Source organism: Leptodactylus fuscus, chromosome 3, assembly GCF_031893055.1.
Source record: "Leptodactylus fuscus isolate aLepFus1 chromosome 3, aLepFus1.hap2, whole genome shotgun sequence".
Classification (NCBI taxonomy): Eukaryota; Metazoa; Chordata; class Amphibia; order Anura; family Leptodactylidae; genus Leptodactylus; species Leptodactylus fuscus.
Window position 1 is genome coordinate 190161373 of NC_134267.1, and position 103392 is coordinate 190264764.

General features: G+C 41.4%; 3 protein-coding genes and 2 non-coding genes across 8 annotated transcripts; 1 reads left to right on the forward strand and 4 right to left on the reverse strand.

Annotated features, from left to right (window-relative positions):
• The first annotated feature begins 4786 nt into the window (after positions 1-4786).
• YEATS2 (YEATS domain containing 2) lies at positions 4787-34297 on the forward strand. Of its 2 annotated transcripts, XM_075268917.1 has the most exons (28): positions 4787-4940; positions 5239-5357; positions 6467-6564; positions 7026-7118; positions 7972-8196; positions 9447-9553; positions 10127-10288; positions 11304-11415; positions 12321-12365; positions 12522-12678; positions 13617-13838; positions 14104-14201; positions 15076-15183; positions 15319-15474; positions 15990-16248; positions 16468-16629; positions 17445-17554; positions 19190-19339; positions 20820-20993; positions 22823-23015; positions 23691-23790; positions 24019-24092; positions 25136-25218; positions 25818-26019; positions 26668-26891; positions 32480-32554; positions 32652-32725; positions 34021-34297. In XM_075268917.1, the coding sequence occupies exons 2-28, from the start codon at positions 5258-5260 to the stop codon at positions 34142-34144; spliced, it is 3687 nt and encodes a 1228-aa protein (XP_075125018.1). In that variant the 5' UTR covers positions 4787-4940; positions 5239-5257; the 3' UTR covers positions 34145-34297. The 2 variants fall into 2 exon arrangements, with proteins under 2 accessions (XP_075125018.1, XP_075125019.1); XM_075268918.1 differs by lacking the exon at positions 20820-20993.
• A 3747-nt stretch (positions 34298-38044) lies between these two features.
• On the reverse strand, positions 38045-57824 carry SAG (S-antigen visual arrestin). The gene is made up of 16 exons (XM_075268941.1): positions 57680-57824; positions 55131-55219; positions 54231-54291; positions 54038-54082; positions 53303-53496; positions 53141-53200; positions 51283-51350; positions 50870-51005; positions 50631-50715; positions 49565-49637; positions 48707-48844; positions 46615-46692; positions 43866-43889; positions 41231-41286; positions 40079-40088; positions 38045-38647 (listed from the first exon to the last, which is right to left on the reverse strand). Exons 1-16 carry the CDS (start codon positions 57807-57809, stop codon positions 38545-38547), a joined length of 1350 nt encoding a protein of 449 aa, XP_075125042.1. The 5' UTR covers positions 57810-57824; the 3' UTR covers positions 38045-38544.
• A 12391-nt stretch (positions 57825-70215) lies between these two features.
• ATG16L1 (autophagy related 16 like 1) lies at positions 70216-101552 on the reverse strand. 3 transcript variants are annotated; one of them, XM_075268923.1, is made up of 19 exons: positions 100946-101552; positions 95776-95866; positions 93722-93827; positions 93241-93314; positions 91608-91859; positions 90547-90612; positions 89112-89195; positions 87299-87358; positions 84478-84522; positions 81918-82020; positions 81308-81413; positions 80348-80418; positions 78573-78644; positions 78241-78361; positions 78043-78148; positions 76852-77001; positions 76411-76458; positions 75277-75378; positions 70216-75197 (listed from the first exon to the last, which is right to left on the reverse strand). In XM_075268923.1, the coding sequence occupies exons 1-19, from the start codon at positions 101058-101060 to the stop codon at positions 75104-75106; spliced, it is 1866 nt and encodes a 621-aa protein (XP_075125024.1). In that variant the 5' UTR covers positions 101061-101552; the 3' UTR covers positions 70216-75103. The 3 variants fall into 3 exon arrangements, with proteins under 3 accessions (XP_075125024.1, XP_075125025.1, XP_075125027.1); XM_075268924.1 differs by lacking the exon at positions 84478-84522 and having other exon boundaries at positions 100946-101551; XM_075268926.1 differs by lacking the exons at positions 84478-84522; positions 87299-87358 and having other exon boundaries at positions 100946-101551.
• Positions 80502-80776, reverse strand: LOC142198708 (small Cajal body-specific RNA 6). Its single transcript, XR_012715381.1, has one exon.
• LOC142198707 (small Cajal body-specific RNA 6) lies at positions 81554-81826 on the reverse strand. The gene has a single exon (XR_012715380.1).
• Positions 101553-103392: the final 1840 nt, after the last annotated feature.

The window sequence follows — 103392 nt, forward strand, 5'->3', positions numbered from 1 at the left end:
TAAATGTATTATATGGAAATTTATAATGCTGTAAGTTATGTACTGGGCCACTTGACCTCAAAATGGTCATAGCCTCAACTCCTGTGAATGCCATCTAGTACGGTTATGACTTTAGTGCATTAAATAGTTATAGACATGATGTTATTAATGTAAGCTGGTTCCTGTGGCTGCCAATAACTAGAACATCAATCTTAGATTTGGTAGGGCCCTGACTTGGGGCTCGGACAGGACACCTGCAGATCACCTGTTTGTGGAGTGTGTAGCTCCTGACATAGTTTACATGCTGGTCACTGTATATTGTTTAGTTGCAGCAGTTATGGGTGCTGGAGCAGTGTCCCATAGACTTAAACAGGACACCACAGCAGTACAGAGAGAGTGCAACAAGTGAGCAGTACAGCACCTGACATGTAAACAATACGGCGTGGTGCATGCTGATCGGTGAGGGTCGCAACAGTTGGACCCCAATTCGCCTATTTTAACGATAAACTTCATGTCTATTGCTGTTCAAAGGAGTTTTCTGCAACTTAAACATTGATGGCCTATTATGTAACCCATGGGAATGGCCGCTTCCCTTTCATGGTTTATACCTTAGTTGAACTACCCTACAATATCAGGAACAGCTACAATATGGAGAAGCCATGGATGGCTGTGTAACCAATGTTTCCTATTATACAACATCCCCCTCATTCTTCTGATCATCAATAATTCCATACGTCCCACTAACCCCTGGACTAGTTTTGGATAGATTTAATCCCGGTTTCTAAACTCTTCAGAACAAACTGTTTATTGCCCCCAACCGTTGAGCTTTGGGCCTACTAAAGTTTACGCTATGCCCAAGAGATGTACAAAAAATATAAACCAGAAGTTGTCCCCAAATGTTTCCCATTGTATACAGAGATGACATTTTCTTTTTTATAGTATATCCGTTCTTATTTACTTTACTTTTTTACCTTCTTCATTATATGTCTAGCTGCCATTTTGAGCCCTGTTAAGAGTGTAGCACAATAAGTCACTATGTAGGCAGATTCAGAGATTTTACAGTGTGTTATTAGTATAGGAGTTGTCGGCTCTGGCTTTATTATAGTTATGTATATGTTATCTTCCTGAGCATACTCTAAAGTCTGGATTTTTTTTTTTATTACTACAAACCCTTCTGTGACTAATGGTACTTGTACCGGAGCTAAAATATTATGCAATTTCCTATCAAACTTTCACAAGTCAAAGAGCAGGAAGAACAATCGATAGCAAAAGAGGGACAAGTCAAATTCATAGTTGCCGTGAAGCAGACCATACATATTAAGTGATTGTCAGCTGACCAGATAGTATGTATGTAGAGTGGTAGACACTGGAGAAGATATGGACTGGGTTACTTTTAGATCTCCGGGACATCAACTGCTACCAAAGATGCCTGGCAATGGCTCTCTTTCCTCTCTATTAAGAACACATGCACACTCGGCTGAGCATGCATGTCTATGGAAAAAATCAGAATAACCATGGAAGTTTTGGCTAAAAGCGATGTATATGTCTTGCTTTAGGGTCCATCAGCAAACTGTATACTGGTTTATTAAGGGCCACAAATGGATTATGGAAACTTACCATAGCCACTATCTTAATGTCATTTCCTTGGCCCTACTAAAGATCTGTATTGTACGTATTCTTAATATTACACCTATAGAAATGTATGGTTCCCATTGTTCCTCCATATGATTCTACTCTCATACCATTGTAACACTGAGGTACTGCAAAACCAGTAGAACATATTGTGATATATTCCATCAATGAAAAATGATAGAGGTTACCTTTCTCTCGATGCATTGCATCTAGGGGAGAGTATGATATGTTGTTTTTTTTTTATAAATGGGACATACTGCGAGAGATAAGGTCTTTACAGTAGGGACTGTGGTGCCGCTGCACAGGCCCTTAAGCACAGTTTTAACCTATGTATAAGGGCTTGCTTGAGGCCGGAATGGTTATGGGACTGAGAGTATACTAGGAAATTGCAAAATATATTGGGAAATTGTAGGTAATACAGATCCCTAATATGTCTGGTTATCTCCACACCAGAGGTAACGTTTAAAATTTTAGGATCTGCAGTACCAGATATACCTAAGATGCAGACAAGGTGCCAACCAGCTATGTCACCGTAATTGTGATAGGACATCATATAATAAAGACTATAGTGATTCACAAGATGACAGGGACCACTGAACAAGAAGTTGAAGGGTTATCTGTGCCTTTGTTTCTATCAGAAATTCATGTCCCCCTTATGGGACTGTTAATTTCTCAACGTGTTTCAAGGATAAAATGGTTAGAAATCTCTGATGCCTGCTATCATATAACAAGTGTATATTACATGCAATTATTTTTGCCAGTTTTTATTAAATTTTTCAGTTTCTACCAGTCCTGATTTTTTAACTGTATTTCACGTAATTTGGGAAATGGGATGAATCTGAGTGCCTGTGTTTGTATTGTATATGTAATCTGTAAGGGATTTCTTTCCTGCAAAAGGGAACATGTATGGCAATTGCTAGTGCCTGTGGATGTTAGAAAGCTGACAGCATCATGTCATTGGGATTTCTTCCAGCAAATCAGGTTATATATATTGATAAAAATCTGTAAAATCTTTGCTGATAGATACAATAACCTGGAAGGAATGGAGACTAGATGGAGCACTGCATTACCAGGCAGCCCGGTGCCTTTATTTCTGTACAGTAACTTGATGGCTTCATTTTTATGTATTTTTCTTGAATATGTTTGAACTGTTTACTGTGTAAAATGCCTATTATAATATTGTTACTGAGGTCTGATCTTAATAAAGATAGAGAAATAGATTCTGGAGATATTGTGCTATAATTTAATGGAAAATATTTGAATACAATTTCACTTTCTCTTCCAGTTCTCGAGAATAAGCCCTGTAAAACCAAATGTCAGGGAGAGAAGTGTAAATGTAGAGACTAGAGAGGATCAAACCAGTTCAGAAGGAACTGGGTTCAGCCCAAACTTACTAGAAATTTTGGCTTCAAATGAACCTGAACTAATTGTGTTTCAATTAGCAAGGACGGGCTAAAATTGTGGTCTCTATGTGAAATCCAAGAAGAATCACATGACCCCAGCAGGCCGTTTTTGTTTTTTTTTCCTTTCTATCAGTATGTCTTTTTGTAGAATAGGAGGAAATCCACGCATACACGGGGGGAACATACAAACTCCTTGCAGATGTTGTTCCTGGTGGGATTTGAACCCAGGACTCCAGTGCCGCAAGGCTGCAGTACTAACCACTGAGCCAACGTGTTGCCATCTATCCAGTAGATAGTTGATAGATTTTTCTTCTTGGAATGACCTTTAAGTCATGCTAAGGGCTCGTTCACATCTGCGCCCGGTCTCCGTTCTGCAGGTTTCCGTTTCCTGCACAAAACAGAGGCAGGAGACGGAGACCTGCAGGAGTCTTTCTCACCCATTTATTTGAATGGGTTTGAAGGATGTGCGGCGGTGAGCGTTTTATGCTCTCCGCCGCAAAAACTTTTTTTTTTTTAATCGGACACAGAGTCGGACATGCAGTACTCTGTGTCCGGCTTTAAAAAAATGGTTTCACGGCGGAGAGCAGAAAACGCTCACCGGCGCTCACAGCCAGACCCAGTCTGACAGGTTTCTGTCTTCTGCATGGTTGCCTGCATAATTGAGGTCTGATCACCCACAAAAGTTTTTAGAGAAGCCTAGAAGACTAGACCAGATTCTTACCTTAACAACGAGCACTGTTGGGGCCATAATCTGGAACTAAAAAGAACATTATTTCACCATAAACCGGCCACGAATGGGTGCTCCCCAAAAGATTTCAGAGGAGTGAAAAGAATTATCCAAGAGCCAAGGATCACCTGTGGACAGTTGCAAAAATACCTGGAATCAGAAGTACTTCAAGCAGCACTTTTCTCTTCGCATATTTCATACGGAAACCGAGCAGAAACCACACGGACCCCATTATAGTTTATGGGGTCCGTGTGGTTTCTTAGCTAACCGCTTTCTAATGTGTATAGGTTTCTGTTTGGGGGGGTCCTCAAGTAGACTCCCCAAACGGAATACTGAATGCAGATGTGAACTGGGCCTTACACTGCATATATCACCTGTACATATGGACGCTGCTTCACAGTTCTGCCCCTAACAAATATGGCTACCAAAAATACGAAATATACTATATGTGAAATATGGGATGATTCCACTGTAAACTACACATATAACCTGTTCACTCCACATCTATGAAGCCCAGGGAATTTTCTACATGTCTGTTCCTTGTCTTAATATTTATAGCAATGAATTCCGTTTCTTCATTCTTTTTAGTATGTCACCTATAAAACTGCTGCAAGTAGCAATAAAAAATATTTTGCTTTTTAGAGCATAACAGAAGCGCTGTATAACTGCAATATGTATATAATGCCATAAGGATGCATTCAGACAACTAGCTTAGGTGCAGGTAAACCCCACATGCAGCTTTTTTCAAAATTTTAGAGGTGAAACACATTTATTTTAACATGTAAAATGAATGAATGTTTTAACGTCACAACACCCCCTATTGTGATAAGCTGTATTGTGGCAGGGGCACAGGCTGGCATATGTCACTGCAGTAACCCATATTTTCCACACATGGACGCTGCTTCACACTTCCGCCCCTAACAAATATGGCTGCCGTCTCTTCCATACCATGACGAACAAATCCTGCGCCCGGTCTCTTTAATTTACCTCATGACGTCAATCGTCTATACCCACGTGGTACACTCCATCAGGAGCCGTGCGCTGATCGAATAGATAGGCAATCTCCTTCAGGGCTGCACACCGAGCGTCCAAGATACCGCTGTAAACACAAAGCTGCGGCCGAAACCCCGGCAGGCTCACAGGCGCTGCAGTCACGTGATCCACCCCTCGCTCCTGCGCACGTTCCCGTTATATGCCGGGTGAGCGGCGCTGGGGCTTCAGATTAACTCCTGCATGGCCACACACAGCAGCCACATATACAACACTGTAGGCTGCTGCTAGTTAACTGCATGGTAGCAAATGCTGGTGGATAATAATAGTGAAATGTCACTTGTTACTGAGCAGTGACCCTCCAAATTCATTATCAGTCCTCCTGATAGTATTGTACAGGCATTACTGCATGTTCTGCTCTTGACAGCAGTGTATTATATGTGTATGCTACATGTTCTATCACTATGGCCATGTGCTAATGTGTTCTGTGTCTCATTGTACCTGTAGCAAGTTATTGTGCGCCAACATGTCTGGTGTAAAGAGAACTATGGAAGATAAGGACCCTGACTATGAAGAGATATCAGTGGTGCGGCAGAATAAGCGGCACAAGGCTATCGAGACCTCCGGTACGTGCCACATCCTATTGTTACCAGAGACTACATGAACTTATGGGGTTATGATGGGAATAATAACTTTGGCCTGTACGTTTTCTGCATCATGTCAGTAAACTTACTAAAAAGCACTCCGGTCTTACATCTTCAGAGTGCTTCAAGGGGCCAGAAGTCTTCTCTCTGCTGCCTAGAGTGGGGGTAGGCAACCTTTGGTACTCCAGCTGTTGTAACACTACAACTCCCAGCTAGCATACAGTTCTGCTGGTCTTGGAACTCTCATGGAAGTGAATGGAGCATGTTGGGAGTTGTAGTTTCACAGCATCTGGAGTGTTGACACCTGTCCTAGGGTGATTCTCTGAGTAATATGATTGATCCCACTAGGAGAAGGAGTAGAGCAGGGTCAATAGTGTGACCCAGAGCGTCATGTGAGGAGGCAGAGAGAGAGGACGAGCAATACTCTGAGACTGTAGGAAGGGGGCAGTGAATACACAGCCCAAAGCTATTATTTCCATCAAAACCACTTCATTTATTTTGCAGATGTGAGCATATCCTAAATGCTTTGTGTTAGGTTTCCTTTACATCTGCATTGTGATTTCCACATTTCAGATTGTGTGTTGGATCTGTTATATGACTGATCAGACAACGTCTAATAGCGTCCATTTGGATCTTTGCTTTCTTCCCATATGATGTATGCTATGCACTTCTTGTCCTGAAAAGTGAGAGAACCATTAAATGGATGCCACACACAAATGCAATCACAGTCTTACATGATAATCGGACACAATATTCTAAGTGAAAGGGCATTCAAGTCAATAGCTGTGTGATTATAATTTTCCTCTGTGTGATTTTCCTCTGTGTGAATGCACCCTGTCTAAAAGATACTTTAAACCCTTGTAACTAGAAAGCAGGAGAGTTTGGGACCTCTAAGCTTGTGGATACAAAACAGCAGGAAATAATTGCTGTACAACACTTGCGTAATGTGCCATACAGCAGCCAAACATACAATACCACATACTGTCTATGTGAAAAGTAAGAGTCATTGCATGGATGTAAAACCTCCAGAGGGATATTTTTTATAGTAGACTATATAGACTAATGTATTGCTTCTGTATTATATAATATAGCTCGTGATGCTGCTGTCTCAAAGATTGAGTCCATTGTTAAAGAACAGTTTGCTCTTGAGTTGAAGAACAAGGAACATGAGATTGAAATAATAGATCAGGTAAGTCATACAAACCTTTGTCTTTATACAGTATAATATCCCTAAAATTTCTAAAGATTTTACCGTTTCTTAAGGCTATTTCTTTTGTAGAATTGATCTATATGCCATTTTAATATTTTTTAGAATAGACACTCAAACTGATTCACATTATTTTGTCCATAACCAAAAGTTTGCACTGACAGAGTGTGAGGTGCTGTCCTGGCTTATGATAGCAACACATTTACAACCTAGCCCACTTGGTTGGCTTTGGTTCATGATTTCTAACCCAAATTGTTATTGCTGAGGAAAGCCAAACCTTAATGGCTGTAATGCATATGCTGATCTCGAGCAGGCGATCCCATTCTATGATATCCATATGCCATAATTCATTGGCTTCTTTATGAATGTCTTCGGTTAAGGATGTGGTGACGTCTTTATTCTTTCCTGGATCAAATTTTAATCAGTTTAATTCTCTCAAACAGCGCTTGACTGATGCGAGGCGAATGATGGATAAACTTCGTGCGTACATTGTGGCCAACTACTATGCCTCTGCCGGGGTCAGCAAAGTGCAAGAGGTAAAAATGTCTTTATATACCCCATGACTCCTATTATTCTGTATATGTATATATACAGCTTGGGTATTGTTTCTACACTGTAGCTGATAGTAGTTACTTTTACACACCCTTCAACTACAATTACAACATTTCATATAGTATTTACTTTATACTCCTTAGCTTTATATTTTTTTTGTTTGATTCATGATAGCAGTTCCTTGTGAGGGATTCCATTGACACTTAGGTTATGGCAATGTTCACATATGCATTAGCGCTATTTTGTTTTTAACTGTAGCCACAACACTGACAGGTCCTATAGATTGTAATGGGATATGTCTGATTTTGCCGAAGTATCTGTCATTTTAACAAAAAAAGAATTTGCACTGCAAGTGGCCCTATTTGTCTCATAAAAATGTTACAATTTGTGAACGAGGCTTCTAACTTAGACCAGGTTCACATCTGTGTATGGATTTCCGTTGGGGGAGTTTGCTTGGGGACCCCCCGGATGGAAACCTATACGCATAAAAAAGCAGTTACCTAAGGAAACCTGCGGACCCCATAGACTATAGTGGGGTCCATGTGGTTTCCGCTCAGTTTTTGCATGAAACATGCAGAGAGAAAAGCGCTGCTTGCAGGAAACAGAGCTAGATTTGCAGGTTGTATGTCTGGCGATGTGGTAGATAGACAAGTATGTTTTGTAAGCAGCTATGTACACGAATAAAGAAAACATACAGCAATATTGTTTTTCTTTAGTCATTGTATTATGTTTGTTCATTTGGGTTTTTCAATATATTCTTCCTTGTTAGTGCTGCTTTTTGTCTATGCATGTGGAAAGCAAAATTACTCTCTAATAATCTGCCACTTCTTTAACCAGAGTACATCTTCGTGTGATCCTACAATTTTGAACCATCCATCTATAAAGAAATTCTTGGAATCGCCCTCTCGGGCTTCTTCTCCTGCAAACCACCGCGCAGACACCCCCTCTGCCAATAATTCAGAGACTGACTCTGTCTACACTCATACCGAGCTGGATAAAGACAGCCAAGTCCTCACCAAAGCAATGCATAAAGGGGCTTCAGCAGATGGAAAACTGGGAAAGGTAAATGTTACGATGTACTAAAATTCTTCAAGTAATGTAATTAGGTCTGTGTGCAAGAAGTCAGGGTGCCATTCTTAATGGGTACACATTAAGAAAGTTTGCATCTTATGAAGAGGGTATTGTTTGCGTATATAAAACATGTAAAATTGTGGAGAAGAACAACTACTGGTAAGCTGAATGATGAGTCTCTAGGGATACCAGTCAGTATTATCCATTGCCATTCTTGTGTAGGAATATGTAGTGGCTCTCTAGCCCATGAAGAGCGAGATTAGTTAACTACTTCCTCTCCATCATCAGATTAGACGTCACTTTACTAACACCTTTGTCAAATGATTTTATCCCACTAGATTGCAGTAGGGTATAACTTCTAGAAAGAAGCTTTGCTGTCAATAAGACTTCTTATATAGTCCCAACAGTACTTAAAGCAGTCCCTGTTCTTGTAAGTACAGCAGGTTAGGGTTAAACCATAAAGGTATGCAATACATAGCTGTACACATTAATATGCATATGTTTTCAATGAGGAGAGGTTTGTATAAAACCGTGTGTATGTGTAGATTCAAGAGACCCCATCTCTATAGCGAAGAAAAGAAACATCACAAGTATATTAAAAAAAAAAAAAAAATTATAAGACTTAGCTCCATGTAGCACTTTAACTGCATTACTAGTATTTAAGGCGTCTGTTGCATTTTTTTTTAAATTATTAATAGTAGGACCATAAACATAACAAGTTAGTACTCCTCTTTCCCCGGGCCTCTGTTTCCAGAGAGGCAGCTTCTTTCATCGATATACAGGTCCCTCATCTGACATCATCACTGACATCCTGTTTGTGTGAAGGAACCGCTGCAGCCAATCGCAGGCCTTGGAGTTGACCTCTTCACAGGTGACCTCTAAGACCTGCGGTTGACTATAGCAGTCGCCTAGCACAAACAGGGGACCTTTATACAGACAAACTAAGCTGTCATCATGGGAGATGTTGACCTGGGGAGAGATCAGCACTGGTTGTTATGTATGTATAGGGCCCACTAGCAGCCGTACAAAATAATAATTAAAAAAAAAAAAAAAAAATGAAATGGATAGTCTCTTTAACATCCAGCCACCAGGGAGCATATACCAACTGCCAGGCTACAAAAAGTAAAGATTTGAGTGCACCAATTTTAAAAGGTTGAGTATATATAAGTCTTATGTTGTTTCTGAATTCCATGGTAGTGTACTTACATTGCAGTATAGTGAAGAATGTCTTCTTTCTCTAGGATTCTGCCACAACAGAAAATTTGACCAAATCCTTGGGATTTGTAGGACCTGAAGACACATCTCGACGTTTTGTGAAGAAAACCATAGTGGTGGGAAATGTCTCAAAGTATGTTCATGTATACCTACTGTTCATTTTACAGGTCCCATATTTCTAAGGGCTACTTAACCCGTTTGCTGCTAGAACAGTTTTCACACATTTGACAAACTCAAACACATGATGCCTTATATACGTGAAAAGAATCATACTATGCCCCTATACCCATATATTTCTTAAAGTAGACACATGGCACAATCTTAAAATACCACCTAACACTTTGCCTTTATAGCACCTTCATGTAAATATGCATCAGTATACAGTGTTTTGTATAGAAATTCACATTTGTGGCTGGAACTCTGGCCAAAACAAAACTATGGATGAACATAACCTGCTAAAAACAAAAGTGCAATGTGTTCAGAGTTGATCTGTGTCAGTTATGTCTGTATTTGCATCCACACATCATTACATATTCATCAAAACTAAATAGACAAGAATATCTTCATTCCACATGCCGGCAAACATTTGAGGTTTAGAGTTGACAAGTCAGGGGTATAGCTTCATAGAAGTTATACATTGAAATTCAAAACAGTGTGAGAGTGTTGTATACTGAATATGTTATCTTAATTCCTCTGTTATTTTAAGGTACATTCCTCCAGACAAGCGAGAAGAAAACGATCAATCTACCCACAAGTGGATGATTTACGTGAGAGGGTCTAGAAAGGAACCGAGCATTGATCATTTTGTGAAAAAGGTCTGGTTCTTTCTGCACCCGAGCTACAAGCCTAATGACCTGGTGGAGGTTAGGTGAGTATTAGGATACTTATTTACTGATATCTGCACTGTTCAGGACACTGATAAAAAATTAAGACAGTTACTGCGAACCTCATTAGTCATGACTTAGTTTGATTGTATACAAATTTCAGATTCTTTGAGTCAATGGTAAAGGAATTTTACAGGTGACCTATCCAACCCCCTTGGCTCCCTCCCCCTCCAGGCAGCAGCCTGTACATGTCCCTCTTCACCTGTTTACACTGGCACAGCACCATGCATAGGTTTCTGTGTGCCTGTGCCTGGTCCCATCCAGGTTATTGGGCTGAGAGGTGTCTGGCAGTGTTTTATATCCCTCTCCCCTTGAAATAAATGTGCATGCTCATCTCCTGCATACATGTTTATGATGGCATCAGTAAAAATAGCTGTTCAGCTGACAGCGCTCTTGTGTGTATGGTTGGTTTACTATCATCCAGTATTGGAAACAATAATACAGTTTATTGCCGACTCCATGGATTCACTAATTTTTTTTTTTTTTTTTTAAATGTAGATTGTGAGCCCCACATAGAGTGCACAATGTATATTTTTCCCTATCAGTATGTCTTTTTTTGGAATATGGGATGGAAATCCATGCAAACACGGGGAGAACATACAAACTCCTTGCAGATGTTTTTTTGCCCATGGCGGGATTTGAACACCAGGACTCCAGCGCTGCAAGGCTGCAGTGCTAACCACTGAGCCACCGTGTGGCCCCTTGGATTCGCTTATTATGCATTATTTTTTCCATCATGCTTAATGGACTTAAATCCACGATTCTGTGTTCCAAAACCTAGTAGACTGTTATATTTGAGGAGTTCTCAATTCCATACAGATCACCTGGGCTGTGGCGTAAGATATTGAAGAGGTACTTGTGGATTGGATGTTGATTTTTCCACATAACTTTGATTTATTTAATATATACTACATAAGCAAAGCATCCAGGCTGCTTAGTTGGGATTTTCTTATACATTTGTGCTGATTTATAATTGTTCTTTAACCTTTTTGTCTTTAGCGAGCCTCCTTTCCACTTAACTCGCAGAGGTTGGGGTGAATTTCCTGTAAGAGTCCAGATACATTTTAAAGACAGCCAAAATAAGAGGATTGATATCATTCACAACCTCAAGGTATTTGGGTTTGTAATCACTACTGCTTAAGCTCTGTTCACACTGTGGTTAGGACATGTATATGTTGTGCAAGTGGCCTGATTACACAGATATTGCAACTTCATATCTATATAGTATTTCCATGGAAATCTCCATTAGAGAATTGCTAATTTTTTTCATATTGAGCTGTGGAAACAAGGTGACTACCCATATCTAATCCATGAATTTAGCTGAAATGGTCACTGTCTTTTCAACTAACTAGTCACAGTCAATAGTGCAAATCACTACCTAAATGTATGTTTGTATGCTAAGATATTGCTTCAAAGTGCAGGTCAGTAAGTGCCTCCCTTTCCTTTAGCTTACTGTTCACTGCCTTTGGTCTATTCCTAGCAGCAGAGACGTTGAGACAGATTATGGTAATTGGGATGGGGACTTTACTTTCATAGTCCTCAATCTCTCTAGTGTGAACCTTCCCTCATTACAATGCACAGTATTGGCTCTAATATTGACCCTTCCCTTTTGTCCCATCCAAAGCCAGCTATGGTATGCAGACTATATCAGCCACAACTATCCTGTGTGTCCTAGTCCTACTCCTAACTTTGCTGCATTTTCTCACAGTGCACACACGTGTGATACTATAAACCTTAGAGATAGTAGTGAGCAGAGAGAGACCAGCACATCTATGTCCAGGCTGTGTGTGTATAACACACAGGATAGTTGTGACTGCAGATAGCGCCAGAATATAAGATGTGGAACAAGATTTGTATTTGTAAAAATAAAAAAAATTACTATAAATGCAGTAACATATAAGCAAAAAATGTGTGTTTTTTTCAGATTTGAATGAATAGATTATATTAAATCATTAAAATCTTATTTACTGTACATACTGAAATTATAACATTTAACATGTTTTTATTTTTTTTAAGCTGGACAGAACTTACACTGGTTTACAGACACTGGGCGCTGAAACGGTATGGTTTGCCACTTGATTCTTTACTTTATGCTTAGTAAATAAGTGAGTTGAATGTAACATGAATGACGTAAATGTAATTTCCTTTGGAATTAGTTGTGTGATCAGAATCCAAGTCACAAGAGGTAACTGTTCCTTCTTTACTGTTTTTCTTCAGGTTGTTGAGGTTGAACTTCTTAGGCACTCCTTTGGAGAAGATTACCTCTATTCACAATCTTCCAATGAATCTAGTCAGTCTGAAGGATCTGTGCCTGGACCTGCCGCCATTAAATCATCATCGCCACACAAAGGGAGTCATGAGGTAACAGACAAAGGTAAGTCTAAAGGGGATGTCCACCCCAAAAGATAATTTTACAGTTTGTGTAAGTAGGCAACTTCCTGATGTGTAGGAGCCCACAGATCTTGAGAATTTGAGGTATTTTGTACCACAGTTTTGAATGTAAGAAACTTTGTAATATACCTTGTCACAGCAAAATGCCTCTTTCTCCACTTTTTATGATCATTTCCTTCTCCTCTAACCTAGCATTAACTCTGACATCTTTGTTTAATCAGTCTTGCTAGAATCAGACTGATTGAAGCTTAGGACGGGTTCACACCTGCGCCCGGTCTCCGCTTTAGCCAATCCGGCAGGTTTCTGCCTTCTTCCCTGAGAAACTGGACAGGGGATGGAAACCCAGTGGCAGTTTTCAAACCCATTCACTTAAGTGGGTTTACAAAATGACTGCCCATGTGTGTCTTCCTCCTGTTTGCGGTGAAACCGTTTTTTTTAACCGGACACAAAGTCCTGCATGTCTGACTTTGTGTCCGGTTAAAAAAAAAACCGGTTTCGCCGCAGAGAGGCACAAGATGCTCACGGGTGGTCACTTTGCAAACCCATTTAAGTGAGTGGGTTGGAAAACTGACCGTTTCTCGGGGCAGGAGACAGAAACCTGCCAAATTGGTGATAGCGGAGACCGGGCATGGGTATGAACCTGCCCTAAGAGGTATTAGTTTGCATTGAAGTTTAGGGAGAAATGAGGCAGGAGGAGCAAGAGAGGAGAGGTGCAGCCAGAGGCTTCTGGAGCTAAACTGTAAGCTTCTTTCTTACCTAACTCATTTTATTTACATCTGTACTGGTCAGTACTATTCTACCCTATTCTATAATGTCCTATTTGAGACTGTTGATACTTGTGATTGACAGTGAGTGAGTTATGGAGCAGATTCTCTTGACCTTTGGGTAATTTTATACTCATGTTCTTTTTCAAATAATAAGGATATGGCACAGCGGACCCAACCGTTTACACACAACCCTCCTCACTTGAGCGTACACCAACTAAAATGACCCAGAGATTTACTATTGGAGCACACGGCAGCACTGCTTTCCAGCCTATCACTGCAAGCTGTAAGATTGTCCCCCAGGGTCAAGCAACAAGCTTGGCTGAATCACCTAGCAAATCTTTCCAGCCAATTACAATGAGCTGCAAAATTGTGTCCGGTAAGGCTTCTTTTGCTGCTAAAATGGATTATTTTGTATTATTTCTCTATGTCCGGGGTCAGCAACCTTTAGCACTCCAACTGTTGTGAAACTACAACTCTTAACATGCACACTTACTTAGTGGTTCTCAAAACTCCCATAGAAGTGAATGGAGCATGCTGGGAGTTGGGTAGTATCAACAGCTTGCATGTTGAAGATTACTGACCAATGGTCTGAATTTTATAAATTGTCACCAGAAGAGTATGGTTTCTTTCTAAATGTTCAGGCAGTCCTACAAGCAAGCACTCCGGTGTATCTCAAGCTGGGACACGTTCGCCTTTACCCAAGATACATGGCAGCAGTTTCATTACTCAAAATATAAAGGTAAAAATTAATGGGTGCTAAGATGGATATATTAGTTGGATGATGTGTAAGTCTGGGTTATTTTTTTTTTCTTCTGTTGTTTAATCCTTGTGGCTGAGGCCCCATATTGCGGCAATGCAGCTTTTTTTTTTGTTGCAGATTTTGCTGCGTTTTTTGAGCCAAACCCAGGAATGGGTTGAGCAGAAGGGAGATGTATAAGAGCTTCGCATACAGTACAGACCAAAAGTTTGGACACACCTTCTCATTCAAAGAGTTTTCTGTATTTTCATGATTATGAAAATTGTAGCTTCACACTGAAGGCATCAAAACTATGAAGTAACACATGTGGAATTATATACTTTACAAAAAAGTGTGAACCAACTGAAAATCTGTCTTATATTCTAGGTTCTTCAAAGTAGCCACCTTTTGCTTTGATTACACCAGTTTTATAATCTACCCTTATGATAAGTCATCAGTATCGGGTGTTATTTTGATGGAGGTTTACAGGCATGCCTACCACATCACTTGTTTGGAGAGGCTGTGCTGTTCATGCAAGTGCTGTGGCTACATTGTCTAGCAGTTTTGTGTGGTATTGCATCTCCGTGCCATTCATTTCAGTGACAATGAGCTGCAGCATGGCCAGCGGACGTGACATCATAGCTTTTGAAGTAGAACAGCACCAGCCCAAGTTTGGAGCTTTAAACAGCTGTTTGGAGGAAGGGATGCTGAAAGTCACACCCCGCTACTGAAATATTTGTGTCCTGTCCTAAATATAGGCCACCAGTAACACATAGAAAATCAATTTAAGTTATATTCTATTGCTTTTTATCTATTCTGTGTAATTCTGTATCCTGTAATTCCTATGGCACATTTTGGCAATCCCTTTTTCTCTTAGCAGGAGGAGTCTCTATTTGCAGCAATGCCTCCACTCTGTCCTATCGGAAGTCATTCAAAAGCCCAGAGTCCAAAACCAGTGGCGGGAGGACTTGGCGCTTTCACAAAGGTAACATCTGTCCATCTTAATCTTCCAACTGTTTAGGGAAATTACTTACAATAGGTTTTGTTACAGGTTATGTTATCTGTCAGATGAAGGCTTGTATACCAGCAATATTCAACATACTCTGACACTTTGTTTTAGGTCATCATTAAGCAAGAGCCTATTGAAAGCTCTCAACAACAGCAAGAAACTCCTTCAACGTCTCAGCCATCTCTACCGCAGATTGTTACTGTGAAGGGCAACCAAATGATTGCTGTTTCACCCCAAAAGACTATAAACACTACAGAGGGGTCTAAGGTAGGGTCTTCTGCATTCGTATGCTCTATGATTTATAATATTAACAATTTATATGCTCCTATTTGCGAATAGCTTTCCCATCAAGTTTTTTTTCTACAGTATATTTCTGTATGGTTAGGATTCTGTCTTTGCCAGGATTTGGTGGTCATCTGGTGATACTGGCATTGGGGATTCCTGCTAGACTAGTTAGGATCCTGACTATGTCTTTGAAGAAAAAAAAAAATCCCCAATATCAATAATATGAAAGAACTTTAGGATTTCCTGTGGCTGTAATTGTCACATCGGTTATTCCACATATGACATGTCAGTTCATGTTGTTGTATTTTATGTAAAATCCACAGGACAACTTAATTTTCGGTATAAGATATTAAAATATTATGTAGTAATATAGTTTTGCAACAAGACGATGGAAAGTTCATCTGCCGCTCTCTGGAGTATTGGTATTATTGGTACAACGCTTGCTTATATATTACTCTGCATTCGCTCCTGAGCATTTTCCTGTCTCCCTTTCCCAGGTTGTTAGCATCCCTGTGGGCTCGGCAGTCCAGGCCTCAATTAAACCTTCTGTGACTATCAGTGGTGGCCAGATACTTGTTGCCAAATCCAGCTCTTCAGCTGCCAAAGCTGTAGGGGCAAAGCAGATTGTTGCTCAAGGAGTAGCAAAAGCTGTTGTAAGCAGCGCTAGTGCCAATGTATTATCTCAAGCCACACAAAACGTATCAAAAACACAAGTCACATCTGCTGTAACTACGAAAACTGGATCTCAAGGCTCAGGTACAGACCTATTAATAGGATTTCTCTGTTGGTTTAGATGTATAAATTGTCATATTCATATACTGCCCTACAAATGAAAAGTATTGAATGTAAATGACCCAATTGGTTTCCTTAGAAAAGGTACGAAACCTGTGATAGTTTTTTGAAGGTGTTTAGAAATTTATTTATGACATATTTTTACAATAGTTTTTATATTTCCTTTCTTACTTCTCTCTTCAGTTATGGCAACCTTACAATTGCCATCAACAAATTTAGGTAATTTGGCAAATCTTCCACCAGGAACCAAATTATACCTAACCACCAACAGTAAGACTACTTCTGGTAAAGGAAAACTTTTGCTAATACCCCAAGGGGCAATTCTGAGAGCTGCTAGCACCGCCAGTAAGTGACTTCTTTCTCTATGCCTGTACTTCCATATATTCATTTTGTAGTATAAACCAGATGAATGGTTGTATTGTGTGACTTCAATAAAATCGCTATCTATAGGGATGACCATTTTTACCCTCGTAAAATGAGTAAGACTGTACACACATACGTCATGGTCGTGGGTGTGTCATGTTGTGGTTTACATTACTTAGATGGCAAAAATAGCCCTGGCTTCTCGCCAGCTGTTATCACAAGGGTTTGTTGCTAAAAATATAGCATTTTATGATGGCTGTCTGATGTCAAACATACATTAGAGGGGTGTTCCTAATAGGGGACTCTCTATTAATATCGATGTCCTTTAATACAGTGTGTGGCCATCAAACTTACCCCTTTAAGTAATGCTGCAAATGGTCTTAATTAGAAATTGCACTTGCTTCCCCATTTTCAGGGGCCATAACTTTCTGTTTTTGTGAAGCAACACGGCTCAGTGGTTAGCACTGCGTCCTTGCAGCGCTGGAGACCTGGGTTCAAATCCTGCCAGTAACAACATCTGCATGGAGTTTGTATGTTCTCCTCGTGTTTGTGTGGATTTCCTCCGATACTATAAAGACATACTGATAGGGAAAAATGTACATTGTGAGCCCTATATGGGGCTCACAATCTGCATTAAAAAAAAAACAACTTTCTGGTTTTGTGTCTTGATATACTCTTAGTTATACAGAGAGCAGGGTCTTGGGTATAGGTTAGTGTTATGTACATCATGCTACAGGTTAAAATCTGCTACTAAGCAAGGTTCTTGCCTTTAACCTCTTAACATCCTACTTTTCCAGACCTCCAATCAGGGGCATCTACAAGTGGTGGCTCAAGCACAGGAAACACCACGTCTGGGTTACCCCAGCATCTCACGTACACCTCCTACATACTAAAACAGACTCCTCAGGTAGGTATATGACTATACAATCCTCAGAATGAAGGCTCAGCACAATTTTTCCCCACACAGAATTCCTCCCAGACACCCTGTGCAGGGCGTTAGACAGCTCTGTTGCACATCCCTGTAATGTAAGAGGTCAGCATCTCTGCTGTACAGGTTACAAAGGTGGCCATGTGAAGTTTATAATCATGTAATGTATGAAAAACATTGTTATCCTTAAAAGTTGAATGCTAGATATAGTTGCTTATGCTTGAAACTGGATATAATGTTATACTGTATGATAAGATGGAGCCTGCATCCAGGAAGGGTGCAAGAAAAACAAATGCTTGACTTGCTGCCACAAGACAGCTCCCCAAGGTTACCACGCAGCATCGGGAGCAGCTGGCTATATATGGCACTGCTTAAACTTTTTCTTTTTCATTGACTTGTACCATACCAATCAGGAATGAATATGTTGTTATATCACTTCCTTTCTCTGCTACTGTTTAACCCCATGGTCTAAATAAAAAGTGCGCCAGTATACATTCTTTGGTTGAGAAAAATGAGGGTGGTGTACAGAGTGCACTCTGTTCTCCTAATTCCATCCAGGAGAATAGATTTGCATATTTTTGACCCATAATCCCTAGCGGAGCAGGAATGACTTGTAAGTCTCCGTACTGCCTATGTAGGCACACACTCTCCCTGATGTGGACGAGTGTCCCCCGACCCTGGTCTATAGTCTCTCACTCTGCCAAATCAGTATCTCTACGCTATGCTGAGGATGGCCCAATAGGCCGAAACAGCGCTGTCCATAGCTGGGAATCTGTTCCTTTTGGGACAGAAATACTGATTTGGCAATTAAATCCACATCATGATTAAAAGACTTTATAACTGAGTCGTTCATGATGTTAAGGATGCTGCCCTCTATAGGGTGGTGTACAGAGTGCACTCTGTTCTCCTAATTCCATCCAGGAGAATAGATTTGCATATTTTTGACCCATAATCCCTAGCGGAGCAGGAATGACTTGTAAGTCTCTGTACTGCCTATGTAGGCACACACTCTCCCTGATGTGGACGAGTGTCCCCCGACCTTGATTGAGAAAAGAACGAATACCAATACAGAGTGGTGTGACTTCTTTACCGCCTGGCACTCAGCCTAATTAATTAGGACAACAACAGTTTCCTGGGATTGTCGGTCAATTAGTCAGAAACGTGACTATGACCTTATCAGCCATACCCTTAAATAGCTGTTTGGCGAACACTTATTCAACCAACAGTTATTTCTACCAACTCACCAATACACGTGCACACTTTTCTCACTCAGGTGTGCCCATGTTCTCAACAGGGAGAGAGGAGTAAGTCACTAGCATACACCTTTGGTATTGCCTTATTTCCCTTGAAATAATGGGCATGTTGAAAGCTAAAATGCTTGGTTTTTGTATTCCTCAGGGGAAAGTCAGGATACCCCCAATATATATTAGATAGTAGTTTAATGAGTATGTCCACCTGGACTGTTAGTCACTGAAAACCTAATATCTTAGAGGAATTTATAGGAATCCATGTTTTCCAGATGCAAAGCGTAAAATATAATGAATATATTCTAGCAGTATTACTTATAGTACGTTATTGTGGATTAGCATGCTTAGCCTCGTGTCTTTTTGGCAGGGAACATTTTTAGTTGGTCAGCCATCTGCACAGGCATCGGGAAAGCAAGCCACCTCGAACGTGGCATCGCAAGGAGGTGCAGGAGCCGCTGCACAGGGACAGCAAACTTTGAAAATAAGCTCAGGACAGAAAGGCACCATTATTACACAGGTAAGGACGGACCACTCTTTTCTTCTAGTCAGGTTAGTACGTCATTTAGAAAAAAGCAGCTAATGTATTCCTTAAAGTCACATCCATTCTGATTTTATTTATTTTTTATTATATATATCTGTTGACTGCTGTCTAATATGAGTTAACAGTGGTCAAATACCGGGCTGCAAATACAATGCATAGACAAAATTTGACAACCTAACATGCTGGCTAGCTGCAGTGGCCACAGGAGGAAGCAGCTCAGGAACTTGCCTAACTCTATCATACATTGAGACAGTATACAATAAGCTTCAGTGCTCCCTCTAGTGGTGACACTAGGCAGCCTGCATTTTATCTTGAAAAGCTAGAAGTACAGAGTCCTTTTTCAACACCAGATTTTCAACCTAAAAATGACATTAGAACAAAGATGGAGATTCACTTTAAAGATTTTTCACCCAGCTGTAGTATTCATACATGTCTCTTTGATGCCCACTATGTTAAGAGAACCGTAGCACAAGACAACTAAGTGAATAATTACTGTTATATGCCCAAAGTCCACTTTTATTATAGGGACAAAAGCTGATGTTTGATTTGGACACATCAGCACATTCTGTATTTATTTTCCTTTATACTATTTCACTTTTTGCTGCTGTGTGCCCAAAACCTGGCCATGCAATACATTAAAAAAAGACTAATCCTGTGGCTCTTTAGATGTGTCCTCTATGTATTGCTCAGCTGGCTTGCTGGTATACAGCAGGAAAATGTGCATGTGTATAAAGATAAAAATTCAGAATCTGTGAGCTTTACATTCTTTTCTAAAGGTTATTGTAAATTGGTGGTTGCTTTTGACATGTTTCTCTTTTAAGGCCCAGTTCACATCTGCGTTCGGGGATTCTGTTCCCCTCTACGCATGAAAAATGCGGAGAGCAAAGTCCTGCAAGCAGCACTTTTCTCTCCAGATTTTTCATGCGAAAATCGGGCAGGAACCACACAGACCCCATTATAGTCTATGGGTCCACGGGTTTCCCAAGGTAGCCGCTTTTTTATGCAGATTAGTTTTCCATTCGGGGAGTCCCCAAGAGGACCCCGAACAGAAACCCATGTGCAGATGTGAACTGGGCTTAAGACATGTTTTATACTGCAGTGTGTGTTATAGCTTACTGTTTTTAGGCATATTCCCATCTGGAATATTTATGGCAAATCCTCCAGTGTGATTCCAAACTATGGTCCCTGCACCTATCTCAAGAATAGGGGTCCTCAACCCTTGTCTTGTAGCCATTGTGAGTGCATAGGTGGCCATGTATTTGCATCTTTCTCCATTTACGCCTGTGGGTGGTCTAAATATAGCAGATTCTGCCTATAGGGATATGCAGTGAATTTCCCAGATGGAAATACCCTTTTTAAAGTGAATCTGCAGCTGTAAATGGTATAGAAATAAGGAGAGCCATGCTATTGTGATGTGTTTTTTCGCTGTGGTCTCACATTTTCAATCACATTTCAGGCAAACAGTAGTGCTTCTGGATTGGTAAAAATATCTGAAAATGTACTAAAGTCATTGCCAGTGACATCTCAGACACAGAAGCCTGGTACTACACTACTAAGGGTTGCAGGTGGTGTTATAACTACAAGTACCACATCATTACCAGCCGTGTCTGCAAATGGACCTGCGCAACAGGTACCGCTAGAGTCACAAGAGAGTCTGTATATAGCCACTCTTTCCTCTGTGTGTATGTATAGAAGTATAATATCACAGTGAAAACAAGTCTCTAGAAACTGATTCTGCATTCATTACAATGATGAAACACAAAATAACTACATTTATAACACGTTTCTCCATTGACATAATCACTGGAAAAGCCTCTTGGTTTTAGAGGTCACATAATGGGTTAATAAGCTGATAGGAAATGAAATCAAGGTATTGTAGTGTATATATAACTATATCCAGAGTAACACAGTACCACTATAGACGTCCATTGCTCTTGTTTGTCAGAGGATGAGGGCAACGGACATTAACAGTAGTAGAGTGTTGGAAAAAGATGAAGCCCCTCCATCTTGTGTCCGTTCCCATAGACACTAATGTAAAATAAACATGATGGAAGCTTTCTTCTCTCATATTTGCTCACTTCTGTAACAGAAGAGTCATCGCATGCAGGGCTCCATCTGCATCAGTCACATAATGTCCGTCACTTTAATCCTATGACGGATGTAAGCAGCGGACATATTGTGATCCTACCCCTAACTGTGTCAGAAAGATGTTACTGAGGGCTGACTCTATCGGCAGATACTGAGCCTGGGCCACTTTGTGGGAAAAGGACAAAGTCATATGACCACTAACCTTGAATTTCACAACATACAAGATGGGAAACAGAATACATATATATTCAGTTATTTCATGTTTAATCATTGTAAGAGATTTGCAGATCACTTTTTAGAGGATTGTTTTCACATTATTACAAGATTCTGATGTTGGGTTCAAAAATCTATAAATTTCTAAGTTATTAATTTGCCGTCATATCAGTATTGTTCCATGGTGAGGTGGAAAGGTCTGAGGTAGATGAGATTTTCCCTTCTTTAGGAAAGACTTATATAAAGTCTCATTACAGAAGAAAACTAGACCCTGTGTCTACCAGTCTTGTTGCCCCTTTCATTTTACATTCTTACTTACAAAAATGTAAAATATGAACTAGTCAGTTCCTGTGTATATCTAATCCCGTTTTCTTGGCCCAGACTTTTAGAAACCTTGACCTCTATGTCATAACCTTTCTTACCAACCTTTCTTAGCAGCCAACGCTTCCCTTCCACCTCATCATGGAACAGATATTTTGTGTTTTAGCAAATATTTTTCTTGTAACTTTGCGGTAAAATTCCTGTGTTATTCCTCCTGGAAAATTGTCAATAAATTGACAACGGAGTGTTACCATTGTCCTTGTCACAGTTTACCCTCCGGCCATGATTGAACAGCACGGGCGCTACACAGAAGTCATCTGTGTGCAGGCCGTGCTTCAGCAGCCCCATTCATTCAATGGAAGCACAGCCACAAAACCAGACAGAAATAGGACCTGTCCTGAGTTTTGCGGCCCAGACTTTCGGTCCTCACACTGATCCATGTAATTCACGGTCATGTGCATAGGCCAAGAGAAATGAATGGGTCAGTGTGCGATCCAGAAAAAAACGAGGCCTTAGAGGATTAACCAGTGTTGACCGTCTCAAACTGTAGGAAATGGAAACCTCTAGCTGTAAATTTATTGGTACATATCCACAAGGAATAACGCAGGGGTAACACAGTGCGGAGTTGTAGATTTTCAGTGTATTGTCTCTTTGAAAGTTGTAGTTTTTAACATGTCCATGCGCTGGACTAAAAGTCTTAAACTACATATTTCCTAAAGTTGCTCATGGAGAACTAATGTACTATACACCATTCTACAGGGTGTTCACTTCTCCTTTCTGCCACCATGTTCTATGACTGTTTCTTCACTTCATTATCTTGCAACCTTCTTTTCTCAGGTTCCTGAAGGGTCAAGTACCTCTGCTCCTTCTGCGTCATCATCCAATAAAACCCACGTACAGCAGCCCAGCGCAGCACAGAACAGCGGCCAAGTGAAGATTGTGGGGGTTAGTAAACCTGGTACATTGCAGGTTCCAGTCCTGTCATCCAGAGCCACACTCAGCCCTGTCCCCAGCACTGCTATGTTACCAGGTATGTTCATCTAGCGGCCATTCTTCAAATTGTCACCTGGTATATTTGTTTTAGAGCTATATTGTATGTGTATGTAAAAGAGAACTATTGCCAAAATTCCCATATTGTTTGGCAGCAATACGAAATGCAACGTGGCCCTGTTTCTGGGTAAAAAGCAAAACCTTTTCTTCTGATGCGAGACTACTCCTATAGTTTTGTAAGGGCTTGTTCACATCTGCGTTGTGCTCTCCGTTCTGCAGGTTTCCGTTTCCTGCACAAAACAGAGGCAGGAGACGGAAACCTGCAGGACTCTTTTTCTTTCTCTCTTTCTTCATTTGAATGGGTGAGAAAGCTGTCCGGCCGTGAGCGGCGGTGAGCGTTTTATGCTCTCCGCCGTGAAACCGGGTTTTTTAATCCAGACACAGTTGGACATGCAGTACTCTGTGTCCGGATTAAAAAACCCGGGTTCGCGGCGGAGAGCATAAAACGCTCACCACCGCTCACGGCCGGACCCGGTCTGTAGTTTCCGTCTTCTTGCATGCAGAAGACGGAGACCAGAACGCAGGTGTGAACCTAGCGTAATATATAAATAATATCTGGAGCTTTTGTTTTGTGTGGTTATATTTTTTTTTTTTGATCTTGCATTACTTCTGTGGATTTTGTACTGTTGTTAAACTGCATTTCCCTGTTTTCCAGTTAAATCTGATCCAGACTCCAGTAACACGTTGCTGTTTCACACTGGTTCTTCAGCGGTAAAATTAGAAGATAATATGGAATCAGAATCCAGCTCAGTCAAGTAAATATCTTTGATCCACCCCCTGCTATCATTTAGTCCTATATCCCTCTTACCCATAGGTGTTCCATTACATACCACATCCCCATGACAGCCTGTTAAGTCTATATATACCATTGGGGTCCCTTCAATGAGAGCCAGTACCTCCCCCACAACCACCTTTACCTGAGCCTATGTGACAAGTTGTATGTTTTGCTTCTTGATGGTAATGCCACTTTGTAAATATTACAGGACAGAACATCTCCAGAACTTCAAGCAGCTGCTAACTGCGACTGTAAAGAAGGTTCCACTTATAGGGGAAAGAGGTAGGAAATGTCTTTTTTTTTTTTTTTTTTTTTTTCTTGTCCTAGAATGGGCTTTTGTTCTTCTCTGTGATGATGACATTGTATTTTTCCCGTTTCAAGACCTAAAATGCAGAAGAGTTCTCTTTCATGTAGCTGTTATGTAATGGAAATTAAAATTCTTACATAATGGCTCCATTACTAAATTCTAGAACCAGAGCAGTTGTCTGGATGAGGCATACATGAGGCATACATTTGACACCAGGCCCTTTGTTGCGCCAAATGTGCCCCTGCGCCCCACCTGCTACTGTTTTGGGAATGTAGGTGTTGCGGGACAAGGATCACCTCAGCCTGACTGATTTACTAAAGCTCATGCCATGAGAGAGTATGGAAATCTATAGCATATCGTACCTGCTGTAGTTTTCCATTCGGACTACCAGGACCTCCGATAAATTTCTAAAGAGACCGCAGCCTCTGCATACATCTCTTGGTCCCTGCGCCAATCGGGTCATTTAATAAGACTGGCATACACTACAACAGTCTTAATAAATTTGCCCCACTTTGTTCACTTTCTACTAGAGACTGGTATCACCATATTTCAGAAGTTCTATTATAAGGGGTTTTCCTGGACTTAATAATCGATGACCTATACTTAGGATAGTTCATCAACCGAATATGGGCAGGGGTCTAACATCTGGGTCATGGGCTATGGGCAGTTCATTTCTTTATATTTTTATAAAACTCCCCATTGGTGTTTGTTTTCTTCCAGACCATACAGAATTGTATACATTATTCCATATGAGCAACACAGTTTAGCTTAGAGACCACTAGCTATATGAAATAGCGGGTGGCTATTGCTTTAACCCCTTATTGACCATAAGCCAGTTTGGTTTATCTTCTATGTACAAGTCCATATTTCTCCAGATGTATATGCAATGCTGGCATCAAAATCATAACATTTAGTGGAGTGATGTCATATCATTCCTTCTCTGTAAGTAAAATGTATTAATATTTATGTAGAAGATACTAGTATTAAATGTCTGGGTTGTAATTCTCGCTTTCCACAGATGAAGATGGTAGTAACCCATACTGTGCAGGTTCCCTGGAGCAGTATTATAGCTGGCACATCGGTAAAAGAAGAGCGTCTGAGGTATGTGCCATTTTAGATTTAGTTTAAATAACATTATAAGGGTGGAAACACTATGTATTACTGACTGTTATAGCATCTGTATAGGTGTAAGAGGTACCAATGCACCTCTCTACATAGTCTCCTATTTCCCAGAAGCTTATAGCGGTTTTATTTTTGGACTCCATAGGAATCTGACATAAGAGATTGGGGCAAATTTACTAATCCCATCAAAGATTTAGACATTACATTCTAGACTAGACTAGAATAGCCTGAAAATATACCAGATTTATCACATTGGCTGATACTGACTGACGAATCTGGTGGATCTTTACACTGTCTAGTCTGATTTTATATGACTTATTTTTCTTACTTTTCTTCAATAATTTTGCATGTTAAGCCGCATCCCCTTATTGACATGCCACTCCCCTTATCTGCTAAGTTGTGCACCTTTAACAGGCAAGGTGAAAAAACAGTCTAATTAATATGGCGCGCATCATATATACAAGAGTTTTTTTTATTTTATTAGTAGTATAATAATATTTTTGTGCTGGAGTTCTGGCTTAACGAAAAAGTTTAGTGACTTTTGTAATTTATATAATATGTAAATGTACTTTCTTTAGTGGCAACGAGCAATTACCTTGAAGAAGATGTTACAAGAAATCATAGAAAAGCAAGCAAAATTTAGTAACTTTACTCCATTAAAGACCAAGGAAATTGTACACTGGTGCAGAATTCATGGTTATACTCCCCCGGATCCTGAGAATGCCAATGATGAGCGGGAATCTTTTGAAGACGTGCTGACCCGCATTGATCATGAAGCAGGTAAATGAGGCTATTACTTCCAGGTGATGGGGTTTTGTGGAAATTAGAGATGAGCGAACACTGTTCGGATCAGCCGTTCCAAACAGTACGCTCCCATAGAAATGAATGGAAGCACCTGGCACGGCGACCAGCCCCCGGCAAAGTGTACGTGCCAGGTGCTTCCATTCATTTCTGTGGGAGCGTGCTGTTCGGAACGGCTGATCCGAACAGTGTTCGCTCATCTCTAGTGGAAATCTCCACTATATATAATCCTTATAGAAATGCTGCAGAAAACTGGTCCACTGTGTTAAGTCAAGTGTAGGCCATAAGTAGAGAACGAATGCATGACATACAGAGATTTTTCTTTGGTTTCCTTTAAATCCCTTTGTCCTTGATGGCCCTTTAAAGGGGTATTCTCATCCCAGGCATTTGTGGCATATTCACAGCGGTGAGAAACATATCTGTGTTTAGTACTGTAGCACAAATGTTTCTGCCGTAGACTAGAAAGAAAAAAAATTAACTTGTATCTTTTGGTGACTCTGTAATCCGAAAAGCTTGTAGTGACAAGACAAGGCGCCTGTGCAGAATACAGTTATTGTGATCTTTTTATTTTATGTAAATTGGTGTCTGTACATTTCCAAGTATTTATGCCTTTTTCTTATTTTTCAGCTTTACCCTCCTCCTATTCTTCCCCTGACGCTCTCTGTAGGAAAGTGGAGGAACTAGAGAAGGTTCTGAAAAAGGAGAAAGAAGTGGAAGAGGATGTTGATATCCTCAGCATAGAGGTGGAACACAAACCTCAGGTTAAAAAAGAAAAGGAAGAGGGAGATGATGTCAAAGTTTACTTGACCCCGAGCCTATCGTGTGAGTTTATCAGAGACACAGCACAGGAGGTAAGGGTTAACAGACTGCTTGAAGATTTGTTACATGCTATGCAGAATTTGTAAAGAATTTTCCTATTTTATAAAGCGATGGCATATGTGTATGTTGTAACATTTCTTTATGGTGAGTGAAGACCCTCCCCACTGAGCCTGAGAATGAAACGTTCACTGTTTGTTCTCTCATAACTGCATGTCCAGCCACCAGCTATACAGGGAACAGCAGTGTCACCCTATTTAAGGGGAATGGGTCCAGCTGCAGGTCACTGTATAGTAGGTGACCATATGCGCTGTTATGCAGAATACAAGTTGAAAAGGGTCCCAGTGCTAAACCAGCACTGCACCTCCCTCCATTTTCTGGATCACAGGGGGCCCAGAGGTTGGTAGCAATGTGTCATCACTTTACTAGTTACCCTTGCAAGTAAACCTTGTGTATAGGGGAAAACTTTTTTTTTTTTTAAACAAAATTTCTCTTTCACTTCCATTATACTGGACATGTTATACAGCTCCATTGTCCTCAGTATTCTTTAAAAAGAAAACCGAGATAAATAATAGACTAAAGCAGAGCAGAATGTGACTATAGAAACCCTGTCCACACACTATTCTACAAAGCATACCGCTATTATATTGTACTGAATGGCTACAGTAGAAAGTGAGGGCATTTTAGGTGCAACTTGCAATATAAAACGGACACAGGCTTGGAAAAAAAAATAAAAATATATATCCTATTAATATTATAAATGTGAAAGTTTGTGAGTTTGGATGTTTGTGGGTTTGTGTGTTCGGATGTTTGTTAGTCAATCACGCAAAACCCGCTCGACCGATTTGGCTGAAATTTTCCACAAACATAGTTAATACACCCCATTGCGCAATAGGCTACTTTTCGTCACAATAGCGCACATACATTTTTCCCAGGACCCCCACAAACCCCAAACTCACATCACCATCTCTGCAATCTCACACACTTTGGACCATAGCAAGCCACAAAATTCATATTGCCCTCTACAGCCTCGCCCCTAACCCCACACAATCACATATACATATACTTTACCACTTTGCCCCTCACCTTAACGATACTCCAGGAGGCTCTCTTTAACGCTCCAGAGCAGCCATGTTTGCCAACCCCCACCGCTATGACAATCCGCGACACCGCCCACCCATGTCAATACCCCTAGGCGGTCTAATAAATGCAAAAAAAAAGTTTAAAAAAAGTTAAAAAAAATATTAAAAACAAAAAAAAAAGGATTAAAAATTCAAATCACCCCCCTTTCCCTAGAACACATATAAAAGTAGTTAAAAACTGTGAAACATATACATGTTAGGTATCCCCACGTCCAAAATCGCCTGCTCTACAAAGCTATACAAATATTTTTCCTGTTCGGTAAACGCCGTAGCGGGAAAAATGGTCAAAAGTGTCACTGTTTTGATTCTGATAAAAATTTGAATAAAAAGTGATCAAAGCAATAACATTTCCTGCAGATGGTAGAACTACAAAGTACACCCAGTCCCGCAAAAAAAGACGCCCTATACATCCCCGTACACGGACGTATAAAAAGTTACGGCTGTCGGAATATGCCGACTTTTCAAAAAAAAAATTTTTAACAGTTTTGGATTTGTTTTTAAGGGGTCAAAATGTAACTAAAACCATATAAATTTGGTATCCCCGGAATCGTAACGAAACACAGAATACAGGGGACATGTCATTTTGGTTGCACAGTGAACGCCGTAAAACCAAAGCCCGTAAGAAAGTCGCAGAAATGCATTTTTTCTTGAAATCCACCCCATTTTGAATTTTTTCCCTGCTTCCCAGTACATTATATAGAATAATTAATGGTGGCATCATGAAGAAAAATTTGTCCCGCAAAAATTAAGACCTCATATGGCTCTGGGAGCGGAGAAATAAAAAAGTTATGGGGTTTAGAAGGAGGGGAGTCAAAAACGAAACTCAAAAAATGCCATCGGCGGGAAAGGGCTAACTTCAAATACTTCTGTCCCAAAGTCACTATGTAAAGTTTCTCACAACACCATATATATAGCAGCTCAAATACAAAGTAACTTCAACACAAAAGTCTCACGTATTCTCAGAATTACAGCAAAAACAAGATACAAACTTACATTTCATATCCCATCCCTTATACACAGTACGAAAACCTTACCCGCGCCTGTATATACCCACTTCTACAATCACCGCAGACGAAGTCGCGGGTAACAGCTAGTGTATATATATATATATATATGTATATATATATATATATATATATATATATATATATATATATATAGTTTTATTACATGAAGAGAATTGTCGGAGTACATGATATGAATGTTAGATAGAGAGACTTCACAAAGAGTTGTGTTCAAACTTCATTTATTTATTTTACGTAAAGTTGAGTAAAACGTTTTTCGGTCACAAGACCTTCCTCAGACTCTACAATAAAGCGCAATAGCCCAATGTTAAATGCTTATTCACTCACAGGTGATGTCATATATACAGTATTTACAAAATTACACGTACAAACGAGGATAAACAGAACAACAACAAACAAACATAAAAAAACACATAGTAAGCCATGTCCAGAGGAGTCGGTTGTAACAGCAGATGGTATGCCAGTATATAGAGAAGCTCATTGTTAGGGAGCAGATAAGGATATACCAATACAATTACACAAATCATTCAGTTAGAATACATAACCAGAGGTATAGTGAGTAATAATAAACAACAATTCATCTGAAATGAGTTGAATGAATATATAAATGCCAGCACAGTGGTAAGCGCTAGATGAACGGCCTGATGTAGCCTAAGGGTAAATTGGAAACATATGAGCTGTAATGTCTGATTACTTCATAAGTAGAAACATGTATGCTCGTTGCCCAGGGGTCCTTACCTCCAGTATCGCCGAACCAGGCCCGCATAGAGAAGAAAAAATGGAAGAAAGAACGGCAGCAGCCGTAGTTGGGATACCGTGACCCTCTTACTGCTGATGAATGCCTCTGGCGTGTCGATGTAGCAGACGCGCTCTGCTAACTTAAAAAGGGCGCCGGGCGGCCGCTCATTGGCTCATCCCGCGCCTGCGTGTTTGCGGCTAATAGGAGACTCCGTGCGCGCATGCGCACTGAGCGTATAGTGACGATGTATGCATTGCGGCTGTACGTAGTGTGGCGCATGCGTGTTAGAGGTCCTCGCGGAGATAACAGACACTGCTCCGTTGCGTAGGTATGGGGAGTCTATCTGACATAATGTCAGTGAGTGGGTGGATCGGTAGTCCCAATACAAGAAGACAATGAGCCATCACCTACACTCACCGGCCACTTTATTAGGTACACCTGTCCAACTGCTCGTTAACACTTAATTTCTAATCAGCCAATCACATGGCGGCAACTCAGTGCATTTAGGCATGTAGACATGGTCAAGACAATCTCCTGCAGTTCAAACCGAGCATCAGTATGGGGAAGAAAGGTGATTTGAGTGCCTTTGAACGTGGCATGGTTGTTGGTGCCAGAAGGGCTGGTCTGAGTATTTCAGAAACTGCTGATCTACTGGGATTTTCACGCACAACCATCTCTAGGGTTTACAGAGAATGGTCCGAAAAAGAAAAAACATCCAGTGAGCGGCAGTTCTGTGGGCGGAAATGCGTTGTTGATGCCAGAGGTCAGAGGAGAATGGCCAGACTGGTTCGAGCTGATAGAAAGGCAACAGTGACTCAAATAGCCACCCGTTACAACCAAGGTAGCCAGAAGAGCATCTCTGAACGCACAGTACGTCGAACTTTGAGGCAGATGGGCTACAGCAGCAGAAGACCACACCGGGTGCCACTCCTTTCAGCTAAGAACAGGAAACTGAGGCTACAATTTGCACAAGCTCATCGAAATTGGACAATTGAAGATTGGAAAAACGTTGCCTGGTTTGATGAGTCTCGATTTCTGCTGCGACATTCGGATGGTAGGGTCAGAATTTGGCGTCAACAACATGAAAGCATGGATCCATCCTGCCTTGTATCAATGGTTCAGGCTGGTGGTGGTGGTGTCATGGTGTGGGGAATATTTTCTTGGCACTCTTTGGGCCCCTTGGTACCAATTGAGCATCGTTGCAACGCCAAAGCCTACCTGAGTATTGTTGCTGACCATGTCCATCCCTTTATGACCACAATGTACCCAACATCTGATGGCTACTTTCAGCAGGATAATGCGCCATGTCATAAAGCTGGAATCATCTCAGACTGGTTTCTTGAACATGACAATGAGTTCACTGTACTCCAATGGCCTCCACAGTCACCAGATCTCAATCCAATAGAGCATCTTTGGGATGTGGTGGAACGGGAGATTCGCATCATGGATGTGCAGCTGACAAATCTGCGGCAACTGTGTGATGCCATCATGTCAATATGGACCAAAATCTCTGAGGAATGCTTCCAGCACCTTGTTGAATCTATGCCACGAAGAATTGAGGCAGTTCTGAAGGCAAAAGGGGGTCCAACCCGTTACTAGCATGGTGTACCTAATAAAGTGGCCGGTGAGTGTATATTGGACAAAAATGATGGGAGTAGGTAGGAAATAAGAACTGGATATGCCAACAATGTGAAAAATAAAATGAAAAATAATTACCTCTAACACGCATGCGCCACACTACGTACGGCCGCAATGCATACATCGTCACTATACGCTCAGTGCGCATGCGCGCACGGAGTCTCCTATTAGCCGCAAACACGCAGGCGCGGGATGAGCCAATGAGCGGCCGCCCGGTGCCCTTTTTAAGTTAGCAGAACGCGTCTGCTACATCGACACGCCAGAGGCATTCATCAGCAGTAAGAGGGTCACGGTATCCCAACTACGGCTGCTGCCGTTCTTTCTTCCATTTTTTCTTCTCTATGCGGGCCTGGTTCGGCGATACTGGAGGTAAGGACCCCTGGGCAACGAGCATACATGTTTCTACTTATGAAGTAATCAGACATTACAGCTCATATGTTTCCAATTTACCCTTAGGCTACATCAGGCCGTTCATCTAGCGCTTACCACTGTGCTGGCATTTATATATTCATTCAACTCATTTCAGATGAATTGTTGTTTATTATTACTCACTATACCTCTGGTTATGTATTCTAACTGAATGATTTGTGTAATTGTATTGGTATATCCTTATCTGCTCCCTAACAATGAGCTTCTCTATATACTGGCATACCATCTGCTGTTACAACCGACTCCTCTGGACATGGCTTACTATGTGTTTTTTTATGTTTGTTTGTTGTTGTTCTGTTTATCCTCATTTGTACGTGTAATTTTGTAAATACTGTATATATGACATCACCTGTGAGTGAATAAGCATTTAACATTGGGCTATTGCGCTTTATTGTAGAGTCTGAGGAAGGTCTTGTGACCGAAAAACGTTTTACTCAACTTTACGTAAAATAAAAAAATGAAGTTTGAACACAACTCTTTGTGAAGTCTCTCTATCTGACACGAGTTGAGGGTTGGGACCCTGACTTCACTTATACAGGACCGAGGCTGTATCCCTATTTCTGATATGAATGTTAGTTACAGTATATCGTGTTCTTCATACATTACACAACTATTCTCAGCCCAATATGTTTCATTCCTTTGACCTTTAGATTGGGGTTTCGTTACAACCAGTGGAAGTCCATGACAATGTGTATGCTTCTCCGGTAGAAGAAATGATATTAAAGGTAAACTTTTACTTTCTAGTCATCTTTTACTGCCATTTTTAAAACACATTTTTCATTCTTTATTTCTTTTCATTTATTTGCTATTACCTTTCCTTAGGCCACTCAGCAGTTTGTCAGTGACTTGCTACGAGACGCTTTAGCTGTGGGATACCAGATGACCTCTCGCAAACGGTATGTTTCTACTATGTGCCTAGATGTAACAAGAAAGCCCTTAGATATAGTATACATTTGTTGCAAAGGGGTAAAAGTAAAACTTAGTGATTTTATTTTTATTTTTTTTCCTCCCATTGAATAATCACCAAAAATAATAAGCACAAGACCAGTGAAGCTGCAGTTTGCATTTTTCTGAAAGTATATATTCCCAGTCTTATTCACAAATATGTAGCTGAATACTCCATTTTTACTCCATGGTAAAGAAAGCGCACTAAAATGCAAAATGTCTGTTTGGTGTACAGTTGATAACACACAGCCCCAGTACACACAGTTAAAAATGGTGACTGAACCTGTCAACTTTAGTGGGACCAGCGTCCCGCCCCGCCCCTGGGGACATAAAGCTTGGACATGTTGAATTTTACCATGTCCAATCCTTTGTTCCCTTGGAAGATATGTTGGTGCCAGAAGAGTCTAGGAGTGGCTTACGCCTCTCTCCCCATTGAAAAGACATGCACACCCTGCCATGATTATGGAGGTTTGAGAGGAATAGCCATCGGCTGAATGAGCATTCACTGGACAGCTATTGAGCCCATACTGCAAAGCTGACATATAATTATAGGGCTTTCCTGGTCTGTCTAGCTTTTTAGGGCATATGATCATCATAGAAGAGGGTCCTCCATTCAGGTCCTTCCGTTATGAACCAGAGAAATTACAAACAGCTGACAATAGCTTTCCCGGGCACAGTTTGTCAGTCTGCAGGGATTCTATGGCGACACTCGAGGATTTTCGCACTTTGACCATCTCTTTGCATTAGTTTTTTGCATATCGGTTAAACAGATCCACTAAGGGCTCGTTCACATCTGCGTTCATGGGTCCTTATTGCAGGTTTCCGTTTCCTGCATAAAACAGATGCAGGAGACGGAAGCCTGCAGGAGACTTTCTCACCCATTCATTTGAATGGGTGAGAAAGCTGTCCGACCGTGCGCGGCAGTGAGCGTTTTGCGCTCTCCGCCGCGAAACCGGGTTTTATAATCCGGACACAGAGTCGGACATGCACTACTCTGTGTCCAGATAAAAAAATCCGGTTTCGCGGCGGAGAGCCTAAAACGCTCACCGCCGCGCACGGCCGGACCCGGTCTATGGTTTCCGTCTTCTGCCATGCAGAAGACGGAAACCATAGTACGGACACATGAACGCAGGTGTGAACCCAGCGTCAGCAGTCAAAAAGTATTGTGAATTGTCTCTAAACTATATAGTTGCTTAGTGTTATTTCTCTTTTGTTTCATGTATTGTGTTTATTTTCTCCTGAACAGAGCACCAAGAGAAATCAGTGTTGCCAACATCCATCAAGCAATCTGCAATATTCCTCTATTTGACTTCCTCACAAACAAGCACTTGGGGGTTTTACATGTGGACGATGTATTGCCATTGAAATAGAATGTCATACAGCAACAAGCACTATTTTTGTAACGTAGAGGTATATGTTCTTATTTTTTCGGTTTTGTGCTTTTGTGCTGCACAGCATAATGGTGTACAACTCCCATTTACGTATGTATATATTTGAGAGGTAAAATAATGAATAAACTCACATCTCTGGTATCTTTCATGGCTGCTGTCAATACTGATTGGGGTCTCCTCTATGTTGGTATTTTCAAGTTGTGTCATGGAGGGGGGTCGGGAAGAAGGAATCTCTTATTACTGATGATATATACAGTCATTTTGTCACCAGTAAGCAATGTAGAAGACAATTCAATCATGGAAAATTGTAACTGTTTGATATGAAACCATAGACCCAGTCAGGGACGTAACTAGAAAAGACTGTATCCCATTGCAAGATTATTATAGCCCCCATTACAGATTTGCCTCAGCATGATATAACTTACTGTCATGTATACATGGTGTATTGCCCCCTCCCCCCCCCCAATACAGTAAGTGCCACCTCTACAGGCCCCCCACACAATATATTGGGCCCCACAGAATGTCTTTAGGCAGTTACTTTTTGGATTACTCCAGCAGGTAATGGCCAGTACTCACTTATCCATCCCTGGCCCTGCCCACAAACACCTCCACTTCACCCTCAGACCTTTGCTGCATATTATGTCTCTACACTGAATGGCAATATATTATACAAAAAAAAAAAAAAAACAGGTGGCCGAGGCGGTACTTCTGCTCCTGGATCCAGCCAGTTCCATGCTTTGGATTATCTCCTTGGGTCTACTGCTCTTCTGCTTCAGATAAATAGTACTGGATGTGTGTTATGCCTCAATTCACATTAACTCATGTGTTCTTTGAGTGGCAACATTTTGTCTCCAAAGAAGATAGTAAATAAAGTGGGTCATTCACTTGCAATGTCTCCGGTTCCAAGGCAGCGGATCATATTTACCTTTTCAGTGCTCACTGAAATGATTCATTATATAGTCTTAATGCAACCTTAAGAGGGTATTCCCATCTCAAGAATTCTATCTAAAATGCTAGTTTATGAAAATACAAGAGTCCTAAATCCATTGCTTTAGCAATGCTGCTTCATTTGTCTGCTATGTGAGGTTATTCCTCTCTTCTTTACACAACATTGTCAAGGTACCCAGCCTGTTATCTGATCTCATGTTGAATGCTGTGACTCATTACCGTCTGAAGGGAAGCAGGGCTGAGTTCTTTGGATTATGCTTGTTCTCAGCTATTATTTCCTGCTCTTATTTCAGCTAATTGCAGTTTGCGGATAAAGGCTCAGACAGTGTTTTATCTTTTGATCTGAGTACAAATATAATATTGAGTTTACTACCAGTCCTTCGCCGACATGGAGTGTGTAAGTTTTTGTTTTTGTATCCTCTATAAACCTGTGTAATATAATATATATTTAGAATGGGTTCACATGTACCACAGAGTCTCTGTTGGGGAGTCTGTCAGAAAAAAACGCTGAAAGCTGGCAGGAGAAAAGTCCTGCACAGAGGACACTTGGCGGACCCCATTATAGTCAATAGGGTCCACTGATGTCCGTATGAAACCACTATTTTAGTGGTCTGGCTCCCAGCAGGGACCGTAGCACTAGTGTGAACCTACCGTGTTGGCCAAAAGTATTGGCACCCCTGCAATTCTGTCAGATAATACTAATTTTCTTCCAGAAAATGATTGCAATCACAAATTCTTTGGTATTATTATCTTCATTTAATTTGTCTTCAATGGAAAAACACAAAAAGAATTGTCAAAAAGCCAAATTGGATATAATTCCACAGCAAACCTAAAAAAGGGGGTGGACAAAAGTATTGGCACTGTTTGAAAAATCATGTGATGCTTCTCTAATTTGTGTAATTAACAGCACCTGTTACTTACCTGAGGCACCTAACAGGTGGTGGCAATAACTAAATCACACCTGTAGCCAGTTGAAATAGATGAAAGTTGACTCAACCTTTGTCCTGTGTCCTTGTGTGTACCACATTGAGCATGGAGAAAAGAAAGAAGACCAAAGAACTGTCTGAGGGCATGAGAAGCAAAATTGTGAGGAAGCACGAGCAATCTCAAGGCTACAAGTCCATCTCCAAAGACCTGAATGTTTCTGTGTCTACCGTGCGCAGTGTCATCAAGAAGTTTAAAGCCCATGGCACTGTGGCCAACGTCCCTAGATGTGGACGGAAAAGAAAAATTGACAAGAGATTTCAACGCAAGATTGTGCAGATGGTGGATAAAGAACCTCGACTAACATCCAAACAAGTTCAAGCTGCCCTGCAGTCCGAGGGTACAACAGTGTCACCCCGTACTATCCATCGGCGTCTGAATGAAAAGGGACTGTATGGTAGGATACCCAGGAAGACCCCACTTCTTACCCTTAGACATAAAAAAGCCAGGCTGGAGTTTGCCAAAACTTACCTGAGAAAGCCAAAAACGTTTTGGAAGAATGTTCTCTGGTCAGATGAGACAAAGGTAGAGTTTTTGGGGAAAAGGCATCAACATAGAGTTTACAGGGGAAAAAAAAGAGGCCTTCAAAGAAAAGAACACTGTCACTACAGTCAAACATGGCGGAGGTTCCCTGATTTTTATGGGTTGCTTTGCTGACCTCTGGCACTGGACTGCTTGACCGTGTGCATGGCATTATGAAGTCTGAAGACTACCAACACATTTTGCAGCATAATGTAGGGCCCAGTGTGAGAAAGCTAGGTCACCCTCAGAGGTCATGGGTCTTCCAGCAGGACAATGACTCAAAACACACTTCAAAAAGCACTAGAAAATGGTTTGAGAGAAAGCACTGGAGACTTCTAAAGTGGCCAGCAATGAGTCCAGACCTGAATTCCATAGAACACCTGTGGGGGAGAGATCTCTTGATGGCAGTTTGGAGAAGGCCCCCTTCACATCTCAGAGACCTGGAGCAGTTTGGCAAAGAAGAAAATCTAAAATTCCAGCAGAGCCTTGTAAGAAACTCATTGATGGTTACCGGAAGCGGTTGTTCGCAGATATTTTGTCTAAAGGTTGTGTTACCAAGTATTAGGCTGAGGGGGCCAATACTTTTGTCCGGCCCATTTTTGAAGTTTTGTGTAAAATGATCAATGATTTGACTTTTTTTCATTCTCTTTTGTGTTTTTTTTTCATTGCAAGCAAAATAGATGAAGATATTAATACCAAAGAGTTTGTGCTTGCAATCATTTTCTGGAAGAAACTGAGTATTATCTGACAGAATTGCAGGGGTGCCAGTACTTTTGCCAACACTGTAGTGTAACTGCTCAAAATTGATCTGCATTGATATTAGATTTATAATAATAGACATTGCCTTTACCATGAGATATCTACGGAGATACTTAATAGTGTCCTGTCCATGAGACAGTCAAAGCTGCCCACCAGCTTGTGGAAGAATACAGAAAGGCCCCACATTGCAAAAATGCAGTTTTTTTGTTTGTTTTTTTTGAGCCAAAGCCAGGAGTAGATTGAGCAAAAGGTAGAAGTATAAGAGCCTTCTATATATTTCTCATTGCATTTGTAGCCATTCTTGGCTTTGGCGCAAAAAACCACAACAAAATCTGCAACAAAAAAAAGCTGCATTTCCACAACGTGGGGCCTTAGCCTCTGTTATATTTCCCTCCCTTGAAGTGAGCATGTACAGTACTATAATCCCCCTTCCAGTATTGAATGATGACATAAGTAGCAATTCCATTGGCTGGAACGTTGTACTCTTTATTATATTCTGCCCATTCTCTACTGTGACAAGTGACCGTCCATATTTTATACATTCTACAACCAGTCATATAGGTTTACATCACTTCAAAAGAATTTCAGAACAATACTGATAGCTACAGGAGTCGAAATGAACAAGCACCCTACATAATCTTAGACACAAAACGTGCATCAGTTTTTAATGTTTAGGGTCTTCTTGATCTACAGATTTAGGTAGTGTAAAGAACATCGCATTAAGTGATATGAAAAGAAATCAAACATTGTAGTAGACTAGAACCTGCCTACAACATCCCAAGTAATTGTATATATTCACCATGCCGCTGCTATATTAGCCATGGGTGAGAGAAAAAGGGCAGCCTGAAACCACACCATCATCCCAACCAATTTTAATCCTTCCCATCCACTTCACTAAAGGAGTCTCCTAAATGTGTCTCTTCCTTGGTTCTCTATACTGAGGCCAATGTAGATGCTAATAGAGCATTGTGTGGCCCCTTCCATCTGACTGCGCTACCATTACTAGCTAATTGCTAATTGTATAGAACGAATGTGATCTGAATGTCATGTCCAAACATCCAGTTTATGTTCTAACCATGAAGTGTACCTGTTCCTAATCCACAACCCATGATGCCTATACAATATCACAACACCTAATATACATCTCATGTTTGATCTGGATAGATTTATTTCTCATCATCTTCTTCCTCCTCCTTCTCCTCGGGTTGCAATTCGTCTTTCAGCGCGTCACGTGCAAAATCTTCAAATACCATATCTTCTTCTTGCTCACTGTGTAACAAAGGAACAGAATTATTAACCAACATGTCAGTGTTTCATACAGTGCTCTTCATAGACATGGAGTTTATTAATCACTTAAAGGGTAACTCCACTTCAACCTTTCTTTTGACGTGCCAATAAGCAATGTCAGAAAAAAGCATAGTTGATGAGCTGTAAATTGATATTGCTACTATCTGTTAAAATGGAGGGGTCTACAGTGCTCTGTTTAGTTACCTTTGTAGATTTTAACTCCGATTTTCATATGATCAGTTCTAATTGTGCTAATGGTGCTATAATTCATAGGCATATGCTCTGTATGATATGTACAGATAATGTATCTATGGAGGAATAAGTAGCTACAGAATGTGTGCAATACATCCATCCAGCACAGATACCTAACACTTAGTATTATAGCACACTTCCAGTGATCTATGTAAAATCCTCTAAGGATATCACCTCAGTGTGTGAATTCAGGTTTGTAATCCGGATTGACATACAGCTCCATGTTGTGGATCAGCTTCAGCCGCTTCCAGGCTACACACTCAACAATTGAAGGAGACTTGAGTTTTCCTACAGCCCTTTACTTTCTCCCTGCTGCTGTTAGGTAGGAGGATATAGAAAAGGCTCCACATATATACTGTACACAAGGACCTAAGAGCACTGTAGGAACACATTAATAGATAACATTTTCCACCTTCATAAGGGCTCGTTCACACGGGCCAGAGGGGGGATTTTGATGCCAAATCCGCCCCCTTACAATAGAGGTCTATGTAGACCGCTGGCTTCCTTTTTTCCGTGAGCGGTATGTTCCCACTCACAGGAAAAAAGAAGCAAGCTGCCCTTTCTTCAGGTGGATTCTGCGGCTGATTCAGCCCCGGTATCCGCCTCACAGCAGCACCCTCCGGACTAAGCCCAATCATTTGGGCCTACTCCGGAGCGGGAAGCCGTGAATGTCAGAAGCCGTGGCAGGCACATTTTGGTCCTATTGTGACATGGCTTCCCACATCAAAATCAGGACCAAAATATGCTGTCCCGTACACCGTGTGAACGGGGTCTAAGGCTCCATTTCCAGGACAATGTTCTGATCAGTATTTTCCATCAGTATTTGGAGTGAATATACAGAAAAACTATCATGGAAACATTCTTACAAATACTGTAAGTATTTGACAAAATACTGTCCAGAACAGTGCTGTGTGAATGAGGCCTTGTTAATAGGCAACCTTTTATTAATATGGATGACATAGCCATCAATGGGGCAATAAATCATTATGCTTAAAGCTGCAATCTGCATATAAGACTGGATATCTGTATGTTACCCGGGATACTAAGAAACTGGAGATCGGATAAACCAGAAATGGTGCAAATGGTCCCGTTCCCCAACAAAATAAGCCTCTTATTTCCTTACTTTCGATATTATATAACAAATATATTGTTACTTCTTACCCTTCTTTAGCTGGCAATGTCGACAGAGCGCAAAAGGAAAGAGAAGATGTTATAATGTGCTAGATTTCATGACATCTTCTTGGCAGATACAGCAATAAATTCTATATAAGTGAGAAAAAATGTGGTGTATATAGAGTATACAAAGCAGCTACGTGGACACTGTGAGGAAGATATACTGATACTGACGAAAAGTAAGACAGTCCTGGGCCTGGGCCCACATCATTATCTGTAATATGCTTACAACACTATAAGGTAAATTGGAGAAGACATGGATGTTGAAAAGAATTTCTCAATTCTCTTTAAGGCTACAGGGCAACTTTGGTCAAGTCTTCTGTTATGCAACCAAAGATGGATCATCATAGGGTCTAATGCTGAATGATAAATCTGGCCTGTCTTTGGACTGTCCCGTCTGTTTACGCCACCTTTTAGTTGGGTTACTTCTCAGCTAAAAAATGCACCAAAATTTGAGTGCGTGTTTTGGCACCCTGTATCGCATCTTAAAGGGAGTCTGTCAGCTGGGACATTGACATTAAAGTAATAACTGTTTGCATAGAAGCTGCATTTTCATGAAAATCAGCCTTCTGTAAAGGAGCTTAAGGGATGTTTCTTCTTCTTTTGCTTTCTTGTGCTCGATGACCTCCCCTAACTTCAGATAAAGTGGGAGAGTCACTCAAGATAAGCAGAAGTTTCCATTTCTGTTAATTTCAACCTCTCCCAATAAGCCCACCCCCTTACTGAGTAAGATGCAGAGAATTTCTAAACCTTGTAAAACATGTATGTCCGTATTTTGGCACAATTTATGCCAGTATGCCGGAGTGTATTTTTTATTGTAGATCCACGTCATTATCTCTAATATGCTTACAACACCATAAGGTAAATTGGAGAAGACATGGATGGTGAAAAGAATTCCTCAATTCTCTTTAAGGCTACAGGGCAACTTTGGTCAAGTCTTCTGTTATGCAACTAAAGATTGCCAGTTCCACTCTGTGAGGCCTTCACTAATGTTGGTGAATAGAGTCGCACTGTCGCAATCCACCAGGGGTTGTAATGCAGCTTTGGTCATGTGACAGGAGTTGCAGTCGGAGTTGCCCTATAGCCTTAAACCTACTCTTCAAGTAATATTGTAACCAAGCAATCTCCATCATTACTTACCTCCACTATCTGGCTTAGGATGCATAAGAATGAAAGGAAGTTCTGTAGATACCTCACTGTAGGAAAAAAAAAAGGAGACAGAAAGAAATGTAACTTGTAGTACCACATAGACAAGCTAAGAAGCTTGGGTCACAAGGTCCATGTATGGATAAATGCCATAATAATTATAAGGTGGATGTCCTGTACGGTGGTGGAAGCCACTATTTATTGCTCTGTGTGTTGACCACTGGATATTGCCTGGTGTATGGTGAAGGCTCATTACACAGTACATCATATTGTATATTATATGCCGCTGCCACTTTAAGCATTGTTGTTTCTGAGTCATTGCTCCACTTTCAGTTGTGGCATTACTGGATGAAGGTCGGTGTGATGTTCTCCCAATGGGTGGAACTATGTTGTGTCTATTGGTCGTACAGGGACCGATGACTTTCATACGACTAGAAGGACATCTATTCACACTGCTCCTTGAAGATTTCTGCCAGGGCAGGAAAACCCCTTTAAGGCTGAGGCCCCACATTGTAGAAAATAAGCTTTTTTTGTTGCAGATTTTGCTGTGGTTTTTTTGAGCCAAAACCAGGAGTGGATTGAGCAGAAGGTAGAAGCATAAGAACAGGGGCGGATCCAGGGCCGGGCGAGCCGGGCAACCGCCCGGGGCCCCGCGGCGCTGCCGGGACCTAACAAAATGGTCCCGGTCGGCATGTCCCGACTCCAACAGAGCTCAGCGTTAAAGCAGGAGCTGAGCTCACAGCTCCTGCTTTAAACGCCTATGTATTTCATCTCATCGGCGGTAGGACGCCGATGAGATGAAATACATAGGCGTTTAAAGCCGGAGCTGTCACAGCTCAGCTCCGGCTTTAACGCTGAGCTCCGGCCTCCGGCCTTTTTTAGCCGCAATGTGATGACGTCATCACATCGCGGCTACAGTATGTGTCTGAGGGAGAGAGCTGCGGGGGAACGAGGAATGGTGAGTGTGTGTGTGAGTGACAATGGCATGACACTAGGGCAGATGGAGGGGGAGAACGGCATGGCAATGGGGCAGATGGAGGAGGGAGAACGGCATGACACTGGGGCAGATGAAGGGGGGGAGAGCAGATGGAGGGGAAGAACGGCATGGCAATGGGGCAGATGGAGGAGGGAGAACGGCATGACACTGGGGCAGATGGAGGGGGGAGAATGGCATGACACTGGGGCAGATGAAGGGGGGGGAGAACAACATGACACTGGGGCAGATGGAGGGGGGAGAACGGCATGACACTGGGGCAGATGGAGGAGGGAGAACGGCATGGCACTGGGGCAGATGGAGGAGGGAGAACGGCATGGCACTGGGGCAGATGGAGGGGGAGAACGGCATGACACTGGGGCAGATGGAGGGGGGAAGAACGGCATGACACTGGGGCAGATGGAGAGGGGAGAATGGCATGACACTGGGGCAGATGGAGGGGGGAGAATGGCATGACACTGGGGCAGATGGAGGGGGAAGAATGGCATGACACTGGGGCAGATGGAGGGGGGAGAACGGCATGACACTTGGGTAGATGGAGGGGGGAGAACAGCATGACACTGGGGCAGATGGAGGGGGGAGAACGGCATGACACTGGGGCAGATGGAGGGGGGAGAACGGCATGACACTGGGGCAGATGGAGGGGGGGGGAGAACAGCATGACACTGGGGCAGATGAAGGGGGGGAGAACAGCATGACACTGGGGCAGATGGAGGGGGGAGAATGGCATGACACTGGGGCAGATGGAGGGGGGAGAATGGCATGACACTGGGGCAGATGGAGGGGGGAGAACGGCATGACACTAGGACAGATGAAGGGGGGGGGAATGGCATGACATTGGGGCAGATGAAGGGGGGGAACGGCATGACACTGGGGCAGATGAAGGGGGGAGAACGGCATGACACTGGGGCAGAGACGGGGGGGGAATGAAACTGTGGGCAGATAAAGGGGGAGAATGGCATGAAACTGGGGACAGAGATAGAGGGGGGACATGAAACTAGGGGTAGATGAAGGGTGTATATGAAAATGGGGGGAGATATAATTTACAGGTGACTGTAGGAGGATTATACTGTGTGGAATCACATGAAAATTGAATGAGAATGGGTGGAGTCAACATAAAAGTGGGCGGGGCCTAATTTGCTGCGGCACGCTGAGCGCGCCGCACGTTTTGTTCCCTCTTTCTAGTCTTCAACAGTTGGGAAGTACAGGTTAGAAGTGCGAGACCCCCAGTAAGTAGGGCCCCGCCAAAGTCAATTGCCCAGGGCCCCGCAAACCATGGATCCGCCACTGCATAAGAACTTATTATATATTTCCCATTCCTAGTAGTCATTATTAGCTTTGGCTCAAAAACCGCAGCAAAATCAGTAACATAAAAAGCTGCATTTCCACAACGTGGGGCCTCAGCCTAAAGCTCCACTTTGCCGAAAAGTTGCAAAATTTGCTGCATTTTTTTTTTCTTGTTGATGTGCCTTGTCTGTGTGCTCCAGCCTTATTTTAGAGAATGAAACTGAACTTCAATTCCTTCATTCCCTCCTGCCTTGAAGGCTACATTGTGGTACCCCATTATAATGTGCTAGCCTTTTATAATCATATACAGGGGTGTGAGAAAATATAAAATATAGACAAATGAAGTACCTGGAAGTCATGTCTCCCAATAGTCTGCCAATGAAAAACAGAAAAGAAATTGAATTCATTGAATTAATACATAAAGGAAAACTGCACCAGCACAATACAATACCATACAATACAACTGCACCAGCACAATACACTACAATACAATACAACTGCACCAGCACAATACACTACAATACAATACAACTGCACCAGCACAATACGCTACAATACAATACAACTGCACCAGCACAATACACTACAATACGATACAACTGCACCAGCATTATACACTACAATACAATACAACTGCACCAACACAATACACTACAATACAATTCAACTGCACCAGCACAATACAATACAATACAACTGCACCAGCACAATACAATACAATACAATACAATACAACTGCACCTGCACAATACACTACACTACAATACAATACAACTGCACCAGCACAATACACTACAATACAATACAACTGCACCAGCACAATACACTACAATACAACTGCACCAGCACAATACAATACAATACAACTGCACCAGCACAATACACTACAATACAATACAACTGCACCAGCACAATACAATACAATACAACTGCACCAGCACAATACAATACAATACAATACAACTGCACCAACACAATACAATACAATACAATTCAACTGCACCAGCACAATACACTACAATACAATTCAACTGCACCAGCACAATACAATACAATACAATTGCACCAGCACAATACAATGCAATACAATACAACTGCACCTGCACAATACACTACACTACAATACAATACAACTGCACCAGCACAATACACTACAATACAATACAACTGCACCAGCACAATACACTACACTACAATACAATACAACTGCACCAGCACAATACAATACAATACAACTGCACCAGCACAATACAATACAATACAACTGGACCAGCACAATACAATACAACTGCACCAGCACAATACACTACAATACAATACAACTGCACCAGCACAATACAATACAATACAATACAACTGCACCAGCACAATACAATACAATACAACTGCACCAGCACAATACAATACAATACAATACAACTGGACCAGCACAATAAAATACAACTGCACCAGCACAATTCAATACAATACAATACAACTTCACCAGCACAAAGCACAATACAATACAATCCATGACTGAGGAAGATATATAGTTATACAGATATATAATTGTAAGCCAATAGCAGGCGCGACTGACAATACAGAGCTCATCTATACCTGCGGGGATTATTCATTCAGTTTTAGTAAATCCCCCAATTACAGTCCTATGAAAAAGTTTGGGCACCCCTATTAATCTTAATCATTTTTAGTTCTAAATATTTTGGTATTTGCAACAGCCATTTCAGTTTGATATATCTAATAACTGATGGACACAGTAATATTTCAGGATTGAAATGAGGTTTATTGTACTAACAGAAAATGTGCAATATGCATTAAACCAAAATTTGACCGGTGCAAAAGTATGGGCACCTCAACAGAAAAGTGACATTAATATTTAGTAGATCCTCCTTTTGCAAAGATAACAGCCTCTAGTCGCTTCCTGTAGCTTTTAATCAGTTCCTGGATCCTGGATAAAGGTATTTTGGACAAACAATTCAAGTTCAGTTAAGTTAGATGGTCGCCGAGCATGGACAGCCCGCTTCAAATCATCCCACAGATGTTCAATGATATTCAGGTCTGGGGACTGGGATGGCCATTCCAGAACATTGTAATTGTTCCTCTGCATGAATGCCTGAGTCGATTTGGAGCGGTGTTTTGGATCATTGTCATGTGTTTTTCTTGGAATGCTGTTTCTTTTTGGACGCCATGCATAACGCCTTTTTTTATAACCAAACAACTCAATTTTTGTTTCCAAAATGAAACTGCCTTGTCCAAATGTGCTTTTTCATACCTCAGGCAACTCTATTTGTGGCGTACGTGCAGAAACGGCTTCTTTCTCATCACTCTCCCATACAGCTTCTATTTGTGCAAAGTGCGCTGTATTGTTACCGATGCACAGTGACACCATCTGCAGCAAGATGATGCTGCAGCTCTTTGGAGGTGGTCTGTGGATTGTCCTTGACTGTTCTCACCATTCTTCTTCTCTGCCTTTCTGATATTTTTCTTGGCCTGCCACTTCTGGGCTTAACAAGAACTGTCCCTGTGGTCTTCCATTTCCTTACTATGTTCCTCACAGTGGAAACTGACAGGTTAAATCTCTGAGACAACGTTTTGTATCCTTCCCCTGAACAACTATGTTGAACAATCTTTGTTTTCAGATCATTTGAGAGCGGGCTGTCCATGTTCGGCGACCATCAAACTTAACTGAACTTGAATTGTTTTGTAGAAAGAAATGGTCCAAAATACCTTCATCCAGGATCCAGGAACTGATTAAAAGCTACAGGAAGCGACTAGAGGCTGTTATCTTTGCAAAAGGAGGATGTACTAAATATTAATGTCACTTTTCTGTTGAGGTGCCCATCTTTTTGCACCGGTCAAATTTTGGTTTAATGCATATTGCGCATTTTCTGTTAGTACAATAAACCTCATTTCAATCCTGAAATATTACTGTGTCCATCAGTTATTAGATATATCAAACTGAAATGGCTGTTGCAAACACCAAAATATTTAGAACTAAAAAATGATTAAGATTAATAGGGGTGCCCAAACTTTTTCATAGGACTGTATGTTTTTATTTATTCAGGAAATTCCGCCTGTAACCATTCCATCAAGTACTTACCCAGAGACCGTGAGCGTCACCTTAATCTTGTAATCCACCAGGATTCCCATGACAGTGCGATCAATGCCTTCCTTCAGCCTGCAGAGGGCATATACTGATCAGCCATAACATGAATAACATTATGTATAACATATGGCAGCAAGAACAGTCAGTTCTCTAACTTGATGTGTTGGAAGCAGCAGAAGGATCTCCAAAATGGCAGGTCTTGTGGGGCGTTCCTGGTATAGTGTGCATGGAGCACATCTGGTGAACTAGATGAAGTGTTATAAGTGGGATCCTGTATATTTCTGATATTAACGGCTCCATGATAATCTATTGATAGGTCACTATATAATAACATTATAGGCATTATTTAGAGGGTTATTCCCATTTTGGCAAATGACTGCCTAGATAGGAATAACTGCTTCTAAGTCCTGACCCCTAGGGTGGGATATATGGGAGTAAATGGGTATAACGCTTTAAACCATATCTAATGTATATCCTCAATGATCCTATCACAGGACATGTCGGGCGTAAAAATATCGTTCACAGGCTATTTACGCTTTGTTAAAGGAAGTCTGTCACCAAAACTCAGCCCCACAGATAGATGGGTTAGGGTCATCTGAATCAACCTGTGTTTACCCTTTGCCAAGATATCAACATTTTTGTCAATACTGAAATAAAGTCTTTGAAGCAATGAGGGTGTCGCCATTATATTTTTGGAGCAACAACAATATCCTCATTGCTCGAAAGAGCTTATTGACAGAGACATTGAGGCGCCTATCCACAAGGGGAATACTCTGTTAGATAGGTTAGGGTGACCTGCATCAATCTGAAGGGTTGGGATGACATGATGTGTTCTCGTGTCAGTCTCCCTTTAAGCCAGGGGTCTCAAACTTAATTTACCCCGGGGCCACTGGAGGTAGAGTCTGGGTGAGGCTGGGCCGCATCAGGTTTTCCCAATTTTGTTTTTTCTAAAACTCGCCATATTCCGACAGCCGTAACTTTTTTATACGTCCGTGTATGGGGATGCATAGGGCGTCTTTTTTTGCGGGGCCGGGTGTACTTTTTAGTTCTACCATTTTTGGGAAATGTTATTGCTTTGATCACTTTTTATTCAAATTTTTGACTATTTTTCCCGCTACGGCATTTACCGTACAAGAAAAATATTTTTATAGATTTGTAGAGCGGGCGATTTCGGACACGGCGATAGCTAACATGTACGTGTTTCACAGTATTTAACTACTTTTATATGTGTTCTAGGGAAAGGGGGGTGATTTGAATTTTTAATACTTTTTATATTTTTTTATATTTTTTTTACTTTTTTAAAATTTTTATTGCATTTATTAGACCCCCTAGGGGTGTTGAACCCCAGGGGGTCTGATCACTAATGCAATGCATTACAATGCTAATGCATTGCAAAAAAATCATCATCATTTCTTTTGCAGGCTGCATAGAGCAGCCTGCAAAAGAAAGAGATTGCAGACAAGCCTGGGAGTCTTGTAAAGGCTCCCGGCTGTCATGGCAACGTGATGTCAGCCCTGGAGCTTGCTCCAAGCGCCGGCGATCACCGGCTAAATGGCGGCGCCCATGCGCTGCTGGGAAAATAGCGCCTACGGCGCCTTTGACCGTGGCGCCGGAGGGGTTAATGCCTCCAATCGGTTCCGGGACCGATCGGAGACATTAGCGCCGGTTTTCTACTGCTTAAAGCAGTAGACACCCGGCAGCTATGGCGGCCGCCTGGGCGGTCGCCATAGTTACACACCCGGCATGCACCGTACTATTACGGCGGATGTCGGGATGTCCGCCGGGGGCTGCAAACTATTGGCCTGCGGGCCGCGAGTTTGAGACCCCTGCTTTAAGCTATATCTAAAATATATCTAATATACAGGAAATTCCTGGGATATAACAAATATCCACAGGCTCTTCCCTTATACTAGTCATTACATCATCTTTATCTATTCAGTTTTTGGACCTTTACACTCAAAAAACTTAGACACTGCAAGAGATTGTAGGATAAGCGAGATATTTTAGCCAGAAATTAGTCCAAACCTGTGAAGGAACTGGCTCTGAAAAGAAAGGAAATTACCGTGTATAATTCAGCTTCACTTACAGAGTGCTGGATGCCAGGTTTGTGTCCTCGTGCTTCAGTTTTCCATCTAGAGCAATTTCCCTTTTTTCTCGGTTGTATGCCAGGATAGGCAGCAGAGTGAAGGTGTGACTGTAAGTAGCCTTGGATGGAACCTTATCCCTAGCAAAAGAAAATGTTTCTCCTTATATTTTGTGTAGGTCCATAGTGATGTATATAAGTAATGGTTTTACTGTATTCTATACAAGCATCTCATTACATAGACCATATACACTGTCTACCAATAAGTATTTGGACACTCATGTAAATGAAGATATCTGCAGTCGTGATGTATGTCACGCCTTCTGCCGTAAAATAGGAAACAGCAATGGCATTAGTCGCACGAAGTGCGGAGTTGTCCAATTTCAAGAAAGGGGTAATTGTTGGGTACCACAGAAATGGTCAATCCTTAAGGGACATAGCAAGCAAACTGAATTACCCCAAATCAATAGTGGCCTATGTGATTACAAAGTGGAAGGTAAACAGTGATTGTCGAAATGTGCCCCGAGTCGGCAGACCCCCAAACTTGGGAGATAGAGACCGACGAGTACTGGCCAGAGAAACCGCACCCAACCAATGGCTCACATACACCAGGAGTTTCACCAGGCATCCGGGAGTATTGTGTCGCTCAATACCGTCCGTAAGGAAGCATCTGCTGGGTTCTACCATCTATTGTATAGGAATAAATGTTATTTTTCTATTCTACCACCGGTGTCCAAATACTTATTGGTAGACAGTGTCAAATAGAGCGATGCTAATAAATGGACTACACTACACACAACTATCCCTGCCATGTCCATAATCTACCAAATATAACACTCACATTAGGTTAGTGCTACTTACTCAGACTCATCCAAAGCCACAGTTTTGGTGTAAAAGTCACTACAATACAGCACCACATTAGACACCTGTTCCACTATACAAAGATAAAAGCACAATAAGATACAATTGTTCTAAGGACTTATTCATACATTTCTCCCCTCCCCCCAGGTGTTTACTTTAATATTCATCAAATATTTTTGTTTTGCAGAATTGCAAATATTATAGGGTAACAATGGTAACAAAACTGCCATGTGTGAATACATACTAATAAAACTACATCTTTTCTAGTAAAAGTTTGTCCCAATACAGTATATTCCCCCTTTTATTGGCCCCAATAAACCACACTTCTTGGATTATACAAGCAGGTAATGGCCGATAGTTATTGCTCACCATTCCCGGCTTCTGCTCAGTCCTGCCTCCGTTTCATGCTACGTTCGGATGCTGAACAACGTCAGGACGTGATGTCTGGATGTTGGAGGCAAAGTGGAGGCAGAACTGTGCAGGATTATGGATCATGAATATATAGTGACCATTACCTATTGAAATAATCCAAAAGGCAGAGTTGTAACTTGGTGCAAAATATGTTAACTGGGCCCCCATCACGTGATATATAATATGGGTGTCTTCTTATGTTGTAGAGAGGACTTTGGGCCCCCTTGAGGCTCCAAGGCTTGGTAGCTATTGCTACCTCTGCATCCCCTATAGCTGCTCCCCTACCAATAGGTAAGGATTGTTTTTTAAAAAAATTGTCATTTGTTACCGGGAATCATCTTTCAGGAGAGTGACGACCGCCAGGGTCAGCAAGGGGGAAGATTAAACTTTCAAATCCCCTTATGTACGCCCCTGGCCACCTCCCTTTAAAAGAAATGTACCTTGTGACTACTTCTCAATAAGGCTTAAAGGGATTGTGCCATTAGGGACACTGATCCCTTGTCTTATCAATAGGGGATAAGAGTCCTATCCTGGGGGGCCAATGGCCAGGTCACCCAGTGATCAGGAGAACGGAGGAATGAAAGTCCCCCTAAGTCCTCCTCGTGAATGGAGCATTCATTCATTGGTATATTTTTACGCTTATTTTATACTTTACCTGAGGCGGCTATTTTTTTTACTGTTTTCTCTGAGTTATTGGTCACAGTAACAGCAACGGTAATCGGTTCTCCATGATAGTAAACCTGCAGGTAATTGTTATATTGATAAGATTCATTGCTCATGATCAGTTTTATTACTATTATGGTGCCTGTACATGATATGGCCGAGCTGCGGTAACTGCTGGACAGGTAACACATGGTCACATCATGTACGGCAGCCTCTCATGTTCTACTTTACCTCTTTGGACAGGGAGGCTGTCAGGTGTAAGGGTTTGTCTGACATGAAGAACTGCCAGGAGGTTTCTGCCCGGGGCTTGGGTCCTGGCTGATCAGGAGCATATTGGATTTTACGGATCAACAAACGCACAGAATTTCTGCAAAAAAAAAGGGCGAAATTATGTTCTTCTCAATGAAATTCATGTGAATGTAATGCAAGCAGGAAGGCAACACATCGCAGTTTTTCCTGCACAGAAAGTTTGCAGAGGTTTCCTCTGCGGACTTTCTGCTTCCATTATACCTATAGGGAAACCGCCAGCGTTTCCATAGGTATAACTAACATGCAGTGATTTCCAAAAACGTACCAGTTTATGCTGGCCTAATACAGTTTTATACCATGCTAATAGTGCTTATTAACAAAATTCAGCAACTTACTTCTTGTGAATCCTGTCTTCTAAATTGCTTGTAGAAAATGCTTTAATCTCAAAATCCACACCACAGGCCTTAAAGAATAAGGAAAGAAATATGAGGAAATAGCAAGAGTTCTGAAACCGTAAAATTATCATCAACATTAATTTAAATGGTCAAATCTATTCATGGGATTTGGGGTTCAGAGTAGATCAGGTTGGTTATCATCCAAGCAATCTGATGGAGGGGTAAGTCTTCAATGGTCTGTCCTTCTATACAACCCAGAAGTAAGGCGCTGGTTCTGGCACAATGTGTGCTCAGCTATTCACAGATGCGAATATTCTTGGGTGACTTTATCATACTTCCCTTGTTCTTTAAATCCTCATTTTGGGTAATATGGTAGATTTGCGAAATGCATCACCCAAAATGAGGATTTAAAGAACAAGGGAAGTATGATAAAGTCACCCAAGAATATTCCCAATTCAATCACTATGTACCATAGAACTACCTGGATAGTAAAGGTATATTCACATCTAGGACTTATTCACTGAATATTCCATAAATATTAACCACTTCAGTACCGGGCCAATTTGTGGTCCAGGACCAGACATACTTTAGGTTTACTTTGTATGTACAGTTTAGAGGATGTAACATTTTTCTCATACGTCTCATTCAACTAAATTTTGCATCTTCTTTCGGGACACATAGAGCTTTATTTTTATGTAGTTTTAATTTTCGAATGTGTTTAAAAAATTTTTATATCCAGGAAAATATAAACAAAATAGGAGGGAAATTGTGTCTGGTTTTCACTTTTTTTTTTTTTTATTTAATAACACAAAGTGTCACTGAAAAACTTTATAAAATAGTTTTTCCTCTCCATTACAGTAATTTTTATTTTATATGGTGTCATTGGGGGTGGGGCTATGACCTTTAATAATGGTGTTTTATTGGTGTATTATTTTATTTATTTTTTAAATTATTTTATTTACATTTTTTTTTTCCAGATTGTGTCTTCATAAGGTCATAAGAGACCTTTGGGGACATCTGATCACTTTTTTTCTTTGTTAGGAGGCTTATTTCCCTTGTAGCTGGGGCTGGTACATTTATCCCCAGTTGCAGGAGGAATACAGCTTCCTGCATGCTGTTCTTTAGACTTACAGAGATGATCCGGGTCCTGTAGGACCCAGCAGCTCTTGCAAGGCACTGAGCCAAAATTGCTTTGTATTTCCATCATTTGATGCCATTACCTTCTTTATGTTCCTGTTGATTGCATTGTTTTAGGGGTCGGGTTTTTTTTGCAGGGTAAACTGTAGTTTTTATTGATACCATTTTGGGGTACATACAGGTTTCGAAAACTATTTTTAGATGAGGTGACCAAAAAAACCCAGCAATTCTGAACTAGTTTTTTCATGATATTCGCCATGTGGGATAAATATCATGATATTTTATTAGATTAGACTATAATGTAATACAGCAAAATATGCTGTATTACATTTTTTCACATATGGCAGAAGGGGCAATTTGGATTTTTTATTTACTATTTTTTTAATTTTTTAAAACATTTTAATTTTTAATCCCCCAATATGCGATCATTTGATCATTCATGTAAATATCATAAAGATCTTGAATTGCAGTATATTGTGATATTCCTTCTGTTCTATGATCACAGGCCTGGGAGTATTTACCGTATTGTCATCCCATTATAACATTACAGGGTGCGCCGATCAGTTGTAGGATTCCGGTACCCACACAATGACTTAGATGCTATAGTCTCACATGTCCGCAATGTCTAAATGGTTGCATGGACACAATTGGCAATCATCAAACAGCTGGCCCCGATCTGGTATGGATATTACATTTCTAGATGTTGAATGTGTCTACTTACTTTCCCAGTATCTGAAGGAGCTGGTTGAAGACACACAGAGCACGGCAAGTAATCAGGAAACTGTAAGTGGGAAAACAATAGATGAAATCTGAAGGAATGGTGGAAATATTTCTACTAGATAGATACTCATGGCACAGAACACTATTGTAAGGAGGTTATTACCGCCATCAGGAAAGGATAGGCATTGTTCCCCAACTTTTTCATCAGTCTTTCTTGGACCTTGGTGAGAGATTTCACATCTTCCACGGGAGGATAAACCTGGGTTCGGGCAAAGTACAAATCTTTGCGAAAGGTCAGGCCGATCACATCAATATCTTCTTGACCATAGCGGAACGCACAAGTCAGAGTGACATACACTGCGGAAGAGATAAACACAAAGGTTTCCTATATCTAGTAGACACTGGTGATATGTCAGTATAAAGGCCAATAATAGGATAGTACAAAACATACTGCAACAAGGGGCCTAGGTAAGTAGTGCCCCCCACCAGATTGCCATTAGGAGAGAATGGGGTGGGGTATTATTCAGAATAAGAAGTTTTGGGAGGTAAAACATTGTGACGTATTCTCTTGAACCCCTTCCTGATACAGCCATATTTAGTTTTTTCTTCCGCACCCTCCAAGAGCTGGAATTTTTTACATTTTCTGCTCACATATGTCCTAAACATGTCATTAGTTTATTTTGGTTGGGGTCCTGATGCGAAGACACTACTAGAACTAGAGGTTAGAGACAGGAGCGAGGAGCTGCACATGGTGCCCCTGCTAGTGGTGGTCTTGTGGCTCACCATACTGTTTACTTATTGTGAATCGTATAAGGCCATCTTTATGGCTTTGGCCACTTCTAGTCTTACTGAGCCACGTCTTGGCCATGAAAAAACTTTATGTTAAACTTCAACTTACCTTTCTTGCCCTTAAGAAGGTCGGGATCAACCAAAACTACTCCGTCTGCGGAAAAAAAGAAAGAAAAGGAAATCACCTAAATGTGTGAAGACACGGCACTATTATTAATCTATTCACGATGTATGATCCATAAGGCTACGCTATGTGATATATACGGTATGTTCTGATAGTCAGTCACACCTTTATCACTTACCTACTGGATCCACAGATTCCACATGATCAATGTAATCTCTTTTCCCCAGGTATACACTCACCTGTGGAAGAAAATAAGGAAAGTGAGTTACATGTTTAAGAACTACATAGATAGTCAGTCTTAAAGGGGTTTATCAGGACTGAAATATTGATGACTTAAAAGGGTCGTGCGTCTATGGACACATTCCCTATCCAGAGGACAAGGACAAGTGTTCGATTGCTGGTAGTACATTACAGTCCCAGCAGCCAGAAAGAAGTGATTGGAGCACTGGTCATACAATTGCACTGGTACTCCATTCACAAAGAGGCCTTAGGCTGGGTTTACACAGGATTTTTTTGGACCACATTTTGACATGGAGGTTGCCTCAGAATCAGCTAGTCGCGACTGGATGCCGGTGCAGTGCATACAGTGCATCAGCATCCAGTCGTGGCATTGCACTGTGGATTAGGCCCAAATGAACAGGCCTAGTCGGGACGGAATGAAGAAAGGGCATGTTGCTTCTTTTTTCCGCAAGCTGGAACAATGGGAATTCAATGGGAGTTGGTTTTTGAGCTGGATTTTGATGCAGATTCCGCGTCAAAATCCTGAACAAGAGACTCCATGTAAACCCGGCCTTAGGGGGACTTTCAGTCTCGTATCCTCCTGATCACTGAGGGACCTGGAGATCAGGCCCCCAGCCCCCCAGGCCCCCCAGGCCGTGTCTTCACACATTTAGGTGATTTCCTTTTCTTTCTTTTTTTCCGCAGACGGAGTAGTTTTGGTTGATCCCGACCTTCTTAAGGGCAAGAAAGGTAAGTGGAAATATATATATATATATATATATATATATATATATATTTAGGTATCTTGTATATACAGTTTCAGGCAATATAAGACTAAGCAAGATATTGGGGTACTCACCGCTTTGTCACGGGAGGTTTTCTTGAAGATGACATGTCTGGATTTCTTATCTCCACTCATTTTGATGGATTTCTGTCTAGATTTGCAGCCTGTTGATATACATGTTAAATATTAGATTATTTTGTTAGTATTTTCTTTGTCTTGCACATAAAGTAGGAGCCTATGTATGTATATATGTGTACATAATACCAGTAAGTGAGTATTTCATTCTTTTATTTCTCTTTGCTTACATAGCATCACCATATTCTGCATTGCTGTACACACATTGCTATCACTTACATTAGTCCCTGTCCCCGCTGGAGCTCGCAATCTAATTCCCCTATGTTAGACACAGTGGGACAGATTTATTAACACTGGGGGGGGGGGCAACTCGGTGGCTCACTGGTTAGCACTGCAGTGCTGGAGTCCATTGTGATCCCTATATGGGGCTCACAATCTACGATAAAAAAAAAAAAAAAAAACTGATTTATTAAGACTGGCATTTTGTACACCAATCTTAATAAAGGCCTCAACAGGTGCTCCAGCCATAAATGAAGTGCATTCCTATGAGTGAGGCTGTAGATCTATACAGTTAGTAACTAGCATAGAATTGCATTATAACTCACAGAAGAAAACTGGAGTGAGTTGTAGTGAATATATCCGGCCAAGATGACCTGACCCGCCAACTTTCACACAATGTGGTGCGAGAGGAACAGAACCCGTGTGTGTGTATAATTTTATTTATTCATTTATATAGCACCAAAATATTCCACATGCTGTGCAGAAATTGTCATCCCTCCCTATCCCCACTGAGAGAATCTCAATGAACCAGTATGGGTTTTTTTTGTTTGGTGTTTTTTTTTTTTTTTTTAAGAATTGAAGGATGCAAAATTGGCAAAATATTGCACAAACATATATACAGACCTGAAGCTGGAGTTGTTTTTTTGTTGGATTCTAACCCAGGATCCTAGCACGGTAAGGCAGGAGCACTCACGACTGAGACATCCTGCCGCTCCATGTATGTATGTCATGGCTATGTCTATAGCTTAAACCTTTATTATTATTATTATTATTATTATTATTATTATTATTCTCTATTTGTGTCATATATATATATATATATATATATATAATATGTATGAATATACAACGCGTGTGTAATGTGCATGAACATATGTGTCTATGTGTATAAATATGTGTGGTATATCCATGTATGTGTTTGTGAGGGCTATGTATTGTATGTGTGTATTGTGTGTGTATGTTTTGTCTGTGTTCAGATTATTGTGTATATATGTGTAAGTATAAATGAGTGTAATGTGTATGTAAGCAATATGTGTATTCTATAGCAGTACAATGTATGTGTGTGCTATAGTGCTACTATACACATCAGACCAAACCTCAGAGGAGCACTGTGTCCTCCCAACAATCTCTGCACATACATAAGTAGACAGGCTAATGTACTTGCATATATGTATATATGCAAGTATATTGTTATATAAAATCATAAACAATTATGGTAACTAAAAACACAATGATGGGATTAAAAGAGCTAAAATTAATTATATGCAATTAAATATATGCTGACATTTTTTTTACCATATAATATATTATAACATATAATAATATATACATCTCAGATATCATCATAATTGCAGCCTACTCTATAAATAAATCTATTGCATTATATAAGGGAATGGCATAAAAATAACATTTCTTGCATTTCTACCAAAATATAAATGCTGAATTTCAGAAACATTAACTAGAGCTGCAAAAAACACCAAATCTCATACATTTATCCTACAATGTAAAAACATACAGAACAGCTGATGCTGAGAAGCAAAGACAAATAAAGAAGAATAAAAATGGCCTTCATTGGACATATTACTAATAGTAAAGTATCTATACCAAACTGCAGCAATGTCTAGAAGGAACATCCAATAGTGAACAATGTGACAACAAAAGAATTTTAATCCGTCATGTCTAACTTGGTGTCTAGTAAAGACGCTGCTATCTCAGATACAAGAGGTTTAGCATCAAATAAACTGCACCAGTTGTAATAGTCTATTCATGTATATGGTACGGAATTAGGAAAATGGTGTATAAAAGTAACATTCATCATATACAGTAACATTACTAATACCATACAAGATCTATAATGTGAAATATAACTATTTAGCATCTGAATTCTCAGTAATAGTTTAATTGCATTAGGTTTATTTCCCTATTGTAGTTATTCCACATACATGATCCTTTATTCTTCCACCATCAACTGGGGAGATCCTCATACACCCAAGCAAAATAGCCGACTGTGCCCGCCAAAGGTGAAGGGTTCAACCAACTATTCTCTAATGTGTATGTGGTCATAATAATCCAACATATGCCAGATATAGATGCACTTAAAATCAGTTATTATAACAAAAGTAATGAAAATGTGCTAACTACAGAAACAAGAACATTAGCACCGACCGCTTTACTATACCAACAGAAAATAGCAATAGTAACACTAAACAGCATTATTGGTATTGTAAGGCCTGCCATAATAATTGAAAATAAGTTATAATATCTCTTACTATGAAGACAGGTACAAGGTGGCAAGATAAAGCTCCGAGGCCCAGAAGTAAGAAGGAATATACTTGGACTCACAAGTTTCTGCAGCTCAATTTGTAGCAGCAGCAGGAGGGTAGGGAGGAGAAATCCCATTAATCCTGGTGGAGTGTGTGAAGGAAGCGGGATTAGGAGATGAGCCAGTTGTATCTGTGTCAGCACCAAAAAGCATTAACAAGAGTCTCTAGGACAAAGGGAAGGGGATAGAATGGCATGACCATTAGATGTACCTGCTATACCCATCACATGTGACCTGAGAGGTCAGGGCAAAGCTTGGTGTTACAATGTCTTAATGAAGGAACGTTCACATGTGCCGTTTTCATGCACTGAAGCCGACCGGGTGATAAAAAAAAGAGAGGGAAATTATATTTCTCTTATTATAAATGTATGAATTTATTCTTCTATATTTATGATCCACTTCTACTCTGGGGCATCAAAAAGTATATTAAAAAAAACCTACACTAAATGGCATGTGTGAAAGCACCCTTATCTCAGCCGCACACAGGCTTATAGTCTGGAAAATAGGGTCCGTATATTGGCCATATTTCCTGGCCTGCAACCTGTCTGGAGACCTGGACTCATTGTATCATAGTTATCTATAATGCTGTGAGTTACTCACCACGGGATTACTGTCTGGGACTAGAATCATGGGGAAGCAATGACTCACAGCATCATAGATGACTATGTCCCTATTGAATGAACTGTCAGCAGATTTGGCTTCCGATACCATCTTTATGCTGATGAAAACCCAACTATATACATCATCCCATTACATCACCTCTGCACTAATACAGAACACCAGTGACTGTCTCTCTGCTGTCTCTAATATCATGTCTTCACTTTAAACTGAATCCTTCACAGGCTGAACTACTACTGTTTCCACCATCTAATAGATCTGTCCCTGATATATCCATTGCAGTCTCAGGCCTTACTATAACTCCTAGGCAGTATGCCCGCTTCCTCGGGGTTGTGTTTGACTCAAAACTTTCCTTCACCCTCCATATCCAATCACTCACACACTCATGTCATCTCCACTTCAAAAACATCTCCAGAATACGCCCTTTCCTCACCAGAGATACACTAAAGACACTTATTGTCTCTCTGATTCATTCTTGCCTTGACTACTGTAACTCCTTACTAATCCGTCTTCCCCTTACTAAACTCTCTCCTCTACAATCTATTCTGAATGCAGCGGCCAGGCTCATCTATCAGTCTAGACGCTACAGCGATGCCTCTGGTCTGTGCCAGTCGTTACATTGGCTGCCTATTCATTATAGAATAAAATATAAAGTTATCACTCTCATCCACAAGGCTCTCCATAATGCCGAACCTCCATACATTTCCTCCCTCATCTCTGTCTATTGCTCAATCTCTGCTCTCTGTTAACTCAATGACCAAAGACTTACATCCTCTATTATCAGAACCTCCCATGCTCGTATACAAGACTTCTCCCGAGTTGCACCACTTCTCCGGAATGCTCTGTAAGCTTCTGTGTGCAGGGCCCTCAATCCTATTGTGTGAATTGACTCTGTAATGTTTCATTTCGCCTGTACATGAACCCTATGATATGTAAAGTGTTGCTAAATATTAATAAAAATATATTATTAATAATAATATGGTACTATAGAGTCCAGGTATTCAGAGTGCAGTCCGGCAAATATAGCTGATATACAAAACATATTTTCCAGACTGTGTACGTTTGGGTTAACTGTAGACTGTACCCGACAGCTAAGAGAACATTAGTTTTCAGAGGAACAAAAGGTTCAAAATAGATTTCACTCTCTAAATGTGCTGAAGGCTTAGATACATAAACCGTCATAAACCGTACACATCAGGATCATTTATATTGAAACCAAGGCCTTTTTGAGGGAAAGAAGACAATGATGATGATGCCGAGTTTCAGCATGTGGATGAGGCTTGTATTGAGAGCACTTCATCATAATTCTCTATTGCCTTCATCGCTGCACCTCTTCCTCAGGCGGCACTCCGGAGGGGGCGGCAGCTGTGGCAATTTTTTAATTTTTTTTCCCCCTAAACTAGTGCAGAAGAGGGCCGTCCCGGTTGTTTTCAGAGTGGCCCTCTCTCCTGTGCTAGTTTAGGAAATAAATAAATACACAGCTGGTTTAGACCTCTGCGTCTCAGCGCAGGCGATGTTATCAAGCCGCCTGCACTGAGATGCAGACGTCTTATCACCGGGTAAAGAGGAAGCAGCAGCAGCGGTGAGGTTGGTAAGTATCTGACCTTTTTTCTGTTTTATAATAGGCCGCTAACTGCTGGAGCATACCCAGCAGGTAGCGGCCTATTTACCTACCTCCCTGGGCCTGCTCATAGAAGCCCCCCGCTTCCCCTTCAACTATAGGACGCAGAGGGCAGCAGTGATCAGGCCCAGGCCACGATCCCACTACTGCTATTATTATACTCGGGGGTCTTTTCAGACCCCCGAGTATAATAATCAGAGCCCCTTGGGAGGTGAGGGAACATAATAAACAGCGTTACTCACCTCTCCGGGATCCGATGTTAATCCTAGCAGGCTTCAGGCTTGTATGGTAGTATCATAGATGTCACGTGCTCTAGGATATTACCAAATAGGCTCAAAGCCTGTGCTAGCAGTACCATCCAGGCCCGAAGCCTGTGCTAGCAGTATCATCCAGGCCTGAAGCCTGTGCTAGTAGTAATAGCCTGTTACTGCTAGCACAGGCTTTGGGCCTGTATGGTAACAGGCTATTACTACTAGAACACGCTTTGGGCCTGTATGGTAACCCCCCTACCACGTCTCAGCACTAGACTATACAATACAAAAGATACTTGCAAGCATCAAGTATATAAACCTATATGGTATCCGTATAGAAATAACAGCATAAATAAAAAAATAAAAATAATAGTTCTTAATACAAAAATAATTTTATTAATATTACACATATTAAGAAGAAAAGAAAAGACAAAATGGTTAAAAAAAAAATTAAAAAAAAATCGCATCGAAAATGCGAGTGGAGGTCGCAGTGTCACAAGTAGATCACAATAAATAACATATATGAGTCAGTACTGCTGCTGTATTATGCCCATTAATAAAATTGATGTACATCCATTTCTAGCCCATATGGTGTGGGTGATAAAAATAATCATATAAATATATGGGGTCACCCAGCTAAAGCAAAATCAAATATAATGAAGTGTAATGAAAGGTAAGTATCAATCACATATAGATGATATCATATGGGAAGAGTACATATAACTGTTGTACAAAGAGTACCTTATACAGGTAAAACATCAAAGCCTGACTACATAGCATAACCAAAAGTAAATTAACTCCTTGTGGAGTATGCTTACCACTGCGACCTCCACCCAGAGCCCCTTTGGGCCTGTATGGTACTGCTAGCACAGGCTCTGGGCCTATATGGTAATATCCCAGACCACGTGACGTCTGGGACATTACAATGCAAGCCTGAAGCCTGCTAGCATCAACATCGGATCCTGGAGAGGTGAGTAACACTGTTTATTATGTTTCCTCAGCCCCCTTGGGGATCTGATTATTATACTTGGAGGTCTGAAAAGACCCCTGAGTATAATAATAGTTCATAGGTGGGCAACTGTGGGGCATAATAGAGCTTGAAGGGTCCACTGTGGCCCCTGTAACCTCTATTATACCCCACAGTCTATTGATCGTCTATTGTCCGCCTCAGACAGCAGAGAGGCTAGGTTCAGCACTGATTACTTTCTATTGTCTTTGCAGTTATTTGTTCTTGACTTGGATACTGTTGGCAGGTACAAGAATATCTGTCCTGTTACCACAATACACCTGAACAGAAGACCGTAAGAAGTAACCGTCACTCCAGCTGGTGAAGGTGTTTCAATCGACTGAGATGCATGAATTTTAAACTACCCCTTCATGCCCACTTTCTATAACCATATTGTACGGACCATGATGCGGTCCTTAGATTTTTCTTACGGTAGCGGAGATGATAACCATATGGAAGTGTGACAGATCATTGACGTATATATTTTGTATACTCTGAGTAAACATTTACTTAATGGACTTCTTTCTCCTCACATTTTTTTTTGTCTAGGATTGTGATTGATGTCATTCACTCAGATTGCTCTCCTACAGTAAGGGCTAGTTCACACGGGGACATGGACGCCGATTTTGACAGCGGATTTCGCGGCCAAATCAGCGTCCATACAATGTATCCCTATGTGAAGCGACATGACCTATCTTTCGGGCGGAAGCCGCTCGCGATGAGCCGCGGCTTCCGCCCAGCCGCAGCGCCCTCCATGTCGGCTCATTCATTTGAGCCGACAGCGGAGGTGAAAGCCGTGACCGCGATGGTCGCGGCGGGAGCAGTTCACATAGTGTGGACATTGTATGGACGCTGATTTGGCCGCGAAATCCGCTGTCAAAATCGGCGTCCATGTCCCCGTGTGAACTAGCCCTAAGATAAGATTCCCACCTTGGCATATTGTTCTCATAGTGTACTAGACTACAATACACTAGTAAGAAGACATCATTGTCCAGATCTGAACCTTTCTATTCTCCATGCTGACTTCTGTTGTATCCCTGTTATTGCTGGTCATATGAAAAAAAGTAAAAAAAAAAAAAAAAAAATCCCATCAGAAAAGAATGCACTTGCTTTTAGCAGTTGGGTGCTCACCTCTGCTTCACGATATCTGGTATGGGTGATAATATCTGCTCTATAGGGTTCTAGCAGGTTCATAACCTACTCCTTTTATATGGTTCTTTATGTAAACTTTTATCAATGACCTTACAAACGAATAGCAAATCTTCATTGAGCCAAGTACACATGACCTCATAGCCAGCTTTAGTGATGCACCTACATATAATCTTCCCCTAATCCTTCTGAGTAGGTAAGGAAGGATAGAGTCAGGCACACATGTGAGACATTCATCAGAGCCTTGAGGAACCTGGCAGGAGGAAGATCCTACACACAACTCTTTATTTAGCTTACATTGCCCAAGATTGCTTTCATTGCAGTCAAAAACCCTAGTTCCAACTAGGAAAAGACTGGCAAGGTGATCTAGCGGATCTGTGGAGCATATAATAGAGTGTGTGTGTGTGGGAAAGGAGGGGCTATTGTGGAGTATATAATGCGGTGTGGGGGTAGGCTACTGTGGAGCATATAATACTGTGTGGGGGGAGGCTACTGTGCAGCATATAATACTGTGGGAAGGGGGGGGCTACTGTGAAATATAATACTTTGTGGGGGGAGGCTACTGTGGAACATATAACACTGTGTGGGAGGAGGCTACTGTGGAGCATATAATACTGTGTGTGGGGAGGCTACTGTGAAGCATATAATACTGTGGGGGGACTACTGTGAGGCAGATTGTACAGTGAGGAGATTACTGTGTGGGGGATTATACTGTGTGGGGTTCCCCATCACTATTCATATCACACAGTATTTTTTTTTTTTTTTTTATATAGCAGACGTGATATTAGTACACACTGTAATAACATTGTACGGTCACTATAAAACAGCATCTGTGCGATGTAAATAGTGAACATTAATTGTTCCAAATGCAAATGTCTACCTTTCTGTACAAGGTTGTTTGTATTATTGAAAGCTCTGAAAAACTCCATTCCCCCTACGCCCAACAGCAGCACAACTGGGGTATTCCTGTTTTAATTAACAGCTTTACACCCCTATAAGAGGCCGAGAGACCTCCTCCCCCCTGTGTTTTTTTTCCTGTCCTGTGCGACAGGACAGGTGTGGGGGGAGGGGGGGAGAGAGGTGTCTCGGCCTCTGATAGGGGCTGCCTCTCCCCCCGTTCACTTACCTACTCTCTCGCCCAGTTCAGCGTGCTCAAGACCTACCGGTGCCGGAGTTCGTCCGCCACCAGAGCAGTGGCGACGTCCTGGACAGAAAGACGTTCCCTTTCTTTGGAGCAGATATGTGCTGCTGCCTCCTGGAGTTTGCAGCTGACCTTTGCCAGGCACTACAAGTTGGACTGGCGTTCCGTGGACTCTATAGCCTTTGGACAGTCTGTCTTGGCATCGGCTTGCCAGGACCACCCACCCTAAAGGAGAGGTGATACTTGCTAAATTCCCAGTTGTGCTGCTGTTGGGCGTAGGGGGAATGGAATATTATGAAAGATAATCTGTTTTCCCTTAGCCCAAACAGCAGCACAAGGCTCCCTCCCATTTTTTTGTATTGTAAAGCCTGTATTTATGTATTATACTTTGGGACTAACACAGGGGGAGGAGGTCTCTCGGCCTATTATAGGGGTGTAAAGCCGTTAGTTAATTAAAAGTTCCACCTGTCCTAACAGCTCACAGGGTCAGGAATACCCCAGTTGTGCTGCTGTTTGGGCTAAGGGAAAACAGATTATCTTTCATAATCTTCCATTCACAGGACTGTATTTTGCAGATTCGTAACTGTCTGAAATTGTGGATCTCACATGGAAAAAGCACAAGCTAATACAAGAAGACAATAATCAACCAATATATATAAAAAATATCAAATATTTTATTACACATTAAATAACATATTATTAAAAACAATAATGTACAGCAGGGCAGATTGAATTAAAGCCAAAGACATACACAAATAGACACATAGAATAAAGAACGTGGGTTCTTATGCTAGACCATGTAAGATAAATAAAGGTAAGTATAGTAGCAAAAATAACACTAGTATAAATATAGCAGAACTACATTAGTGCCAACCAAAAAATACTGTTGGCAAAAAGCACCCATCCAAAAATATGTCCCTATAAATGTAGACTAGTATTTTGTAATTATAGCATAAATATCTGAGGACATATAGGAGGAGACAGCTACAGTATATAAAGTGTGAGGTAAACTATATAAATATAAATCTCATCAATAGGGAATATAGATTACGTATGTGATCACACTACAATGCAGCCAAAGCTATATACATACAAAATACAAATAGCTCCTATAAGGCAATCAGCCAAATACCTGAAGTCATGTCTCCAAATAAAGGTCAGCTAGCAGCCACGATAGAATACTAACAGATAGGTAGACGGACCACTATCTGTTAGTATTCTATCGTGGCTGCTAGCTGACCTTTATTTGGAGACATGACTTCAGGTATTTGGCTGATTGCCTTATAGGAGCTATTTGTATTTTGTATGTATATAGCTTTGGCTGCATTGTAGTGTGATCACATACGTAATCTATATTCCCTATTGATGAGATTTATATTTATATAGTTTACCTCACACTTTATATACTGTAGCTGTCTCCTCCTATATGTCCTCAGATATTTATGCTATAATTACAAAATACTAGTCTACATTTATAGGGACATATTTTTGGATGGGTGCTTTTTGCCAACAGTATTTTTTGGTTGGCACTAATGTAGTTCTGCTATATTTATACTAGTGTTATTTTTGCTACTATACTTACCTTTATTTATCTTACATGGTCTAGCATAAGAACCCACGTTCTTTATTCTATGTGTCTATTTGTGTATGTCTTTGGCTTTAATTCAATCTGCCCTGCTGTACATTATTGTTTTTAATAATATGTTATTTAATGTGTAATAAAATATTTGATATTTTTTATATATATTGGTTGATTATTGTCTTCTTGTATTAGCTTGTGCTTTTTCCATGTGATATTGTGAAGTCTTTTCGGGCTATTTTTTGCAAGAATGTTATGTGAGGTCCCTGTGTATATAATGGTGAAATTGTGGATCTGCCATACCTCCCAACTTTTGAAGAACCGAAAGAGGGACAAAATGTGCGGCGTGCTCTGCGTGCCGCTGCAAATCTAGCCCCGCCCACATTTGTGTTGACTCCGCCCATTCTCATTAATTTTTCATGTGCCCGCACACAGTATAATCCTCCTACAGTCACCCGTAAATTATACGTTCCCCCTCTATCTCTCTCCCAGTTTCATATACACCCTTCATCTGCCCCCAGTTTCATGTCCCCCATCTCTGACCCCAGATTCATGTCTCCACATCTCTGCCCTCATATTCATGTCCTCTCCATCTCTGCCCCCAGATTCATGTCCTCTCCACCTCAGTGTACACATTACTTTCTCCTCATTCCACCGCTGCTCTCTGCGCGCCTCTCTCTCTCACTCGCACACAGTCCTCTGGACGCAGATCTGAGTTGAAATCGGGACATACCTCCAACTGGGACCGCGGGATACATCACCGGAATCGTGAATGTGCTGCGGAAATCGGGAAGGTTGGAAGGTATGGATCCGCACAATATTAAGGTTAACTTGCTGTGTTGGCACTTTTCTGTAATTTAGTAAGTTTTGGTTTGCAGTTTGCATACTCTGTCTCTAAAAGGTTCACCATCACTGATCTAGGGATTCATTCCACATTTAGGGTTGTGATGTAATTTTTTTTTTCCCTTATGAGGCAATTGGCAGTGGCTCATGGGGTTTATTTTTCTTTTTTTTTGCCTTCCTCTGGATCAACATAGTAGGTTTACATGGACAAGCTGTAAGATTAAAAGGGGTTTTCTCCTTCTCCCTCTATCAGCAGCTTTGCCTGCTGTCTCTTCTTCTCACTTCCTGTATTCCTACAAGCTGAGCAGAGTAGCTTTGCCGGTTTGATGAACAGTAGACTATGAAGTATCACAATATAGAATTTGCCTTTACAATGAGATATTATGATTATTAGAAATCTAATATAAATGCAAATGAAGATCAAATAATATGCACAGTAAATGTATATTACACTACAAAGGTTTGTATAGAACATTTACCATGCTTCTAGAGAATGGACTAAGTGTTATCTTTGTGTTTACATAGATAACCAGGGGCACTTTAACCATAGGGCTTGGTGCAAGTGCTGCATTTGCCCTATGGTTTCAGGGGCCCAGTTGGGACAGTCCTGCATATGCTGTCCCGCTGGGCTTCCCCAGTTGCATACAATAATGAAGCAGGGAGCCCTCCGCTCACTACTTCACCATTCAACCTCTCTTCCCCAGGAGTTGCAGGCGCGATTTGATGACATCACTTGTATCGTGCCTGCAGCTCCGTGAATACTCTGGACCGAGACAGCAGGGGAGCGACGAGAGGCAAATGTATTATTTATTTTTTCCTTGGTCTCGTAGGAGAGGGACATTAAACTGTGGGGACAACTGCAGGGGGACTTTAACCCTTTCCCTGCTATTCTGCCAGGGTGGCACTTTAGTTACAGGGGACGTATGTAATATGTCTTTGCTAGTAATGAAGATTTCTCAGGATCTGTTAGGGCTATGAAGATGATCTTGGATTCATTTTAAAGAAGATAATATTTAAAATGATATTAAGATTACCATGATAGCCTTTACAGATCCGGAGCAATTTAATGGCAAAAATGATGTTCAGCATTGAAATCCCAAGGCAGATCTCAATACCTGACAGCTTTTTTTTTTTAACAGCAATTTGTGAGGACGTAGCAGGTGTCACTAAGACCTGTAAATAGTCAAATTTTCAAGCACCTTTCTCCAATCTGTAGTATATGGAGGGGCATAAAGTCCAGATTAAAAGCACAGGTTTTTTTGTTTTTTTTTTTACCCATTTGAAACCTTAATGCTGAGGCCCCAAATTGTGGAAACGCAGCCTTTTTGTTGCAGACTTTTTTTTCTTTGAGCCAAAGTCAAATGGCTACAAAAGGTATGGGAAATATATAGGAAGTTCTTATACATCTCCCTTCAGCTCAATCAAAAAAAATAAAATAAATAACCTGAGAGTTCTGCTGGCAACAGCAGTTTAATATAGTAGGTGAACATAAATTCATAACAGTCATGAAGCCATGTCATTTACTGTAGCCTGTGTGTTAATTGGTTACAAACTATGTGCCAAATTTCATCCAAATCCGTTCAGCCATTTTAGCATGATTTCCAATTTCTATGACATTTTTTTTTTCTCTTGTTATTCCTTTTGCTTCATTTACATTGTATTTGATGTTTATCTGTACATTCACTATTGATCACAACTTCAGAGCCTCCCATACTTAATATAACTGTTGGCAGACCTGTTAGGATAAGTTTACACAGAGGAATCTGGTATAGATTCCACCCAGATTTTGCCTCCCATTGCTTTTAATGGGAAACAGAGATTGCAGCAAGACAAAAAAAAAACAAAAAACAAAAAACAAAATCCTTCTCGATCTTGTCACGGATTACACAACACGACACTCCCTGCAGATCAAGCCCATTTATCTGGGCATAATCAGCAGCAGAAAGCTGCAAATGAATGCCAATCCCATGGGAGAGATTAAAGAGGAATTATTTTTTTTCTGCCATGTGAATCTATCATAAGGGTAATTCCTCTTCAAGGGGAGTCTGATACTTATTTTACCTCTAACAGATTATTTCAGCAGTAGAAAATGTAAGAGTCATACTTGATTATCAAGCAGATTGCACCCGAGAACTCCCACTAAAAGGAATCAGAGGCACAAAATACCAACTGGCATATGGATATGGATTTATATTTAGGCACAGCATTTGAACAGGTGGAAAAGTTTCCTCCATGTGAACAGGAGGTAAAACTCAGAATGGATGTCTATGAGAGCCTTGATCTGAGAGCCTGACCTCCTGTTCTTACAAGAATCACTGTGTGCATCAGAGCAACAGATAGTAGGTCAGAGCTCCAAAGGGGAACACAACAATAAAGCTGTCAGCAAGTTATTCCGTAACATCACACTACATGCAGACTCATTTTCAAGTGAGGACATGCTGGTGAATGGATGACAAATGAGATTCTGCTAATTACAATAAAACTTTGGCAAACCAGAGTTTCCTTTCACATTCTGTTAAATCTACATAAAACAAATGGTAGGTTAAATGTAGTTAAATACTGAATACATGCTTAGTGCATCATCGAATAACTTACTGACCGTCTTATTGTGAGGTTATATGCTCTCTCTGGAGTACTGACCTCCTCTCTGCTTCTCTGTGTATACAGAAAACTCCCTGCTAGATCCTGGAGCAGAGGGCAGCACTGGGAACTGGTAAAGCTGGGGGGGTTCACACTAGCGTCGGTGTCCGATGCTAATGTAGGATTTAGCTGTCCGCTTGAAAAATTGGACACTTAAGGAAACCCACGGACAGTAAAGGACACTACATGATGTCCCATTTAAAATCATGCAAATCGCAAACGGACACAGCTAGTGTCTGATGCGAAAATCTTCTGCGGACATTAGCATCGGACACCGACGCTAGTGTGAATGAGCCTTAAAGAGGACCTTTCACCACTTTTGGGCACATGCAGTGTTATATACTGCCAGAAAGCCGACAGAGCGCTGAATTCAGCGCACTGTCGGCTTTCCCGATCTGTGCCCGGTGTAAAGAGCTTACGGTGCCGGTACCGTAGGGCTTTACAGTCAGAAGGGCGTTTCTGACCATTAGCCAGAGACGTCGTCCTGCCTCGCGACGCCAATCACGCTGTGCTGTGGAGCGGGAAGGAACTCCCCCCTCCCTCTCCTGATAATACTCGTCTATGGACGAGCTGTGTGAGCAGAGGGAGGGGGCGTTCCTCCCCGCTCCACAGCACAGCGCGATAGGCGCCGCGAGGCAGAAGGACGTCTCTGATTGACTGTCAGAAATGCCCTTCTGACCATAGAGCACTACGGTACCGGCACCGTAAGCTCTTTACACCGGGCACAGATCGGGAAAGCCGACAGTGCGCTGAATTCAGCGCACTGTCTGCTTTCTGGCCGTATATAACACTGCATGTGCCCAAAAGTGGTGAAAGGTCCTCTTTAAGTATACTATGTTTTTTTTTTTTTTTTTTTATGTAGATTGTGAGCCCCATATAGGGATCACAATGTACATTTATTTTCCTATCAGTAAGTCTTTGTATGTTCTCCCTGTGTTTGCATGGATTTCCTCCCTTACTACAAACTCCTTGCAGATGTTGTTCCTAGCGGGATTCAAACTGCAGTGCTAACCACTGAGCCACCGTGTTGCCCCTTAAGTATACTATGGTTTGCCATTTTTAATCATGCCATACACCTATTTTAAGAGTCATATAGCTTCAAAACCCATTTAACCTCTTCCTGACAATTCTCTTCCCCTGCCTACCAAGTGTCATAACGTTTTTACCTTTCCGTTTATATGCAGATTTGAGTCTGCAGACCATTCTGATCCCATGCCATAAATTTTCCCTTCCACCACTCAAAAAAGTCAGTGAATGTCAGTAAGAGGTTAAATACAGCTTTTTTTTCTTTAATAAATCAAATTGTTTACAAACTGAATATAGATTTCCCAATACAGTTTTATATTGGATGGATTTTTCTCCGATACAACTGTCTATGCAGGATATGTGTAACAACTAGTTCCCCCCACGGCACACTATTTGGTGAACTCTATAATAATCGGACATACAAATAACATGTAGGCTTCCCATAGCAGTAATTTGGGTAGTCAGCAACACATCTAGAGACAGTAAGGGCCTATACAGTTGTATGTGTGCTGTTTATGCAAACACTAAACTTTTACACGCACACACACGTGAAATGAAGAAATAGCAGCGCTCACAGATACGTGACAGAACGTCAAGTTTATTTACAAGGTTGGTTGTGCAAACCAGAAGAACGGAATAAATAAAAACACAAGCGGCATGGCACAGAGGGACCCGAGCACAGTGCAGAGAGGGCCGAAGAGATGCAGACCAGGTGTGTACTCCACCAAATCCAGACCCGGTGGCCCACATATCCCTAATGGTAAAGCTGTGAAGGAATGTACAATGTAGTAATCCAATATTTACAAGAAGTGTGGAGATCTCATAATCCCCTTGTAAACTGGTACATCCGTCTCCCCGTGCAGCCATAGGCTATAGAGAAAGTGCAGATTCTTGGTTTTATTATCCTTTAAGTGATACAATTCATTTTCCTGTCAAACAGCAGGACAGGGATTCTAAGAATCAATGGCTTCCACAGCAAAAATTACAGTCATCCATTTAAAACTGGACATAAATTGTGTCTTTGGAGCTGTTCACAATTTTCTTGCCATGTTTTTGTATCCATCAAAATAAACAAAACTATATGGAAAGAAAGACCATTAAAGTTTTGGATTCTGTTTGGCTCACTAAAGGAAGTCTGTCACCAGAGCCCAGCCCAGCCGATAGATAGGTTATGGTCATCAGAATTATGTTAGCTTCACGGGGCAACACGGTGGCTTATACATATATAACTAGTCCTGGGTTCGAATCCTGCTATGAACAACATAGGAGTTTGCATGCTCTCCCCATGTTTGTGTGGATTTCCTCTCATTCTACAAAGACATACTGATAAGGGGGGGAAAAAAAAAAAAAAAAAAAAAAAAGTACATTGTGATCTCTATATGCGGCTCAATCTACATATAAAAAAAAAAAAAAAATTCTAGCTTCACAGTAGTGTTGCATCTCCATTATTCTGGTCCATTGGAGGGCTGCTAAAACAGTAGTAAGACCAACGGACCCTATTGACTATAACGGGGACGGTCGGGTGTCTGTCATTTTAAAATTGAAACTGGCAAAGGAAAGTCCTCTGTACAGGACTTTACCTAGCAATTTTCAGGTGGACAATACGACAGTCTTCAACGGAAACTAAACCGTGTTTTCCACTTGTGAATTGTTGCCCCCATTGAGGAGACGAGATTGTCAACATGCAAAAGAGCTCTTTGTACTAACAAGGGTCCTGCTGTCGCTCCAAAGAGGCAAGCGGCAACACCGCTAATTTGTATATTAAACAACTGGTGATATCTTGGAAACAGGCACAGATTCACAAGGGGCAAATGCTGATTCTATTGACCCTAAACCTATCAATCTGTAGGGCTGGGTTGATATAACATCCACCCTACACATCTGCAGATTTTTTAGCAGTCTGATTAGAGTCCAATTTTATATGGCAGACCGGGCGATCGATCCTATGTTACCCAAGAGTCATTAACAAAAAAAACAAAAATCAGCAGCTTCAATGAGAAAGGTGAAATGTCCTAATAATATCCAACCTTTACTCAACCAGTTTCATAACCATATTCTAAGTATCTACACAAATGTGAAATCTCAAAAGTGCACCAAATAAAGAATCCCTGAAGATAGTGGGTTTAATATATATTCTTCCAAGCAGCCATTTACCATTATACTATGGCAGCCAGATCCCCTATTATATTATATGAAGCTTTAGGTCTAGTATACCATGTGCAAGAGTCCCATTTACAGTACAAGAACAGATTTAGGTTCAAAGGATTTTGCTGACCCAGTCCCCAGCAGAGGCCCAAGGCAGATGACAGGAGACATGTGACAGCAGACCCTCCAGAGCAGAGGCTCCTGCTGTCACATGTAACTTGACTGTTCATTTCGCCATTCAACTGGCTGGAGAGGTGGACGGAAACATCCATGGAGGTACCTACCCCTCAAGTCAATGTGAAGAGAATCAATTCTGCTGTAAAATCATGAAAATCATATCAGATATTGATAATCCTAAACACAGCAAAGATTAGGTACATACTGTAGAAGTTACTTTATACAGTATTCCCATTCATCAGTCCTGGCCTATATAAGGAAATTACTTGGGAGTGTCCCCATAGTGTATTTCTGCCATAGTGACATGAGCTTAACCCAACCATTGTCTGAGACTTGTTACTAGTTCATTTCTCCTTGTAGTATAGTGCACAGTATATACTGCACAACCCTAGGAAGGATACAATGAATTTAATTCGCCAATTTATTTTATTTAAATCAGAAATTCAAGTGAGGAAGGGGGAATGGAGGGAGAAGATCGCCGCAGCTGATACCATTTGTTTCTTCTGAGTTGCTTTATAATGGAATTTTTAAATACTGGGCCCTAAAAGCGCTCTTGAAATTAGCTTAAGGCCAGGTCCCCACGTGGCACAAATGCGGAGACAACGTGGGGCGTGTATAGAAATATATGCGCAGCAAACACGTTGCGATTTCCAAAACCATCATGCTGCATAGAACAGTGAAAGTTCGATCTTCAGCTCCACAATGCATATCTTAACTATGGTTGCCCTGTTTCCCTATCTTCATTCTAAAAGGGGTAATTTCTTGTCACAGGAGCCATAACAGATCCATGAAGACTGTGTAGAACAGTGCAGCAACCTATGGTATAATCTAGTCATTAAAAAGTAATGGAGGGACTGGAAAGACCTAGAAGAGAGAGAGGGGTCTTCCAGAATACCCAGAAGTATAATGACAAGTGGTGTTGTACTGCCAACAAACCCAAACCAGAATAATGGTACCATTAAACTTACATATATAGGGGCTGAAAAGATTTCTGAAGTGGATGTGACCTATATGTGAATGTAGGGAGAAAATCCAGGACTTCCCTTAGGAGGGTTGTCCAGGACTAGAAATTAAAGGGGTTATCCAATTTCAGTAAATACATGTTACCAATATTGTGTACTTAATACAATTTCCCAATATATTTTCTGTATCAATTCATCATGGTTTTCTGATCTCTGCTTCCCGTCATTATTTCCAGTGAATAAGGGGGGGGGGGATAAAATAATGATAACCATGTGATATAGTCCATGGTCATGTGATATGCACCAGTGTGTATAACATGACTGTGGACTGATTTTTATCCACTCCAAGTGAGCAGAACGAATGACAGCAAAGATCTAGAAAACGGAGGAATGGATACAAAGTAAATTGGGAAATTGTACAACTTTTTATTATACAAACAACAACATGTATTGCTGAAAGTGGACAACCCCTTTAATGACCCACTTTATGGTGACGGTCCAACAGCTGGGCCCTGTAATGATCACCTGGTCTAGTGCAGAGTACAGAACTGAAGCAGATGGATCCATAGACCATGCAGGGACTGAATGCCAATATTACAGTTTCACTGGAAATCCTAAATTTCATTTCTCACATTAAAAACCCCGAAACAAATATGTTGCTTATCAGAACATATCAGAAAGCGATAAATTACAAATCCTTTAATCCAGAATCACCCACTAGGCTTGCAGGGTTTGTTTTTTTTTAAATAAATAACCTTTTTTTTTTTTTTAACGCAGAATTGAAACTTGCTTGTGGATTATTTGTATTCTGGGCTATTGAACTCCCCAGAGAAGTGAACACAACACTTTGCATCTGTAACCCCTCGTTCAAATCAGCGTTTGGATTCTGTCTGTCGGAGTCGACATGGGTGGGGGCCCAAACGGAATACAAATGCAATTGCAAGCACTGTGCTGTAAAAGCACACGGACCCCATAGACTATTAATGGGGTCAGTGTGCTTGCCGTGCGCTGTCCGCACGAATCATGGGGACAAGAAAGTAGATGATGAACTACTTTCCTGTCCGCAAGATCCTTGCGGAGATCTGGCAGTAAGCATAGGGACCCCATTATAGTCTATGGGGTCCGTGTGCTTTTACAGCACAGCGCTTGCAATTGTATTTGGTATTCCATTTGGGGAAGGTCCTCATGCGGACTCCCCCGGACAGAATCCAAAGGCTGATGTGAACGAGGGACAAGTCAGACAATTTCCAGGACCTGTAGATGTGGGTTAAAAGGAAATATGTCCTAAGTTGCTACTGGACCACCTGATAAAAAGATCCGATGCCCAAGCCTTATGGACACTGGACTTAAGAAATTTAACGCATAGCTAAAGTGCCTTCATGCAGATACTTTAAATGAATTGTCCAGCCAGGAGAATGGAGTTTTTTTTGTTTTTTTTTCAATTGGCTCAGAATAGATTATGAACATAAAAGTCTTTGTACATACAGATCCAGCACTGCCCCAATCCTCTGCTTCCTGTTATCTCTCAACAAACAGGAAGTGATGGCTCAGTCACCGCCTAACCACGTCCGTGACCTGCCTCAGGTAGGGACTGAGTGAGCATTTCCTCCATTTTGAGACCAGAAAGGAGAGGAAAACTGTTTAGTATTTAACCCATTCTGAGCCAGATTAAAAAAAAAAAAAAAGTTCCCTACCTGGACAACCCATTAAATCTATATCAGAACAGAAGACTGACGAAGACATTCACAATCTTCCCATTTATCCTAAAATATAAAAAAAAAATAAAATAAAATGAGAAAAAAGAAAAAAAAAGTTGAATTGGGTCCAATGAACAATACCTCCATCTTTCACTTTCTGCATGATTCTTGAACATAAAACCCTCCCTCGAGTGTGACTTTTAATAAGAACGAAAAAAAAATTTGGTAAAATTCTGGATATATTATAATATATGTTTTCATTCAACAGTCTTCATAGATCTTTACACAGAAGGCGTCCTCAAATTTTGTCGTCATTTTAAAGCGCTTAATATCTCCTTCATTTCACAGCAATGAGAGGCCCCCTACAGGGCTTTGTGCACAATCTCCTGGTCTGCACATTAAATATTTTCTGCATAGAGTCCATATCTCTTCTACGTACAAGCGTGCCCTATTAACAAACCAAACAGGCCAGAGCCATTTGCCACCGCTGCAGACTGTCTTTGGGTGAGAAAGCTCTCAAAAGTCAGACCATAATACTCCTTTGCTTCCTTTGTCCACACTAACTACGTAGGCACCAGACGGAGACCAGGCGACGGCATTAATGGAGGAACTGCAAGGAAGAAGAGGATGATCAGCAACACAACCTATGACATACTGGGAAGACAGAGCATTGCCTCCACTACTCTTACCTATGCTGCTTGCCAAGAATCTTTTCCACTTTCCCAGTCATCACATTCCAGAAATGTAGAGTGCCATCCGCTGACCCGGCTGCCACAAACCTGCCATCAGGGCTGAACGAAAAAAACCTTTTATTAGTACATAGTCCTCCAAAGGGATCCCCTAACATTGTATCCTTATTTCAAGGGGTTGTGCCGTTATAGACACTCATCCAATATCCACAGGACAGGGAATAAGTGTCCAAATGCTGGGGGCCTGAGTACTAGGTGATGCCCCAGTGATCAGCTGGACAGGGGACCAAAAGTTCCCCTAAAGCCTCCTTGTGACTGGAGCACTGATGTGCTTGTATGATCAGCGCTCCATTCACTTCTATTTGGCTGCCAGGACTGTAAATTCCAGACGTGCCTGAGGCCTTATAGAAGTGAATGAAGCGCTGGTCAAGCAAGCATACTGGTGCTCAATTGACAAGAAGGACTTTAATGGGACTTCTGGTTTCCCAACCCTCTTCATCACCAGGGATGGAGAGGATAGGAGAAAAAAAAATATATAATTGGACAATCCCTTTGTCTGTATGGGCGGTTAATTTACATTGCCCATGTAGTTTCTATTCTTCATACAGGCAAGGCAGAGGTTTTTCAATATGACATTTATGGTATACCGTATAAATATTCCATAATTGGCCACCTTCAAGATCTGTATCCATCTCCAAAATGGAGGTGAATGGATGGAGGGGATGTAAGAAATGGCTTGGTTTGACTTTCCATGACTCACAGAAGTTAATGGTGAGAGCTGCATACATAATTATCATTCCATTAATTCACTGTGAGTGTGGTCATTACTTCACAAAGCAGGATGGGGGAGGGGGAAAGAGGGAGGAGGTCAGAGGACCCTATTCTGGGAACAGATGTGGTTCCAACATCTAGCAGGCATTTATAGTATATTCTGTGTACAGGACATAAATAACCAAGACTGTATACATATATATTTAGCTGTGGGAAAGCTCCCCAAATCCGAGTGGGACTTAACCCATAGACCAGATGAAGTATCCTTATAGATGTTGTAATGAAAGATGCCCATCATTTAGGGAAGTCATGGAAAAATAAAACAGTTCTTCCAATTCTTCCAACCTTTTTTGAGATGCTTACCTAAAAATGACTCGAGTCCAATCTGATCCACACTTAAATCCCTGAGCACTAAAAGGCAAAAATGTCATTTTAAATTAAGTGTATTTTATGTTAGAATTACAAAAAAAAATATAAATTGCGTCACAGAAGCATTCCAATACGTGGAAGGGGTAATCTGGTTTTATTTACTGTACCCTCTGCATACAAGGAAGGTGACCTCTTGTTGATCATGAGACTGGTCGTCCTGTCCCCCCATTTAAATGGGGTGACAGGTAAAACATTCGCTGCAGCTCCACTCATTCCCCATACTACTGGCAGAAATAGAGGAAAGCTGTACTCGCCAACTCCGGCAGAGCCATAGGTAGTGAATGGAGCAGCAGCGCACATTGAGGGTGGATAGGAGGATACATGAAATAACCTGAATACCCTTGATAAGCAAACAATAGATCTTCTCCAACTCACCTAAACGTCTGTCGCACTGCATTGGCACGTAAATCTATGATCTTGATCATGTCGTCTCGGGAGCAACTGAGCAGCTCCGTCCTCTCAGGGTTCAGATCTAAAGCAGTGATTCTACCTTGTAACTCCAGCTCGCGTACTATACACTCCGTTCTAAAATGTCAGAAAGAAGGGTCAATATAAATCTATTTTAACCCCTTCTTGCCAAACTTTTTTTTTTTTTATTTTTTTTTTTTATTTTCACACCCTTCCAAAACTTTTTTTTATTCTTCTCTACACAGAACCATATAAGGACTTAATTTTTGTGGGACAAATTGTACTTTTACTATTGCAATAGATGTACTGGAAAGCTGGAAAACAATTAAGGGTGTGGAATTAAAGAACTGCATTTGTGCCACTTTATAACAGGCTTTGTTTCTACAGTGTCAATGTGCACCCAAAAAGACATGTTCCCTATAATCTGCAACTTTACAGAGACACCAAAATTATAGCATTTGACACCTAAAAAAAGTTTTTGGAGTTGCCATTTTCTGATACCCAGCACTGGAAATGGTCTGGGTAGAGACAGGGGTGCGCAATGAAGATGTCACCTTTGTCTGGATGGTAGACAAGGAAACTGTGGGAACTGCTGAGGTATGTTAGTAGAGCAAACTATTCTCTCTATTGGAGATCTGGGTGATTGATCACTGTAAGGCTGAGTTCACATGGAGTTTTTTTGGTCAGGAATCAGAAATTCCTGACCAAAAAAACTCTGTGTGAACTCAGCCCAAGTGGGTGCCTTCAAGTAAAAACTGATTCCTGCAGCTAACAGAACCGCCTAGACGGCGAGCCAGTCATAGAAGCAACCATCCTACTTATTGCAGTCCAATGATGAGCCCCCTCTCAAAACCTGTTAACTGGGCAAAATATCTAGCAGTCAATGATCTCTCACCAAGAGGTTCACTATCCAAAAGTAACCTCTGAGACCCTTTTTATAGAGCAGCAGGGGAAAGCACTTCTATGTTCTCTTATGGCAAGACCACATTTATAATCATTTACATACCGGCATTCAGAATTTTACAGCAATCCAACATTTGTCTGGATGCAATATTTTTATTAATGAGTTTCTATACATAATTTATGATGAGGAATTTGATATTCTTAAGCATTCCAAAGCAGAGCACCACAGCCCCATCATCTTGGTATCCCTCATACCTTATATCCCAAAAACGTATCTTTTTGTCAAAGTGCCCACTCATCACACATTGTTCTGTACACACTATGTCATTGCAGCTGGAGCCCGCAAATACAGTCTTGATACCTGGAGGCACAGAAATAAAATATAAAGTCAGGGGGTAGGTTTAACGAAGCAGCTCATTAAATATGGGTGTGAAAATATCAGGAAATACTTACACACTTTGTTACGCAGATCCCAGAGTTTCAGTGTACGGTCATGGCTTCCTGACACAATTCGAGCATTGTCTAGTAAGAATTTAGCAGACAAAACCTTCCCACTGTGTCCAGTCAGTGTATGCTGGGTGTAGAGAGATAAGAAAACGGCAATTTTAGTTATTGAGGCTTTACTATTGGTTAACATATGGCTTTGGTACAGCTAGTGGCACAGTGTAAAAGGTACCCAAAGCATGTTCATGTGGATGCTCAGAAGATATCTACATAGATGGGGTCACTTGTTCGATAGTTTAGTAACTGTGATCTTTATTCACAAATCACATTCATAGTCTTACCCGAAGGCGGTAGTCATCGACAGTCCAGATCCTACTGGCAAAATCATTGGATGCCGCCAAAAGGTAAGAACCCTAGAAGACAAGAAATATAGGAATAACACAACTTCATTCTCATTACATGTCAACCTGTAAGTCCAGAGAACTTGTATAAGGATCAAAGCATACACCTAAAAATAGTCTAAGTGTCCCGTAAATCCACAAACAAGAGGAAAGCAACCAGAAGAGCATGGCCATACTGTCCATGAGGTGTGGACTTCAAAGCTCTATAGCAGAGGTTCCCAAACTTTTTTTTTTTTCTCATAGACCACTTTCAAAATTTTACTGGTTTTGGTGGACCCCCTGCTGCTACATTTCTACCATATTCCCAAAACTCATCAAAATATGTGAAGACCCCTGGAGGTCCGCCTGGACCACTTTGAGAATCACTGCTCTATAGGGAAGGATAACAGAAGAGGACGGAGCTGTGTGTCATGCGTTTGTAGTCTGGGTTTTATTTGAACACTTTAAAAGGAGCTTTCACCTGTTCTGCCAGATCTGATTTAGTAGACCTGTTTTCTCCAGGAAATAATTCTAGAATTATTTTCATAGAATTCTGTGTTGTGCAGTTTCCTTTGTTATGCCTTAACCCAGAATTATTTCATAAGGAATCAAAGTATTTACAGAAACAGACAGGAGAGTTGACCTTTCCTCTCTAAGGACACAGCAAAGATTCAGTTTTTAGCTCCATTTCCTCCAACAGCAGCAACTTTCTTATTAAGTTGGTATACCTGTACAAGATCTGGTTTTGTAGGGCAAGTTGTACTTTTGAGCACTATATGAGCTTCCATAATGGAATGGGTAACTAAATTATTTGTTTCTTGAATGGAAAGGGTCAGAATTTTACCATTGCTTTAGGGCGTTTGTTTCAATGGGATACACAGTGGTAAAAATTACGTATTAACCTTATTCTACAGATCAGTACAATTAGACTTCTAACAAATGTATATAGTTTTCAAAGTCAAAACTTGCTGCACAGCAGCATTTTCTGATATCCAAACTAGTACCAGGTAGTGTCTTGTAGAGCAAGCTGTACTTCTGACCAGTACTTTGTACCATTTTGGGGTGGATGTGACGTTCTAATGTTTAACTCGTGAATAAAAACCGGATCCAGCACAACCAGCAATAAGAATATGCAAAAGTCTTCTTTATTCAAGGCATAACTTTAAAAGCACTGAACATACACCAAAATCAATTGTCTGAGTGTCGGACGCTCAGACAATTGATTTTGGTGTATGTTCAGTGCTTTTAAAGTTATGCCTTGAATAAAGAAGACTTTTGCATATTCTTATTGCTGGTTGTGCTGGATCCGGTTTTTATTCACGAGTTAAACATCTTCTAAACGTCCCAAGCCGGGGGGAGAAGAGATCCGGGCACAGCCGAGGAGTTTATATGTGTGGAGAGCCTTACTGACATTATGTATCACCTGGAATTGGCTGAGTATTTTTCCCCTTTCCTTTTTGTATTGGTGACTTTCTAATAGCTTTTAAAGGAAAGGGAAGAAAAAAAAAAAAAAAAAAAATTCTACACAGCGAGTTCCAATTTATCTGACAATGACAAAATTACCTTCTGGTCTTTGGCAAGCTGGCTATGAGCAACATAGGCCCTTTAAGCCTCTACAGTGGCATATGTTGGAAGCATTGGTCAGGAAAGCTATGCCTTTGAGGGACACTGGTGTGAATGCACCCTTAGCCAAACACACAAAGGAAAGAAAAAAAAAAAAAATCTAGTGTACTTACAGCACTATCAAACTCTATGCTTGTAATGCCAGCATTGCTTCCAGTCAGTGATCCTTTTGCCTCGCACTTATCTGTAGGTACAAGAAACCGCTGTGTAACAATTATAAACAACAAGTATATATCACAGCAACCCTGGATAATATATACTCCTTGTCGTCTCAGCTTGAAAACTTTAGATCATACACTGTGTGTACATGGTCAGTCCCCCTACACCACTCTCCATACAGAAGGTTTATGTAGGATAACATTATCTACCATGAGTCCTATGTCTTCTGGACACAAGGTACAGGTTACCCAAAAAAATGTCAGCAACTCCTGGGAACACACACAGCACATCTAGAACCTGGTGTATAAGAAGGGGCTGCTGGGAGAGTATAGAGCGCAGGGGGACCGCAATGTAATCAGACCTTTTACAGTTCATCACAGACAACAGGGTGAGTTCGCAACATAGAAAAACACTTATGTTCCTCCACTTTTTGTAACGAGTGACATTTATCATCTGGCTACAGACAAGGTGACTGTTGGGACCATACCACTGGGAGGATTGGTGGTCAAAAACGTGCCCTACTGCTCCATCCAAAGTCTATGGGCCCACAGATAAAGTGAAATCCAGAGCTCTGCAGTCCCACACACACACACACACACACACACACACACATTAAATGTAGTAACAGGAGGAGTGATCGACCATCGCTCTACTAATATTCCTGTTCACTGCAACTGTGCAAGAAAAATGAATCAGGGCCCTCAGGGAACACCTATTCTAGGGACTAGCGAGAGTCAGAGTGGTGTGGCCTGCAGAAATCATTACCTCGTCTGCGCATAGATGATAAGTATCAATTATGAAAATACCCTTTAAACCAATTCCTACCCCGACGCCCCCCACCCCTTTAATAAAGGTGCGTATAAACACTTGAAAATGTGATCCACATTCTGTAACCCCATTTACAATCCTCTTACCTCCAATCACTTCCCACAGCTTCACCCGCCGGTCCATCCCACCTGTCGCCAGTAGTCGGGAGCCTGGGCTGAACCGCACTGCGTTGACCTCTCCATCATGAGCATCCTTAGAAAAGGAAACACAAACATGATGAAAATAATGAACCGATGGCTGGCTGTAACTATCCCAGCAATAGATTTACCGGTATGTAACACACGAAGAAAAAGTCAAGACATTATGCAAGGATTGAGTAAAGAAACACACGAGGTCTCAGCTTGAAAACTTGAGATCATGCAGCATAAAAGATTGCCTCCACCACCGTCTCCTTATCATGTACTATGTAGGATTGCTTCAGAGAACACTTATCCTCTTACCTGGTGAAGATAAGCAGCATAAAGACAAACCAATAATGTCAGCAGCCTCTAAAACCAAACTACACTTATCTCAAGTGTGACTGGATACAAGAGCGGCGGCTGGGAGCTTAGTGGGTTGTAGGAGAAATCCAGAGCCTTCAGACCTTTTACTATTCATCACTGACCTCGGTACCACTGCAGCCTATACTAGGGCAGGGCATTACCCGTATAACACTGGGCATCATAGGAAACACAAAAGCAACAGGAAGATACTTACAAATGAGTGAAGCGCTGCAACTGGAACTCTAACCTCCCTGTTCCCTCCTGCCTGAGCATCTGGGCTGTCCTGTGAGGCTGGGAAAGAAGATATAGAGCGCCTCCTGGAAGGAAACACTGAGAAATTAACATGTATTAAGAGCACACCTTTCTTCTCCATACAATGAATACAAAGACCTAACCCTATGCAAAGTAACACAATAGCCAGCCATGCCCACCACTGAAAACAATGAGCGCAGACGGGTAAACTGCCCAAAACAACAAAAAGGACAAAAGCAGTCATCCTCTTATACAACTAAACACTTTGTCCAATACCTAGGAAACCGAGAACTTGCCACATTCATTAAAATACATTATTGGATCTAGTCCTGGACTAGACAGCCAGCTTTTACATGTACTGATCAGTAACAAACTCCAAAGATAAAGAGGTTTTCCATTGAAAACATATACCCCAGTCACAGGACATAGCATAAGCATCTAATCTCTAACTAATAGAGACCACCACCCTCTCCAAGACCACTGTGTGAATGAAACAGTAGTACACATGCACGACCACAGCTCCATCACTTGTATCAGGAGGAGTGTGGTACTCTGCCATCTCAGTCAATCCCATAGAAGTGAATGGACTGGTGGCAGTGCACGTATATTACTGCTCCGATCATACAGGGATCCTTATTCTTATAAGTCTTTCAGATTAAGTCATCACATACTAACCCCCTGTCCTGTGAGTAGGAAAAGACACTGAAGTATCTGGTAAAGTTCAGAACCAGGTTCAGGTGGAGTCTGCATAAGTTACATAACACCCAAGTCTAGCAAGTAAGAAATTAGTAAAGAAATGCACTTCTAATCCAGTTAGGGCGCTGTCAGGCTGGTCTTCTGCAGTTTACTTTAGGGTATACTTTGTGTGTCTTTCTCTGTACAGTGTCAGCCATTGGTGGTATACACAAACCGTATAGGTTACCCATAGGCTTCCATGTACAAAACCATTTATACTGCATTTTATACTGTCCCACCCGCGATACAGTTTTATCACTACTTAGGAATCTTCAACTTTCTAATATATTTAGCTTTTAAAGTCTTCACCATTTTCAGGATCAGTTTGATGTAAATTAATAGAAAGATTCTGGTTTCTATCCAGAGATTGAAAACTAGTAGACATTTAGGCTACATTCACATCTGTGAGAAATAGGCCTCCCGCCGATTTGGCCATTAAAACAATGGGCCCCATGAATGGAACCAGAAGGATTCCATTACCATTTTAGGCACCATTTGTAGGTCACACAATAGATTCAGCACATGAATAGTTTGCTACAATTGTTTTCTGCTAACCTGTATGCCTGTATACAAGGCAGATACATGGAACTGATACAGAAGACCTTTCCTATACTGGAGTCAATCATCACAAACTCTGTAGCTGGTCTTACAGATGATCCATTGTTTGTGGACTCCACAGCCATGCCACCACAAGAGACAATGATAGACATGAGTAAGATTGTACAATTTTTTGCCCATAGGCATCTGCATTCGTATGGCATGACTGGCTGAACTTTATTAAGTTTATTAGTCAGTTGTCCCATAGAATACTGATCGGACACACTGTGGCTGCTCAGTATCTTATCTTATGTATGTGGTCAACCTTAAAGGGATTCCATCATTAAAAGTCAATTTTTTTTTGTCCCCAACATGTAGGAATAGAGTTAAGACTATTCTTCTCCTACCTTTAGATGTCTTCTCCGTGCCACCATTCGATATATAATCCAGTTTTCACCGGTATGCAAATGAGTTCTCTTGCAGCACTGGGGGCGTCCCCAATGTTGCAAGAGAACTCTCCAGCGGCACCACCATCTTCTTCAGGAATGGGCTCTTCATGCATCTTCTTCCGGTGGTGACTTTAAACTTCTAGGCCTCGGGCAAAGCCTGCCGGCCACAAGCAAATGGCCGCTTGCACAGTATTGTAAGCAGCCATTTTCTTGTGGCCGGCAGGAATGCACAGTCGGCTTTGCCTTAGGCCTAGAAGTTTGAATCCACCACTGGAAGACGACGCCGGGAGAGGCCGTTCCTGAAGAAGATGGAGGCGGCACTGGAGAGTTCTCTCGCAGCATTGGGGACGTCCCCAGTGCTCCGAGAGAACTCATTTGCATACTGACGAAAACCAGATTATATACCAAATGGCGGCACGGAGAAGACATCTAAAGGTAGGAGAAGAATAGCCTTTCTTAAGGCTATTCCTACAGGTTAGGGACCAAAAAAATAATGACTTGATAGGATCCCTTTAACAAGTATAGCATTTGGTCTGGACAGTTTGCTGCCATTAACAGAGACTATACTTCCTCACATCCAGTGACTGAAATCAGAAGATTTAAGAATGTTGAGGAATTGGGAGTCCTGAGAATACATTAGAAAGACAGTGCTTTTCATCACATTTTGACAAGGTGTTCTTTACGAAAGTCCCAGATAAGTTCATGAAGAAAAGATTGTACATTTGGTAGTTTAGAATTGATCCTGCCTTGCAGAATATAAAGGGTAATAATGCAGAGAGTGAGAGGAGAGGGAAAGATCACCTGGAAGAGTCAGAATGATGGCCCAAGAGGGGAGACTCAGACAAGCTGTAGGGACAGTTCATAGGTCGCCGAGGCACAGGAATAGCAAGGAGAAGGAGGCAAGAGACAAAGACGGAGGTAAGAGACAGAACACAGAAAATAAATGCTTTCAGCATTAGAACAATAGACAGAAAAGTTTCCCCATCCTACTGGCAGCTCACCTAGGAAAGCACAGAAGTAAGGCAAGGAGACCCAAGTAACTACAGCATGACATATAAAATGGTTTTAATTAATACAGGCCATGAGTGAGATCCACTTAAACTAAGTAGCACTTGTATTTCCCAATGAAAAAGAGAATTGGTCACAGCATTCAGGACTTCTGTCAGGTATATGACGGCCTTGTGCATCGAGCAAAGTCTCTGATGTGTCAGTATATACTTGCCATATTAAAGGGGGGGGGTCAACTATGTTCTGAAGGGCCTATGTTCTGAATGGGGAGAAAGCCACGGCCAGACCAGGACAGCAATTTACTTACCACAGAACAAAAGGATTTAGGTCCAACTACCCAATCCTTATCTCACCCAAAGCCTGGGGAAGATTGGAAAAACCCACATACAATAGGAAGGATGGGGGGGGGGGGGGGGGGGGGGGTTGGTCAGCATTTAATGTGTATGTTAGGACTTAGGACTTCTCGATATAAAGTTTAGCAGCCATCAAAACAATAGTAGGATAAAGCTGTTCATATAGATCCCAGCACAGTATGCAAATATTATAGATATATTCAACCCACGTTTACTACATCTACACCACCAACTTGTCACAGATATGAGAGACAGATGACCACATGGATAGTGTTAAAGATTGCTTTAAAGAGGCTCCATCATTGGGAAAAGTCATTTTTAACTAAGCACATACTTGAATAGCCTTTAGAAAGAAGATTCCACACCTACCTTTTGTATGTAAATTGTCTCAGTTTTTGAATGAGCCCGCTTTTATTCATATGCTAATTAGCCTCCTCCGTGCACCCCGGAAGCGTCTGTGTGCACTGTCTGCTAATCTCCATGTGTGTAAGAGCAGAGAGGCTGCGGTGCTGAGGACTCATCTCTCTGCTCTCATACACAGAGAATCACAGACACGACACTTTTGAAGTGCACAAAGAAGGCTCATTAGCATATGAATAAAAACAGACATTCAAAAACTACCGAGACAATTTACATACAAAAGGTAGGTGTGGAATAGACTTTCTAAAGGCTATGCAATAATGTGCTTAGCTGAAAAGACTTTTCCCAATGATAAAGCCCCTTTAATGTAATTACTGTATCTCATGGAACTGTAAGGCTATGTTCAGACATGGCATCTTTGTTGCAGATTTTCAACGTGAATCGAGGGGAAAAAAAACCCCAAAAAAACATTACCACACATGGTTTAAAGTGTTCCACATTTTATATACAGTGGAAATGATATATCAGGAGAACAGGGGTCTGCATCATCCATGTAAATGAAGCGCCACTGAGCTTGTGTGACTGCCACTCCATTCTCCAGACTTTCAGGCCCCTGTCCTCCTGATCACTAGAGGTCCCAGTGGTCGGCCCTCAGCAACACCTAATGGATAGGGGGTAAAGGTCTAACGGCACAATGGCCTTTTGAAGAGGACCTTTCACCATCTGGGGCACATATGGTTTAATACACTGCTAGAAAGCCGAAAGTGTGCAGAATTCAGCGCACTATATCGGTTTTCCCATTCTGTGCCTCCAGTGAAGAGCTACCGGTGCCGGTACCATAGTTCTACACTGTCAGAAGGGCATTTCTGACAGTCAGTAGCGTCTATTGCGCTGTACCTTACCGCCTGGGGATGACACTAAGCGGTGAGGAACACCCCCCCTGTACTCGTCTATGGGCAAGTACCGTCAGGACGCGGGGGGGTCCCTTTGTCCCTTACTCACTAGATGCTACTGTAAGGAAAGCTCTTCAGTGGGGGTACTGGTACCAGTACCGGCATCGGGGGGAAATTCAGTGCACTGTCAGCTTTCTAGCGGTGTATTAAACTGCATGTGCCCCAGATGGTGAAAGGTCCTTTTTAATATCAGTGGTGTCAAAATAAATAAATTATATATATATATATATATATATATATATATATATATATATATATATATATATATATATATATATATATATATATATATTTTTTTAATAAATACAGTGTGTTGTGTATAAAAGCCAATACAGACATTAATAGCAGTAACAATCTCATCTGGCACCTTTGGGTGAAAACCAGATGGCTTGCTACTGAGTTGTGTTAAAGAAATGACAAAGAAAATAGAAACTGTACAAAAACTAGGACACCAATCAAATGCATCAACAACAACTTTTCCAATTGACAAGACTCATGGTAGCCGAACTGTGGCCTAACTTAACGGGGTTCACCAACATGGCAGGTCAGCTTATTGGTGGGGTGCTGGCGTCAGACCACAGCCCCCACTCCCAATGTAATATATAGTTTAGCAAGCTACCGACAATTTTTAGACAAATTCTGTACAGTGACAACATACATCCTATGCTCTATATATACACACTACCAAAACAACATGACCAAAGTGTCTAAATACCTAATATGAGGTTTCTTGTGCTGGTATCTGGGAACACGTAATACTACTTCTACACAGACAACTACATACAGTGCTTATGGCAACAAGACAACTATGTTATAGATACCAGCCCCAAGCTAGACAATGTCACCAAGACAGGATGGCTTATATTCAATGTAATATAAAGAGCCAATGCTAAATCATGCCAAAATTACAGAACTGAGGATCAGCAATATATGAAGGTGAAGACATACCCGAACATATTAGTGATAGAATCCAGAAGGCCTCCTACGGCAGGCTGAGAGAGTCTCTTACTAGAGGGAGAGGGAGCACAGGAATAAACCAAGTGATCAGTATGGTCCAAAGCCAAAAACATCCAAGTTGTCAATACAATGACCCTAAAACGGACAAGGGCTCATCGGACAACATTCAGCTATCAGGCAAACCAACATGAAGGGTGAATGTATGAGAGGACTGTGCACGTTACAGTAAGACATCTACGTAATATGGTGGGTAAGAAGACACGGAGGTCAGTGGAAGAATGAAGACAGACATTGAATGAACAGACTATTTCTTGAAGTAGACTTCCAAGTCTTCAGACGAGATACCAAGATGCAAGGGTTAGTAAGTTACATATTTATTAGTGGGAGAACCAGAAGTGAAGTCTGTAAGTTGGTCATGCACAGCAGATGCCTGCCCGCCTGGTCAACTCCCTCACAAACATATGCACGTGCAGTAGTCATGCATCCATGTATATAGGGTGAGCAGGGAGACTAGGGACAACCCATTGAGAAAGATCTCTAGTAGCCACTTACCTGCAATGGAGGGAGGGGGGGGGGGGGAAATCTATATATAAGATTGGGAAGGTGAAGTCTGAATCTGTGACACTAGTTACATGACAACATGAGGTCACGTGATATTGGCCCAGTACAAAAATGGTTACTCTGTAGTTCAGGACCAGGCACATTTTTGGTTTTTTTTTGTATGTGCGATTTTGAGGGCGGTAACATTTTTATCAATTGCATTAGTAAACTAATTCCTGTGTCTTTTTTGGGCTTTATTTTTGTATGAGTTTTAATTTTTTTTTCTTTAATATGCAGGAAAATATAAACAAAAGTGGAAGGAAAATGTGTTTCACTTTTTTTTTTTTTTATTTAATAGCACAATGTGTGCTACTAAACTTTTTTTAAATAGATTTTCCTCTCCATTACAGTAATTTTTATTTTCCATGGTGTTGTCGAGGGTGGGGCTAGATCCTGTAATAAGGACATTTTATGGGCATATTTTCTGTATTTATTTTGCTTTCCTCTCTCTCTCTCTCTCTATATATATATATATCTATATATTTTTTTTTACCACTGTGTCCCCATAAGATCATAATAGACCTTTGGGGACAGATGATCACTCTTTTAGGGGGAGAGGAGGCAGTTTTTCCTTTTAATTGGGGCCGGCTCCCCGTTTGAGCAGCTACACGATTTTGTGCAGCTGCTGAAAACTGCAGGGATGTATCAGTACGTCCTTGCAGAACTAGACAACCACCTTCTGAACATTTATAGTGCAGGGGAGAACTGGAAGTTAGGATTGCAAATGTTGTTCTACTAGTTACAATCTACGACACTGAATGTGGTCATATAGATATCCAGCAAAACTGGATGACGATCAGGTCATAGCTGAAGCACTTGTGGATTGCAATCCAGTATCACTATTATTGGTTGTGATCTAGTTGTGCAACACAGGATGTCACACTACAAGTTACCATGCAGCCCTAGCCAAGCATAGCTAACTTTTTATAAGCCATGAACAAAAAAATAAATAAATAAAAAATTGTGGTTAGTGAAGTGCCAAAAAGATGAAACCCAAAAGGCAGAGTGTAGAAAATTCAGCATCCACAATCTTTTCATTACAGATATAAGATCCATGAGCTAAACAAAATGGAAGCACACGGCATCACACTTCTTAATACAAAATAATTCTTCCATCGCCAGATTGTTGGACTTCTTGGATTGAGAGAATTTCATTGAGTTTATCCAGATACATACACAAATTAAATTATGAGAATTAACATACCTTGTCATTCGTCCAGATACTGGAGGGGCGCTGGCATCCCCCAAGGGATCAGCATTATCATTCAATACCTCAATATCATCATCTCTGTAGGAGGGGAGGACAAATTGTTAGACAAGGAAATTCTATACCACATTATACCATCTAACACATTAACATATAACCAAAGCTAAAGTAGTTTGCTAAATAAAAGATTGTGCTGGACAAACACAAAAGAGGGTGGAATCTAAAATATGGATGGATATAAGCAGGAAGAGCTTGGAGGGGTTGTAAGGATGGCATTGTGTGTTGCTTGCGATTGTTATACACATAGCACTTCTCAACATCCTTCATGTAAGATTATTTTTGCAAGTCAATGTTTTTAACTAGCAAATTTTAAGATGTGAAAACAAATATAATCAAACCTATCTTTCAGCACCAGAATCTTAAGAGTATGTTCAAACAGAGCTGTTTTGCAGACAGAAAAAAATAAATAAATAAATAAATAAATCTACTGCAGAAATAAGGAAACTGACACTTTTTTTTTTTAAACCAGTCCATGGTCAAATAGTGTACAGTTCATGGTCATGTGATACAAACAACCCCTTTAATCTTACTTAGCAAGACCTGTACATTCAGGCCTATGTAGTGAGTGACCCTACTCAACGCTTATTCCCAGATACTTATTACTTTTCTCTGGGTCAGAATATATCTCCTGCCAAGCAGCAGCTCTCAACTGGATCCAATATCATCAACTTCATTAAACTTCGTCAATAAGACATAACACAGTCCAAACTGGTTTACTACACCGATTACTACACATAAACCCTGCCTCAGTCAAACTATTGCAGGTCATCTGCATAGAATGCTTTTCCTTCGTCCAACTCTCCATACCCAAATCCTTTAACATGAAGGCGTCTAATTGGTGGACTATGATTTGGTTCAGCGCAATGACCCAGCTAAACTTACCAAAACATGAAACTTATGGGAACCATGCTAGATCCTTTGGACTCATAACCCCAAGCACGACAAGATGGTCAACCAAGTTTTTTGTTTTTTTTTTCAAATTTAGAAGCTGTATAGTAACATATAAGCACAGTGTTTGCCAGAAAATATGTCAGAGTAGCAGGATATCAAATTAAGCATTACACAGGATTTTCCAGGCTCCACAGGCGGTTCTTATACAGATGACCTATGCATGGGACAGGCCATCAGTTTCTGACTGAGGGTTCAACACCCAAACCCACACTGATCAGCTTGACCTGGCGGTGGCTCTGCTCCCATTAATGTGACTGGAACACAGCTACAATACTCTGTGCCGCTGCAATTATTGGCCCTCTACTGGTCAGATACTATTACCTACCCTGGATAGTCATAAGTAAGAGAACACCTTGCTGGTGGTGGGGCACAAGGGAACCCCTTTACCTTAATGTCCTGTAGGCTAATAAATTATACTCACTGCTCCACAGTCACAGGTTCCTTGGCCGCTTCGGCCAGCTCTTTCTGTAGTCGGGCCTGTCTCCGTCTAAAAACAGTTTAAAATCAATGGTAAATACTACTGAAGTATCGTACAAGTGAAAAATCTAGTGTTGCAATTCTGACTGTCTGGGAGATTCAGTTTAAAAGAGTGGACACCCAATGGATATCCCATTATTATAATCCACTAGCTTTTACCCGCGACTTTGTCCGCAGAACCCCGACCCCTGCGGGACCCACCTGGAGCAGTGCGCAAGCTTGTTCCTTTGCCTTGTGTCCGCAACAGGCCCTTCCTACACCTGTGGGTCCATGGACCCTCGGGGCCCACCCTGCGGCCCGCTGGAACAGTTTACCTCCTGTCCCTCCTGGCGTCAGCCACCCCCCTTTCTCCCTACCCGCTTCCCCATGTGGTCACTCCTTCCTCCTACCCCGTGCCCCTTTGCCCCCCAGGAAATTGTGCAGGACACGCCGGACCTCTCAGAGAGGCCATGTTGGTGTGGCCGGACGATAACTCCGCCCACATAGAGAAGCGGCACCCAATCAGGTGAGCTTCGGAAAGAGCTGGGATGACGTCATCCAGGTCCTACAGCGTGCTAGGTCCTGCAGCGAATTGAACCATGAGAAGCACTGGGCACAGGAGTGAATTGCGGTGGTGTACGGGAATTCCATGTAGCCTATCGTTCAATCTGGGACCCAAAGTATGTATGTGTGCATTTTCAGACAAATCCGTTCACCCGTGTAGGTGCGATTGAGGAACAAACACATACTTTCACCTTTATAATATTAGTAGGATAGGATTGGATACATTCAGCACCGTTTTAGTCTGCCATTTTATAAGGTTCATGTGACCGTTGTTCTGGTCCTCCCATGGACCAGAACAACAGACACAACAGCAAAAAAGTGCACCATGTAAGGGGGGCAGTCTTCTCAAAGAGTTGGTCTTTTGATCATTTTCTCTAAAACAAGACTTTGCATGTTGCCTCCCCCCCCACTATGACATGCACAATGTCAAAAAAAAGTAAGGTGGTAGATAAGGAACCTTACTTTGAGTCCTTCTCATTTTCAGCATTGAGCCGATTGGCTTCCTGGGCTTTCTCTGCCATCCAGCGAGACACCAGCTCCTGGTTATCCTCTGTGGTTTTCCGCAGCTTCTCTTCTAGCGCATTAAAGGTGATCTGAAGCGCGTCGTACTCGTCCTTTAGGGTTTGGTTGACACGCTCCAACTCCTGTAATTTATTCCGTAAATCCTGACACTCTGTCTGCAGTTCGCTGATCGTGCGCTGATATTCCTCTATCCTGTGAGGTAGAGATTCTTAATGTTATTAGGATAGGACATCCTATACAAAAATCTAAATGTACACTTTGGCCAAGACTGGAAGTTTGTTTGTCTTTGCTCATGCCAAGAATCTTTAAGCACATAGGAAATAATTTAGCCATTCTACAGTAAGCTGATCCAATCCACAACCCTTATAGTCAATGTACATGGCCATATGTATCAGAAAAGTTTGTGTTGATACAATTAAAGGGGATGTCAGTGTCTGGGCTTAGGGGAAAAAAGTGCAAAGCTAAATTACTAGAACACAACCCAGGGACAAGAGTGGCATTGATAACTGATCCTGCTGCCTTTGAGCATCAGAATCAGATCTTCTCATTCAGGAGCTGACCACTATACAGTAGACAGTCTTCTTCCAGTATAGCAGTGGATCTACTTATTTATATAGCAGCAACATATTCCGCAGCGCTTTACTGATATTATCATTGCAGCTCTGCTCCTATTAGCGGATTGGAGAAGTGATGCTTCCAACCCTCTAAATCTCTATAGCTTCTGGCAGCTGATCGGTGAGGGGTCCAACATCTGGATTATCATGATAAAGGTTTTTTTTTGGCTTCCTCAGGCATTTAAGAACTCCCCAACGTCAAACACACAGAAAAGAGCCAATACAAAGTGTTATCCTTAAGGCACCGAGGCAGACAAAAGCCCAGCCGTGACTACCATCCAAGATAAGACAAACTTTGATGCTGCACATGTCAGAAGTCATGGTCAATAGCATCAGCAGTACCTATGGTGTTTTACAGTGGGAGAGGGCTCTGACTGGTGTGAATAGGGACCTGCCAAGATTCCATGGGTGTAACAAAAGGTGCACTATGCCTTCCCATCTCCAAAAGGCCTGTCAATGTATTACAGAACATTATGTAAAAGATTAAGAATTATGTTTTGAAGATAATTTAACCAACTTCTAGTGTGGTTTATATATACTCTGTCATCTGCATGGTGCAGGAAGACGAGGAGTCTTTCTTGTTCCTTGGGTTACACCTGTTTGCTTATATTGTAGAATTTGTGGAAAGAAGATCCAAGAACAGGTTCTCAATCATTATAACAAAAATGCAGCTAACCTGAGCTGGTCCCTTCTATCCAGGGTGCCTCTAGAGGTTACATTGACTAGGGTAACTACACGCGGTGTCTGGTATAGTTAATCTGAAGGCTGTAGACATCTATCAGCAGGAGTATAGGTGAGAAACTGTCATAAGGATACAATCAGGTGACTCTCGGGGCAGTAAAGTGCATATGAATTGTGAAATAACCACAATAAATAGAAGGCCAGGAGGAACGTGCAAGAGGAAAAAAAAAACTCAAAATGGTAGAACATAAAATACTGCTAGAGAGGCTTCTACTCACGTTTCCTTGTTGGCCTGGATCTCTTTGTCTTTCTGCTGCATCAGATTGTTTAGTTCTATCACTGTCTGTGCGAGCTGAGGAGGGAGGGACATGGGGATTTACTGACAGCACACAGAAAACAGATCGAAAATGATAGCTTGAATAGTCATTCTCCCTGCAGCTACACAGAACTATTACAGTTAAACAAGTCCAATCTGTGTTATTGGCCTGACAGGCAAAAAACAACAGACACAACATACTACTGCTGTAAAAGAGTGTTTATGTGAACAGTAATATTAAAGCACACACCATAACAAAAACTGGCTCACCTCCAGAATAGAGAAGAACTAAACATAAGGCTGGTCATACACATTACATAGCTGTCGCTGAACCCACAGTCATCTGGCTGGTATATCCCTCAACCCCCCTACTCATACACATGCACAGTTGAATGGAAAAATAGGAAACAGCCACAACCAGACATCTTCCATAAAGGAATTACCTCTCCACGTTTTTTATGAAGATCAGTCAACTCTTCCTGGTGCTTTATCCTCATCTGAGCCATATCCTGTAGTATAGCGTCATGTCGCATCCCATCTGGGCCTGGGCTAAAAGAATGAACAGAGATCATACAAATTACCAAAGGTCTTATCAAAGTATTTTCATTCATTCCCAAACTAGGACCAAAGTTAAAAACAGAGCAGGAGACTGAAAGCCTAAGGACTCTTTCATATCCATTCATTTGAATGGGTTCGAAAGATGTCCAGCCGTGAGCGCCGGTGAGCGTTTTATGCTCTCTGCCGCTAAACAGTTGTTTTTTTTTAAAAAAAAAAAACCGGACACAGAGTCGGACATGCAGTATTCTGTGTCTGGTTTAAAAAAAAAAAAAATGTTTTGCGGCAGAGAGCATAAAACGCTCACCGGTGTTCACAGCCGAACCCGGTCTTACAGGTTTCCATCTTCTGCAAGCAGACGGAAACCTGAAAACGGAGTCCGGGCGCTAGTGTGAACCCAGCGTCAGATGGTTTGGATGAGCGCTGCAACCTCTGCCCTGAATACCAGGCACAGTGCTGTACATGGTGTAGGGGCAGTGTTTGGTAATGCAGATCAGCAATTACATCAAATGTCACTAACTCTGCATACAACTTAGTCTCATTTATTTGAGAATGTGATTCTGGACCAAAACGTAATGTATTTTAAAAATATTGCTGCTTTTTGCCTGAAAAACCTCTAATATTCCAGCCACTAGGAATCTCCCTTGTAGGTAATTTACAGCTAAATTTCTGTTGCTAGGCTAGTTTAATGTACCATATATACTCGAGTATAAGCCAAATTTTTCAGCACAGGCGCAATATTTTTCTATGACCAGGCGCAATAGTAATGTATAGAATCTCCCATAAAATAGTGAGGGGGAAAAAAAACAAAAAACAGAAGCTTTAAAAACATATGCAATAAAAAAAATAAAGTAAATAAAATTCCCGAATCCCTTTTTCCCTAGAATACATATAAAAGTAGAAAACGACTGTGAAACACAAACACATTAGGTATCCCTGTGTCTGAAAGTGCCCGGTCCACTGAATATAGGGGGATCTGCAGTGCTCCTGTTCCGTCGGGAAGTGGTTAATAACAGCACTGCAGATACCCTATATTCCACGTGGGGGGAAAACAACAAAACCCAGTCCTCAAGCTCAGGGAAGGGGCAGACAGACAACCAAAACACCCCCTCCCCTTCCCCAGCACCTACTGCATCCAAAAACTCCGACCATTTTCATTTTTGAAATTTTCCAGTAGCTGCTGCATCCCCCCCCCAGGCTTATACTCGAGTCAATAAGTTTTCCCATTTTATTTGTGGTAAAATTAAGGGCCTCGGCTTATACTCGAGTATATATGGTACATAGATGTGAGATAGATTGTTCTTGTTCTGTCTTCACAAACACAGTCAATGGAGAGTGTGTGTGTGTGTGTGTGTGTGTGTGTGTATGTATATATTGTGTGGGTGGGTGGGGTTCCCCTCACACCCTCCATAAGTCTGCAAACTGTTGCTTTGTGCAAATGACTGAAGACTCTGCAGATCTCACAGTTTACACTGTAAGATAAGTCTTCTACATAATTGTATTTACTTCTAGTTGTTTGTGTGGTTACAGATTAGGTATTATTCACAGACAACAAGCAGATTTCCCAATTGTGCTTATTCCCCCCCCCCCCTTCCCTGTCCTATTGTGGAATTGAATATCCTGAATATCCCTTTAAGTTCAGCCATGTTTACTTTTTTAACACTTTTTTTCTCCAACAACATAAAATAGACAAACCCCGAGTAGACATACTGCATTCACAAAGCTTTCTATCTGTCTCTTACTTCTTGACTAACTACTTAATGTATTTGCAATGACAAAGAAGGCAGCAAGAATACAACCAATACAACCAACACTTACAATGGTAAAGTTCAATAAAGGTTTTTTTTTTAAAAAAAACCTTCAAGTCTTCAGTTCTTATGGTTAATAAACAGCTAATGTCTGGCAATACACATAACTTTATGATACTTGTCCCTTGCTGTACCTGACGTCATGGCGGTTCTGCTCATATTTTTCGGCTTGTAGCTTTTCAGCCAACACAGATTGAAGGTCAGACTTTTCAAGCAACCTGTTATCTGTAAAGAGAATACAAAAGCAATTAACAGAAGAGGAATCCTCTGTGCCCGGGGGATCTGGAGGCAGAAATGGCAACTCTGTGCCCTTGACCTATACCTCACTGCCAGGAGAAGTCAATACCATCCATAACACAAAGTGGTGGTGTAACAGATGCTCACAAATCTCATGCTTCACATCACAGGGAGGGTCTAAACACACTCCTATACTGTTGTAGGGGCAGTTGGCAAAAATATGCAATTATATAGCGGAAGATGAAACACCTATAAATGTGTGCAATGATAACTGTGGTTGTCTCAGGACATGGGGCATTGCAGGCTATATACAGACATCACTGTACAATGAGAAACAATAAGGGGAAGTATCTATAGAAAGTCACATACTATTCTGTCAATACTCAATGATAACTATTCTGTAAACTGAAGTTCATTTTCTTAGAATCGAATGCTTTTGCAGCTGCAACATTTTTTGTTCTAGAAATTTTAATTTGGCACAAACTATTTTTTGTTGTGGTTTTCTTAACAGTGGAAAAAAAAACTGTGTGTTCCTAAATATTGGCACAACAATGAGTCATGAGAATATACTCTAAGGATATGTTCACATGGAGGAATACAAGTAGACTTCCACCTCGCACACGCTACATGCCCTGTGTATGTCGTCTTGTCCGGCCACAATTCTCTCTCTTTCCCCCAGAAGTGTACTGGGAATTGTGAATTAGAAGCTCAGACAATAAGGCGAGATTTATAGTGTGGGGATCATAACCAAATTCCACAATAACTTTAGTGACAAAATAATGCTAGGTTCACACTAGCGTTCCAGTTTCCGTAAGAGAGACTTTCCCAGATTCTGCTGGATTCAATATAAAAATGGGTGAACTGGCTGGAAACCCGGCAGACCCCATTATAGTCTTTGGGGTCCACAAGTGCGCAGGGTCACCATCCAAAGGCTGGAAACCCAAACACTAGTGTGAACCTAGTGGAGCCCGCTAATAAGTTCAGTGAGAGCTAAGGCAAGTTTTCACCTAGAAATCATAAAGGCTAATTCAAGCGTCCATATTAAGGATGTACTACAATTTATAATCCCATCCTGTCTGTGAGTCTTATGATCCAAAGGGCTCGTTCACACTGGGCAAGAGTGGGCAGATTTTGGTGCGGAATTCGCCTCAAAATCCGCCCCCTCACAATAGAGGTCTATGTAGACCGCTAGTGGTTTGTTACCACTAGCGGAAAAAAGCAGCTGCCATTTCTTCAGGCAGATTCTGCGGCTGATTCAGCCCCGGCGTCCGCCTCGCGACAGCACCCTCTGAACTAGGCCCATTCATTTGGGCCTTATCCGGAGGGGAAAGCCACGACGGAATTGGTTCATGTGGAATCCCTGTTTCAACTAGCCCTAATACGGTCTACATTTCCACCTTCTTGACTAACCCTCATTCTCTATGTTTTCCAAAAAAACAAAACAAAAAAAAAAACCCACCCCTTTGTGTCAAATAGCATATGTCCAAAATAAGACAGAAAAGTGGGGCCAATGATACAAGGAGAGGACTAGATGGGTATGATCTACATCTACTGTCCTCATCTGACCACTTCAAGGGGATAACCACCTGTAAAGTTTACACAAAACCACCTTATACAGCATAAAAAAACCTAAAGTGAATATAACAGTAGAAACACATAGATATTCTGCTTTGTGCCATCAGTAGCTCTTCTAGCATCATATAGCTCTGAACAGGAAATAAGTCTCTGGCCATGTAAACCATAAAGGAAGCCATATCTATGCACAACAGGCAGCTAAAGAGACATCACAGCCATGACACCAGACAGAATTGATCTGCCTACCTATACAGGACTATGTATCAGCTCAGTATTTAGCATTACGATTTATAAGCCAAATACCAATCACAACACACCCGTGTGAAAGTGGCCTCAGGGTAACTCACATACAGATTTTGGTCCATGTACACACAGATCCAAAATAAAGCATGAAGGGTCATAAGAAATTACAGATCCTGTGCGGCGGAGGAATCCATCTCCTTCTCATCTCCTTCACACAGCTTTGAAAAAGAATCCATTTGAGGCAGATACAACTGGAAGGACTTTTCGTGCAGTCATGTGAATACTGTCCTAATCAGGAGCATCTTAGAAGTAGTTACTTGGCTCATTCTTCGGCTGGATTTCCTCAGTACTTTGCAGGTCAGAACTGGACTATCAGGCACAAATAAAAGGAACCAATAAAAAAAAAAAAAAAAAGTTTTTCTAAAAATTTATAATGGACTTTAGTGGTTGAAATAGGGAAAAAAAAATGGTCCCTAAGAACAGGAACTTTCCACCACAGAGAATTATGATCATACTGCTAGGATCCCTAGGCCTCAAAGACAAAGGCTGCAGTCTCTGCAGGCACAGGGGGGCGATTTACTGAACTTAGAAGGGTTGTCCAGTTCATTTATGTTGATCACTCAGGCCTCATGCTCATGACCGTATTCCATCTGGAAAACACCGTCCATGTGTGGGCCATATTTCCTGGGCTGACAAAGGCCCTGACTCGTAGTCAGCTATCAATGTGACATATGGAGTTTGAATAAAGTTCATTTGAGCAGTGGTCAATCCAAGAAACATGGCTGACACATGGACTGCGTTTCTCAGGGCAAGCACAGCCATATGAAACCAGTCTTAATGGTATGGCAGCCAGTTCACATCTTGTTTTTCACATAAATTTAGTTATATAAGTGCTTCTCACTATAATAGCCTCCTGTGCATGTCCTCTGTCTTTAATGCTCAGTCAGAGAAGCCCTGTCCCAAAAGCGCCATAGTCTAATACAAGGACCAGCATAGAGCCAGGAGTGGAGCTGCCTGTCCTGTTATTTCAGATGTGACAGCAGGAATAAGAGCAACCATGATGATAGGCAGTTACTGAAACTCCCCCAATCTGCAGCCAAGGAAAGCTCTTAACACACGTGGAGTAGTGCAGTAAGAGCTAAAATGTTAGGTGGCGGATGTATGGGAGGGCAGGCAACGCACGTTGGCACAACACTGATTATGCAGACTGCCACCTGCCATTGCTGTGATAGAAAAAGCTGACCTTACAGTGGTTAGGCAATAGGAGCACCCCGAAAAATGTAGCCTGAGACCTATGGGAGAGGTTGTATAATCTATGTATAATACAGAATATATACAATAGGATACATTGCAGTCTTTTGTCAAAGGTACATGATTAGAGCAGAACCGACGCAGAGCAGCTGTTTTTCAGGGCAAGGGCCCACCTAGCGAGCCACAGCCAAAAAATACTGCAGTGGTAATGCATTGGTTTTCCCGGCAGCGGTTTTCACAGAAACTCCATAAAGTTTTCATCTGAAGACTTTCTGCCCCTATTATACCTACAGAAACCCTGCCATTCTCCGTTTTTGAAATCCCAGCATTTCTGAGGCTGATTTTTTTCTGTAATGTGTGAATGGGACTAGCCAGAACCTTATCCATTTTGCAGAAACTGTAAAACAATGTTTTGGTTTTTTTTTTGTTGCGCCCATAATGCTGCATTTCCACAATGTGGGGTTTCGGTCTCAAAAAGGAATTTCTATTACTCAAATTTAGAGGATGACTGCTGGGGAATGGTTTTTTCCTTCATTGGAAGAACCCTGGAACAGATTTCAGACATCACAGCAACACAGATCGTCACCTGTAAAGTCATTTCTGCTCTTTAAAATTGGTTTTGTGCATCAAACTGAGTACAATATAAAAGAAACTAAAACTAATTAACAGTGCTGCTTAGGGGCCAATAATAGGGATAGAAACTAGGGCAGTGAAAGAGTCAGTCAGAAAAGTTACTTACTGGCTTCAAAGTAGGGTTAGCAATATGATTAGATTTACTTTTATAATACAGTCATTAATATTGTATAATTAATTTTATGTATAGTTTGTTGTATATTTACTTCCATAGGACTCAATCACTGGCCTTTTAACGAATTAGAAAATCTTTACTGCTTCTGACTGAGCATGGCTGTCAGCCACTTATTAAGGAGTCGGAGGCTGAGTAAAAATAGAGGCGTCATAGTCAGTGGTTTGGCCGACCAGCTGAATTCTAAATGAGGGTAAAATCCTGATCTCAGGATTGCTGGAGGTCTCAGAACCCCCAACTAACAGCTATATATACTCTGCTCCCAGCCCATCATCCACGCACAGACAAGAAGCAGGGCTTCAGGATTACCTAGAAATCTGCTCACCCTCTATACTTCAGTGGACAGGTCACATATCTATTCCTGCAGTATACACTATATTCCTGCAGTATGACACTATATTCCAGTATGAAACTTCATAAACAGCCTTTACCTGGCTCTGTACACAGCTATTACACATTAGTGTACAGATCCCAAGTCACGCAGTCATTCATGCAGTATACTCCAGGGGTACATGACTCCCGGTAAACTGGAATTACCCGGCAATCTGTAGGCAACCATTTCCTGCTTCTTTATATACCTATTACACATCAGCAGACAGATCATAGGGCACACATGTCCCTCCTGCAGTATTCACCAGGGTACATGAATCTTGGTCCCCAACCATTACCTGGTTCTGTATACACCTATTATACATCAGTGGTCAGATCACACATATCCCTTCTTGCTGTATACCCCAAGGGTATATGAGGCTTAGGTTCACACCTGTGTCTGGTCTCCGTTTGAGGTTCCCATCCCTGAATCCACTTAAAAAACGCAGAGGGAAAAGTCCTGCAAGCAGGATTTTTCTCTCCACATTTTACCAGCTTTTGTCGGGAAGACGATATTATAGTCTATAGGTTTTCGCTTTTTTTTTTCCTGTTTGTGTAGTTCCCAAGCAGACTCCACAAATGGAAACTCAAATGTAGATGTAAACCTAGTATTCGTAATCAGAAATTACCTGGTCCTGTATACCACTAATACATATCAGTGGATGTCACAGACACACACATGTAATCTGATATTGTACTCCAGGCGTACATGGCTCTGCGTAAGCAGGCATTACTTGGCGATCTGTACGCAGCCATCACACATATGTCACACATCACACACGCTCCCCGCTGTAGTATACCCCAGGGGTACACAGGACACTTACACTGTAAGATGAGCTCCTCAAACGCCTGCCTTTGCTCCCGATCTCTCCTCCTCAGCTCCCGGGAGATGTGCACCTTCCATCCAGGGAAGGCCCCTGCCCTACAGCTGGCAGCCATAGTGGTGCTGAGTGCCCTGTGCCCAGCCTTGCTCTCACATGGTGCTGTCAGATCCCCAGTGCTGGCCCTGCTGCTGACTAGTAGACATGTATGTACAGCGCCCCCTTCAGCCCCCTATATGTATGTACTGCTCATCTATGTAACATGTACACGCCCAGCTCCCTGTTGCTACATAGAACTAGGTCCTGGAAAGCCGCAATGTGTAACCCAGGTCCCCGCCCGTGCGACTTCCGTCTGTCCGGCAGCTCAGTCCTCAGCCTCCCGCTCCTCTACCCTTCTCCACACTCTTTGATCAGGCTTCTACCACAGAAAGCTGCTTTATCCGACATAGCCGCGCGTCCCAAGCTCCATACACTCCATGGCGCACACGGATGACGTCAAATATGTGCGACCCCGGCCGCAAATTGCAGGCAGGGGTGTATTCATTCAAATTAGCGCGTGCACCATGGCCGGAAATGCTGGGCCTACTGCTCTTAATGGCGTCAGGTGCAAACTCAATCAATTTGAGTCAGCCAGACGGCGGTCAGGGTCATCAGGTGACTATGCAGCCCAGCGGCCATGTTGTGGCTGGCACAAGCCGTGGATGTCGTAAGAGACGTCAGGTGACCTGCGTGTGGTCATACCACGTGATGTGTTCTAGAGTTGCCATACTGATGTAGTAATAATCTGGAGGAAGTCGCAGATGAACTCATTTTTTTCCAAGAATTTCTTTATTACATGTTTAAGATAAATATGTCACCAAGGTTATGTTGTCCTATGAGGAAAGACATTGGTACAGATAAAGTATTGAGAATAAGTCAGAATAAGATATGTAGGCAGCCTCAATATAAGAAATACTGAAACTGCATCAGAGTTCTGGGCTAATTCACAGACAAAAAAACAGCCATACCTGCTTTACATTTCATTTTCTAAGACCAGGTTCACATTGTGCGTTGGTGTCTACTGAAGTAATCCGTTTTTTTCATGGATTTTTAGCATTTGGAGCATTTCAGCCGTGTATCCGCTCTTTTGGACGGAGACAAAAGTTAGATTTGTAGCACTTTTGCTCTATCCAAAAATAAGGATACAGATATTGAGGTCTATGGAAGACAGACACAAACAGATTGCCCTCTTCAATCTTCTGTGGTCATGCTGGAAAAAACAACAACCCGTATTCGCCAAAAACACACTTTTATAACAGAACTGTCAATAACAACAAATACATTGTTTGTTTTTTTGTTCTTTGTTTTTTTTTTATCTACTCACAATAGGCAGACACCCAGCACAGATGTGAACATAGCCTAAGAGTTGGTTCACTTCTGCATTTGGTAATCCGTTTGGGGAGTTCTCATGGGGACCCCCCCGAACGGACTACCGAATGCACTGGCAAGCGGTGTGTAGTGAAAGCACACTGATCCCCATAGTGGGGTCCAAAACCATCAGAGCAGTGTGAGGGAAACTGAGGGGGCTTATGAGAAGAGACTAGAAAACTCTGAGGATTTCTGGAACACCACCCACAGCCGCCAGAGGGTCTCGAACTTAGAGGGAGCAGATGAATCTTCTGCGACAAGAATCTCCATCCTCCTCATGAGAAGGAACTCTTGGAGCCATTCCATCAATGAGAGGGTTCTAGTGCTTCGCAAGTGATGTGGGATAACCGTCCTAGCGGCCGTGAGAAATTGGCTCAGGAGGTCTCCCTTGACCCGGGATATCTTACCCTGGATGAGGGAGAAAAGAGCCAATTGGGGAGAGGGGACCACATTGTTTATTTCATATGTATGCATTATTTATTTTTAAAATTGGAAGGGTTTTTAAAAATATTTTTTTTTATATACTTTGTAAAAATTTTATTTATTTATATGTGAAGGTTGTAAATAAATGAATCACAAAAACACTGTTATCCTTAAAACTAAATGCAGAATAACTATATTTCAAACTGAATATGATTTTACGTGACAAGATGACGCCAGCAATGTCTGGAAACACCTATGATATGCCTTTTTGTCCCATACAATCATATGTCCGTGCTGGCAACTCGTAATCTATTGTTGTCTGGGGAGACAATAGTCCCATTCCAGCTTGATTTGAGCCGTCTCCTTTTGGCTGGAGACAATGGACCAGGACAATGAATAGACAATTCAAAAGGACATCTGTAAACAATGGTGGAAAAACCAGCTAGGCTGTCATAAAGCATGAACAGATAAAATTCAATTAACCCCCAGCCCCTCAAACACCTAGAGCTAAGCCAAGAGTATGCCCATATGTATATACTGTAACATCCGCATGGGATTGTGAAGATTGCAACTATAAAAACATTCCTGTGTAGTGTAAACTTTTAACAATGTAGCAGACC

Coding starts and splice junctions, on each gene's coding strand:
- YEATS2 (XM_075268917.1), top strand. CDS start 5,258: ATGTCTGGTGTAAAGAGAACTATGGAAGATAAGGACCCTGACTATGAA. Junction 7,119..7,971: donor GGGTCAGCAAAGTGCAAGAG/GTAAAAATGTCT, acceptor TTCTTTAACCAG/AGTACATCTTCGTGTGATCC. Junction 32,555..32,651: donor TAGAAGAAATGATATTAAAG/GTAAACTTTTAC, acceptor ACCTTTCCTTAG/GCCACTCAGCAGTTTGTCAG.
- SAG (XM_075268941.1), bottom strand. CDS start 57,809: ATGGGATTTCTCCTCCCTACCCTCCTGCTGCTGCTACAAATTGAGCTG. Junction 50,716..50,869: donor CAGCCTCCCTGTCCAAAGAG/GTAAAGTAGAAC, acceptor AATTACCTGCAG/GTTTACTATCATGGAGAACC. Junction 46,693..48,706: donor AACCTGGCATCCAGCACTCT/GTAAGTGAAGCT, acceptor TGCCCTCTGCAG/GCTGAAGGAAGGCATTGATC.
- ATG16L1 (XM_075268923.1), bottom strand. CDS start 101,060: ATGGCTGCCAGCTGTAGGGCAGGGGCCTTCCCTGGATGGAAGGTGCAC. Junction 78,645..80,347: donor GCATAGAGTTTGATAGTGCT/GTAAGTACACTA, acceptor CTTGTCTTCTAG/GGTTCTTACCTTTTGGCGGC. Junction 78,149..78,240: donor GGATCTGCGTAACAAAGTGT/GTAAGTATTTCC, acceptor CTGTGCCTCCAG/GTATCAAGACTGTATTTGCG.